This window comes from Sorex araneus, chromosome 1 (assembly GCF_027595985.1).
Source record: "Sorex araneus isolate mSorAra2 chromosome 1, mSorAra2.pri, whole genome shotgun sequence".
NCBI lineage: Eukaryota > Metazoa > Chordata > Mammalia > Eulipotyphla > Soricidae > Sorex > Sorex araneus.
In genome coordinates this window covers 129705902-129850080 of record NC_073302.1, presented here as the reverse complement: position 1 = coordinate 129850080, position 144179 = coordinate 129705902, and the positions used below count along the sequence as shown (strand labels likewise).

At 41.5% G+C, this 144179-nt stretch overlaps 1 protein-coding gene and 1 pseudogene across 1 annotated transcript; one reads left to right on the top strand and one right to left on the bottom strand.

The window, feature by feature from the left end:
• Nucleotides 1-25989: 25989 nt before the first annotated feature.
• Nucleotides 25990-138117, bottom strand: NNT (nicotinamide nucleotide transhydrogenase). The gene is made up of 22 exons (XM_004608415.2): nucleotides 138083-138117; nucleotides 132747-132932; nucleotides 129117-129346; nucleotides 125776-125993; nucleotides 120071-120158; nucleotides 117343-117431; nucleotides 112036-112223; nucleotides 86488-86621; nucleotides 85861-86052; nucleotides 84192-84345; nucleotides 80409-80570; nucleotides 79102-79212; nucleotides 78073-78218; nucleotides 76074-76269; nucleotides 73383-73616; nucleotides 72193-72353; nucleotides 69325-69504; nucleotides 57700-57859; nucleotides 56971-57052; nucleotides 31004-31122; nucleotides 28561-28676; nucleotides 25990-26831 (listed from the first exon to the last, which is right to left on the bottom strand). Exons 2-22 carry the CDS (start codon nucleotides 132892-132894, stop codon nucleotides 26682-26684), a joined length of 3258 nt encoding a protein of 1085 aa, XP_004608472.2. The 5' UTR covers nucleotides 132895-132932; nucleotides 138083-138117; the 3' UTR covers nucleotides 25990-26681.
• On the top strand, nucleotides 97664-98409 carry LOC129400822 (mortality factor 4-like protein 1; annotated as a pseudogene).
• Nucleotides 138118-144179: the final 6062 nt, after the last annotated feature.

Genomic DNA, 144179 nt, shown 5'->3' with positions numbered 1-144179 from the left:
ACCAGGTGTGACCCAAAAACAAACAAAAAAAATGGAGAGTGTAAAGTTCATAGTATTTTTCCTTCAAAAAAATAACATTTTTACCAGAGAAAAAAGATGAGACTTTCTCTTGCTTAACTACTAAAAGACCCTTAACTTTTTCAAATTTTTCATTGCCTTCTATTAAATTTACAAATTTCCCTGGTTTTCATAAACCATAAATCCAAGTTTCTCTCGCATTGGCTCACAAGCACCATCTAGTGAAGAAACCAAATAATTACAGAATAATTCTTGCTGATCACAATTTTGACTATACCAATAAAGCCCAATTTTATCAGTACAATTTTATTATTGTTCCAAAGGAAAATGAGGCATACTCAATGCAAATATTATTGCCATGGTTAAAAATATCTATTTTAAGTTTTGTTGTTTTAGAATTTGAACATAGGCTTGTTTTCCTTTGTGAATATCTCACTGACCTTCTCACTACCAATGCCCGGGTTATCAGACCGCATGTTAAATGGTGCATTTTACTGTGCTAATATCCCAAGTGGGGGCTAGAACAATAATACATAGGGGAGGATATTTGCCTTGCATGAGGTCGAATCTGGTCCAATTCCTAGCATCCCATATGGTCTTCTGAGCCCAGCAGAAGTGATCCCAGAGTGCAGAACCAAGAGTAAGCCTGAGTAGTACTGGCTGTGCCCCCCCACACACACACATATACACATACACACAAATCAAACTACAGAAAATCATCCACACTTCAAAACTGTTATGTCATGCAAGGTCCTAGACAAAACTTACAACTGGACCCACAAAAGAAAAGGACATCAGTGGTACCACAATCACAAATCAGACATCCTCCTCGAAGAAATGTAGAGCAGCACGACTGTCCATGCCCTTCCCACACTTTGCTGGTAGAAAAAAACATGTGTGTTCAGGGTGGTATGCAAATAGATGCTTTTCAATAAATTCTGTGTCAGTAGAATTCTTTGTAGATTCTCGGTCATTAGAAATTGAAAATACAGTCCTCCATACCAATGAGAGCCAGCAAAAGTCAACAAAATTTCTACTAAGTCTTATTGCCACTTGCTGGAAAAGTAAGTTGAACTGAAAAGTCTTGATCCAGTTTTGGTTGGTTAGGCAACAAAGTATCAAAGTTTAACACAAAACATCCTGAGACCTCAAGAGAATAGGACATTGAAAGAAAAGAACAACTCTCCAAGGTTGAACATCAAAGACATAAAGACAATACTTGTCATTGACAGGGTTTCATGCATAAGGCATTCCAACACCACACCAAACTTCCTGTTTTCCTCCGCCATTGACTCAGGGACCCTCCTTCCCCCATTCCACCTCACCATCCCTGTCACATCCTCTGTTCCCACTGCTCTGTTAAGCTCTGTTCTGTAGACCAGTTCTTAAATTCTATTGCTCTGGGCCATTTATTGTTCACATACTATGAGTTTTATATTCCCATATGAAAGAGATCATTATGTATGTCTCTCTCTTCTGACAGACTCCACTCCTGTTCCATCCACATATTGGAAAACTGCACATACATCATGGAATATTATTCAGATAAAAGAAAAAAGTGGAATCAGGCAACATAGCACAGGGGGTAGGATGTTTGCCTTGCGCGCGGTCGACCCGGGTTCAATTCCTCCGTCCCTCTGAAGAGCCCGGTAAGCTACTGAGAGTATCCCGTCCACACGGCAGAGCCTGGCAAGCTACCTGTGGCATATTCGATATGCCAAAAACAGTAACAACATGTCGCACAATGGAGATACTACTGGTGCCCGCTCGAGCAAATCAATGAACAATGGGACAACAGTGCAGTGTTACAGTGCTATCTTTTTTTTAATAAAACACACTTTTATACTCAATAATAAATAGTAAATTTAATCTCACTTATAGCAATTTACAGACCATCCAACAGAAAAATGACCAAGTAAGCAAAGGTTTAAGTGACAAATAAGGTCCCAATGCATCAAAATGCATGTTCTTTTCAGGCACTAGGAGAATATACTTACAAAAAAATCACATTAAAGAATATTTTGGATCATAATGGCATTAAAAATTAGAAATAAATTTTTAAAAAGAGTAAAAAAGTATATTTACAAATTTGTGGAGAGTAAAGACAATATAATTTAATGTTCAGAGAGGCAACAAAGAAACCAAAAGTGGAATTTTTTAAATACCTGGAGATGAGCAGGGAGAGAGTACTGGGGTTTCAGCACATGCATCTTGCATGCACTTGAACCCATTTCAACTCCTGGGATCCGAACACCACCACCACCACACACACACACACACACACACACACACACACACACACACACACACACACATTGCCAGATACAGTCCTAGAGCTGCCTGCATATGCCCACTGAAGTGACCTAGACGATGCCCAGTACCCCAGGGCTTAAACAGCAACACACCCTTGGGTCCTCGTATTAAATCACAAGCCAGGTTGGCCAAATAATGCTGGGAGTAGCCCCAGACCTCCTATTCACTGCTTAGAGAGGCCAAAAATAAACCTGGCAATGAATAAAAATGAAGATGCAACTTACTAGACCTTTTGAAAACCAGTACTTAGAGGATAGTTTATAACAATACAGACCTACCACAAAAGAAAAGAACAATCACAATTTTTAAAAACCTAACCTTACACCTAAAGAAACTAGAAAAAAGGAAAAAAGCAAAACCAAAATTCAGCAGATGAATAAAATCATAAAACTTGGAGCAAAAATTAATGAAATAAAGATCAAGAAGACAATCCAAAGTATCAGTGAAGCCAAGAACTGGTTCTTTGCAAAGATCAACAAAATAGACAAACTCTTAGTCAGACTCACAAAAAGAGAAAGAAAATACAAATAAATAAAATCAGGAAGAAAGATTGGAAGTTATGACAAACTGAAAAAATACAAAAATTATCAGGATATTAAGAACAATTTGGGGCAACAAATTGGATAACCTAGAAGAAATGTACAACTTTTTAGAATGTTTCTAAAATATTCCAAGATTGATTCAGGAAGAAATTGAAAACCTGAAAAGTCACAAAATACAAAACTGAAACACTAATAAAAAGCTTTCCAAAAGCCCTGGACCAGATGGCTTCACTTGGGAATTACACTATATTTTCAAAGAAATGGAACCTACTTTTTACTCAAGCTCTTCCACAAAATTAAAAAGGAGGTAAAACTTCCAAAAACATTCTATGAAACCAACATTACCCTGACTCTGAAACCAGACATGGACATCAGGAAAAAAAAAAAAAAAGAAAGAAAGAAATAACAGGGCTAGGGCTATAGCCCAGCGGCTGACCTGGGCTCTATCCAAGGTATCCCATATGGTCTCCTGAGCACTGCCAGGAGTAATTCTTGAGTGCAGAGCCAAGAATAACACCTGAGCATTGCTTGCATATAGCACAAAAATAAGCAAGCAAGAAGACCAATATCTCTGATGAACAAAGATGCAAAAATCCTCAATAAAATACTAGCCAATCAAATTCGTTAAAAAATCACACATGTGATATCATGTGTGATTTTTTGCTAGGAATTCAATGATGGTTAATATATGCAAATCAATAAACATGAAACACAAGACCAACAAAAGGAAATACAAAAATCATAGCTGAGTGGTTGGGGATACAGTTCAAAAGGCCAAACCACATTTTGCATGCAGTAGGCCTGAGTTCTTTCCTCAGCTCCACATAGTCCTCTGAGAAGCATTACCTCTGAGCAAAGAGCCAGGAACAGCCCCCAACTCAAAAACAAAGCAAAATTTAAAGCATGGGCCAGAAATTGGTTCAGGGGCTGAAATACATTCTCCACTTGCAAGAACCCCTGTTTAATCATGGCAACACCACCAAGAATAGCTCCCAAGCACCTTACCTAGAATAATGCCAAGTGTCACTGGGTGTGCCTTTCACCAAAAATATCATAGTTATCTGAGTAAGTCCACAAAAAGCCTTTTTTATAATTCAGTGCTTTCCATAATAAAACATTCAATAAGAATGGTTAGACAAAGATGTTCCTCAACAGAATAAAAGGCCCCACAGCCAGCATCATACTTACAGCAAAAAAACCTGAAAGGATTTTTCCTAAGATCAGGAACATGAAAATGATGGCCAGTCCCACCAATAGCACTGGACATTACAGCAACAAAAGTCAGACAATCAACCAATATAAGAGAAACCCAAATTTGGGAGGAAGGGATAAAATTTCCATCATCTGTATATGCATATACCTTGAAAATACTAAGGCCTCCGGGAGGGAGGTTATTAGAAATAATGAACAAATATAATAAAGTAGCAGGTTGCTGAATAATATATAAAAATAAGTTGTATTTCTATAGCTAAATAGCAAACTTATAAAAAAGAAATCATGGAAAACAATACCATTTATATCAACGTCAAACAGAATTAAATTTCCTGAAATAAATTTTTAACCATTGAGAGTGAAAGATCTTTCAAGAGAACACATTGACGAAATTCTATGTTCATGAATTGGAAGAATTGGCATGATGAAAATGTCCATATTATCTTATGCAATAAAGAGATTCAAGGCAATCTATATCAAAATTTCAATGGTATTTTACTCTCTCTCTCTCACACACACACAGACACACACACAGACACACACACAGACACACACACATAGACACACACACAGACCACACATACATATCACTGTATCACTGTCATCTTGTTGTTCGTCGATTTACTCGAGCCGGCACCAGTAACATCTATATTACACTTAACCCTGAGATTTTAGGAGCCTCTCCTTACTCATCTTTCCCAACAATTGGAGGCTATTACAGGGTCAGGGGAATGAGACCTATTTTATTGTTTTTGGCATATCGAATACACCACTGGGAGCTTGCCAGGCTCTCCCAAGTGGGCAATAGACTCTCGGTAGCTTGTCAGATTCTCTAAGAGGGAGAACTAGGCTATTAAATGTTGCGAGGCAGCATTGCGGTCACGTGCTCCCGGGAGCTTGGTTTTTAAAGTCTCTGAATGTTGGCCATTGGTAGGTTACTCTGGGTATGACTGCCTAGCTACTGGAAAATGAGGGATCTGGGTGGAAGAGGCCCAGTCCCAATCTGAGCAGCCTTGGAGATCTCAGCCCCGAGTCCCGCACACCTGGGATCTTCTGCCGGCTCCCCATGTGTGAGGCTTGTCCGAAATCGTGTGAAGAGTGGCCTGAACATGGCTGTGGATGGGTTCTGGAGGTCCTCAACTGTCGTGGCCCTGCTCGGGGGAGGAGGAGAGCAGGAGGGGAGGGAAACGCAACCCGTCCCCTCCGAGGGGTCCCGTGAAGACAGCCAGGCGCGGGGGCAAGACACTGTGTAGCTCTCTTCCAGGAGCTTTGTTTTTTATTCTCTGGATGTTGGCCATTGATGGGATTACACTGCAGTCTCTGGGTGTGACTGTCTAGCTACTGGAAAATGGGGGATCTGGGTGGAAGGGAAGACATTGGGAATAACATATCCATCCTACAGAATTTGGTATGTGGGCAGGTGGACATGGCTATTAAAGAGATCCGAGTAGAAGTCATGGATAACCTTTTTCATTGCCCTTCTGGAAGATGTGATAGATCCATCAGGACGTCAGAGGGCAGTCATCCTGGTCTTATAGCTGGCAAAGGACAGGCAGGCATTGTGAAAACTTTTCCCAGCTTCTGCCGAATCGGCCAACACTGCTGCTCTTTTCTCTTTGAGGTCTTCCTTTATTGCTCCTCTACACAGCTTTGAGAGCTCGGACATTAGCTTGTGATTGCCTGAGGCTTGTGTAAATCTCAAAAGCATAAAATTATTTTAAAATGGTCAAAGGACCTAGTAGACAGTTCTCTGAAGAAGACATGACAGATAGCACACTTGCCTTGTATGCAGCCAACCCCAGTTCAATTTGCTTAGCACATATGGCCTCCTGAGCACTGCCAGGAGTGACCCTGAACACAGAGCCAGGAAAAAACTCTGAGCATTGCCAAAAACTACCACACCCCCCGACCAAAAAAAGACATATAAGTGCTAATAGACATATAAAAATATGTTCAATGCCTCTTGTAATTTTTGAGATGAAAATCAAAACAATGATGAGACATTACCTCACACCCACAAGAATGATTATTGCCCTAAAAGAAACAAGAATTGGAGAGAATGTGGAGAAAAGGAAAAACCTCAATACTATTGGTGGAACACATTTCATTTTCCAGCACCACTTGTGCCCCAAACATTACTATGTTACTATGTGTAGGTGTACAGGCCACCCGGCACCACCAGGTGTAACCCTCAGGGATCCTAGCACCACCGGGCTAGCACGAGTGTCCTCAGCATCGAAAGGCCCAAGCCCCATTGCATTCTTGCATTCTTGATTCCTTGCACTGAACGGCCAGCAGAAAATCACTGGCCCTACTGGGGGAAAAGACAGCTCAGATAGAGAAGGGAACACCAAGTAAAGGGTGTTTGGAGGACCCGCTCGGTTTGGGAATGTCGAATGTAGACTATAGATTGAACACGATGGCCACTCAATGCCTCTATTGCAAACCACAACACCCAAAAGGAGAGAGAGAACAATAGGGAATGCCCTGCCACAGAGGCAGGGTGGAGTGGGGGGGGATGGGGTAGGGGTGGTAGGAGAGATACTGGGATCACTGGTGGTGGAGAATGGGCACTGGTGGAGGGATGGGTACGCAAACACGAAAGTTTGTAAGTATGCAACTGTACCCCACAGTGATTCACTAATAAAAAAAAATTTAATAAAATTTTAAAAATAAAGAAAATTGTTGGTCAGCCCCCAGACCTCCTAAGCACTGCTTGGAAACCTCCTTCTGCCACCCCCACCCCCCCCATGATTTACATGATGTTATAATGCAATGTTACTTATAAGCAAAAAATAAGATGAAAAGGGTAAAATTTTAAAAATACATCAAGATTCCACTTTTTAATTTGTTTTTAAGGTATCTTTATTTCTCACTGTTTTGTTTGTTTATTTATTTATTTATTTATTTATTTGGGGGGTCTGGGGGAAAAGGGTATTGGGTCGAACCATGCGGTGTTCAAGACTTATTCCTTGCTCTGTGCTTAGGGGTCATTCCTAACAGTGCTCAGGGGACAATTTGTCATGCCAAGGAGCAAATCTGGATCAGTCACTTCTAAATAATACTTTTAAAAAAATCATGGGGCTGGAGCGATAGCACAGCGGGTAGGGTGTTTGCTTTGCACGAGGCAGACCAGTTTCGATTCCAAGCATCCCATACGGTCCCCTGAGCACCTCCAGGGGTAATTCCTGAGTTCGGAGCCAGGAGTGACCTCTGTGCATCGCCAGGTGTGACCCAAAAGGAAATAAATCATGCACAGCATTCCTAAGTTCTTAAACTTTAAAAGAAAATGAAGGAAATATGATTTTTAAATACCATAACCAAGAATAATATTAAAAGTAGCACATAAGATTTAAAAACTGCTAAAGCATAAAATAGGTGCCAGATTGTGAAAAATAAAACAATAAATCTGGTTCTTTACTTGCACTAAGAGAAAAAAATGAAAGCATGAGAGGTACAGTCTATGAACCATAGTCAATGATGGGATAATAACCAGAAACAGAGAAAAAGTTGATCTCAAATCTTATTTTTCTTCTTTATAAAGGAGAGTGAACTTAGCTGGAAAGGACAGAAAAGATAACTTTATAAAGAACTTCCTAACTCTTTCAAAATGTGCCTGAAAGGGACTAGTGTGTGGTATTGCCGGGGACAATTTCAGAATATGCCCAAGACTGTTGAATTCCCAGCAGCCATCTTCAGAAATCAAGAAAAACAGGAGAAGAGCTATAAGACTGATAAAAACACAAATATATCCCTGGAATTTTAAAATTGGCAGAAAGTAAATATTGTGAATATTGAATTAGAATTAGGCTAACAATCTTTAATCATATTGCACAACAAATTAGTTCAATAATTTATACTGAATATGGATCATATTTGAGACATTAAAAACAAATCTTACCAAAACTAACTCATATCTGGTTTTATATGTTCCCCATCTGTATAAATTTTAGAAGATGTTTGACAAACCTCTTTGGGTGAGAGGACAGTTGCCTAAGTAATGCTTAGGGGACCTGGGGACCACTTCTGCCAGGTTCTATAGGCCTGGCCCTTCCGACTTGGCCTAGTAACAGAGGCATACAGTAGTCTCTGTAGCATTAGGGCTCTCCATAGCTATCAGGTTTTTTTTTTTTTTTTTGGTGGGGGGGATGTCAAGGACTGACTTAGGGCCCTTAACATCCAAGCCATGTGCATCAGCCTTTGAGTTATTTGTGGAGTTATTTGTTATGGACTGCAGTTATTTCTCCAGTCTATTACAAAGATTTTTAAAACTATTATCATTCAAGATGAAAATTGAAGAAAGTGAGTTCAAAAGCCCTCTATACCTATAACGTCCTGATTAGCAGAGCTAAGGTGCCTTGGAGAATAATCTGTTTTCCAGTTTCATCCTAAACTAAACTAAAATAAGGAATTTTTTTCCTCAATGAACTTAGTGAGAAAACTGGATCCCAAATTCTAGCAAGTGACCAAAGTTGAAAGAAGCAGATGTCCACGGAATGGTATATTCAGGTGCTTGATCCCAAAGGTAGAAGAGTTCGAATGATTCATGTTTAAGAAAATTTATAACTAAACTATAGAGTGCAAAGGAGAGAGAAATTAATTATTTGCAGCTTATATGGGGGAAATTATGAATTTTAGTTAAGTTCAATATCAGAAAAAGAATTGCCAAAGAGGTATTGGCTCATAAACTATATTAATTAAACTAGTAGTACCTCACGGGTCACTGGTGTCAAATGTTACAGAGACTTCCAAGAAAATGAGTTCTGAAATTTATACTTGGCAATAAGGAGATGTTGGACTTTCAAGAGAGTGATTTCAGTTAAATAATAAGAGCAAGGTCCAACAACAACAGGTTTTTTTTGTGGCAAAAAGCAAAATGCATGCAAAAAATGATTGACAAAAGGAATAAAAATTTCTTTTAAGTTAGTATTGGATTAGTTCTCTTTCTTTTAATATTTTGATAATTTTTTGTGATCTAGAAAAAGGGTAAAATTTATATCCAAAATTCAACAGCCACATGTTTAGTGTCAGATTATTATCCAGTTTCAGCTACACTGTCTCTAAGAATGTTTTAGTTTTAGTTTAATGAAGTACTTATAAGTAAGCATCAAAATGACTTGCTCTGGGGTAATAAATATAGAATAACTAGAAACTTGTTTAACAGAATTATTAAATTAGAAAAAATAAAAGAGGAGGGTAAACTGAATAACTGCAGACAGGAAGAAAAATTTCTGCAAAAGCTGTCGCTCCATTCACAGATACATTCTCTGTAGAGAAGAACACAGTGCAACAAAGGACAAAGGGTTCAAATATCCTGAAAAACCCTGATAAGAACAAAAAAGAAGAAACAGAAATAGAGGGATGACAGGAATACTGCCCAAACTAAACCAGACCATAGCTAATTTAGTATGAAAGGAATGGTAGTTAACACCAGAAGTTCAATGTCGTCTTGTAGTTGAACTACTTGTATCTTGGGATGTATGCCTCAGTGTGAGTAAGAGCCGAAGCTACCCATTTTAAAAAAGAAAAACCAGAAAGGAAAAAAAGAAACCCCAGAGCCGTCTGCTTTTGAAAACGCGCAGTCCACATCCTGAGAGGGAAGCACATGACCCTTCTCGTGGCAGCACACCAACATGACAGACTGTGTCTCTGAAAGGTGAAGAAATCTTTTGGAAAAATGAACGCTGCCAAACACATGCATGAAGTTAAGCAAATGTCAAATTGGTACATTAAACTGTACTTTTTTGCTTCTTTGTTTAGCATCCTGAAGAGTTCACAAATTACAAGTAGTTCCCAACTTACCAAAAAGTTGTTTTCTAAAAGTTAGTTGGCAAATCAGGCCTATGATCACATCGTGTTGTGAGTAGAGCCAGCCTGCCCGATTCAAATTCTCAACCCTGTACCTACTAAATTGGATTCTGAGCTTCCCACACCTAGAAAACAGGATATCTACTTAGAGAATTTTTCTGTGGTGATTAGTGGGTGTAACATTTAAAATCTTAAAAATTAGCCTCAGACCCCTGGACTGATCTGCCCACCAGACTGATCCAGTATCTCTTGGGAATGGCCCCCAGGACTGCTTGGTAGCACTCTCACCCCCAAAAAATATATATCTATTTAAAATGGTGTCTGGTTTATAGTCAGTATTCAGTGAATGTAGCTGTAATTATTAGCATACTTACAGGAACAGGAAAACAGGATCAGAGGGCCACGGCTATGAGAAAATACAGGACATGAATCTATCGTCAAGGATATGGTAACATTTATGGGGCCAGAATGATAGTAAGGTGAGTAGGGGGGTCTGCCTTGCAAGCAACCAACCCAAATTCCATTCCCAGCACCTCATTGGGTCCCCCAGGCCTGCCAGGAGTAAGCCCAGAGCCCACTGGGTGTGGCAAAAAAAGATTATGCTAATATTTACACCTCTCCACAAGCATAAGAGCAAATTCTGTAGATAATATCTCCCAACGTGTTTAGCAGAGTATCAAAAGCAAAAGAATGATGGGGGGAGGGTCAGTAACATCTTCCAGAGTGTTAAGCAGAGAGCATTTAAGTTACAAAAGCCCTAAAAAGATGTGGGGCAGGGTGGGGAAAAGAGAAAAGCAAGGAGACAAAAAACTGGGAGAAGCCAAGAAGAGGTGGGAAAATGGAGAGAGGAAAAGCAGGAAACCAGGAAATGTGTAATTAAATTTTAAGATTTAGTGAGTGGATGACAATGGGACAATGCTGTTTATTATATCCTTTCTCTTTGGAGATTTACAGTGCATATTATTATCAGTTCTCTGACTGAAATGAGAAAACTACCATTGAATTTGGTTTAATCCAGTACTTCCTAAACTTTTGTGACCATAGAACCCATTTTTCTCTCATCCTCCATTAGCATCACATTTTTGGAAATGCTTCTCTAGGTCAATTACTGCCCAGATATTTTAAATTGAAGAACAAACAACAGTTGTCCCTAAGGAAATAAGAGTGGAGCTTTTGACTCACAACCCTTGGAGAATTATAAAAATTCTCTTCGTAAGCTGAATATTGGTTAGATCGTGATTCTATTCTTGCCCAACCAATATTAAAATAAAACATAGATCTCCAGCCCTTCCTCAATCCTGTTTATATTAGAGGTCACTATAAATAATTTTAGGTTTAAGTCCTTTATTACCGGTTTTAATGAAGATAAATCTGAGACTCGCAAAATACATTGAAGCATTATAGTTCTTTCCAAATATGAAATTGTTTAATTATAAAAGAAAGGGAAGCTTTTAACTATTGTTGCATGGAAAAACAGGCAAAATATTTATGGCAGCCCAGTGAAGTTTTCACAATGAATGCTTGCACACATGTTTACTCCCCTTGTTTTTTCTGCTTCTGGGAATGTTTGTATCCATGGGTTAGAAATTAAATGGATCAGGAGTTGTAAGGAAGTCCATATTGCTCTAATAAGTTTTAATTTCAGCATAGTAACCTTTGAAATATCTCATAAAGCTTTTAAAACACCAAATACATGCTTCATTGCCTACATAAAATATTGGTCACAGTACAAAAAGTTCTAAAATTAAAAACTAAGAGTGGGAGAACCAGAGAGAATACAGAGGTTAAGGCACTTGCTGATTTTCCATACCGCCAACTCTGGTTAGATCCTTGTCACCACATATGGTCCCTGAGCACAGAGCCAGGAGTATGCCCTGAGCACTGCTAGGTATGAGCCCTAAAACAAGTGGCAGAAAGTAGGAGATAGCATTTAATGATTCAGAAAAATTGTTGGAACACTCAATTGTTCATTCATTCATTCACTTACCAAATATGGCTCGAATATAGTCTAAGTGCCACAATGTAGGCTAAGTATTAATACGAAGTATTAGGGGGGAAAAACAGAAAATTTCTTGCCCCCTTAAATCATATAGTCCCAGAAAATATTAAAATTATATGATTACATGTTCAAAAGGACTAATTGAAATTGCTCTAAGAGGTATTTAACTGTTTAGTTTGCCAAAAAAACTGAAGAAACAGAGAGACAGAGAAAGAGGTTTGTTATTAATGCTCTTTCTAGCTTGTTTGAATCTTCCTTTAACAGAACAGCCAAGCTACAATGCTTCTTTTTTTTATTTTCTATTTGTTAGGAACTATGGCAAAATTTAGCGAGTGCCTCTCAGCTTCACAGACTTTGTTCAGAATGCCTTCAACTAGGAAGTCCACGGCAACCTCTCCAAGATTCTCTTTAAGCTGCCTTTCATATATCAGATCATACTTTTATTTATTTACTTATTTGTGCTCAGGGCTTACTTCTGCCTCTGTGCTCAGGGGTTACTCCTGGTGGCACTGGGGGAGTGGGGAGATCTTACGTAAATCCCCAAGATCAAACTTGGTTCAGTTGGGTACAAAGCAAGCACCTTCCTCACTCTCCAGCGCCAACTTATTTTTGATCTGGTGGCAGGCTCTTTCTAAAAGACCAAGCCCCAAGGCACAAAAGCCTAACAAACCTCAGCTTGCCTATCACTTCCGAAAGCTCCTCTCACCAGAGCAATTCACTTGGTCAAGCCAAGAAGCAAAGGAGGACTGAAGACCAGAAAGATATTCAATGGACTGGAGTGCATGATTTGCTCACGCTGCTCTGATTCTATCCAACACCCACATTTGCACCACGAAAGCAAACCTTGAGCAACCCACTGGGAATAGCCTGTGAGCACAGAAAAATGTGACTTGAATTTAAAAGAGAAGGTGTGTGGGGTTGCAGTGGGGGGGGGGGAATTGTTTTGCAGATGCAATAAGTACTCCCAGAATTTCTCCACAGTTGGTACCTTACGGTGTACACATATTTTCAGAGAAAAATAGTTGGTGCCTCTTGGGACCAGAATAAAACAAGGAAGGAAATTCTGGGGGTGCATTTCCGACTTAACTAAATTGACACAAAAGCAGTAACTATGCTTACTATGCATCAGAAACCAGGTTGAAACCAGAAAAAAAAAAGTTTTGTGTTTTATAGAGTGGTTGACTTCAAGGACATTCTATTTATTGTTTCAAAATGTTTTCTTAATTACTATGGTTTAACTTCTTGGTATCTATTCCCAAAACACAAAAAATTACACCCAAAAGGATACATGCATATGTATGTTCACTGCAGCACTTAGTACAATGACTAAGGTGTGGAAACCGCCCAAATGTCCAACCACAGATAAATGGTTCAAAAGTTGTGGTACCAGAGACTGGCACAAATCAAAAAGAACAAGAACAACCAGTGCTGGTTGAACTCTACAAGAAGAAAACATCCAACCCCATCAAAAAATGGGGCGAAGAAATGAACAGAAACTTTACCAAGGAAGAAATACGAATGGCCAAAAGGCACATGAAAAAGTGCTCTGCATCACTAATCATCAGAGAGATGCAGATCAAAACAACTTTGAGATACCACCTCACACCACAGAGACTAGCACACATCCAAAAGAACAAAAGCAACCGCTGTTGGAGAGGATGTGGGGAGAAAGGGACCCTTCTTCACTGCTGGTGGGAATGCCGACTGGTTCAGCCCTTCTGGAAAACAATTTGGACGACTCTCAAAAAATTAGATATTGAATTCCCATTTGACCCAGCAATACCACTGCTGGGAATATATCCCAGAGAGGCAAAAAAGTACAATCGAAACAACATCTGCACATGTATGTTCATCACAGCACTGTTTACAATAGCCAGAATCTGGAAAAAACCCAAATGCCCCAGAACGGATGACTGGTTGAGAAAACTTTGGTACATCTATACAATGGAATACTATGCAGCTGTTAGAAAAAAGGAGGTCAAGAATTTTGTAGTCAAGTGGATGGGCATGAAAAGTTTCATGCTGAGTGAAATGAGTCAGAAAGAGAGAGACAGACATAGAAAGATTGCACTCATCTATGGTATATAAAATAACAGAGTGGGAGACTAACACCCAAGAACTGTAGAAATAAGTACCAGGAGGTTGACTCCATGGCTTCGAGGCTGGCCTCACGTTCCGGGGAAAGGTCAACTCAGAGAAGCGATCACCAACTACATTGTAGTCGAAGGCCATGTGGGGGAAGGGAGTTGCGGGCTGAATGAGGGCTAGAGACTGAGCACAGCGGCCACTCAACACCTTTATTGCAAACCACAACAGCTAATTAGAGAGAGAAAACAGAAGGGAATGCCTTGCCACAGTGGCAGGGTGGGGTGGGGGGGAGATGGGATTGGGGAGGGTGGGAGGGACACTGGGTTTACGGGTGGTGGAGAATGGGCACTGGTGAAGGGATGGGTTCCCAAACTTTGTATGAGGGAAGTATAAGCACAAAAGTGTATAAATCTGTAACTGTACCCTCATGGTGATTCTCTAATTAAAAATAAATAAATTTAAAAAAAAAAAAAAAAAGAACAACCAGTGCTGGCATGGATGTGAGAAGAAAGGGACTCTTTCATTGCTGGTGGGAATGTCGACTGGTCCAGCCTTTCTGGAAAACAATATGGGCATTCCTCAAAAAATTAGAAATTGAGCTTCCTTATGACCCTGCAGTACCAATTCTGGGAACATACACCGGGGGTACAAAAAATCATAGTAGAAATGACATCTACACCTGTATGTTCATTGCAGCATTGTTCACAATAAATCTGGAAACAACCTGAGTGCCCAAAAACAGACAACTGGTTAAAGGAACTTTGGTACATCTACACAATGGAATACCATGCAACTGTTAGGAAAGATGAAGTCATGAAATTTGCTTATGAGTGGATAGTCATGGAGAGTATCATGCTGAGTGAAATGAGTCATAAAGAGAGGAACAGACATCAAATGACTGTACTCATTTGTGGAATATAAAATAACATAATATGAGACTACAACTCAAGGACAGTAGAGACAAGGGACAGGAAGATTGTTCCACAATTGGAAGCCTGTATCTTGAGCTGGGAGAGAAGGCAGCTAGGTTAGAGAAGGATCAATCACTAAGTCAATGATAGTTGGAGATATGGGAGATGTGTGCTGAAAGTAGACAAAGGACCAAACATGAACAACAAAATAAGAAGTTGTGGTGTATATGTACACAATGGAATACTATGCATCACTCTTGGTGGGCTTGGGAGACCTTATGGGATGCTGGGAATCAAACCCAGGTTGGCCACCTGCAAGACAAGCACTTTACCCACTATATTATCACTCCAGTCCCAAACTTCATTTTTTTAAAGAAGAACACACACAAAGGTAGGAAAGAGTGCTCAAGAGGCTGAGCACACGATTTGCATGCAGGACGTCCAGGTTCCATCTGGGCTGTGCCTGATCCACTAAGCACTACCAGAAGAAACCAAGGTCCCAGGGTGTGGTCCCTGGTCACCATGGATGTGGCCTAAAGCAAAAGTAAACACAAAGAATAAATTTTAAAATATATATTTGATCAAATAAAGAACAGCCACGTTGAAAAAGAAATAAAGGAGATTGATTCTTGCCTGACAGATTGATTTGAGATCAATTTAGAGACCAAAAAAATCCAAGACCTCGGAAGAGAAACTGGGATTATAGTGGGCTGTTGCCAGGCTTCATTTGTCTCAGTATTTTCTTGGTGACTTGAGCTTTCTAGAATGGAAGTAGCAGAGTTTTTAACCATGCTCTGACACAGATGTGATAAGGAACAAAATGGAAATTAAAAGGAATTTTTTGTTTGTTTGAGAGCAGTATAAGGAAAGAAAAATTAATCAAGATCAAAATGAACAAATGGTTGTTGAAAGACAGTAAAAATCAATTAGTCAATCATGATTCTTCTAAGAGTCCTGACCCCAAGCCTACTCCTCACAATAACCTAGAAATGGTAGTCCTCCTATACAACAGTTTTATTTTAAATATTAATATCATCCAAGGGCTGGAGCAATAGGGTATCGGGTAGGGCCTTCACCTTGTATGAGGCCGACCCAGGTTCCATTCCTCCGTCCCTCTCAGAGAGCCCGTCAAGCTACCGAGAGTATCTCCCCCACACGGCAGACTACCCATGGTGTATTTGATATGCCAAAAACAGTAACAAGTCTCACAATGGAGACGTTACTGGTGCCTGCTCGAGCAAATCAATGAGCAATGGAATGACAATGACAGTGACAGTGCATATCACCGAAATATGCAACAAGTTGTACATTTAAAGGGAATTATTTCAACATTTCTTGAAGAACTTTCACATATTTTCTCCGCCATTTAGAATTCCTTTCCTTCCTTATATTCCTTATCTTATTCATTTCCCTTGAGCATGGTTGTGGCTAGGCTCTGGAGGTCTTTGGCCGTGGGAGCTCTGCTCGGGGCAGGGAGGGAAGCTGGAGCCCATCACCTCCAAGAAGCCCCCGGGAAGACAGCCAGGAGCATGGGCAAGAGACTCTCTGTGTCGCTCTTTTCCGGGAGCTTGCTTTTAAGTCTCTGAATGTTGGCTGTTGATGAGATTCCACAGTGCCGGGTGCAATCCCTAGGTGTGACCGCATAGCTACTGGGAAATGGGAAGTCTGGGCGGAGGAGGTCCAGTTCAAACAAGCCTCACGCATGAAGGTGCCAGCAGAGGAACCCAGGTGTGTGAGACCCGGGGCTGAGACCTCCAAGCCTGCTTGGATAGGGACTGGACCTCCTCCACACAGATTTCCCATTTCCCAGTAGCTATGAGATCACACCTAGGGATTGCCCTCGGCGCCATGGAATCCCATCAACAGCCAGCATCCAGAGACTTAAAAGCAAGTTCCCAGAAGCTTCACAGCCACGCGATATTTTATAGCCTACTTCTCCCTCTAGAAGAACCTGGCAAACTACCGGGAGTTTCCTGCCCACATGGGAGAGCCTCACAATGTCCCCATGATGTATTAATAAGCCAAAACCTGAACCTGAAAGAGCCTCCAATATGGCATCGTTGGGAAGGACGAGTAGAGAGAGGTTTCTAAAATCTCAGGGCTAGGACGAATGGAGACGTTACTGAGACCACTCAAGAAATTTGACGATCAACGGGATGATGATGATGATGATGATGATGATGATGATGATGATGACAATGATTCATTTCCCAGAATCCCTCTCTGCAGAAATCCCCAGAATTCCCTACTCTTATTCCAGGGTGTAATAATCATTAACTTCTATAAGCTACCCCAGTGACCTGCAAATTATTTAAATTCTGTACTATACAAATTATAATATTATTGTCCTTATATGCATTCCATACTATTCTATACTATACCTCAAGGGCTATACTTCCATAATATACTTAAAGGACCCATGTCTCATGTTCTCTGACCCAGCACAGTATATAGCCTAACCAATTGTAAATGGCTAGGCTTCTCATTGCCACCTGATTATACTTAGTAATTAGAGAACAAATCAAGTCAATGGTAAAAGAAACAACTAAAATATTTGTAATAGAATTTCTCATGATACACTATAAGCTAGAAAATGTCATTTATTGCTACCTCTTAATTTTTTCAATTTTTTATTAGTGAATCACCTTGAGGTACAGTCTCAGACTTACAAACTTTTGTACTTACATTTCAGTCATACAGTGGTCGAGTGCCCATTTCCCCACCAGTGCCCATTATCCACCACCAATGGTATCCCTCCCACCACCCCATCTCACCTCTGTGACAGGGTTTTTTTTGCTCTCTCTCTCCTTTGGGGTATTGTGGTTTGCAGTTTAGGTATTAAGCAGCCATCATGTTCGGTCTATAGTCTACTTTCAGCCCACATCTCCCATCCCGAATGGGCCCTCCTAGCACCCTTTACTTGGTGGTCCCTTCTCTATCTGAGCTGCCCTTTCCCCCAGCATGCAAGGCCAGCTTCTAAGCTGTGGAGTAATCCTTCTGGTATTTATCTCTACTGTTCTTAGGTGTTAGTCTCCCATTCTGTTACTTTATACTCAACAAATGAGTGCAACCTTTCTATGTCTATCCCTCTCTTTCTGACTCATTTCACTTAACATGATACTTTCCATACTGATCCACCTACATGCAAATTTCATGACTTCAGCGCTGCATAGTATTCCATTGTGTAGATGCACCAAAGTTTCTTTAACCAGTCATCTGTTCTTGGGCACTCGGGTTTTTTCCAGATTCTGGCAATTGTAAACAGTGCTGCAACGAACACATAAGTGCAGATGTCATTTCTACTATACTTTTTTGCATCTCCGGCGCATATTCTCAGAAGTGGTTTTGCTGGTTCAAATGGGAGTTCAATTTCTAATATTTTGAGAAGCATCCATACTGTTTTCCAAAACAGCTGCACCAGTCGGCATTCCCAGCAGCAGTGAAGGAGAGTCCCTTTCTCCCCACATCCACGCCAACACCAGTTGCTTTTGTTCTTTTGGATGTGGGATACCTCTCTTTTCTAAAGCATATTTTCATTTTTTTTATTTGGGGCCACAACCAGTGATGCGCAGGGGTTACTCCTGGCTCTGCACTCAGGAATTACTCCTGGAGGTCCTGGGGTCCCATGTGGGATGCCAGTGATGGAACCAGATTGACCACATGCAAGGCAAGCCCCCTACCCATTGTACTATCACTTGAATGCCTCAAATCTATATCCCCTCAAAGCTGATGCCTACCACTGCTATTCATTCGGTTGTTGTCCACTTGTATGTCCACCGTGAACTCTCAGTTACATTAGATAAGCTTGATCATTGTGATTTTCCATGCAAGCTGGCACCTTAGCTCCTGTACTGTCTCCTAAGCCCACTTCTCATTTAAATTGCAACTCCTTACTCCAAACCCTCCCCAAAAAAATCTCATTCCAGTAACTCCCTTAATTTTTCTCTCCTTTGATATCCCCATACCTCCATCTGGAATCTAAATGAGATACTACAGCTTGGGGCTTACCCGACATTTCATGAACATTCCTTTTATTTCTCTGTGAAAAAAAGCTATCAGTCACTTCTCATGCTGTGTCGACTTGCCAAGAGCCTCTTGCCCTGCAAATACAGATACAAGAGAAACACCTGTCATATTCAGTTCTATTGCCCTGTGCCCTGTATTACAGTCTATTCCAACCTCATACTTGGGCAGTGGCATCAAAATATTAAGTCATGGCACTTAAATGTGTTCACACTGATCTCACTCACATAAGGGATATACAGAAGCAATGCTAGGGAACAGGATGAAACTGAAAAGAAAAGCAGTGATGGAGCTGGCGTCATAGAAAGCAAAACACAGAACTGTGACAGACAGTACGGCCCCATACTTAGGGTTCAAGCTACTTGACTGTCCACGATCACAAACTGACATTTCCCTACCAATCTGATATGATTTTCCACCCTTCCTACAAGTAAGTTACATGGTGTTGCTATCATCTATTCTTTTCCTTTTTTTTTTCAGATTTTCACATCCAAAGTGCTCAGATGCTCCACGAGCCCCATCATGGATGGATATCTCCCCTGCTGGTGCTGGAACTCCCACACACAATGCAAGTGCACTGCAATCTATTTTAGCACTGTAGCACTGTCCTCCTGTGGTTCATTGATTTGCTCGAGCAGGTAACAGTAATGTCTCCATCGGGAGACTTGTTGTTACTGTTTTTGGCATATTGAATATGCCACAGGTAGCTTGCCAGGCTCTGCCATGCGGGCGAGATACTCTCAGTAGCTTTCCGGGCTTTCCGAGAGAGACAGAGGAATCGAACCCGGGTCGGCCAAGCAAACACCCTACCCGCTGTGATATTGCTCCAGTCCTATCTACTTTATCTATTTCAATGCTATTAAATATGCAACATTTAAAATACTGATGGCTCTAATTACTGTCTTATCATCTGTATCATTATCAGTGTTCAGAATATTTCCACCCATAGGATATACCATGCAAGTATCTATCAATTACTTAAATAGTGAAAGTTCAATTCCCTAACCCAATATGTATGTACCTTTTAAGAGATGAGAGTTTTAGAAAAGCAACTCGGAGTGCTTTGAAATTTAAATGTGATCATTGCTGCATTACTAAACCGACACTTAGAAATTTCACTTAGAAAGTTATTTCCTTATTAATTAACCTAATTCTTTCTTTTGAGAATCTCAAGAGCAGCTGGATTGTGCAAGCTGCTGCCATTGGAATGAAAAGCTTTAGTCGTTTAGTTATGTGCTTCCCCTTCCCATTCTGACCCAATATTTGCTGGCAAAGGTTCTCATAAACTGGCAAAAAGCTATAAATTAGATAGCTGAACTGTTCTCCCTAGTTGTACAAAGAGCTGTCCAACTTGCCAGCATCAAAATGCTTTAGAACTCACGATGTATATGCCTTAGGGGACTAAGCTTGTCTCTAGGCTAGATGAACATATGAGTGATTAATTATGCAAAATAAAGCTTAGGATCAGATAAATTTCCCTAAACTCTAAAGCTGACTTATACACAATATATTCCATATTTGTGTTGAGTAAGAAAACACAGCAAAGTTTAAAAATTAGGATCATAGTTTGGATGAAATTAAAAAGGCCAAAGCCCGCTATCTAGATTCATTACCAAATATTTATCTAATATTCCCTGACTAAGCAAAGTCCTAAAAGCATATTGCAGGAAAAGATTAGTTTCTTTTTTTAATTGAATCACTGTGAGATAGTTACAAGCTTTCATGTTTGGGTTACAATTACACAATGATCAAACACCCATCCCTCCACCAATGCACATTTCCTCACCACCAATATCCCCGGTATACCTCCCCTTTCCCACCCTCTCCCTGCCTCTATGGCAGACAATATTCCCTATACTCTCTCTACTTTAGGGCATTATGGCTTGCAACACAGACACTGAGAGGTCATCATGTTTGGTCCATTATCTACTTTCAGCATGCATCTCCCATCCCGACTGATTCCTCCAGGCATCATTTTCTTAGTGATCCCTTCTCTAGTTCATCTGCCTTCTCCCCTCCGCTCATGAAGCAGTCTAGGAAAAGAATAGCCTGATTAGTTCTCTATTCTCTTCCCTAGTAAGGAATAGAATATGCAAAATGATAATAGAACTTATGTACCAGAAGTCTGTCCAAAGTGAGACAGAAACAAAAGCTATTATGTAAGACTTACACATTATATATGTCACACATAATATATAGTCATCTGTCTCGCGCCGCTTCGACCAGCGAAGAAACACGCAACTTGGAGATCCTTCTTGCTGCGATTTATTCAGGGACTTTCCATTGAAGGGGGAAGAAACGGGAACGAGGGGGAATGAGGAGAGAGGGACGAAGGAGGAGGAACCTCTAGCTAGGTGACTTACCCCCTTATATACCTCTCACTGCCTTACACCCACGTGTCTGCAGCTGATAGGCTAGTTACATCTTATGGGCGTGGCAAGACATCCTGTTTACTTATTAGGAGTTGTTTTCAAAGCACACAGGTGTTGTTTACGAAGTATGGTCCTGTGGAGGCTCTCCACAGTCATCACTGTATCACTGTCTTTATCACTGTCATCCCATTGCCCATCGATATGCTTGAGCGGGCACCAGCATGTCTCTATTGTCAGACTTGTTACTGTTTTTGGCATATCGAATACACCATGAGTAGCTTGCCAGCTCTGCCGCGCAGGTGAGATAATCATATTTTATATATATTCCATATCACTGTATCTCTGTTATCCAGTTGTTCATAAATTTATTTGAGTGGATGCCAAATAATGTCTCCATTCATCCCAACCCTGAGATTTAATTTTTCATGGTTATACTAAGAATATTATTAATTTTGGTGTTATCCACTTTTCCTTAGAATATGAATCAAAGTCATTTACTGGAATTTGAGGTATTTACATGATACACAACTTTATGCAAAATTCTTTTTATAAGTCACTGTCATCCCATTGCTCATCGATTTGTTTGAGCGGACACCAGTAATGTCTCTCATTGAGAGACTTATTGTTGCTGATTTTGGCATATCCAATACGCACGGGTAGCTTGCCAGGCTCTGCCGTGACTTTTTATAAGTAACATCACATTTTAAGAGAGGATACTGATTTGTGCTGATTTGTATTTTGACTTAATGAAACGAGAGTACAACATTCAGCTAGGGAGGGTTATACTGATAATAAAGCTCTTGAAGTTAAAATGTTTCCTCTCTCTTTACACTTACCACAGGCCACACAATGTGCTGAGAGGATTCATTATAAGAAACATGTCAATCACAGCTTTAAGACCTTGCTTTGGATGGAACTAATGTGAAAGTAGATTGGGAGTGAGGCTTCATCTTTGTTTTTAAATGAGTGGTCCTAATTTTTCTTCTCATAGAAAAAGTTTAAATCAGTTTATTATAAATGTATATAAACCATGATTTTTTGCAGCTTTCAGGTAAAGGCAGCACTTCGTTCATACAAAGTCCATGAGAGAGGACATGGAGATCATCTAATCTTAAATCGTGACATCATCCACTCAAGTCCTTGGCATAACACTGAGATTTTAGCAGTGTCTCCTTACTCGTTTTTCCCCAATGACTGGAGGCCCTTTTCAGGGTCAGGGGAATGAAACCTGTTCTTGTTACTGTATTTGGCATATCAAATACGCCACAGGGAGCTTGCCAGGCTCTTTCATGTGGATGGTGGCTTGCTGGGCTCTCCGAGAGGCATATGTGTGTGTGAACATATATGTATATGTATATATATATACATATATATTTCCCTTTATGATGTGTGTCCAGAAATATGTTCACTCATGCATGAGGCTCAGCCCAAACATGTGGAAAGCGGCCTGGAGCATGGTGGCAGTGGGGTAGTGGAGGATTGTGTCTATATATTTTATATATAGACACAAACCTCCAATTTTAAACCTAGAAAAGTGGTTAATAGTGTCTGAAAAGACAAATCAACATAGTATTTTATACCAAAGTTTAACTCTTTCAGAGGTGCCAAACTGTAGGGTACAAAGGATTAAGAAAAGTATTTATTGGGGCCTGGGAAATGGTTTGATGACTAAAGCATCTGACTTAATTGTGAGGCTGTGAGTTCAATCCCCAGTGCAGCCCACATGTGCAAAGTATGGTCCCAGCAACTCTGTTATCTGGGACTACCGACACCAGCATGCAGTCTCTGGTTCCCAATATCAGAAATGTACACTTGTGTGTGAGCACCACAATTGAAACATGAGACCCCAAAGAACTCCATATCAAAAGATGTGCAAGCACAGTGGGCAGAACTGCAATCCCCAGTGAGCATTTATATGAGCACCAATTTAATGTTTAATTCAGTGACCCCCAAAGAGCACTGCAACTAAAATGTGTTTGAGCATCAAAATGAAATGAGTGCCTTTAACCAGTCATCTGCTCTCGGGCACTCGACTGGTTAAAGAAACTCTGGTATATCTATACAATGGAATACTATGCGGCTGTTAGAAAAAATGAAGTCATGAACGTTGCATATAAGTGGATCAACATGGAATGTATCATGCTAAGTGAAATGAGTCAGAAAGAGAGAGACAGACATAGAAAGATTGCATTCATCTGTGGAATATAAAATAACAGAGTAGGAGACTAATATCCAAGAATAGTAGAAATAAGTACCAGGAGGTTGGCTCCATTTCTTGGAAGCCGGTCCCACATGCTGGGGAAAAAGGCAGCTCAGATAGAGAAAGGAACACCAAGTAAAATGTGGTTGGAGATCCCTCGAGGGAAGGGAGATGCATGCTAAAAATAGACTAGAATCTGAACACAATGGCCACTCAATACCCCTATTGCAAACCACAACACCCAATTGGAGAGAGAGATCAAAAGGGAATACCCTGCCACAGAGGCAGGGTGCGGTGGGGGGAGATGGGATTGGGGGGTGGGAGGGATACTGGGTTTATTGGTGGTGGAGAATGGGCACTGGTGGAGGGATGGGTTTTCGAACATTGTATGAGGGAAAAACAAGCTCGAAAATGCGTAAATCTGTATCTGTACACTCATGATGACTCACTAATTAAAGAATTAAAAAAGAAAAAAGAAAGAAAAAAGAAAGAACTGCAAACTCCAGTGAGCATATACATAAACAATGCAACAGAAGTCTTGCTTAACCCCAGGTAAGAACCACCAACAAATGTGCACACAACACGACCAAGTATGTGCAACCCCCAGTCATCACAACAGCAGCACTCGAAGGAAGAGAATGGGAAATAAATATAAATAGTTGGGTATCAAAAGAGAACAATACATGAATAAAACTAAGTCATATTTATCATGTGTATTAGTTATGAAAAGGAGAAATAAAGTTGGATGAATCAAAATTATTTTTGTTGATATTAGACTTCATCATAAAAATAAATCATAGAAAATAAACAATTTGGGGGGACTTTAATTTAAGAAAGAATATATCTGAGTACAGGGGTATAAGTGCTTCTCTTGCATGCAGCTGACCTGGTGTTCAATCCCATATGCAGTGCATATGCACCCTGAGTAATGACAGGAGTGATCCCTAAGCACAGAACCAGGAGTAAGCCCTGAGTACAGCCCTGTGTGACTCTGTCCCCCCCGCCCTGCCACACAAAAAAGAGAAAAGATCAAAAAAACTTCAGCTATTCCGATCAATATTCAGACCAACTGAAGTATGTGATTAATAAACTATATAAAAAGTACTTATATCAAATATTCAAAATGTATTACAAATAAAAATATATTAAAGCCAAGAGCGATAGCACAGCGGGTAAGGTGTTTCCTTGCACACAGCCGACCCAGGTTCGATTCAAGATGCAAGCTACCCGTGGCAGATTCCATATACCAAAAAACAGTAACAAGTCTCACAATGGAGACGTTACTGATGCCCGCTCAAGCAAATTGATGAACAATGGGAGGACAGTGCTACAGTGCTATAATTGTTTTTAAGTTCAATTGCATATAGATGTTACTTTTAAAAAATGTGTTATTTTTCCAGATATAGTAACAATTACTTTTGAGGGATGGAAAAGGACAGGACTAAAGATACTAGTTGCTTTCTTTCAATAGCTTTCTGTGATATGACTGAGTTTGAGGTTTCCAGTGATCCGAGATACAGAACAAAGCATTTGTTCCTCAATAATTTTAAAAAGTCTGTTCTGATTTAAAAACACATGTATGAGAAAAAACATATATCTGTGTGCACATATGTGCTATGCTCTTCAGAAGTTTTTCATTGCAGGATGAGCAAATGAGAAATTGATTATGAAAACAATACTGTGAGTTATATGAAATTATGAAACAATACTGTGAGTATTATGAAAACAATACTGTGAATATTATGAAAACAATATTGCTCAGTAAACGTGAGCAGCAGAGTTAAAAAAAATCAATTATTTTCTTTTCCTGGTTTAAGGATACATTTTTTTTGTTGATAATTATTTCACTAAATTTAGTATCAGATTAATTATATATAAAGACAGATACTTAAAATATTTGTCTACATTCAACCTGTATGTAACTTTTCGCACAGTACAAAAGTCACAAAGAGAATCTACACTCTCACTGCAAAAAAACAATCTTTACATGTGCTTAGATAAACATAGAAGGAAGCTTTTTAAAAACTACCTCCAAGGGGCTAGAGGGATAGCACAGCGGGTAGGGCATTTGCCTTGCACGTGGCCGACCTGGGTTTAATTTCCAGCATCCCATATGGTCCCCTGAGCACTGCCAGGAGTAATTCCTGAGTGCAGAGACGCAGAGACAGGAGTAACCCCTGTGCATTGCCAAAAAAAAAAAAAAAAGCCTCCCAATCGCTCGAATATCGTGAATTATATAATACTTCAAAACATACATGATTTGGAGAAAAATTACTGTGAACAGTTAAGACAGATTCATTTCATCTATTTCATAGTAGCACATCTTCCCCCAGATGTTAATAAGAGGCAGAACCATTTGATTTTAGCCTTTTGTCACCAGAAACAACTGCTACATCTCTATGCAAACATTATGAAGTTATTTTATTAGTCATAGTTGGCTCCCATTCAAGTGCACATATTATAAATTGATTATAAATTGATTAAAGCAATCTCTGATTGGAAATGGAGTTTTAAAGAATACAGCAAGTACTGATTTCAAATTTCATGTTTCATTGATACTCTAATGAAAAACATAAAGCATATCATTTATTTCCAGCATTTCTAAAAATGTATCTAGTGCTTTAATGTATTAAGATAGAACTGAAAATATATACCTTGACATCTAGAATCTGAAGTATAGTTTGAAAATCTGAAACCAATTTAATGTTAATTCAGATTACGAATAAACAGTAAGAAAATAGCTCAGAAGTAGATAAAAAGTTTCAAATTAGTCACAATTGTTGAAAAACCATGTATATGCATGTAATGTTTACACTGTTAGAATTTTTTAGAACCATGTTTAATATAAAACCTGAAGATTTAATTTCTTATAACATTGCAGTCTACTGAGCAATAAAAACAGCCCAAACAGATTACATGTAAAAATGAAGTTGCTCTCCTTTCACAAAATATTTTTGATTTATAACACACGAAAAATACACAGAAAGACACTTAATATTCCTATCCTTAAAAAAAAAAAAAGAGGGATCATTGGTCTTTAAAAATCTCCCTGCATTTGTTTTTGCTTTCTTTGCTCTTCCTTTTCTTCTAAGTGCTCTGCTATAGATATATGTCAGCTGTATATATTGATATTTGCTTTGCCTCCTCCCACACTGAAGAGGTGACTCTGGTAGACAGCAGCCTGGCGGTTCCTATTTATTTCTGGTAGGACTCTCTCACTTTGGCCTGCAATGCATCACATGTCTTCTTGGCATCGCCTAGCAGCATGGCAGTATTGGGTTTGTAGAAGATTGGATTGTCCACTGCAGCATAGCCAACACCCAAGGACCTCTTCATAACAATGACCTAAGAAGCAGAGATGAAGTGAGAGCGCGTATTTAACAGACCTGACTAGGACATGTTCAGCAAATAAATATTCCCTTCCCCTAACTTGGGCCAAGACATCTACCGCTACTAATTCTTTAGCACACAGACTTTTAAAAGGCTCAAGGAACATTTTTGAAATGTGTGTTTACATTGTACTAACTTGAATTTATAATGATTATTTTTTTTAAAGTGCCCCTTCAGGGCTGGAGAAATAGCACAGGAGCTAATGTGTTTGCCTTGCACTCTGCTGACTCAGTTTGCTGTGCAGCACTGCATATGGGTTCCTGAGCGCTGAGCACAAAGCCAGAACTCACTCCTGAGCACAAAGGCGGGAGCAGGCCCTGTGCATCGCCCAGAATACAAGCCACCAAAGAAAGTTCCCTTTCTATATCAAATCCTACAATACAATTCATTTCTACACGTCAAAGAAAAGTCAAGTTAACCCAGTTTTCATTTCTCAGTGATATGATTACAAATTGATTTCTTCTCAGTGCCTTTCTAAACAGAGACTATTGATAACACATTCTAGTTAGAGAAAATAAGCACCTTTCTATAAATGTGCTAAGAGAACAAACAGTGCATAAACTTCTACCCTTTATAGATGTAATAGAGTGAGGAACTGATATGTGATGTAATAGAGTGAGAAACTGATGTATTTTTCAAGCAAAATATATCAGAAAGTTTTGAGACCGAAGTCCAAAGAGAAATCTAGCTTATCACAAGGCAGCGCTAATGGCAGATCATATTATGCTTTTTTTTGGCTTTTTGGGTCACACCTGGTAATGATGAGGGGTTTCTCCTGGCTCTGCATTCAGGAATTACTCCTGGTGGTGCTCAGGGAACCATATGGGATGCCGAGGATTGATCCCTGGTCAACTGCATGCTCTATCCACAGTACTTTCGCTCCAGCCCCCCATATTATGCTCTAACAAAGCAAAATGGAAGGCTATGCTTAGCTCTAATGCTGACATGTCACAAACATTTACAGCTACGTGTATGAGTTTTAGCAGTGAGTTCTTAATGGAGTGAGAAACCTTTCTATGGTTTTCTAGGGCGTATGCCAAAAATAAGAAGAGTGAAAATGTATTCCTCCTCATGCAACAATAGCACAATGGTACACACTACAAACTCTCAAATCAAATGACTACTGTTTGTTCCATAAAATGAACAAAAGTATGTCACAGCCAGTCACCACAAATACTGCTTTCAACATATGTGTGTGCAATTTTGTATTCTATGCAATACTGGCTATTAGCGTTCCTCTAGACACCTCATAACTACAAATTCCCTATGAAAAATTAAATGAAAAAATGTGCTCATCCTCATCTATAATGGCAATGATACTGACTCACAGTACTAGAGGGAATTCATCTGCTCCACTGGACTCAACTGGAATTCAGCCAGACTCAGTCCAAACGTTCTCTGCTCTTTTTTCAGTGGTTATGGATTTTGCTAATCCATCCACGCAACCTCATCTAGTTTTGCTCATAAGCAAGGCACTGGGGTTTTCTGCTGACCACAGAAGAGACAAAAGTTGGATATAGAGATGTGGGCCCTAAGTTACTGTTAAATCCTGGGCCTCCTCAAAGGTACCACCATTACTATCAAGCAAAGAAAGTGTGTGTGTGTGTGTGTGTGTGTGTGTGTGTGAGTGTGTATACTTTGAGAGATCTGATTATTGAAATAAAACACGGGTCTAAAATATCACCTGCTTGGACTTCCAGACTTCCAGCACTGGCATGCCTGCGATAACAGAGTTGGGGTCTTCTTGAGCTGCTGAATTAACAGTATCATTGGCTCCAATGACAAGGACCAAATCAGTGTCTTCATAACAAAAGAGAAAAAAAAGAAAATGTGAAACTCACAAGGGTTATGTTTCATGTCTTTTCAGGCAAATTATAGTGGCCTCAATTTTTGTTTTATTTTATCTCCATTTGGGGGTCACACCCAGCTGTGTTTAAGGTTTATTCCTGGCTCTGTGCTCCAGGGTCATTCCTGGAAATGCTCAGGGGAACCATGTGTGATGCCAGGTCAGCCACAAGCAAGTCAAGCATCTTGTCCTCTGGACCATCTCTCCAGTCCCGATGTCAATTTTCTAACTCTAACAAACGCCAGTATCTCTAGGATCCATGCTGATGACAGGATCTATTCAAAGAGCTTTGAGCCTCGAGAACAGATGACTGGTTAAAGAAACTTTGGTACATCTATACAATGGAATACTATGCAGCTGTTAGAAAGGATGAAGTCATGAACTTTGCATATAAGTGGATCAACATGGAAAGTATCATGCTAAGTAAAATGAGCCAGAAAGAGAGGGACAGACATAGAAAGACTGCACTCATCTGTGGAATAAAGAACAGAGTAGGAGACTAATACCCAAGAATAGTAGTATATAATACCAGGAGGTTGGCTCCATAGCTTGGAAGCTGGCCTCACACGCTGGGGGAAAGTCATCCAAGATAGAGAAGGGAACACAAAGTAATATGTGATTGGAGATCCCGCGTGGGAAGGGAGATGCGTGCTGAAAGTAGACTAGAGACTGAACAGGATGACCATGCAATACCCCTATTGCAAACCTCAACACCCAAAAGGAAAGAGAGATCTCAAATTGGAATGCCCCGCCACAGAGTCGGGGTGCAGTGGGGGGATGGAATTGGGGGGTGGGAGGGATACTGGGTTCATTGGTGGTGGAGAATGGACACTGGTGAAGGGATGGGCTCTCAAACATTGCATGAGGGAAAAACAAGCACAAAAATGTGTGAATCTGTAACTGTACCCTCACTGTGAATCACTAATTAAAAAATAAATAAATTTAAGTAAATAAAAAATAAAAAAACAAAGAGCTTTGGGCCAGAGAGATAGCTCAGTGGGCTAGAGAGTTTGCTTTGTATAGGGGAGGCCTGGGTTGGATCCCCAGTTCCACATAGTCTCCCAAGCAATATGAGGAGACCCTGAGACCTTCCAAGTGAGACCAAAAATAGTAACAATAACAACAACAACAACAACAAGAAAAATAAAGTTTTAGCAGAGAAATTCAGTATCTTAGCCAATGTCACACAGCTAAAAATATAGTAAGTCCTGCATCAGAACTGAAGCATTCTGATTTGAGCTTGCAATGTGATGCTTCCCATCTCTTCTCCTCACTCTCTCAATGGATCAACCAAAAGTTCATTTATTGCCCCAAAACTATCATGTGAATAACATCATTTTATAAAATTTGCATTTTCTTTTCAACTGTTAAAATGACCACTTAATATATAATTTCCTTCTCCTTTTTTATTTTAAGTGGGGGAAGGGCAATTTGGGGCCATACCTGATAGTGCCCAGGGGTTACTACCTTAAGATATAACATTGTATCTCAAAAAAGGAAATGGTCTAAGTCTGTCCCATGTTAATGCTGTTTTCATAACTCCAGGAACTGACAGGTTTCACACATCATTTAGCAACAGTGAAATGTTAAAGGGGGTAACAGAATCAAAATGGCCTAAATTCTCTCGTTAAGTCCTGCAACATAAACTACCTTAACACTCTGCCAAAAATGCCATGCGAATCAAGCTATACACACAACTTCATTATGTTTTTTTCCTAATAAACAGCAGTTTTTAAGTTTACAATGGATACTTGCCAGAAGAAACTGGTCTAATTTTAACCAACCTGATCTTGGGCCAAGTGTTATAACCTTTACCCAATGACAGTTATAATGTATAGCACCTTATCTAGTGAAGCCCTTGCACTTTCAAGCAAATGGAAAACTACTTTACTGATCATGAATTACTATATGCTTGAACACTGGCAAGAACCAGACACGAAACGATCAACAGAAGCTCTTATATTAATGAGGAGCCTAGGGTTGAGGATGGAGAGCAAGGCCACACTTTGTGAATCCGGATTTGGATTCCAAAGTCGTATCTGCTCGGAGACCCTCTGAATACTTTCTCCTACTGGACCTCCCAGTATCTTCAATATCCTTCAGAATTCCTGATAGTAAGAGAATTTAGCCATACTGCTTACAAAGCATTTGCCCCCTGGAAACGGGCTAGTCTCCACGCCACTAGTAAGCCTTCAGTGATCCCCTAATTCAAGTCCTAAGAGTGACACTGCTTCATTCGAACTGAGGATGTTTAAACTTCACCATCACCGCCATCACTTACCTGGGAAATCATGGTTGATCTCATCCATTTCCAACACAATATCATATGGCACGCCGGCTTCAGCCAGCAGCACATTAAGCTGACCGGGCATTCGGCCTGCAACTGGGTGAATTCCAAACCTAGACATGAAACAAATGAACAGCTGGTCTTATTCTGTGATGGGCCAAAATGCACAGAGACCCTGATATTACCTCCAAAGCTGCACACTTTGTTCTTGGCACCTCTGCTTCTCCTGGTACTATCTGATCTCTACACGCAGGAATAAAATTAGTCTAGATATATGGTCAATCTAAAAATATTGACGTTAGAGATTCAGTATCTCATTATACATAAACTATAGTCAGAAAAGTAAGTGTAATTTTAGAACCTGACTCTTCCATATATGTTTTAAGTTCTGTGAAGTTTTAACATTTACAAATAATATCACCTTTCAGTTCATAAGCATTGTGTTCTCTCACAATGCTTTTGATACATTTTGAATCTTGAAAAAACTTGTGTAAGTCAGCCTGAAATTAAATGTTTGCCATGAAAATAAAATTAACTGTATTCCATCAAAAAGGCTAACTCCATATTCAACTTTAACCTCTATGTTCAAGGTGAAGCAATAATATTTTACATTTATGAGTTAAAGGCCAACACTCCTTGTCAATGATATGAACCCTATTCCACATGACACGAGATATGCAACACGGAAGAGTGATTAAAAGTTAGAGCCCCATATTTTTACTAAAGACAAAGGAAATGGTGCACCAGCAATTCTTTTCCACCTCACTCATAAGAGGATCTCTGTAGTCCTTATCTAACCCAGCCTCTTGCCCAGTACATGGATCTCTGTCTCCCCAATACTGGACACAATGCCATTGGAGGACTCTATTTTTTAAAAAGTCAGTGAGCTCAATAAAAATTGATGTCTTTCCCTTCCATCCATGACTTTTAGGCACTTAACAGGATAATGCATAGGATAAAAAATTAAATAATATGCCAGCTCCAAATTCATGCTTTTTGCTTGTTTTTATTTTGGGGTTATACCTGGTGATGCTCAGGAGTTACTCCTGGCTCTGCACTTAGGAATTACTACTGGCAGTGCTGGGGAGGACTCAATGGGATGCTGGAGATCAAACCAGGTCAGCCACATGGAAGGCAACTGCCCTCCCTACCTGCTGTACTATTGCTCTGGTCCAAATTCGTGCATGTTTAAAACTGTCAGTTTGTCTGCATTTGATATTTTTATTTTTGGGTCACACCCAGCTATGCACAGGGGTTACCTCTGGCTCATGCACTCAGGAATTACTCCTGGCGGTGCTCGGGGGACCATATAGAATGCTGGGAATCGAATCCGGGTCGGCCGCGTGCAAGGCAAACGCCCTACCCGCTGTGCTATGGCTTCAGCCCCTGCATTTGCTACATAGCTTCTGATGGATGACTAACAAAATTCTTGTCCAAGGGCCAGAGCAATAGTATAGTGAGTAGGGCGCTTGCCTTGCACTTGTCAAACCCGGGTTCGATTCCCGGCATCCCATATGGTCCCCTGATTCCACCAGGAGTGATCCCTGAGCACAGAGCCAGGAGTAAGTCCTGAGCACTACTGGGTATGACCCAAAAACAAAAACAAAATTCTTGTAGAAGAATCTTTTCTTTTTTCTTTTTAATTTTTTAAATTTTATTGAATCACCATGAGATAGTTACAAGCTTTCATGTTTGGGTTACAATCTCACAATGATCAAACACCCATTCCTCCACCAGTGCACATTCCCCACCACCGATATCCCGGGTATACCCCCCCTCTCCCACCCTCCCCCTGCCTCTAAGGCAGACAATATTCCCCATACTCTCTCTCTACTTTTGGGCATTCTATCTTGCAACACAGACACTGAGAAGTCATCATGTTTGGTCCTTATCCACTTTCGGCATGCATCTCCCATCCCAACTGGTTCCTCCAGCCATCATTTTCTTAGTGATCCCTGTAGAAGAATCTTTTCTTGGGTAAAAGATACTGCTCTACTGTTTTTCTTTGCATGTTGTTATTGAGAAATGTAATTTCTTTTTACATGATTGTCTTTACTTTGTAAAAAACGGTATTTTTGACAGAGAAAACAAGGCAAGTGAATGAATGAATCTGATAAAAAAAAAGGGGCATTTTATTTATATGGTTTGGCTCCATCCAACCTCAGCTTACATAGCTTCAATGACCAGAAACTCAGACTATCCCTAAAGTTTATTCCACTTACAGACAATCCAAATAATTTTATGTAAGTAGATTACAAACCAATATCACACACAAACACACCCTCCAAGGTCTGCAGCTATGTCACCTGAAGCCTTGTGTTTTGCATCTTTTTCATGTGTGAACTCCTGGTGGCTGTCCTAGGATGCCTATGAAACAAAAGTTTCCTCAATTCTTTTCAACAGTCCAACAGCTGAGTGACAGAACTTCAAGACCCAATGCCCTCTGAGTCACCTGTCCCTACTTTGCCAATGCCCAGCTCAATTGCAAGTCTCCTCAAGTAAAATAAATGCCTTCCTATTGAATATGATCTAATATAAAACACTATAGCACTGTCGTCCCATTGTTCATCTATTTGCTCGAGAGGCACCAGTAACATCGCCATTGTGAGACTACTTGTTACTGTTTTTGGCATATCAAATATGCCACGAGTAGCTTGCCAAGCTCTCTGAGAGGGACGGAGGAATGGAACATGTGTCAGTCGAGTGCAAGGCAAACGCCCTACCCGCTGTGCTATCGCTCCAGTCTAATTATAAGAGTAAGAAAATTATACCCTCTGGGACAGGTCACCTGGTGCCCGCCCAAGTTGAGTCCCCAGTAGCTGCTAACTTCCACAATTCAAAATTGCTGCCATGCCCCCAGCCAGACTCCACAGTCTAGGAACAGACCTCACCGAGATATAATCTGCTGAAAATTCAGGTGTGCAGCTTTTGTGACTGAAATCTCCAGGCTTTCTCAGGGTCAGGACAGGCCACCTCCCCACATTTCCCTGTACTTCCAGGAACCTTGGCAGTCACATCCACACCCCAAAGCTGCAACCCAATTTTTAAAAAGCTACTCCAGTTTTACCTTTCTTATAAAAATACTGAACACCTTGAACAAGCACTTTTCTTCTTCTTCTCTCTCTCTCTCTCTCTCTCTCTCTTTCTCTCTCTCTCTCCCCTTCTCCCTCTGTCTCTCTCTTTCCTCTCGCTATATCTTTCTCCCTTCCTTCCCTCCCTCTCTCCCTCCCCCCTCTCTTTCTCTCCGTCCCTCCCTCCCTTCCTTCCCAACTTTTGGGCAGTGTATGGTTTGCAATAAAGACACTGAAAGGTTATCATGTATATACCCTTACCCACTTTCAACACTCAGTTCTTGTCCAGAGTGAACTTTTCTATTTATTGTCATACTGGTCCCTTCTCTATCCTATCTGCCCTTTGCCCTACACACACTTGTAAACAGCTTCCAACCATTGACCAGTCCTCCTGGTGCCTGTTTTATCTGGCCTTGGATATTAGTCTCATGCTGTGTTTTTTTTTAATCCCATAAATGAGCGCAGTCATTCTATATCTGTCCCTCTTCTTCTGACTCATTTCACTCAGCATGATACTTTCCATGTCCATTCATTTATAAGCAAATTTCACGATTTCATTTTCCCTAAGAGCTGTTGAACTTAGTCAACATCCCCACCAGTAGTCCCCACCTTTTACTATCAGTTTATTATCTATTTAAAGTTGGGAGATGATCCCATAAAAAAAGTTGGGGTAGCAATCCTAGTATCAGACCACATTGATTTCAGACTGAAGAAGGTCACAAGAGACAATGAAGATAATTTCTTATTGGTAAAGGTATCTGTACAACAGGAAGAACTAGCAATACTAAATATATATGCATCTAATGAAGGACCAGCAAAGTACATAAAACAACTACTCGTAAACTCAAAGAAAGACATCGATAGCAACACAATACTAGTGGGAGACTACAACACTGCTCTATCACCTCTTGATAGATTAACCAGACTCAAGCTTAGCAAGGACATACTTCATCTGAGGGAGGAAATGGAAGAAAGGGACTTAGTAGATATATACAGGACACTTCATCCTCAAAAATCTGAATACACATTCTTCTCAAGTGTGCATGGAACATTCTCCAAGATAGACCACATGCTGAGCCACCAAACATACCTCCATAAAATCAAGAAGATAGAGACTGTATCAACAACCTTCTCAGACCACGATGCACTGAAATTAGAAATAAATCACACACAAACAGAAAACAAAATCAAACACCTGGAAATTTAATAGCTCACTATTGGACAACAAGTGGCTTAGAAAGGAAATCAAAGAGGAAATCAAAAGATTCCTGGAAACAAATGAAAATGAGGACATGAGTTACCAAAACTTATGGGACACAGCAAAAGCTGTGTTAAGAAGAAAGTTTATAGCTCTACAAGCATTCCTCAGGAAGGAGGAACAAGCCCACATAAGTAACCTAACCTCACAGCTTAAGAGCTTGGAGAATGACCAACAAAAGGAGCAGAACAGAAGGAAGGAAATAATAAAACTCAGTGCAGAAATCAACAAGATAGAAACCCAAAAAACAATGCGAAAGATCAATGGAACCAAGAGCTGGTTCTTTGAGAAAAGAAACAAGATCGATAAACCCCTAGCAAGACTCACAAAAAAAGGGAGAGAGAAAATCCTAATAAACCGAATCAGAAATGAAAAGGGGGACATTACAACAGAAGCTACAGAAATTCAAAGGATCCTCAGAGATTACTTTGAGAATCTTTATGCCACGAAATATGAAAACCTCAAGGAAATGGATAAATTCCTAGATTCCTATAGCCTCCGAAGGCTGAACCAAGAAGACCTGGAATACCTGAACAGATTTATTATCACCATCAAGGAAATTGAAACGGTAATAAAAAGTTTCCCCAAGCACAAAAGTCCTGGCCCAGATGGATTCACTAGTGAATTCTTCCAAACCTTTAAAGAGGACTTACTCCCAATCCTCTTTAAGCTTTTCCAGGAAACTGAAATATCAAAAACACTTCCAAACAGTTTCTATGAAGCAAATATCACCCTGATACCAAAAGCAGACAAAGATACCACAAAGAAAGAGAATTATAGACTGATATCCCTGATGAACACAGACGCAAAGATCCTCAACAAAATATTAGCAAATAGAATACAATAACTCATCAAAAAGAGCATAAACCATGACAGACAAACTACTGGGAGTTTCCTGCCCACCTGGGAGAGCCTCGTAAGGTCCCCATGGTGTATTTATATGCCAAAAACAGTAACAAGCTGGGTCTCATTACCCTGACCCTGAAAGAGCCTCCAGTATGGCATCCTTGGAAGGACGAGTAGAGAGAGGCTTCTAAGATCTCTTCTAAGTTGGACGAATGGAGATGTTACCGAGACCACTCGAGAAATTCGACAATCAACGGGATGATGATGATAATGATGATGATGATGATGGTGATACTATACTTGGAAAACCCTAAAGACTACAGAAAAGCTCCTAGAAACTATAGGTCGATATAGTAAAGTGACAGGCTACAAAATCAACACCCAAAAGTCCATGGCTTTCTTATATACAAATAATGAAAGAGAAGAAAGAGACGTTAAAAAAAAATGCCGTTCACAACAGTACCTTAGAAAATCAAGTACCTTGGAATCAGCTTAACCAAAGAGGTGAAGGACCTATACAAGGAAAATTACAAAACACTACTTCAAGAAATAAAAGAGGACGCTAGGAAATGAAGACACATCCCCTGCTCATGGATAGGGAGAATTAACATGATCAAAATGGCAATACTGCCCAAAGCACTATACAAATTTAATGCGGTCCCTACAGGATACCTATGATATTTTTCAAAGAAATAGACAAAACACTCCTGAAATTCATATGGAATAATAAACCCCCATGAATAGCTAAAGCAATCCTTGGAAAAAAGAAGATGGGTGGCATCACCTTCCCCATCTTCAAACTCTACTACAAAGCAGTAGTAATTAAAACAGCATGGTACTGGGATAAAAACAGATCTGCAGACCAATGGAACAGAGTTGAATATCCTGTCACAGACCCCCAAATATATGGTCACTTAATCTTTGACAAAGGAGCAAGAAATGTGAAGTGGAACAAGGAAAGCCTCTGCAACAAGTGGTGCTGGGAAAACTGTATAGCTACCTGCAAAAGTATGAACTCTGACCTCTGTCTAATGCCAGGCACAAAAGTCAGATCAAAATGGATTAAAGACCTCAATATCAGACATGAATCTATAAGGTACACAGAGGAAAATGTAGGCAGAACTCTCTATGACATGGAAAGCTAAAAGCATGTTTAAGGATGAAACAGCACTGACCATGCAAGTGGAAGCAAACATAAACAAATGGGACTATAGCAAACTAAGAAGCTTCTGCACTTTAAAAGAAACAGTGGCCAAAATCCAGAGAGAGCCCACAGAATGGGGAAGAATTTTTACCCAATACCCATCTGAAGAATATGTAGGCAAATGACTAAATTTTCAATGTTTATGTTTGTTTACGTTTATCACTGGTTTCAAATTCAGCTCAACCAAAATCATTGTCACTGTCACTGTCATCCTGTTGCTCATCAATTTGCTTGAGCAGGCACCAGCAACGTCTCCATTGTGAGACTTGTTGTTACTGTTTTTGGCATATCGAATACGCCACGGGTAGCTTGCCAGGCTCCATACCCAATACCCATCTGATAAGGGATTAATATCCAGGATATACAATACACTAGTAGAACTAGTATATGCATGTTTGCACAACAAAGTAATGGAAAGACAATCTTTTACATGTGGATAACAAAAGATTTCATTTTAAAAAATTTTTTTAAATTTTAAAAAATATAGTTGGGAGATGAAAAGCCTCCCATCTTCATTTTTGTTCAATCCAACAAAGGATTGATCACTGTCACTGTCACTGTCATCCTGCTGCTGCTCATCGATTTGCTCGAGCGGGCACCAGTAATCTCTCCATTGTGGGACTTGTTACTGTTTCTGGCATATCGAATACGCCACAGGTAGCTTGCCAAGCTCTGCCGTCCAGGCGAGATACTCTCGTTATCTTGCTGGGCTCTCTGAGAGGGGCGGAGGAATCACACCTGGGTCAGCCGTGTGCTGCAGGCAAATACCCTATTGCTGTGCTATCAGGATATGCAAGATATATAAAGCATTGGTAAAACGTTTTAAAAAAAAATCACCCCATCAAAAAGTGAGGGGGGAAAGAAACTTCTTCAAAGAAGACAGATGGTCAACAAGTATATGAAAAAATGCCCTACATAAAAATTCAAGTCACAATAACAGTGAGATATCAACTTACCAGTGAGACTGGAATACATTTATAGATAGATAGATAGATAGATAGATAGATAGATAGATAGATAGATGTAAATATCACTGTCATCCCATTGCTCATCGATTTGCTCGAATGGGCACCAGTAACGTCTCCACTGTGAGACTTGTTACTGTTTTTGGCATATCAAATACAATAGGGGTAGCTTCCCAGGCTATGCCCTGCGGGCGAGATACTCTCAGTAGCTTGCCAGGCTCTTGAGAGGGGCAGAGGAATCAAATCTGGGTCAGCCGCGTGCAAGGCAATCGCCCTACCCGATGTGCTATCGCTCCAGGCCCCCGCTGTGTGTGTGTTTGTGTGTGTGTATGTATGTATGTATGTACATACATATATATATGTATATATATATGAAAACAACCAGTGCTGGTATGGATCTGAAGAAAAAGAAACTCTCATACACTACTGGTGGGGATGTCAACTAGTTCAATCTCTTTGGAAAATAATTTGGACACTTCTCAAAACCAAGAATTGACCGAACTCCTTCACCTCAAGACTGAGCTCCAGAGAGATGCCAAACTGCCAAAAAAATTTCAAGTACACCAAAGTTTTTGTTGAGTGAAAAATCTGGGCCTTCTCAGAATGTTAGTGAGTGACCTCCCCCAACACCTCCACCCCCATATTTCTGGAAAACCCAGAAGCGATGCCCACATTCCACCACCACCTCTATGTAAGCTCACTGCCCGGTTAAATATTTTGGATTTTTGAAGCACGTATCTCAAAAACATTAATACAGAAAGCTCAACTAGCAATAAGAGATTAGAAAACACTTAGATAGTGAGTGTTATGCTTAATGCTCCCATGCAGAGATATAACAACATTCACAAATTTTCTTTTACTGAAGTATTTTTTGATAATTCCATTAGCCATTTAGTGGTAAAGCAGTCGGGACAGAAACAGATATAGAATGATCTCTCTCCTACATGGAATATAAAGAAACAGAGTAAGGGGATCACAAGAGAGTAATTGGTCACAAAACAAAGCTCACCATGGTTGAGATACTTGGGGGGAGGGGATAAAGGACTATGTTGGGGTGAGGTTAAAGGGGGGAATCTGAGATTATGGTGGAAGAAAATGGGCACACTTCTCGGGGTGTGGTGTTGGCTGTTATGCGCATGAAACCCTACCACAGATGGCAGTGGAATACTGTAGAGCACAGCAACTACAATATTTAAAAATAAAAGTTCTCAACAACAACAAAAAAGTCTAAACGAAGACTCAATGCTATTTTCTCAGTCCCTTTATTTTTACCTGTCACTGTCACTGTCATCCCGTTGCTCATCGATTTGTTCGAGTGGGCACCAGTAACGTCTCTCATTGAGAGACTTATTGTTACTGTCATGAACTTTTCAGAGCTTTTTCTGATAACTACCTAATTAAAATTGACTGATAAAAATAAAAGTGGAGTTGTAGGAAATAATAACCATCTGTACACACTGCTCAATCAGCATGCAAGCTAAGTGGACAGGGTCCTCTTACCCCCCCAGCAAAGCAGTTCCTTTTAAATGGCCACAGAGAGATTACCAAGATTAATCAAACCAATCTCAACTGGAAAGAACATAAATAAAGGAGCTGAGCCTGTGGTTCAGTAACAGAGCACATGTTCTGAGTTCAGTCCTGACACAGAAAAACAATTATTAGGAATTTAATGTACTGTTCTACCAAATAGTACTAGTACTGACGATATTTTAACTCGATCTTCTTCTAAATAACACGTGGGAAAACTAAAGCACAGAGAACATGCTCCTGCAAAGATAAAGATCCTATCAAGTTTTTGGTTTTGGTTTTTGGACTGTACCTGACGATGCTCAGGGGTTACTCCAGGCTCTGCGCTCAGGGGGCCATATGGATGCTGGGGATTGAACCCAGGTCAGCCGCATGCCAGGCAAACACCTTATCCACGGTACTACTGCTCAGTCCCACTATCAGTTTTAAGTCCTAATTATAATGCTGGGACAATTGATTATAATCGATTATAATGCTGGAACAAAATAACTTCCATAAGAATTCCTTTTTTAATTTAAGACTAGAGGATGTCCTGGGGCCAGAGCATAGTAAAGTAGGTAGGGCAATTGCCTAGCACATGGTCGATCCAGGTTCAATCCTTGGCACCTTATATGGACCACCGAGTCTACCTGGAATGATTTCTGAGCTCAGAGCCAGAAATAAGCCCTGAGCACCCCTGGGTGTGGCCCCCACCAAAAAAGAAGACAGACCTGAAGTGGTTCTCGGTAGAATGCCTGCCCTCCATGCATGAGGCCTCAAGTTCAATCCCTGACAACACCCAGTACAATGCCCAGCTCTGCCAGTGTGATTCTTGGTGACACAACCAAGGGTAGCCATATATGCAAAGGATAGAAAGTAGGAGTATAACCCCTGGTCCAACTCCACAACTGTATCAGAGAGAAAAGAGAGAAAATTAATATTTTTAGTCTGAAAAATGTATGTCAGTTCAATTGGAGAGATACATAGATAGCTAATATATCAAACTGGTTTATTGATCAGCTGATTCTTATTTAAAACTAATGTCAATTTCTATTTCAATGGGATCCATTTCAAATTCACTTTTCAAATGTCCTTATTTCTACCACTGATAAAAACCCAATGATAAAGATAAATAACTAAGTTTAATTCAGGAAGCTGCAGCTTAAGGGGGTAGTAAAATTAGGGCTCACCTGGATAAATTTCAAGAGAAATGTAAAGCACTTAATATTTAGAAAAAAACATCCTTGAAGTAAAAATAAGATCAACTGTCTAGGGAAAAGATCCCAAAAATGATTTCCAAACAACTAAATAAAACAGTAGTTGGCCAATATTCATCTTTATTTAAAAAAAAAGAAATAAAATTATCTTCAAAATGCAGAAGAATTAGAATTTTAAAAACTCTTAAAATATATAACAAATTCTCTAATTACGTAACAATTTTGTCTTCTTTACTGGGGATCAGGGCTTATTAATCTGAGTTCACTGACCACAACTTCAACACAAAAGGATTCAAAAGTACATCACATGCAAATAAAAAATATATGGCTGATGGCATTAGACAAAATCATCACAATTCCTTTACAGCAGCTGAGGGAGCCCTTCGTTTATGAGCTGTAGGAAGGAAAGACTGCAAGCAACAGTCTTCACCAAAGAGAAAAAAAACAACTTAAATGAAATACAGGATTTCCAGAACATCCTCTGCTCTGTTTCAACCCTTCAGTACAAATTGCCATGAATTATTTCTTTGTGCTCTTTGGGGATGCTAACATTGGTCCCTTAATCTCCAAAGGGAGCGTCTCCTTGTCCCCCAAATAAGAAATCCAAATTGGTTTCCCTGGGCTCAAAGGATGTGCTGGCTGGCCTTGTTTCCTTCAGAGGTTCCAGGGAACTCTGCCTTTTCCAGCGCCTGGAGGCTACGCCCATTCAGGAGCTTGTGCCTGCGTCCCTCGGACCACAACTTTTGTTGTCACCTCTCCTTCTCTAACTGTCCCTTCTTCCTCTCTTTTATAAACCCAACTGGGCCACTGGAGTAGTCCAGGATCTCAAAAGTCCCTTTTGCAATATCAGGTAATATATTCACAGGTTTTGAGGACGAGGCAGTGGACATCTTCGGGAGCTATTACGCAGCCTACCACAAATTTCCTTTCCAATTAAGATCTATTATTTAGCCTACCACAAATTTCCTTTCCAGTTATAATATACCATGGGGTAAGAGGCCGTCGCCTCCTCCTCCTCCTCCTCCTCATGCAATTAGATGCCTCCTCCACCTTCTCCTCTTCCTTCTCTGTGCAACTCAAACCCAGATCTCCTGCATACGAAATAAGTACTCTACTGCTGAGATAGCTCCAAGGGCTTCTATTTTAGCTAAATAAGCTAATAATAACCTACCCGCTGTACTATCGCTCAGGCCTGTAACAGACACTTTTGGATTTCAACTATGTAGCCTTCCTTGATTCCAGTATTTTTTTGTTTAATTTATTTGTTTTTAATACTGTCTTTGCTTACTTTAAATTAATCCATCTGGCTATCATCTTTATGCTTTAACTGAGGTTTCTTGGACCAATTTTGAAATCAAAGGCCTCCGAATTTATTAGTTACTATTGTAATATTTGATTAACTGCAGACTGTATAAAGACAATGTTTCTATTGAGCTAGTTTTGAAGGGTAAACAATCACGAAGTTAACCAACATGTTATGATGAATATCCCAAAGGACAGATCACTTTATATCTGTTTGCATAATAATTTATTACATTAAACTTCAGGACTCTAAAGGTTGGAGAAAAACACATGGAAGGCTATTACAAGAAGATTCCAATGTTTTGAGAGGTGTAACAGAACACACTGAGCTTGTAGAAATATACACATGCATGCTGATGATTCAGTGTGAATGTATAATAATTCTGGCCCATACAACTGGCGAGTCCCCAAAGTATGTTTTATAGTTAATTATATCAGACATTGGTTGGACATGACCAGCAATTTCCAGGGACAGATAGCCAAAGTTCCTCAATGTTCTATCATCGCATGAAGAATATCCAAAATTTCAAGATGCAAGGCCTACCAGCCTTTCAGTCTTTTCTCTTTGAACCACAAAAATTACCTTTCTTTTGCACATGTTGAAGACAGTCAGCCCTCCCTGACCACAAGAAGGGCGGAAGGAACTAGTGGAACAAACCCACAGGTAGCTTTTCCACGCTTCCCGAACTCTTTATGTGCCTCCTCTTTCTGGGGCTCAGCACCCTCAGGACTGGCTCACGGAACTGCTACAAACTGGGAGCAAGGTGAGTAAGAGCCACACCTTACTGATCAGTATCCATGGGGGTCCTCTACTACAAGAATTCAATTGGGGGGGGGTGGCAAAGCAAGGAAGGAGAGGTGCTTTTAAAAAACACGTATGTCCATAAGGTACAATGCCTCAATCATTCTATGTCTCGTTTTAGAAAAAGAAATCAGAGACGTGAATTGCAGAATAGTAGCTGAAGCTCTAGGGTGCCACTACCGAGAATGAAAATATTTTTTTGAACCATTAGTTTTTGTGGGTTTTGCGTGTGTGAAGTAAGATAGTCTTTATTGAACAAAACTTGGCTTTAAAAGATGTGACAGGAGAGAAAGAGCATCAAAGAGAGAACATAGTCTTCTCCAGAGTGGAAAAAAGCAAGCAAAGAAACATAGAGACAAGCGAGATACAAGTTGACAGGAGAGCATCGTCTTGAAGAGCAAGCCTGGACCATTACCTACGAGCCTCCTTTCTTCATGTGTTCAGTGGAGCTAGAGGCAAAACTTCTTCAGATGATTCTTGGGAGATTTACACAAGATGGTACAAGTAAAGAACTTTTTACACAAACCACTTTAGACCAACGCCTATCACATATAAACCTTCAATAAATGCTATTCTGTAATAAGCATTTTTGCTAAAATCCACTTTTATGATATAAATATTCATCTTTATCTTACAATGAATGCATTAGCAATTTCTGTAAAAAGAAATGCTCAGGCTGGAGTGATAGGACAGTGAGTAGGACACTCGTCTATCTGACTAGATTCCATCCCCAGTACCCCAGAGGGGCCCCCAGCACTGCCAGGAATGATCTTTGAGTGCAGAGCCAGGAGTAAGCCCCAAGAACAGCCTTTGTATGCCAATTCTTTTTTAAATTAAAAATATATATATATGTTCATTTTTATAGCAAACATCAGCTTGATAACTGTTTTCTGAGTGTTTTGGAACTTTTACACTGAAATCTCAGTAAAAACCAAATATAGACAAATAAAAAACAGAAAGTATTTGTAATAGCAACTACATGGACAGTCTAGAGAAATAATATTCAATGCAGACTTTAGTAATTGTAGAAGTTAGTTATTGTGAGCAGCGGGCTCATTGGTAAGTCATTACAGTAATATTCAGATACACAATTACTCTCATAGAGTCCAATCCAAAAGGCCACATTTAACTTTTTCAGATACTTTTAGGCAAAAAGAACCATTTCTTTTACTGACAAGAGATGTCATCATCAAGTCAGAGTAATCTTTTCAGTATCTTAAGGCAAGTCAGATTCCAATATTTTGCGTTACTTTCCGCTCTCAAATATGGGAAGGATAGTCTTTCATGGAACATTATATAATAAGGCACCAGCCACCAATTCCCTTGGGAAGGCCAGGCACAATTTTTTTTTTAATTTTGGTTTTGGGGCCACCCCTGGCAATGCTCAGGGGTTACTCCTAGCTCTGCACTCTGGAATCACTCCTGGGGGCCAGAGCAATAGCACAGTGGGGAAGATGTTTGCCTTGCACACGGCCAACCTGGGTTCGATCCCCAGTATCCCATACGGTCCTCCAAGCACCGCCAGGAGTAATCACTGGATGTGACACAGAAAGCAAAGGGAAAAAAAAGAATCACTCCTGATGAAGCGTAGGATACCATGTGGGATGCCAGAGATCGATTCCAGGTTAGCTTCATACATGGTAAGAACCTTCCCCTCTGTGCTATCTCTCCGGCCCATAATTTCTTTTTTAAGTAGATTAATAACTGAAATGAAATAAACTAATCTTTTACATAAATTAGAAAGAATAAACACAATAATATGCAAAAATACTCGTGAATGCCCTGTGAACTGAGTAAAATATATTCAAGGAACAATCTAAAACACCTTACTTTCAAGCCTCTAAGACTTGCTACAGATCCCAACCTTCTTACACTTTTTTTCAACCTCATAGAGGAAATCTCAGACCCAAAGGAATATTACTTCAAAAACAGAAGTATCAAGAATTTCCAGGATCAGGGCTCATTGTTTGTCCCAAGCAGAATGCATGACAAAAGTGGATCGTAGACATAAGGACTATTTAAGAAAATTAATCAGGGACCAGAGTGACAGTACAATGTGTTAGGGTACTTGCCTTGCACATAGCTGACTCAGGTTTGATTCCTGGCACCCCATATAGTTCCCCAAGCCCTGCCAGGAGTGATCCCTGAGAACAGTTAAGAGTGCAAAAGCTTAAAAATAATAATAATAAAAATAATAATAAAGGTCATTTGCCACAAGGGTCCATCACAATTTTTCCTTTTGTTTTATTAAAATGTCCAGATTTAGTTCAGTTAAAAAGCCATGAAGAAGAGCCAATCCAATAGTACAAATAGAAAATGGTATGTTCAACTGAGCACTGCCCTACATATTGAGTGCTTTCTCCATTTTGCAATCTCTTGGGGTTATAAATAGTGAAAATGAGCTTTATTTTTTTTAAGTATTTCATTACCCCTAATGATTTTGTTACATGTTTCAGGAGTCATGAAGCAAAATCTATATTCATGCTGAAGACATTCAAATGATTTGTTAATTTCCTTCTTCATCAGGGTTCTTTATAAAATCAAACTGGATACAGGACAAATACACTGACAGTACTTCAGAATTCTACCCTCCTAATACACATCACCCCACAATTTTCCTAAATATGTTACTCCAAGCTTCTAGAATTAAGAAAAAGCTATAGCACAGCAAAGTACAGGAGGCTTTAATGAATAGAAGTCCATTTATTCCTCCTGCTTTTCTCATAAGTAGATATAAATGAATATAGACAAAATACATCCATCATTCAAACTGCTTACTAAAACAGGATTCTTTTTAATAAATACTGCACAGTGCCCTGTATAAAAACAAATTAGGAGTTCCCCACTAAAGTCCCTGGTTGGGACCCAGGAATAACTCCTTGGTAAAATACCTGCCTAGTGGACCTGAGGCCAAGAGCGCCATCCCTGGTACTGTCCAACAGGCTAGGTGCAATTCCTGTGGCACTGCCACTGGGATTTCCTGTGCACAATAAATTATGCCATCATCAGCCACCACAACCCAGCTATGTAAGCCCTGGGAAACACCACAACCAAGTGAGCACCCAACCAAGTGTGTATACACAGCAACCAAGTATATGCTATGCAACCTGCTTCGGATCCACAGTCTTAGCTGAGATGTCCACACACTTGGATGTGATGTGCTGAAGATCACATACTTTGCTGCAACAGTGGAGAATCCTAACAGCAAGTCCACAACTGTGGCATATGACCCCCTCAGAAGTACCACAACCAATTGTGTGCTACCCCAGTCACTGCAGCCACAATGATGGGATAAAAGGGGGAAATAATAACTAACAAATTTCAGTTTTTAGAAAAAGAGGTGATTATTTAAATTTTTTTAAAAGAGTCCCTGCAATGTCAGTCACCTTCAGGATTTGTCTTCTACATTTGCAGTGAAAACTGCTCTACTAAGAATGATCCATAGAAATAACTAAAGGCTTTGTTACTATATTCCATTTTTTAGTTAACTTCATTTCTCCTGGAAAAAAAAAAAAGATGAGAGGAGACACAAATGGCTAATTCCTCATAACTCCTTTAGTAGGGAAAGGTTGGGCTACATCTAGCGGTGCTCATGGCTTACTTCAGGTTCTGTGCTCAGGGAACCAGATGCAGTGGCAGGGATCTAACCAATGTCAGCCGATGCAAGGCAAGCAACTTACCATCTGTACTATCTCTCTGGACCCAAGGTTTTTCACAGTCTAATCAAAGCTTCTGAACTTTTTATAACTTCTGAGAGTTATGGATTACTTATTGTAAACACCAGGAAAATTATCTTTTAGAATAAAAAATAAACAAATGGAGCTTCCGATAAAATCTAGCAAAACACTTAGTACTTGGTGCTAGAGAAATAGTACAGTGGGGATGGTACCTGCCTTGCACATGGCCAATCTAGGTTAGATCCCCTACAGCCCACATGGTCCCTGAGCCCATCAGGAATAATTTCTGAACACAGAGCCAGGAGTAAGCCCAAAGCACTACCGGGTGTGGTCCCCAAAACAAAACAAAACAAAAGCCACTTAGCAGACAGGGTAGAGATAATAGAAAAAAATTCTTGCTGATGAAAAGAATAGAACCAGTTGGGCAGGGCTACTCTCGATTTAAAGAGAAACACGGTAAGGAAGTGGAAGAAAAGATTCCTGACCAGGAAGTTGCTGTCCACAGAAACTGATTAATGAGAAAGACTGTGGAATCAACTTTCTGGCAAAAGGGTAGACACCCAGTTTTCTAAAATTGTGAAAGCCCTTCTTAAGAAGCAGCCGTTCAGACAAACTCACTCATACAATTCCAAATGGGAAAAAAATGTTCATTTAATTTCCTAGAACTTTCCAACAGCCAGAATTAGAGAACATCATGTACCGTTTTCCTTTTTTCTTTTGAAGACAAATAAGGGCTGAACTACTACTCTGATCTAAAATCTGGTGTTATGCCTTCACTCTCTTCTTCTGAGGGGGGGGAGGAAGAAAAAGAATGTTTAAAGAGTTACAAAAATTTTTCAGGAGCACAATTTAATAGAGAAATTAGAACCTGTTCTCTGAGTGTTAGCGAGGAACTGTGTGATGAAGGTTATGGTCAGGATTTCTTATCTGCATGTGTAGCCTGTGGTCCTGAGGCCAACAAAAGAGAGAAGTATCAGGCCAAACAGTCTAGAGCAAACTTGAACACGGTCCTCTGCAGAACCATGGCACGGCACATTGCCATTCCAAGGAAACTATTATATGTTGTATCCAAATTTGACTTTTCTATCACTAAACCAAATTCCCACTACTGAGCCCAGAACAGAGACTACAGAATAACTGACATGATTTTTAATTCAAAATGGCCAACAAGACTATGAAGATTGATATTGGAGAAAAAAATTCAAAAATGTTATTCGCCGCTAATGTTTTAAGAATATTATGTTCTGGCACACTGCAGAAGTTTAGGGGAAATTATACGTAATTTCATCTCTCTGTCTGCATAGCTTTAATGATGTGTTTGAATGGCTTTGGAATGCAATGGCGAGTGAGCAACATAGCGTGGAAATTATAAGCAGGTACTGAAGAATGTGGACATAAATGAGGGTTTTATTTATTTATAGTCTGCTCTGTTTACATGAACCTCATTGACGAAAATGAGCTAAAGGAAATTTATTATGACTAATACTAGAACTCGAAGCCAAAATCACCCCGTTCATTGGAGGCATTAGTTTCATCAATAGTGAGTCTCCCCTGAGAACACTGGAATGCCTGTGACAAGTTTCCAAGGAATGAGTCCTAGAATGGCATGGATGGAAGAGGCTTCACACAGCACAAATCACAGACTTTTGACAAGGTTCATCTGTTCTTTCCACCACGTCAATGTGTTGTGGCCTATAAAACAAAGGCAGTCAGCCTGGTCGAGGCTGGTGTCTGGAGAGGAAAGTGACCACTTTTTTGTAGCACCACCTCTGATTTGAGACATTACTGGCAGTTCAACGCAACAGGTCGAGCATAGATGTGAATAAATGTGCCACAATTCACTGGCTTACTCTTCTTCCACTAAAAGTTTGACTAATTTGATCAACTCTGTAAATATTTCCTATTACACCCAGCCTCTTGGCACTATTTTTTCAAGAACACAGGGCACAAAGTGCAAAAAAACACATCATTCTTCAGCACTGGTTAATTCATCACCAAATAGCTAGAGTTGCAACTCTGAAACTCCAATACAAAAATCTATGCTGCAGTTGTTCTTCATCGTTCCAAAGAGCATCTGAATTGGAAAGCCAATGAAGCTATAAACGATCTCCAATTCAGAATATCCTGAAACTTATCTACTAACCTTGCAATAAATATACATTCCCAGGGTTCAGAAATGCTGATTGATTCTATTCATTGATGTGCTTGTTCTCAGAACCTAGAACAGTGCCTGTCACTGTTGGTTCAGGTAGTCCAATAGTCATTGATATGAAAAGTCATGTTTAAAGAGAAAACATTATACTGTGATTCTTGGTGGTGGAATATGTGCACTGGTGAAGGGATGGGTGTTCGAGCATTGTATAACTGAGACTTAAACCTGAAAGCTTTGTAACTTTCCACATGGTGATTCAATAAAAGAATAAATATAAAAAATAATAATAAAGAGAAAACATTATTACAAAGCTGAGGGTAGGAGGCGCAGGGGGACTGGGTTACACCTGGTGATGCTCAGGGTTACTCCGAGCTCTGCACTCATAAATTACTCCTGGTGGTGCTCAGGGGACCATATGGGATGCTTAGGATTAAAGCTGGGCTGGCCACATGTAAAGCAAGTACCCTACTCACTATACTATTTTTCCAGCTCCTACATCAGATCTTTTATTTAACTTAACTTTGTCTATCTTCAAAAATGTATACCTTTACAAGTTCTCATGCGCTGGTTTTTCTGCATTAGAAGTCCAAGAAATTTGAACTCTTTACTTGAATTGCCCATAATCCATTAGAACAGTAAAATCTACTTAGACCAGCAAAATATTTCACATATCTTCAAGGAATGAATTTCTTAGCAAAAATAGCACTTATTTACCGAAAACTGTGTGTACACAAGACTACAAAACGTTGATAAACTATAAAATACCACAGGCAGCTAGATATTTTTAGAAAGAATGAAAAAAATTAATACTGATTTTCTTAAGGCATGTAAAAACTACGTTACAAAGAGCATAAAAAGTTTAAGGGTTGTTGGGGCTGGAGAGAGAGTACAGCAGGTAGGGGCTTGTTCTGTATGCAGCAAACCTGGAGTCAATCCATGGCATCCCATATGGCTCCCAGAGCACCACCAGGAGTAATTTCTGCGTGCAGAGCCAGGAGTAACCCCTGAGCATTGTCAGATGTGGCCCAAACACCAAAAAAAAAAAAAGTTTAAGGATTTCAGGTAGGGTGCTTGCCTTGCACATGGCTCACCCATTTTTGATTCTGTTTATGGTCCCTGAACACCACCAGGAGTGATCCTTATTCAAAGAGCCAGGAGTAAGCCTTGAGTACCACCAATTGTGTCCCCAATACAAAAATTAAGGACCTGGGCCAAGGAGATAGCACACGTATTTCTTTTTTTTTTTTTTAAATTTATTTATTTTTAATTAGAGAATCACCGTGAGGGTACAGTTACAGATTTATACACTTTTGTGCTTATACTTCCCTCATACAAAGTTTGGGAACCCATCCCTTCACCAGTGCCCATTCTCCACCACCCGTAAACCCAGTGTCCCTCCCACCCTCCCCAATCCCATCTCCCCCCCACCCCACCCTGCCACTGTGGCAAGGCATTCCCTTCTGTTTTCTCTCTCTAATTAGCTGTTGTGGTTTGCAATAAAGGTGTTGAGTGGCCGCTGTGCTCAGTCTCTAGCCCTCATTCAGCCCGCAACTCCCTTCCCCCACATGGCCTTCGACTACAATGTAGTTGGTGATCGCTTCTGAGTTGACCTTTCCCCGGAACGTGAGGCCAGCCTCGAAGCCATGGAGTCAACCTCCTGGTACTTATTTCTACAGTTCTTGGGTGTTAGTCTCCCACTCTGTTATTCTATATACCATAGATGAGTAGCACACGTATTTCTGATTCAATCATCAGCACTGTATCGTCAGCCATTCCCAAGCACCACCCGCCGATATGATCCTGAGACCCAGTACTGCTGCAGTGACTTGGTTGTCCTCGGCAGCATCCTCAGGCCTTTACTCTGAACCACCAGCCTCGTTGACAGAGTACACTGGAAGTCAGCACAGGGTCCCTGAACACTTGGGAAGGCCAAAAACCCAAAAAGGTTCAAGGCCAGGAAACTAGCTCATGTGATAAGAGTACATGTCCAGCACACACAAGTCCCTGAGTTCAATCCCCAGTACCACATGACCAGTCTCAGCTACAGCCCCAGAACACCACCGGCCCAAGCTCTGCCAGGAGTGGTCTCAGGCCTCCAATGCCAGGTATGGCCCCTATTTTAAAAAGAAGAAGAAGAAGAAGAAAATGTTTTCCAATGTTCCCTGAAGAGATAACCTCTCCACTACATTCCTATACCATGTCCATTTCTACTTTTGTTTTGCACCTTACCCCCATACATTCTTTCTATGCCCCCCACACTATTTCTACTCCAGTCATCTTAGAAGATTGTCACAGTGGGTGGAATTCATCTACTGATGCATTTGCCTAAATATTTGGAGAACCTTTTAGAACTATACATTTTTTAGAGAGGAACCAGGCATTATATACTAGCATTGTGAGAATTTAGAAAACAATTTTTTCTAAATTAATCAATCATTAATTAAAAAAAGATATAGTTGTGGGGCTGGAGAGATAGTACAGAAGGCAGAATGCTTGCCTTGCACAAGGCCAGCTCAGGTATGATCTCTGGGACCCTATATGATTCGCTCATCTCCGCTAGGATTGATTCCTGAGCACAGAGCTAGGAGTAAGTCATGAGCACAACCAGGTTGGCCCAAAACCAAAACAAAAGAAATTTCCAATAAAAAATATACACTTGAATATATTAACATGAAAGCATTACACAACATTAGTCCTTCAAAAAAAAGAGTTGCATATGGTTTTATAAATTCAAAACTTTCTGTGACAATCAAAGTCATAATACTTTCTACAAAGAAAATCAAGCAGAGATTAGTTTCAAAAGGAAAACAAAATGTATCTCTTTCAAAGAATTATTCATTGGGGACACCACCTCTGCTTTATATATACATATATATATATATATATATTTTTTTTTGCTTTTTGGGTCACACCCGGCAATGCACAGGGGTCATTCCTGGCTCATGCACTCAGGAATTAGCCCTGGCGGTGCTCAGGGGACCATATGGGATGCTGGGATTTGAACCTGGGTCGGCCGCGTGCAAGGCAAACACCCTACCCGCTGTGCTATCACTCCAGCCCTATATATATATTTTAAAGCCTACAACATACATGCAAAGATTGGAAAATAAACACCCAGAGAGTCAGCATTCTGCTGAGATTTTTGTAGTAAAATCATTTTAGAGATGGAGCAAAAGTTAGGAGAGTAGCAGAGGGCTCTCGGTGATGGGAATGCAAAGACAACCAGGCCACGGGAGATGGCCAGGTCAGTGGATGCTCAGGCTTTCAGAAATGAGCTCTGGTCATGTCATGTCATGTCATGTGCTGTGTTATATAATCTCAGCTCTCTGGGAGCATGTTATGACTATGGCCAAAGTAAAGGAAAACAGGAGTGTCTCTAAATCAATCAGGGGCCATGAAGCCAGACAGACTGCATGACAGATGCAATTTTTCTTGGCACCACTTGGGCATAACTAATTGATGACAATCGTATGTCCACACTGGCACATTTCCACGGGGGATGTGTGCAAATATGTCACCACATCTGGATGCTGGGCATGCCGGGATCCTGAGGCACAAAGATCGACTAAAACCAGAGGTCCAGCAGCTGTGCTCAATGAACACCGTGGGAGCTCCAGAGTGATGAAAGGCCTCAATTACTGCAAACTGTAAATACAGATTTATTTCATTACAATACGAGGTAACCACTATAGCCATCTCTTGTTCAGACATTTGCCTCTTTAAAAAAGCCAGCATCTAAATATGCACACTATCACTAACCTCCCCAAGAATATCTGCACTTCTATGAAAATATGATATACATAAGTCAAGATTCTTTCACTGATTACCTATTTAAGTAATTTTTTTAAATACCACACAGAAGCTAGAAAGGCAAATGTGACCATCTCCTGTCATCAGGTTTGCAATATGATACTAACATGTTCTCTTGCATTTAACTCATATGTGATCTTTGCAAGACATGTTCCAATGCTCAGGGTGAAAGTTCAACATATTATAGTTTAAAACTGTCATATATGAGGCTGGAGAGATAGTACAGGCATCAAGATGCCACTTGTAGTCCCCAGAACTACATCAGAAATGACCCCTGAGCCCAGAACCAGGAGTATGTCAAAAGCACCCCCAAAAAATCCTATCATACAATAATACAAAATTTCATTTTTCACATGAAACAGCAATATGAATGGCTAGCTTCTTTTTTTAGAAAAAAAAGTACTTATTTGGGGGTTATTCCTGGCTCTGCATGCAGGAATTACTTCTGGCAGTGCTTGGAAGAACATATGGGATGCCAGAGATGGAACCAGGCGAGCCACGTGCAAGGCCAAGTGCCTACACCCTATACTATCGCTGCAGCTCCCTGAATGGTTACCTTTTCTAAGCTCATAAATAAAGAAATCAGAATTTCTGATCCTACATAACAATCATTAATGTAGCACTGCGTCCCGTTGTTCATCAATTTGCTTGAGTGGGCACCAGGAACGTCTCCATCGTGAGACTTGTTGTTACTGTTTTTGGCATATCGAATACGCCACGGGTAGCTTGCCAGGCTCTTCCATGCAGGCTGGATACTCTCAGTAGCTTGCTGGGTTCTCCGAGAGGGGAGAAGGAATCAAACCCGGGTCAGCTGTGTGCAAATGCCCTACCCGCTGTGCTATCGCTCCAGTCATTAATAATTTTATTAATACTCTAAATGAACAAATTTCAAGTACATGAACTGAAGAGCTTTTTCATGAAAAGTATGTTCTAGTCACAAAATTACCTCAAGAAAAGAGTTAACTGGAACTGAAAAATCTACTCATATCTGCTTAAATGTCTCCCATAAATTTTGAATCATTCCTTTGTCCAGGTGATGTAAGAGAGAAATTACAGTAAGATGGTGGTTATATGATGTCCTCATAATATAAAATTAAAGTTTTAAATCAGGTCAGAACCAGAAATTCATTCTTTTTATCCTTTTCTTTTCAGATCACTTTCTTCTATCCCTCCCTCTTATTTCTCCCACTCAACCTGTCTTCCTCCAAGCTCCCCAATCAACTTTGCATCCACCTTTCCAGCACTGTACTGCTCTTTCAAGATGTGTGGTTAACCTAGGTTGATCTCTGGTAACTGGAGAAGCATTTCAAAGTAATCATTCCCTTCCCTAAGGAGGGCTGAGGCGTGAAAGCCATCTCTCTCTGTTTTATTATGATTGCCACTCATCTCCTAAACATTTACGTGGTGATAGGAGGCGTTACTAATACATTGGACTTTTTCGCATGTGGATTGAATAAAGAAAAACAATTTATCTTTTATTTTAGAAAAATCATAAAAAGGTTCTTTAACACATCTTTTTCCACGTGTACGTCTGCAAACGCTCTGTATGGCAAGGCTCTGACGAAAAGGGCAGCACAGTTTAATATTCTGTTTGAAAACAGGAGTCAAAGAAAACTTCTTATGTGAAAATTAAAATATATAAAGCCAGGGCCAGGAGATAGCACATGGGTGAGGGGTGCCTGCTTTGACTACACAGGGCTCCAGATCAATTTCTGGCCACGCTTCGCACCAGCACCATCGGATATAGGCCTGCAGGCTCCGTGAGCAACACCAGGTTTACCCTGGTCAACCCTGGCACTGCAGGACCCAAGCAGCATGTCATCATCTGGCCGTTACACACGGAACCCATCAGCCAGTTGGCCAACCATCCCCACAAGAGGCCCCTGCACCCTCGACCATCTCTTGGAAGACCAAGAAAAATAAAAGTGAAATGGAGTTAAACTCAGTGATTTTTCTCATCATCTATCTTCAATTCCCCTAAGATTATCACCCAACATGGAAACTATCTACATCACAGTAATGCTGCTTCTACCACAAAAAAAAAAAGTTACTTTAGGGGCTGGAGCGATAGCACAGCGGGTAGGGTGTTTGCCTTGCATGCAGCCGACCCGGGTTCGATTTCCAGCATCCCATATGGTCCCCTGAGCACCGCCAGGAGTAATTCCTGAGTGTAGAACCAGGAGTAACCCCTGTGCATTGCCAGGTGTGACCCAAAAAGCAAAAAAAAAAAAAAAAAAAAAAAAATTACTTTAACTCTGTATTTGAAGGGGGAAAAAAAAGAACTACAGAGTGCAGGAAGGTAGAATGCAGAAAAGGGAGGGAGATCAAAAGGAGAAAAGAAAATGCAACAAATCTCATTCCTGACATCAAACAGTTTAGATACCTCTGATTTCAGCTTCCACACCTCTTTCCACCAATAACTGCTGAAACATCCAACCAAAAACCAGGAATTTTCAGCTGGTCTGGCACAGATACTCAGACTAGTTTAAGACATATGATTAGACTAATTTTATCATCTTTTGCCCCAGGCAATGGGGTCATGTTAACATCTAATAGTCATTTTTATTAGCAGACATTAACAGTTTCACCAACACTCACTAACATCCTGATGAATAAACTGATTTCATTTAATAATAGAGTTGTCTCCCTAACTTGGACAGCATGTCCATGAAACTGCTAGTGATGCAGCCGTTACACCCGGCGGTAACACCAGAGGGTCCCCTGACTCCTGACAGCAGAATCCCAGGGGAGGGGTGGGAGAGGGTGAGCAGGAAGGGTAAAAAGTTCTTTTTTGTTGTTTTTGTTTGGGGGCCACACCTGGAGATGCTCAGGAGTCATTCCTGGCTCTGCACTCAGGAATCGCTCCTGGTGGTGCTCAGGGGACTATATGGTAGTTGCTGGGGATAGAACCCAGGTCAGTCACATGCAAGGCAAACGTCAAGAAGGATACAAAGTTCTGCAAGGGCTCCTTTCCTGGGGCCTTAGGAGAATGCTCTCAAACCTTGTATCCAAGGTCAGTGAAGAATCCTCGACTTTGTCATTCTGCCCACCACCTTCTGGGGAGCAAAGTCTAGGGCCCTAAGGGCAAATGCCAGGAGCAGCTCCTGCTCTATTCCTATCCCAAAGGCTGCAAACTTCCCAAGTCACATTCAGAGATCTTTTTCTGACCAAGAGTACTACAGTGAGATCAGGAAGACATCAGCCAGTCCACAGGCTAACACTCCAGAGGCCTCAAATGGGAGATATTTTTCTTCAGTGGAAACAAGAAAAACCCAAAATGGACACAAGTTACTATGGCCCAGAAACCTTTCTTGGTCTTCCTCCACCAATCAAGGCACGGAGAAACAGCAGGCTATTTACTAATGAATATCCAAGAATTTAGTAGAAAGCTCTGATGCAAAAATTGAGTCTGAAAACCAAAATTTAGTTGCAAATTTCATGTAAAATATTCAAGAATTTAGTCAAAAATCTCCAAAACTAAAAGGAGTCCTATTGAGTTTTGATGGCATTATAGACAACAAAAAAGTAGTAAGACTGAGGTAAGAATAGCTTTCTGGGGGATAGAGCTATAGTACAGTAGGTAGGGCATTTGCCTTGCAAGCAGCTGACCTGGGTTCAATCTCCAGCATCTCGTATGGTCCCCTAGTACCACCAGGAGTAATCCCTAAGCATCGCCAGGTATGACCAAAAAAAAAAGCAAAAGTTTTCTGCAGCAACTTCATCCATTTGCCTAATTATTTCACATTCAAACTATACTTTAAGACACAGTCCCTGGGCCTGAAGAGATAGTACAGCAGGTAAGGCATTTACATGCTTCACACTCAGCCAACCTGGGTGCACTCCCCAGCACCATTTATGGGCCCCTGAACCCCTTCCAAAGTGGTCCCTGAACACTGAGCCAGGAATAAGCCATTAGCACCATGAAGTGTGGCAAAAACAGAAAGGCACCTAGTGCATGTGGTCAACACTGCTGATCCTTTGGGGTCAACCTGGAGGCCCTAGCACTGTATCCTGACCTTGGCATTCAGCCAGCCAGCCAGGCTGGCTGAGAATCACACACACACACACACACACACACACACACACACACACTCACACTCACACTCACACGTATACACACATTCTACAAGTCTTGTGCAGAAAGTACTTACCTGACTTTTTTCCCCTGTTCAGTGAGCATCTTTACCAATTCCGCGATCGGATACTGAGCTTTGGCTGCACACAGACCATAGCCTAACAGGAGCAGAAAGAACACAAAAGGATGTGTTTTATGCTGGGGAGGGGGGTGGAAGATGCTTTTTTATAGTGTAATGTATAACCAACCAACCATCCAGATATCCAATCAATGGATTTTCCTTAGAGACAAGCCCTAGGATAGCTAAAATCTTAACATGAAACCAGATCTTGCCTGCTATACCACAGCACAGTATGATCAGCGTGAAGAGTCAAGTAACCTTCCCGAATATTAGGGAACTGAGGTCTAGAGAAACAGGAGGCCTTGGCCAATGCCATGCCAACTGTTCAAGGCAAAATTAAGAAGTCAAGATATTGCAGCTCCCAGACCAAAATCTTTTTACTTAAAAGTTACTTCAGGGGCTGAAGCAATAGTACAGTGGGTAGGGGGCTTACCTTGCATGTGGCTGACCCGGGCTCAATTCCCGGCACCCTGTATAGTCCCCTAAGCACTGCCAGGAGTGATCCAAAACCGAGAAAGTGTTTTACGTAGGTTTTTAGTATGTGGTGCTAGAAACTGAACCCGGGTCCCAAAGCGTCACATATGTAAACATGCATTCTACCCCTGACTGTATATATCCATGGCTATTCTTTTTAATATGGTCAATTCTATTACAGGTTATTTCTATTACAGGGTTTGTTTTTACCTGGAGTAATAATAATGCTATTAGCCTCTCGAATCATATCAATCGCATTGTCAAGGTTGATTTCTGTATGTGTACCAGAAATTTCCATGGGCTTTCCACCAGCTGTTGATGTGGTGCCATAGCCTCCAAGAATAACATTAGCAAGGGAGCGATTCATTGCCTGTAAAACAAAAGTATCAGCTGTAAGAGTTTAATGCACATCCTTTTTAAGGGTATAAGGTTACATTAAAAAAAATTCATATCATTAAGGAATTGTTATCTAAAATAGTTTAACCAAATTAATTTGATCCAGTTTCCTTTTTCCTTCTTTCTTTCTTTTTTTTTTTTTTTTTTTTTGTTGTTGTTGTGCTCAGAAGTGCTCAGGGCTTACTACTGGCTTTGCACTCAGGAATTACTACTGGCAGTGCGTGAGGGACCATATGGGATGACAGGGATTGAACCCAGGTCAGCTGTGTGCAAGGCACACCCTACCTGTTGTATCATTCCAGACCCTATCATTCCAGACCCTAGTTTCTGGAAATTATTTCAAAATTCTAGATGGGAAAAAAATTCAGGAAATTGCATATTTTTTCCCTATAAAATCAAGTGCACATTGAGAAATTTTTCAGTAAGAGTACATCTTTTGAAAAGAATTTAAATGAAAAAGCCACCAGCAGCATAAAAAATTAAGGAAATTTTATTACTGGGCTGGTTATTACTGTATGCACACTTAATAGAAAAGTTCTACTTTCATATTTATGTGTAGTTTACCAGAATAAAAGAGAATGACAGGGGAAAGAAATTTTATGAGGGGATCCTACATGAATTCTGTTACCAGTTTAAAATGTCAAAGACAACAGCGGAATCAAAAAAAGTCCGTTTCACTTAGAACTCTGCTGCCCTCTGCTGTCACGGGACAAAAAAGGATTTTGGAATAATTTTCAAATCAACTGACTGAAATGCAAGTGGGGCTGCACAAGGGGTAGGGCATGCACGTGGCCGACCCAGGTTGGATCTCCAGCATCCCATATGGTCCCCTGAGCTCCCCAGGAGTAATTCCTGAGTACAAAGCCTGAATTAGTCGGGTGTGGCCCCCAAACAAAAATAACAACAAAAATACAACAGAAGTGACAGACTTAGCCTTCAAAGATATTTCACTTCCAAAACGGCAAGCAGGGGTATACTAGGTCTCATTAAAACTTACACACACTTTTTTAATTAGAGAAAGAATTAATTTCAGGGATTAAAAAGAGGGAGGCACTTCTCACTGCATACTGCTCACTTACTACTCTCCAAATGAAATGACAAAAACTGATATGCTGTTGGAAGTAATCTGCTTACAGACCTCTGGAGGTAGGATCGTCAAAGGAAAAGAAGTGAGATGTTTTATGAAATCAAATATTATTAACGCCATCAAATTTTAATAATTTAAATCACCGTATATGATCAAAGTAGTCATTATAATAACTAAACGTATTACAATAGGGGAAAAACTCCAAAATTATTGCACCCTATTTTAATGATGGTATGACAGATCTGTAAGTCATTGTTTATACTATTGAAAAGTTATATAAGTGTCACTCTAACACTTTAGATAAGATTTTATTAAAAATAAATTTTATACTATTTAAAAATTATATAAATGTTAATCTAGTAGTTTAAATAGCTCTTTATTATTTAGAGGTATTATTGAAAATTAAAAATCCAAGATCTTCAGTAGTAAGAGGAAAAAAAATTAAACCATCCCCCAACCCTCCTGCCACATAGAGAGAGCCTTGTCTGCTCTGCCCCTGGAGAGAGAGAGAGGGGAGGGGGGAGAAAGAGAGAGTGCAGAAGGGAGAACAAGAAAGGCGGGGAGAAAAAGAATGGGGAGGAGCAGAGACCCATGTGACTGCAGGTAGCACATCAAAGTTTCAAAGGTGATGAATTCAAATGTCAGAATTTTAAAAATTCTTTCAACCTAGATGAGCTATTATCTCACACATACATAATTCACATTTTACAGAGTACAAAGTCTGGTAATGCTAAGACTAGGATGCATTTAAAACATCCAAGTATCTTGATGTGTAAAGAAATAACACATGGGAGTATCAGAGAAGAATTCAAGTAGCGCCTGCAGGGCTGGAGCGATAAGGATGTTTGCCTTGCATGCGGCTGACCCAGGTTCGATTCCCAGCATCCCCTATGGTCCCCCGAGCACCACCAGGAGTAATTCCCGAGTGCAGAGCCAGGAATAACCCCTGTGCATCGCCAGGTGTGACCCAAGAAGAAAAAAAACAAACAAGTAGCACCTGCAATTCAGTTCACTGTAATGATGGGACATGAAGATCTTAATTCTAATACAACTTCTTATATGTACATGTACGGCCTACCGGAAATCCTAATAGTCATACCTGAAACTTCATTTCAACTCTTGTCGATTTTGATCAATCTTTTATAGTTTTGAGCGACAGGGTTCTTAAATTAAATTACTGAAAATATATGCTGATGCAGTTGTGCCCTTACCAAGGGATTCTACTATTTCACAGAAGGACAAAGGTGTCACGCATAACTTCAGAAAAAAGTTTAGAAGTACAGAAGGCTCCTTCAGTTGAGCATCACAGTCCAAAGACAGACAGATAACAAACAGATAACAAAAAAGAAATGTGAGGTAGAGGTACAATGTAAAGGATGGGACTGTTCAATTCCAATTTAACTCAAAGCACTATTCTTTGTTGCCTATAAAACTGATGGAGAAGGAAAGCGTTTCTGAGAACATTTTATTAATGTGTGCCCACTTCTGATTGGCATTTTCAGGAGGGAAAAAAAAAAGTAGTTTAACACAGTAGTTTAACAATTGAAGTCAACTTGTTAAAACATGTATCCACAATTATATCACCATCAAGCTAATTCCATGTGGTCTCTTAAAAACTAAATTATTTTTCATCTCTGAATTTACCATTGCAACATCATTTTTTCAACAAATGTTTAGGGTTTAGGGCTTTGTTTTGTTTTTCTTTCTTTTTTTTTCTTACATGATTAATGAAGTATTTTGTGACCACTGATCCACACACTGGCGAGTTCCCAGCTTCCAAGACAAAAAGTATTTGCAACACTGTCCAAAACTGTTCCTTTTAAGTTATTAAAGCCTATAATGAACATTGTATGCTACATTAAAGAAACCCCTAATCCACTTCATTCCAAGAAAACTGTAAGAAACAAATCTGAAAACAAAGGCAAAGTTATAAAATAGACAAAAGCAAAGTAATAATAACATATATCACTGACGAGCCTCCCATATTTTAATACTTGGTAGGTGCTAATTAATTGATTATAAGGCCAAAAATGTGCATTTTTGGGGGTCTGGTTTTGATCCACTTGATTTTCATTTGGAAACTGGCAGCAAAGTACAGAAATTTGAAAAATTATTCCCCAAATACTGTCCATTTTTGCAAGCCCTCAAGTTCCTAGGCAATCTGGACACTCTCTCAAGTGGATGGACTGTAAAATCCTGAAGAGGTTTGCCGATAGGACATCTGGATACAAAACAAACCATTCATTTGAGCTGGTGGTTTGGAGACTCAACATTTTTTAGTTTTTATAATACTGGAGTATTGTGTAACCACGGAATTAGCTCAGCGGACACCCAAAAGAATTCTCTGTCAGAACAAATTCAATTTTAGGGACTGCTGATTAGCCACTTGGGGAGCATTCCATTCCCTTGCACATAATAAAACCATTCTGTGTGGGTTGGGACTTGTATGGTTCCCCCGATAAATAATGAAGGTAAATATACTTGGGGTCAGAGCGACAGGACAGCAGCTAGGGCATCTGTCTTATACATACACAACCTGGACTCGATCTCCAGAGCCCCACAGAGTCGCTCAAGCCCTGCTAGGTGTGATCCCTGAGCACAGAGCCAGGAGTAACCATGAGCACTGTCAGGTATAAGCCAATAACAACAACAAAAAAATACTAGTCAATTAATATAAATTGCCATGTAGTAATATACCTGTTATCATACCCAGCTGGAAAGAATTCCAAATATAAAAAGAGCTAACAAAATATTTATCTAATATTCATTTTACAAATATAGTGTGAAATGAACATTACCTGCTGTGCTATATTGCTCCAGTCCAGTGCTTTGCAAACTGGCTGGAGCGATAGCACAGCGGGTAGGGCATTTGCCTTGCATGCAGCCAACCGAGTTCGATTCCTCCGTCCCTCTCAGAGAGCCCAGCAAGCTACCGAGAGTATCCCGCTCGCTTGGCAGAGCCTGGCAAGCTATCCCTAGTGTATTCGATATGCCAAAAACTGTAACAACAAGTCTCAAAATGGAGACGTTACTGGTGCCCACTCGAGCAAATGGATGAGCAACAAGATGACAGTGACAGTGATAGTCACTGTCAGAAATGATTTGCAAAGCACCCCCATAAGGCCTGTAATATTGCACTATGCTCACTGACAAGTTCATTTTTATTATTATTTGACAACACCCCCCCCAAGTAGCTAAGTACTAGCACGAAGAGACAATTTCTTAGAATAAGGTAGCATAAGCTAATAAGCAATGAAGATTTGTGTGAAAAGTCAAAAATCAGAAAAATTTAGAAGGAAAGAAAATGTACACCTTCAAAATAAAAAAATATGACTTTCAATCATGAACAACTCTTAACTGTATACCACTGAATCATCTCATGGTGATTCAATTTTTTAAAACAATTAAAAGTATGGCAGGTTTTTTTTTGTTGCAGTCTTGCTTTGTAATAAGATGCAGGTTGATGAAAGGTTTGAAAGGGTGCGACAAACCTATGACTCCAGGTGTCACTGGCTAGAGCTTTGACTTTTGACTGATCCTTTGTGGAGATCAGTGTAACAATCCCAAGAGCCAAAACAACAACAACAACACACTCCCTTAGTTTATTTGGTTTTATTTGGGGGGAAGGGGAATACACACAGCAATTCTCAGGGATTACTGCTGGCTCTGTGCTCAGGGACCACTCCTACAGTATGCAGGGATCGTTACTGGGATGCTGGGGATTGAACTCAGGTTCACATGCAAGGCAAGCCCCCTACCCGTTGTACTATCACTCTGGCCCCAAGATGTGCTCCCTTTGATCTAATAATCTGTCCTACAGAAATGATCAACAATAGCAAAGGAAGATTAATGTAGCAAAAAAGAAAGTTAAAGACAATTAACAATAAGAATCTGGATAAATTTTTGATGTCTATATGGCATAATAACGTAGTCACTAAGAACTTTTAGTTAGAAAATCAGAAAATTGTTACTGAGAAAATTAATACAATATACTTTACCATACACATGTAAAAACTAAAAGGACCAACGGTCCTTGATTCCAAATTAATACAATGTGTATCACTGTTCATTCCCCTGCATCAGATGCCGCCCCAGTACTCTGGAATAACCCTGTGGAATAACCCTGTACATAGGATAGGAAAGCATCACCATATCCCTGTGAACTGTTGGCCTGCTTGGCCGAGTATCACTAGAAGTGGCACTCCGAGCACTGTTTGGGAGCCAATTCCCCCCCAAAAATTTGTTAGGGCAGGGGAGGTAGCAAAAAATGCTAAAGCACATGACTTTCAAAGCCTAGGCGAGAGGCTAGATCCCAACACCACACACCCCACACCCGCACAACTGGGGGTAGCCCTACCCGTGTCCAACCCCCAGGCTCCTGGACATTGCTTGAAGGTCCCCCAAGAAAAAAAAACCTTAACCCCACATACAGCATAAGAAAAAAGAATGTAGAGCATGTAGACAGTAAATGCCATATCTGAAGCATAGAAAAAGAACAAAAACAGAACTTGAGAAAATCCATCGAGAAATATAAAACAGAAAGAAGTGAAGAGACTGGGCCAGAGAGTTAGTAGAGCGGGTAGGGCGCTTGCCTCACACGGGGCTGACCTGGGTTCAACCCCCAGGACCGCATATGGCCCCTTGAGCTCCAGTAGAAGTGATCCCTGAAGGCAGAGCCAGGAGTAAGCCCCGAGCACTAACGGGTGTGGTCCAAAATTCAGAAAAAAAAAAAAAAAGAATGATATCATCACAGAAGTCTACATAAAAGCAGACTTTCAACAAGTTCATCTTCTACCTTAGTCCAGTTCCTGTTATTGAAAGAGCGTCATTGTGAGACTGACTGCAGTTCCTGTAAACAACAATAAACGAAACCAAATGAAGGGAAAGGAAGAAAATAAAAGAAACAGAGACAGAAACTTGGAAAATACTTATGAGTTCCCTCGTATGTGGTATATGGAGCAGCCAAACAAGTGGGTAAAATAAAAATGAACTTTTAGACTATCAGATCAATTAGTGGTTACCAGAGGGAAGGCGGAAGAAGAGACAGGCAGGCAAACAGGGTAAAAAAAAAAAAATGGTGATTATCCGGTGAAAGAATTGGGACTTCGGGGATAAATCTGGTATAGTACATGCACACTGGTTTTTTTTTTTTTAAGCAATGCACACTGAAAGTGCATATTGTCAGATTACTTCAATTTATTTTTTTTTAAAAGGAACTGAAAATAATTTGAAGGGCCAGAGAGAGAGTGCAGGGCTGAAGGTGCGTGTCTTGCACATGATCGACCCTGGCACCAGGGTCCCCAAGCCATGCCAGCACCACGGAGCCTGAGCAGCACCAAACCCTCAGGCCTCCACACTGCACCAAAAGCTAGGCTGGCTAAGGGTCACTGGGTTGGGGGGGTGGGGGGGAACCCTAGTGGTCCTGAGCACTACTTGGAAGAACCAAAAAGTAAAGAGAAAGAAAACCATTTACCCACCACTCATCTGATAAAGGGTTAATAGCCAAGCTATATAAAGCATGGTAGAGCACTGATAATATAACAACAAAATAATAATAATAATAATAATAATAATAAAATAGGGGGAAGAGATGAACATAAATTTACTCAAAGAAGATATACAAGGGCTGGTGCAATAGCACAGCAGGTAGGGCATTTGCCTTGCACGCAGCTGACCCGGTTCGATTCCCAGCATCTCATATGGTCCCCCCGAGCACCACCAGGAGTAATTCTGAGTGCAGGAATTCAGCTTCCACTTCTTGGCATCTACCCCAACTGCCCAAAGACTATACAGAAAAGTCATTTGCACTTTTAATACTCACAATAGCCAAAATCTAAAAAGACAAGTGTCCAAGAACATATGACTAGACAAAAAAACAATAGTACATATACATAATGGATATAAAAAACAAGTAAAATAAAATAAAAATGAATAATGGACATAAAAATACATAAAATAAATAAAATTGTTAAAATAATCAAATTAATAAAAATAAAATCAGTATTTTGACCAACCACAAATTTGATTTTAAGAAATTAGGTATAAGAAAAGATAACTATAAGAAAAATTGACAATAAGAAATTTGACTATAAGAAAAGATGAAATCATGCAGCTTATTACTACGTGGAAGGATCTGAAGAGTATCATGCTGAGTATCATACTTACTCAGAAGAGAGACAAAATAGTCTCTCTCATATGCAAGATATAATGATACTTAGTAGGGGAATAATAAGTGGTCAAAAGGCAACAGAAACTGACTTGTCTACATTAGGAAGCTTACAATGGAGATGGAGCAAATCCATGAACAACCGGAAGACAGTGCTACAGTGTTACCATGGAAGGGCATAGGGTTTAGGAGTGGGAAAAAAATCCAATGGGGGAGGGGATGACACGGAAACAATTGTGGAAAGAAGCAGAAGCTCTGGTGGAGGGTGTGGTACTAAAATGCTTTAAATGCTTTAAGATCCTACCATTAACAGTATTGTAAACCACAGTGCCTAAAATAAAACAAAATTGATAAAATAGAAAATTATTTAAGGGGTCCAGAGAGATACTACAGTGGGTAGGGCGCTTAACCTGCACACAGTCAATCCGAGTTGAATCCCTGGTATCTCTTACAGTCTCCTGAGCAGTGCCAGGAGTAACCTCTGAGCATTATCAGGTGTGGCCCAAACACAAGTAAGGAAGGAAGGAAGAGAGGAAGGGAGGGAGGGAGGGAGGGAGGGAGGGAGGAAGGAAGGAAGGAAGGAAGGAAGGAAGGAAGGAAGGAAGGAAGGAAGGAAGGAAGGAAGGAAGGAAGGAAGGAAGGAAGGAAGGAAGGAAGGAAGGAAGGAAGGAAGGAAGGACCACTTAAAAAAAATAAAAAACCATGATGACACTCTAAGAACTATATACAAGGCCTGTCCTCCTCGTATCAGCAGTAGACTGGCTTTCCTAAGATTAAAATCTTCCCAGTTAAAACTGAAAACAGGGGCCGGAGCGATAGCACAGCGGGTAGGGCGTTTGCCTTGCACGTGGCCGACCCGGGTTCAATCCCCGGCATCCCATATGGTCCCCCAAGCACTGCCAGGAGTAATTCCTGAGTGCAGAGCCAGGAGTAACCCCTGAGCATCGCTGGGTGTGACCCAAAAAGAAAAAAAAAAAACTGAAAACAAATGACTTCAATACTATAATAAACTATGATACCTCAATTTAAAAAATAATCAAATAAATAAAAATAAAATCAGCATTTTGACCAACCACCAATTTTAGTAAGAATAAGAATCTGTTGCCCCTGCTAGTCATTTACCAAATAAAGCAAGATCAAATTAAGCTGAAAGTTCATTGTTAGGGGAAACTACTCTTAACACAACAAAATAAAATTTTTCTTCCTCATGCAAATCATGAACATTTGATTTCTAAAACCCCAAAGCTTGACACTTTTCAAATAGAAGACACAAACTCCCACTCAGGGGATTTAATTTTTAAAAAGTTTTTCTCTTATTTTGACCTTGGGCTATCAAATCCTTTTGTTTTTTTATAATAAGGTTAAATAAGGTTAAAGAATATAATAAGGTTAAAGAAAACTAAATGTCAGTTATTTAAAAAAAAAAAAAAGATAACGCCAACACTCACTTTGCAATGAGATTTTTCAGTGAAACAGAGGAAAACTTCTAAGTTGTTCAAAACTAACTCCTAGACTCGGTAAAATTTACAGTGATTATCCGAGAGCACAGGGAGGGAGGGCGGTGCTGTGGGAGAAATGAGCAGGTCTTTTATTGTTCTTGTCTGGCTGGTTGGTTTTTGGCGACACCCTATAGTGTTCAGGGCTTACTCCTGGCTCCGTTCTCGGGGATCAGCCCTGGCAGGGTTCAGGGCTGAGTACATGTGGTACTCAGATTGGCCACCTGGAAGGCAAACACCCTATCTGCTAGACTGTCTCTCCAGTCCAAAGCAGGATCTTTCACTAGTGGGACAGAGTAATTTCAAAGTCAACCTCTGAAATTCCATAAATGATAAGTCGATAAAAACACACATTTTTTTTAATTGAGCTGAAAAGTAATGTTTAATATTACAATTAAAGAAGGAAAGTAGGAATCTTTTCTCCACCTGAGTTGCTTTATTTTGTTTTTTTTTGGGGGGTAGGCCACATTCAGCAGTAAGCTTACGCCTGGCTCTGTGCTCAGGGACCTGTCCTGGAGGTGCTGGAGGGACCCTCTGTAGTGTCAGGGATTGAACCCAGGTCAGCCCCAGTGCAAGGCAAGTGCCTTACCCATTGGACTTATCACTTCAGACCTCCACCTGAATTGTTCGAATCAGTCTCCTGCCACCAAGAAGGAATTCAAAACAGGAAAGTAAAAATAAAATAAGCTAGATAAGTGTTTGTCCTGCTAAATACTTCTTTCTTCAAAAAAAAAAAAATCACACTGATTCTAACATTACAAAACTCACTGATAACCAGTGGAAACGACAAACATCAGCAGCTTTCCCAAAACAAAGAGACAGTAAGAAGAAAGATACGTTGAGAGGCCAGAGCAATAGTAAAATGTTTAGGGCATTTGCCTTGCACATGGCTAACCAGGGTTCTATCCCTGGCAGTGCCAGGAGTAACCCTGAACATTGCTGGGGAAAGAAGGAAGGGAGAGAGGAAGAAGGATCTCATAACACTAAGCATGCCTTTCACACCTCAAAATTAATTTGAATGAAAAAATTAGAAAAATTTGAAATTCAGAGACAAACAGATTCACAGAAAAGTACTCCGCAATAGAGTACTTGCCTTGCATGTGTGAGGCCCTGGGTTTCTAGGTCTGATCCCCAGCACTGCAAACACACACACACACACACACACACACACACACACACACACACACACACACACCTCAAAATGTATGACATTAGGGAGAAAGTTAATAAATGTTATGTGCCCATATGATGTAGTCCCTGGTGCAAAAATTTAAAGTGCTGTAATAAAACAGCAAGAACATAGCTTGTAAGATGAAAGGCAACTTTTAGATGTAACTCCTTTTTTTTCTTTTTGGCTTTTATTTGGGGGTGGGGGAGTCACACGCAGCAATACTCAGCAGTTATTCCTGGCTCTGCATTCAGGAATTATTCCTGGTGGTGCTGGGGGAGGTCTTCGGAGCCCAGCCACAGCCATGCTCGAGGCCCTTCTCCACACGTTCAGATGAGGCTCATGCATGAAGGTACCAGCAGAGGAACCCAGGTGTGTGGGACCCGGGGCTGAGACCTCCAAACCTGCTCGGATCGGGACTGGGCCTCTTCCACCCAGATTTCCCATTTTCCAGTAGCTAGGTGGTCACAACCAGGGACTGCCCCTGGCGCCATGTAATCCCACCAATGTCAACATCCAGAGACTTAAAACCAAGCTCCAGGAAGCCTAGACATCTTATAGGCTAATTCTCCTTCTGGGAGAACCTGGCAAGCTACTGAGAGTTTCCTGCCCACATAGCAGAGCCTCGCAAACTCCCCATGGTGTATTCATATGCCAAAACTGGTAACAATGCTGGGTCTCATTCCCCTGACCCTAAAAGAGCCTCCAATGCGGCATCGTTGGGAAGGACAAGTAAAGAGAGGCTTCTAAAACCTCAGGGCTAGGATGAATGAAGATGTTACTGAGGCCGCTTGAGAAATTTGACGATCAACGGGATGATGATGATGATGATGATGATGATGATGATGATGATGGTATGATGGTGCTGGGGGATCATATGGGATGCCCAGGACCAAACCCCAAACGCTCTACCTGCTGTACTATCACTCCAGACCCTGCTGTACATTTTTAAACTACAAAGCAGCACTGTAGCACTGTAGTCCTGTTGTTCATCAATTTGCTTAAGCAAGCACCAGTAACATCTCCATTGATCGATTCCTCTATCCCCTCAGAGAGCCCAGCAAGCTACCAAGAGTATCCCACCCGCACGGCAGAGTCTGGCAAGCTATCGGTGGCATATTCAATATGACAAAAACAGTAACAAACTGCAATGTACGATCCGTATTTGCATGTAAAAAGCACTTGTTAATTGTGAATCAAAATCTGTCTGGTCACAATCAATTCCGTGTGACCAGACAGATTTGTAATATACAGAGCAAAAGCAAATGAAAGCAACAGATGAGAACAGTAAGTCTTTAAGTCCATAAGGAAGACAGTCAGAAAACATTTATCTTCAAACTTCCTTTTCCTAATTATCTACCTCTGGATACTTTCAAAGTTGGCCTGCAAAGGTATTTCCCTACCCCAGAACTCTGACCTCTCTACTGAAGAGATCCAAATTGACATTACCCTTGTTACTGCAAATAACTAATCCCTAACATGGTTCTGGGGGAGCCCCCACCCCCACTGCCTTTTCTCTTACCACACACATGATGTAGGACAGGATGGCACCCGAGGAGCCGATGAGGGCGCCAACGATGGTGAGCAGGTTGTTGTTGAGCAGGAAGCCCTCGGCACACAGGGCCCAGCCAGAGTAGCTGTTCAGCACCGTGATGACAACAGGCATGTCTGCACCCCCAATAGCGGCCGTCAAGGTCACACCCTAGGGCAAAGCAAAGTGGGGCTCCAAGTTAATATCCTAAAAATAATGTAGGCCAACGACTGATCCATGAAAAGAAAAGTAAAATCTCTGCCATTTAACATCCTGATTCTTACTGTGTCGCCGACCCATGTCCTTAGGGACAAGTTTCATCGGGTTCCATTACTGGTGACTGAGTGGCTTCCCATCAGACCACATCCCTCACTGATATGAGATGGTCTACAATGAACCCTGCGCCGTGGTGCCCCCCTCCCCCCACCCCACAGACACACACACAGAAACAGAGAAGGGTCTATACTAAAAAAAAAAAAAGGCCCGGAGTGAATTTTCCCATTTTTCTGGTGTTTGGACTAAGGGCCTCAACTGTTGACAAGGGAATCCATTAAAACAAAATACATTAGCCCAAAGTCTTTTAAGTTTAAAGATTCGAGAACAGGGTTTAGGATGAATGACTAAAGCAGCTAGTAAGTTAAAAAGAGAATTCTGCAGAGGAGCGGGCTAGAGAAAGGAAAGCCCAGATTTTGTGTATAAACTCTGCCTCAATCTCTGGCTGAGTCTTAAATTGTGACGATGTGGGCAGATGCCAAGCTATCGTGTTAAGGATTAAGTAACAGATGTCAGCAGCCCCCAACTATAGAAGGGGCAGAACTTTTTATTCAAATCAGCTGCCCACAAAAAATAAAGGAGAGACGATCACGAGTACTCTTTGGAAGAAGACAACAAAATCCAGAGTCTCCATAATGCACTATCAGTATCTCTATAATGCAACCCAAATATCACTTAGCCCAAAAAAGAAAACAGATGGTGGAAAGAAAAATATACTTCTGCTTATCCTGAGCTCATTACCATGTGAACATACAGCATGTATCACATAGCCAAAAGAATTAAAACTGGTCTACAAAATATTTTATCTTAGTAGCATATTCTCATACACCCAAATTCATCTCCTGCCAGAGATAAGTTTCTGAAATTTTATACTTCTAAAGGGTTAGTTTTGAAACAGGTTTTGTGGGGTTTTTTTTGGATTTTTTTCTTTTGCTTTTTGGGTCACACCCAGCAATGCTCAGGGGTTACTCCTGGCTCTGCACTCAGGAATTACTCCTGGCTGTGCTTGGGAGACCATATGAGATGCCGGGATTGAACCCGGGTCGGCCGAGTGCAAGGCAAATGCCCTACTCACTGTACTATCACTCCAGCCTCCTTGAAACAGTTTTATGTCTTACTAGATTTAAAAAATAGAAACTATTTTTCTTCTAAAGTAAAAAATCAGTGCTAGATAAGAATAAAATTGGATTATTATTATTCACATGAAATATATATGTATGGGTTTTTTCCAGTTCCAGGGATCAAACTCAGGACCTCATACATGCTAATCAATGCTCTACTCCTGAACTATTAGTAAACTTCACTGTAAAGTTTCCACATTAAATTTGCATACTAACTCTAAGAATTACATAAAAATAAGAACCACTTCAATACCTTAAGTCTTGTGGTTCTGAATTAAGCACTCTGAGTTTGTTAAGCAACTTCTCTATATCTAACTGTGCTAAGCATTAAAGATTAATTTTTTATAGTATATCTACAAAGCAGACACCAATTAAATGAACAGAAAGTCATTCCTTAGAGAATAATACAGAACCGTGTGTAACAGGACTTTACACCAGCACAAAATGCTAAACTATAACATACAGACAACTAAAGACTACCCCAAGAATCAATACCCTGACTGCAAATAATTGAGAGAGGAAGGGGAGAAACAAGCCTGTCATGAAAGGCTTCACTGAACTCCCCTTGTTAAATATAAAGATTTATTAACCTCATTTTGTGCAATGATTTGGTGTCATATAAGTACTTCAAGCTAACCACCTGCGACACAGCGATAGCACAGCAGATAGGGAGTTTGCCTTGCACACAGCCGACCTGGGTTCGATTCCTCCACCCCTCTCAGAGAGCCCGGCAAGCTACCAAGAGTATCTCGCCCACAGAGCAGAGCCTGGCAAGCTACCCGTGGTGTATTCAATATGCCAAAAACAGTAACAACAAGTCTCACAATGGAGATGTTACTGGTGCCTGCTCAAGCGAATCAATGAGCAACAGGATGACAGTGATACAGAATTGGTGTCATGGTTTGCAATGAATATGAGAGTCACTCTGGGTAGGGTCTACCTTACACTTAACTGTACAAACCCCAGTATGCTACTTTGGCGGGCTTGTCACACAGCCACTACCTAGGTACCTAATGAAAACATGGGACCTTCTAAAACTCCTGTTTATCATTGCATTGATCCAGGGGAAATGCTCGGCACATTTTAAGGTACGTCTTAAGATTCTAAAATTCCAGACTCGGGCCAGAGTGATAGCACAGCGGGTAGGGCGTTTGCCTTGCACTCGGTCGACCTGGGTTTGATCCCCGGCATCCCATATGGTCCCCCAAGCACCACCAGGAGTAATTCCTGAATGCAAAACCAGGAGTAACCCCGGAGCATAGCTGGGTGTGACCCAAAAAGCAAAAATAAATAAATAAATAAATAAAATAAAATAAAATTCCAGACTCTAAAATGATGACCCCATACTAGCACTGAAAACATTTCCACTCCATCAGAAGTCCTGAGACGCAGCAGAAATACAGTTGGACTTTAATAAAAACCCTCCTCATCTCAAAGTATGCACTTTCCATCTCTGACTTCTTACCATAACAGCAGACAGGGCTGACACCGAACCCAGACAGGTAATCCCGGTGGTAAAGCTGGGGTCCATCATGAATGGTATCAGCCCACCCACGCTGGCCGCCAGCAGCCCCACGTTGAGGAGGTGCCGTCCAGGGAGCAGAAGAGGGGCAGATTTCAGGACACCTAGGACCAAACGCACAGGAGGCTGAACCTGGACCCTTCAGAAACGTCCTCAGAAAGCCCTTACACACATAAGGAAACCCCTCACTCTCACACTCTTTCGTATGTGCCACTTAATCCTAAACCATCGGGACAGTTGTCAGAGTCAAAACATGATCCTGACAGTATCACTCTATCTCGCCAGACTCCAAAAACATGAAAGCAAAGAGGAGTTCTTAGGCACAGCACATACTTAAGAGACTGAACTGTTCTTTACTTTGATCACTTAACAACGTCTGCGCTCTTTGTCGCAGAATAGTTGCTAAGTGTGGTTTTATTTACTTCAAACTTCAAAACACAGTCCTTGTCCACGAGCAGTTCTGATTCTATCAACTGGACCCAAGGGAGAAGAGCTGTTTGCAAATACAAAGCCTGAGACAGGAATGTTTCTTAAGTCCGGCAAGCTTTTGTGATTTTTAAGTTTCAGGAAGTTCCCTACTTAATTTTAATGGCTTGATTACTGAGAAATAGAACCAAATTTTAAAATCATAAACTAGTTCCTCATAGAGACTCACTTTCCCATGGACACAACCTATATGGAATGTTTTTAACCCCTCCACTTCCTCGGTCAGGATTGCAAGAGCAAAAGTTGCCAGGACAGAGCCCTCAAGCGTGGCTATGTCTGTAAATAAGCAAAGCATACTCATCACACAAATGTATTCCATGAACTTCTCGTCAGGAAATGTGTAGAGTTCACGTTTGGGAACTCTACTCAGGCTCTCTACCAAGGAATCACGACAATGCTATTTCTGACCTATATTATTATATATCAACCAGTCTCTCTGCACAAACTTATAAACACAGGCTTGCAGAAACCGTTTCAGAGTTTCACAAGATTTGTAAAGTTCAATACAGGAGCACTGTCTTAATGAAGAAGGAAAAAAACCCTATTTCCAAATGCTGTATCAATGCTTTTCAAGTAGCAATTATTAGAAGCTATTTGCACAAATGGACCCCAAACACTCTGCCTCGCTGTTATGTTCAGTCACTTACCCTGCAATTTTCCATAAGCAATAAGAGACCCACTAAAGGTGACACCACCAATGTAAGTACCCAGGTAGGCCACAATCTTGGTGAGATTTGTTGTTGCATCCATAGCAAAATGCGGGTACTCTACAATGTACTCTGCCACACAGGTGAGCATAGCTGCCAGACCCACTAGACTGTGGAAAGCTGCAACTAACTGAGGTAAATCGGAGATCTGGATGCGTCTGGCAATTGTCAGTCCTGTTAGGAAATGAAAGAGAGAAATTAAAAGTTGGACGCTTAAGTATTTCCAAAGTTGTCACCAGTAATTACTGATCTGCTTCCTCATATAGGCTAAATATTCTCTTTAAGGACTATAGATAAGGGTAGTGCATCCTTTCAAAATAGCAGGTATTCTCCACCAAAGCTCAGCTCCAAAGAATCCAAACACACAGCATTACAGTCTTCCTTCACAACCTTCACTTACTCCCTCCACCTAACACTTTACCTCTCCAGTTAAATCCCATTACACTCTCCACACTATATTAAGAGCCACGACCCCTACTCTATAGGGGTCAACACTTACTCTTCACGTGCTAAAATTAGATAAGGCCTATTGGGAACAGGTCATAAGGCCAGTCAGAACTTTTTAACTCTTGAGATGTTCGTGTTGGATCTCTGTGGTAGAAACACCATGTAATGCTAAGCTACTGAACATTTCCTGGGTGCTCGAGATTTGTGACGTCATAAGAAACAGCTGGACTGTGAAGAAGGTCCAGTTTTTCAGTGTCTAGGTAGAAGCCAAATCCAAAAGAAAGGAAATACAGCATCTGGGGACTAACTGTGCCAATTGGAGAGATGCTGAAGGGTTGCACTCGAGAGCATTAAGGAGACTGTTCATGAAGGTCAGGTCTAAAGGCTTTCCTGGCTTGTACTTAAGAGTGTAAGGATATTTCTCTAAGTACCTTTTTTGGGACAATCAAGAAAGGATGCAAAGCTTTTCAGGGAAAGGACAAATGGGAGGGGTCTAAAATTAATATTGCAATGTAAATATTTAACCATCAGCTCCCTGAAATGAAATCATGTAGAGTTCAAGTAGGTACATGAGTTCTAATGATATGAAATGTGTAATTTTCAAATAATAATAAAATATGTAATGCACTTAAGTTTCATGCGTTTGTTGAATTTTTCTAAACTTTCATATCTGAGGTCAACCCAGTGTTTGTAACTGGTAAATGATAAATGAGAGTAGTAAAGAATACTTGCTTAAGTTCTTGTGCTATTCAAATTTAAGGGCTAAAGGTATATATACTTTTAAGTTAATGCTACATTATTAACATTTTTCCCTCTCAATTCCTTAGGTCCAAACATCAGCAAAAAAATAAGTAAAATCCAGTTTTGAAGCATTTTTTAATTCTTTGAAGTATATAGACAACTGCAATGGCCAATTTCAAGCTTCCAACCCACATATGTAATAAATACGGAGTTGGGATGAAATGTGCTAGAATTCCAAGAAAGGAGAGGGAGTACAGCAGGTAGAGCATTTCCTTTGTACGCAGAAGACCCAGGTTACATCTCCAGCATCCCATATGGTCCCCTTTGCCCCTAGCCCATCAGGAGTGATTTCTGAGTGGGCTAGCGAAGAGTTACCCCTGAAAAATGGCAGCTATGGCCCAAAAACTTAAGAACAAAAATGCGTACTAGTTCAGTAATCCTTCATATACAAGGAACTCAGATCCCCTCGGGAGCACAAATATAAAGGTCTAATAAGTCAAAAAGTTATGAGTGGCATTATTACCTTTGTTTCCAACATGATTGCTTTCTGATTTTTTATCATTTAAATTTCAGTAATGGCTATATTTAACTGGCTTTCAAAATTCACAAAATTTTAATAGCCCCAAGCATACCACTGAGTAAAACTAACATTAGTTTTTCTGCTGCACTTGTGTTTCTCATAGTTAGCTACTATATAAAGCAGAATCTTCAGCTCTTATTTATACCCATAAGAACAAGATGAGCCTCCCTATAGTGCATATGTAAGAACTCCAATTCCCCATTCAATCTTCAGCTAACTGGACAGAGTCCTGGAAAAAAAAAAAAACATACACACAAAGAACTGAGTATAGGAAATGTCTCTAGCCCAATCTCTTGACAGATATGATATACTTACTCATTGTCATTTATATAGTTATATTTGGATGAGCATCATAACAGTGTGATCCACTTTTTACCAAAATAATACTTAGGAAAGCAATTAAAATTAATGCAATTTAATTCTTTCATTTTTATAGACGTGCCCCCCAAAACACCAGGTGTGACCCTGGAGGCGCCCAAGCACAGCAAGGGTGGCCCAAATGACCCCCAGACCACAGAACTGACCAGTATCACATCTTTGGGTTCTGGCACTGAACCACAATAAGGGAAGGAAGAAAAGAAGATAGAAATAGAGAAAAAGAGGGAGGAAGAGAGAAAGTGAAAGGGAGGGAGGAGTGAAAAGAAGGGAGTGTAAGGGAGGGAGGAAGGGGAGAAGGAGGAAGGAAGGAAGGAAGGAAGGGCGGAAGGAAGGAGGAAGGGAGGGAGGGAGGGAAGGAGGGAGGGAGAGAGGGAGAGAAGGGAGGAAGGGTAGGAGGGAAGGGAAGGAGGGGAGGGTGAGAGGGAAGGAGAGAAGGAGGGAGGAAGTGGTCTTTCACATATAGTCAAAAACCCACAAGCACTTACCAATAGTGCCACCCAATGCCATGACTCCAGACATCTGGGCTAACAATTCGGTGCACGGTTTTAAGCCTCCAAGAGTGGCTGCCAGGCCTCCAGCCACACCAATCATGCCCAATGCATTGCCAAGACGAGCTGTTCCCTGGGTGGAAAGGCCGGCCAGGGCACCAACGCAGCACAGACCCGAGCCCAGGTACATGATCTTTCCCAAAGAAAAAACAAAAGAAAAAGATTATCAAAACCTGGCTACTGGTCTTGATTTTTTTTTTTTTTTTTTTTTTTTTGCTTTTTGGGTCACACCCAGCGATGCACAGGGGTTACTCCTGGCTCATGCACTCAGGAATCACTCCTGGCGGTGCTCAGGGGACCATATGGGATGCTGGGAATCAGACCCAGGTCTGCCGCATGCAAGGCAAATGCCCTACCCACAGTGTTATTGTTCTGGCCCTAAGCAAACATGATTCTTTAAGGACACATTTAAAATCAGGTAATGGAGAACCAAAATGACTTATTTGATGTCAATGTATCTTCTTGTCCACAAGGGATGGTAGCGTCTCATAATTTTCACATTTTACTTTTAATTATACCATTCATGTAAGTGTTTTCGGCTGGATTGTCAGTATGTATATAAAATTACTACATTTAAAAAGTGTTGTTATGGGGCTGGAGCCATAACACAGCGGGTAGGGCGTTTGCCTTGAGTTCGATTCCCAGCATCCCATATGGTCCGCTGAATACCACCAGGGGTAATTCCTGAGTGCAGAGCCAGGAGTAAGTAACCCTGTGCATCGCCAGGTGTGACCCCAAAAGAAAAACAAAAGTGTTGCTATACCATCTAGATCTGAGTATCACAAGGGAGCCAATTCTTGGTGTTCCATGACATTGCCATCCATTTTCTCATGTAGATGGCATGTAGTAACTCAGTCTCATGGTTCCAGGGAGAAATAGGCAATTTTATTTTATAAAGAGAATGTCAGAACTTAAAAAGGCTGCATACTTTTTCCAAGGCTGAGTGGTAAGGAAGTGACAAATCTGGACTGAGACATGGGATGGGCTAACCCACTTTTCTCAAAAATAAAAAATAAAAACATAAATACATAAAAAGCTCTTTCAACAAATACTGCCTATTGAAAACAGCAGAAACCAAGACAGAATAATTTTCCTGATATCAGAGAGGTAGAGAGATTACTACAACTATATCTAGACTTAGAACTCAACATTCTCTTCATTTCTATTTTTCCATACAGCATTCATTTTTGAACATAAATTTTAAAATTCTCTGCTTTTTGAGTGTGTGGTGCCAGGCATAGAACCCTGGGCCTCACACATGAAAGTCATTTATTCTATCATTAAGCCATTTCCCTGAACCCAACATGCATTTTTTAATTATCTTTTTTAAATGAATTTGCAACACGCTCTCCACAAAAAGAGATGATGCACTGGATTTGGATAGGAAGAAAATGGGTAGATAAGAAAACTAATAATATTTAATCATCAATTTTTCTAATTTCTTACTGATTATGTCACTGTATCCCTACAACAATATACCCAGGTACATAAAGAATAAACTAATAATCTTTCTTACACATGGTAAAACAGGGTAAAAACAGGTCTGCATATTTAATTAGTAAGCAAATCTGTCTCTAGAATCCAAGATCTTGATTCTTTGTGTGTTTTTGTTTTTGTTTTTGTTTTTGTTTGCTCTTTTGGGTCACACCCAGCGATGCACAGCGGTTACTCCTGGTTCGTGCACTCAGGAATTCCTCCTGGTGGTGCTCTGGAGACCATATGGGATGCTGGGAATCGAACCCGGGTCAGCCACGTGCAAGGCTATCGCTGCAGCCCCAGATCCTGATTCTTAAGAAAAAGGATGGTTGTATTTGATCAAGATGTTTCTAGAATTGTTGCTATACTGCCTAATAATCTGAATTTTGACAGTGATACTATTGTGCTTAACCGGGATTTTAAAAAGGCAAAAATTAAACCTTTCATAGGAGCCTCTTACTTGTTCAATGTTATAACCACCATAGAGGGCAGCTAAATATCCTCCGACAAAGGTGCCAGCAGGGAGCAGGTAGAGGTAATTGTACTCAGGGGGATCAGAGGGACGCTTGAACATGTCCAGCATTCTCTGAGTCACCAGAAAGCCACCTTATCAAAATACATATAAAACAAAAGGACATTATCTCACTGAGCAACATGATTTTTTAATGTGCCACAATTTTACCATCTTAAGCATATTCTTATCTTCCAGCAGTAAACAAAATTTTAAGTCACATTTTTAAGAGCCTCAAAAGTAAACGCTATTTTTTGGAAAAAGTTAATTCTACTAAAATCAGGTCTGTGGAAGGGGTGGGGAGGATAAGTAAATATATTCAGGAATAAAACTTGCTATCAAAGTGCAGAACCAACTATTTCTGCATGACTAACAGTAAACAACCATTCAAACAGCTTGGGAATGCAAAAAAACAAAGGCCAATATTTTTTTCTAAGAGCTATCCTGTTAAACTCTGTAATAAATGGTAGAAGGGAGAGTGTTTTATCGATAGAAACCACGTTTCTTGGCTACATTAAAGAATTTTTAACTACAAAATAGCATCAAATGAGTTGCACATATAAGTGATTAGGCTTTCACTTTCAGGAACGAACACAGGCTAGGATAAGGCAAAAGCCTAAAATTTTATCTTAAAAAATGTATTCTCAGAGGGAGATGTTATGGTGATAGCTCTAAGTTAACTTAGTTTCAAACTATGCATTCAAGAACTTTCCAGTTAACTTGCAAAAGACATCGTTTTATTTATTTTTTTGGGGCACTGGAGAGGAGGTTATTTTATCAACAGTTTCTAGAAATTACTGATAGGCAAAAATCACTAATTTTCCTCAGAGGAAAACTTATATCCATTTATGGTCTACGTGAATCACCTTTGTAGACATAATTCAATCCTTGACATCGGGGTGTCTGCTATGCACGGATTCATCTTTGTTCCTAGTGTCTCATTAAAAAGAGCACTCTGGGGTCTTGCCCTCACTGTACCTGCAATGTTGACTGAGGATATGAATGTAGCCAGAGCAGCAAGGCCCTGAGAGGTTGTCAAAGGATACAAATGTCCGCCCATCAACGCCAGCCCGCCAACTGCAGTCAACCCTGGGAAGAAAGCATCAATCAGGTGGATAGTTATGGGGGCAGAGCCCATTCAATGTCACAGCTCAAGAACCTCACGTGCACAGATTCACCAAGAAGCAAGCGCTCCTGCGCCATTCTCACTAAAATATTGCAGCGGGTAAAGAAATAACAAGTCTTTCTTCTACATAAGAATCTGTTCTCCTCTGAACTTTCTAGCTCCGTTCTCCTGAGAAGGTGTCCATCAGTCAAGCTACTAGACAGCACTGCATGTGATCTAAATGGGACCCTAAATGGGACCCTGATGGAGAAAGTGCATCTGAATTGGAAGGGACTATTCCTGAGGCAGAAGCTGTAACTCTTGGCTGTTCTGAGGACGGTACTGCCTGGAATTAGTGCTCCCACAGAGATTCTGGCAGCGATGTCCAGAGCCATGTGGTCAGAGATGCCCACTAGGGCCGTGAGGTTTCCAAGTCATGGTCATCCCCAAAGCCATCCCCAATGTGGAGCTCATTAGTCAGACCTGAGCTGTCACTGAAGGCCAAAGAGAACAGCCCCTGGGCCTCTGTGTGGATGGCCGCATGACCGCTGGGAGGCCTCTTGCCAATGGCTAACATGCTAGACAGCTCTGCTTCTCATCCCCTAAGCTTCAGTCACCCCGACATCACGTGTGGCCTGTGAGTTGTGCTAGGAATATTTAGCATCTTAGAAGTTCTAAGAGAGCCTAAGAGATACTGCCACGAAGACTGCAAGAAATACAGATTTCCAAATTCTAGCAGAGGAATGCTTTATTGCAAAGCTGTGATAACTGAAAGAATAGCAGTGACTCCACACTGCCTACAAGGGGAAACGCCCAAGAGGCCTAACACTCCCTCTGCCACTCCCTCTGCTTCTCTCTCTCTCTCTCTCTCTCTCTCTCTCTCTCTCTCTCTCTCTCTCTCTCTCTCTCTCTCTCTCTCTCTCTCTCTCTCTCCTCTGTCTCTGTCTCTGTCTCTCTCCCTCTCTTTCTCCCTCTCTCTCTCCTCTGTCTGTCTCTGTCTGTCTGTCTCTCTCTCTCTCTCCCCCTCCCTCTTCTCTCTCTCCTTCCCTCCCTCCCACAATCACCACCTCCCACAATTCAAAACACAGTAACACAGTCTGTAGACTCTTCCTTTGAAAGCACTTGCAGTCGAGGAAGTCCACGAAATCCTAAGGCAAGGGAAAGCATGAGAGGCACAAACCTGAGATGGCATTAGTGACTGACATCAGAGGTGAGTGGAGAGCGGGGGTTACGCCCCAGACAGTGTGGTAGCCCACAATGCCCGCCAAGCCAAAAGTCGTCACCATCTGGGAAAAAGCCAAGTTGGGGGCCACAATGCCCAAACCCAACACTCCGGCGAGACCTAGAGGCAGACAGGGAGAGTACGGGTTGACGTTCAACTCTCTCAGGCCGGTTCAAAGCACACACACATCCACACAAACGCATGGGATAGACGATGCTTCTAAATCCAGCTCCTTGCCAAGGGCAAGTGGACCTTTCACAGGATTGGGGCCCAGAGGAGGGGAGGGAGGAGGTTAAAGGGACTGTGAACAGAACTCACCTTCCTGACCTCGCCCCCTGACAGTGAAATAAACTGTCAAGATCTGTAAAACGTATGAGTCACCTTAATAACAAACTGCACATTTTCCTCTGTGGAGTTTGTCCTCTTCCCTGTCTTAACTTTCACTGACAATGTCACATGTGTTTGCAAAACTGTTCTGGGTCCAGAATTATAGGCCTAGCGAGGATCGACCAAATCATTTTCTACTTGAGCAAGACACAACTGTTGTTAAGACAGGACTTTCGGGAGGCCAATTTCCTGCCACTCTCAAAGTTGGCTAAGAAAGAGGGATTTTAAAAGAGGAGGAAGGTTTTCATTCACTCCAGCGCCTCCCCAAAACATATGCCTTCCACCCACCCGGGACCAAGATTTTGCAATTGCTCCTGAATCTGGACTGGACTGCTGGCCATGACATCAGTCCGGCCTCAACACCAAGTCAGCAAACAGGACTTTACAAAGAAAAAGGGGGAAAAAATATGAAATTAAATTAAAAATGTGGAGAATACAAGCAAGCAGCTCAGAACATACATCTTTAATTATCGGCTCTCCTAAGGGCAAACATGCAGCCGGCTTTTCTGCAGTATGAGAGGAAGGGTTACCTAGTGGTCAGGACAGATGGGATGGCACGGGACCAGGGTGCTGGAATTCAAACCTCCTGCTATGAACTTTTTCTTTACAAATGGGCACCCTTGGAGTATCTAGGAATCGACACTTTAAACCATTCTCTAAATCTCTAGTTTTAATTTCTATTTTCCAACCCATATACAAGACTTCCAGGATCCCAACACACAGCTTGGTTAAGCCTCTGCTGTAAGAGTTCGATAGATCTTTGTTCTTTCACTCCAGTTTTAACATCAGACAAGCCATACAGGGCTGGGGTTAAGAATCTCTTCTCTTAAGTCAGACTGCTTCACTCAAATCCTGGCGCTGCTGCATGCTAGCTGGGTGATCTCAGGTAGTTAACCTCTCTGTGCTAGAGTGCCCTCATCTGCAATAGGAACTACCCTCTCTGTTCCCATCTGGAAATAGAAAACAATAACATGACCATGTCACCGATTTCTTACAAGGAATAAATGAGCTAAGGCATGTGAGGTATTTAGCATGACAATTCCTAGCACTCACTAAATGCTAATTACTGTAGCTAATTATTATGACCATGTAGGTCAAGATGCACTGAATTTATCATGATATTCCACACACTATGTTGGGCATCTCAGACAGGTATCAAAGATTTAAATATTTTGTCAGCTATTTAGGAAACTAGCAGTTGTCTTAATATAGTATAAAACATGCTAGTCTATAGCCTGTGTAATTTTTTTTTAGAAAAAAAAAGGAGAAAAGCAAAGAATGGAAGGAAAAAAGCAAATCACATTCCTTAAATATCTTGGAGCTTCAACAGAAGTGTTCAGGGACCAGGGGCAATGCCTGGTAATACTCTGCCCTGCTGTGAGGACAGATGATCCGAGCTCCTGGGGACAATGTTTGAGGACAAATCATTCTTTGTAGAAAGCTACTGAAATAGATTCTTAACACATACACATGCAAAAACATATTTATTTGAGGGATGAAGAGACAGTGCAGGGGATAAAGCACTTGCTTTGCATGGAGCTGTGATGCTGCTGCAGCCTGGTTCAAATCTCCAGCAACATATATATATATATATATATATATATATATATATATATATATATATAGTCCCCTAAGCAACCCCACCAGGTGACTCCTGAGCAGAGCCAGGAATAGCCACTGAGCACCACAAGATGCCCCCCCACCACATACACACACGTATACATGTGCGAGTATGTATATTCTTAAAACATAAAAGTCCAATGTTGTATACAGTCATCCTTTTATTCTTGAAAGTGCCACCGTCTATTAAACTACAAGAAATTCTGATGTAACAAATCCAAAAGAAACCTGGAGAGAGATTGAGGAGATTCAACCCTAGTGTGACCCCCAGCAACATATGGTCCCCTGAGTATATCGTCAGCTGTGGCCCCGGTGGTCCCACAGGACCACTGGGATGGCCCTGGTGGTTCCCAGCACCATAAAGGCCCGAGTGACACCTCAGGCCCTAGCTCTAAACCCCTTTCTGGCTTTGAGATTCTTAGGAATCTCAGAGAAATGGAAATTTACAACCCTACTGATAATAGTCTCTGAGCACAAAACAATAATCTGGTTTCTTTTCTTTTTTTTTTAATAAGTGCAAGTAGGGACACTGTCCCATCTCTTCACAATGTTCAGAACGAGAGACTTTTTCAGTCTTTTTGCTGAGACTTGCTCTTTATTCAAGGAGAGTTACACAGTTAGCTTTAAAACATCTGGACTCACAGGGGAATTTGGAGAATGCTGAGGCTACAAGAAATCTGTGTGGATGGTGCTGCCCCTTAATTCTTTAGAGTTTGCTTTTGAGTTTTTGTTGTCTTGGCCCTAAACATTTAAAATTCATTCTATGAGAGAGAAACCAATTTAAAATCAAATACTCATATTTAAGACACTAATAATTCATGGCCAGAATAATATTTCATTTTACAATAGGTCTTTAGGATTTTCATGAAGATCAATTTAAAAACAAAGAACTTACTTAAAAAATAAGACAGAAAATTTTAATTAAATTATTTTGCCGAGTAAATAACTTAGAATGTTAATCAAATGTTCAGAGGCTATAAAAATATAGTGTTTCTTCTTACAACACAGTTGGGTTCCCAACTTATGGTTTTATAAGCCTTGCCAAAATACATAACCAAAATATATAACACCAACTCAATCACTACTGAATATACTGGTGTGTATAAAAATAACATTTATATCTAAAATATTTTTTGTAGAAGGAAAAGTGTTACCTGACTGCATCACTATTCACACACTCACACACACACACACCATACATATACGTATACATATACATATGCATATGCATATGCATATACATATATATATACACACATAGGGACTAGAGCGATAGTACAGCGGGTAGGGCGTTTGCCTTGCACGTGGCCCACCTGGATTTAATTCCTCCGTCCCTCTCGGAGAGCCCAGCGAGATACTGAGAGTATCCCACCCGCAGTGCAGAGCCTGGCAAGCTCCCCGTGGCGTATTCGATATGCCAAAAACGTAACAAGTCTCACAATGGAGATGTTACTGGTGCCCACTCGAACAAATGGATGTACAATGGGATGACAGTGCTTATTTATATATATATAGATACATATATATATATGTATACATACATACTTTCCAGTATTAGCACAAAGCCTATATCACCCAGGTAGGTAATCAATACAGTCTCCAATTCACAGAGATGAAACAAGTAACAAATAACAAGTTTATGAAAAATCACGCCTACCAAAACGGCCTTCCGTTTACTAATTTTGAGTACTAACAGGTGAATCATGACTGAATCCTAATAAACGAGAACTTTACCTGCCGTATATGCGGAAGCTGTTGCCATCGTCTTCCGGAAAGGGGTCACTGCAGCTGCTTTCTCGGCTTCCAATTCAGCCACTGACTTGGGTTTTCCTGGGGCAACTTGAGGAATATTTTTCGGTGTGGGAGCAGGAAAAATCACTTCACCATTCTAATAAAAGTCAGAAAAACAGCATTTTCTTTTAATCTGGCATGAAAAACACTGGTACCTCTAGTGTTTAAAAAAAAAAAAAAAGGTGCTCTTTTTAAAAAGTAACTTGATAAATGTCCAAAACCATTGCCATGTGTCTTGGGAATGGAAGGTTTAGAGGTCTAGATTGCTATTTTTAAGAAATACTTGCTGGAGTCAAAGAGATAACACAGAGGGTCCGGGGCTTGCTTTGCACATAGCCCGACATTCAATCCCCAGTACTCCATATGGTTCCCAGAGCCCCACCAGGAGTGATGTCTAAGCGCAGAGCCAGGAGGAGGCCCTGAGCACAACTGGGTATGGTCTAAAAACAAACAGCATACAAACTCCCCACTAATATCAGAGAGGGAGCACAGTAGGTGGAGCACAGGCTCTGCATGTAAGAGCACAGGTTCAATCCTTGGTACCTCACGGACCCCTGAGCACCATGGGAGCAACCCCCTGTACCTGAAGTACTGAATCAGGAGTAGTCCCTGCCGTGGTGCAAACCTTCCCCATCCAAATAATAGAGAGCCATTGGTATATACAGAACATAAGTCCCATGGAGGGCGGTTTAAAAAAAATTATATAAATTCACAGAATTTACAACTTATTTTATGTATACACATACCAGGTTTATAAAAATGTATTTGTTACATAAATAAATGATTTCCAAGTGTTCAGACTATACATGGAAGAATACAGAGCAAATCCTTAAAAGCAGAAGGAGGAAGGGAGTTGGAGAGACAGAAGAGCAGGAAAGGTGCTTGCTTTGCATGCGGCCAACAGAGTTGCAAGCCCCAGCAACCCCGTATGCCTATACGGTCCCTGAGCCCGGAACTAAAAGTGATCCCTGAGAACAGACTAGATCCTGAGCACTGCTGGGTGTGCAACCCCCCAAAAAACAAAACAAAAACAGGAATCTGAGTGATAGTCCAGTGGATAGGGCATTTGCCCTGCAAGTAGCCGACCTGGGTTCAATCCTCGGCATCCCATATGGCCCCCCCAAGCAACACCAGGAGTAATTTCTGATTGCAGAGCCAGGAGTAACCCCTGAGCATCACCAAGTGTGACCCAAAAAAGTAAATAAATAAATAAAAGAACCTCAAAACATTATATTAAAAACAGATGGGCATGGGAAATGTGTCATTTTTACATTTATTTTCAATTCAGGCTTTTTATTTTGCTTACTTTTCTTTTATATTTTAGGTGAGTCATCTATGTATATAAATCTGCACTATTTTTCTCTATGTTGTTCTTGATTTTGAAACCCTATATATCAGTATTTTGATTCAACTATCTCTCAATTGCAAAATACAATTTCTAAAGCCAAGGAGATTTCTCAAAGGGTTGAAGCACATGCTTTGTTCAGGGGGGCCCTGGGCTTGATCTCCCACACTGCATGGTCCCCCCAAGCACTACAGAAAAAATAGAAGATTTTCCTAGTATCAGAAATTTATACTGAAAACGCAGAACGGCACAGATCTCTTTACTCACCTTCATCACTACAGTTCCTCTGATAACATGAGCCATTGTACCAAAATCAAAGTCATCTTTCACTTCAAAGTGAAAATGATCTTTGTCAGGGCTGATGGCCTTCAGGAGTTTGGTGATGTTGTTGGAATACAAGGTGCTGGCCTGAGTAGCCATTCTGCTGGGAAGGTCTGTGTAGCCTATGTGAGTAATGCCCTGGACGAACAGAAACACACAGTGATTGGTCCTCATTCTTCCTAAGATACTTGCCATTCCCAGTCAAGGCTGAGCTTAGAAATTACACATCTTTATAAGTATACAAATACACTCACAAACACATTTCAAAAGGAGCATTAAACGTATATATTCAGGGGCTGGAGCGATAGTACAGCAGGTAGGCGTTTGCCTTGCACATGGCCGACCCGGGTTTGATTCCCAGCATCCCATATGGTCCCCTGAGCACCACCAGGAGTAATTCCTGAGTGCAGAGCCAGGAGTAACCCTGAGCATCGCTGGGTGTGACCCCCCTCCAAAAAAAAGTACACATTCATACTTTCAGGGCCTCGGCACACCTATCTGAAATAATGAACACCCTATCACAAAAGACTAAAGACGTGGGAGGTGTTTAAGAGATAGAGCTTTTTGCTGTACCTTATGAACGTAGAGTTCTCCTGGCTTAGTCGTTTCAAAGTTCCCACCAGCCTCCGCAGCTAAATCCACAACAACTGAACCTTCCTTCATTGACTCAATCATTTCTTTACTGAATAAAACTGGAGCTTTTTTACCTAAATAAGATTCAAGAAAACAATATTCATTATATTCTTCTGCCTATTCCACTAATCTCTTAATATTCAGGAATTTAACACGTGATGTATGAACTCTTTCAAAATCACCCTGAAATGCATAATACAGGTCAAACAAGTCATTCTCCGAAGGAAGAAAGGAGTAGAGCCAGTGTGCATTAGAGAAGGAGTGTGCACAAGAGCAGGCAAGCAGTGCCACTGGCTTAAATCTCAAGTCTCCACTGACAATGGTCTTCCCAGCTGGCTGACTTCCAGTACCCATAAAGACAGAAACATCTTGCCTATTCCTTTATATTTAATAATGAGCTATCAATAAGGAGACTGCATGCCCATATTGGACAATTCATAAAGGTCCCAAGTGCCAAAGAAATATTCAAAAGTAATTTACAAATTAAAAACTAGGATATTTCTAATCAGCCTAACAAATGGTTTTTGTTAAATTTTCCTACATGTTATACTGACATACCATTAACAGAATATGAGCTAACCGTATGAAGAGATATGAAAACATCAGGACACAGGGCCAGAGAGATAGCACAGCAGGTAGGATGCTTAACCTTGCACACGGCTGACCTAGGTTCAATCCCCGGCATCTTGTATGGTCCCCTGAGCACCCCCAGGAGTAATTCCTGAGTGCAGAAGTAATCTCTGAGCATCACCAGGTGTGGTTCAAAAACAACAACAGAAGGGGGGAAAGAAAAGAAAATTTAAAAGAAAACAACAGGATACCCCCAACTCTGAAAGGTTTACGATCACGTATACACTTTTATTCCCCCTCCAAAGCTATTTACTTTGTATGTCTGATGAGTTGAGCTTTACACCTGCTGCTGAGAATATAAAAACAGAAAAGAACTCTTCTCATGAAACACACCATCCTCATGCAGTTCATGTTTTAAATTTGTACATAGAAGGTGAAGTCCCAAACGTCAGGGTTTTCCAAGCTAATATATATCAATCATCTCAGTGAGGGCCCATGCTGCCAGAATATTACCATGTTCACATTTCATAAATCAATGCAAACAGACCAAAAGGAAGAGAAATCCAGTGTAAGCTTGGTAGTAGGGAAGCAGGCAACAAATTCTCTATCTCTTCTGAAAATTTTCACTGTTTACAGAATTTCAGTAACAACATCATCAAACACACTTGATGATGGAAAGCAATTTAAAATAAAATCTGCATTATAATATAGTTTTTTTCAGTTCAATTGGTTTTTTAATCAGTTCAATTGGAACACATGACTCAAAACAGAAAAATGACCTTCATTTGTAGCACAGGAGGGAAAAAAGTTGTAAAGACAGAGCAGGTGTTTATGTAGTACCTCTAAGCTTAATACTTCTAAGGTAATGCTTAATACTTCTAAGATACTTCTTAATACTTCTAAGAAAAAAACAAATTCTTTATAAGTCTTATTTTTTCCTTTTTTTTAGATTTTGGAAATTAAAGCATCATGATTTACGAAGTTATTCACAGTTTAGAATAATATTGTATGTGTTTTAGATATCCACTATTGCAGCATCAATCTCAGCATCAGTGTCAACTTCCCTCCACTGATGTTCACAGGTTCTCTTCATATCCCCTCCCCCCTCCATACCCCCCACCCCAGACTGCCCTTTTGACATGTACCTTTCTAAGTTTGACTGTTAAAGTTTGGGTCTCTTGATTTCACTGTTGACTCTGTGGTTTGGATAACTGGCTCTATATCATTCCTTGACACCACCTTTGTACTTGAATCCCCTGACCTGCCCTCTCTCCCCTGCTACCACCCCATCCCCTTGTTTCTCACCTGCCTTTTCTTCTCCTCCCCCTCCACTCTTTCTTTTCTTCCCCTCCCCAGCCTCCGGGGCCAAGGTATCAGCCTTCTTATCAAAAATCCTCCTGGGCTCCGGAGCTGAGGTGGTTCTAATCCTTGTCATAAGTGCCTCACTGGAACTCTGCTCTGGCCTCCGGGACTGGTGCCACATGGTTCTTTGTGTGATCTCCCACTCTCTCTTGGTCTCTCTTTCAAACCCCCATGAAAGAGCAACAATACAGAACTATTTTCTCCACAGACAACATCCTGAAGTTCTGGTAGTTTCACCACTTCTCCCAATTCTCCCCACTTCTCAACAGCCCCTCTGCCCTCCCCACTGCAGCGAAACAAAAGGAGCATGAAATGCACATCTGAGGACTTCTCCCCAAAAAAGGGCCATACAGCAAGTTCCACAATGACTTTCACCCATGGTTCACATGGCTCCCATCAATTAATGCCATCCCCCGCCCCCTCTCTGATCCAGTGCCTCCTCCTGCACCCATCCCTTGCTGGTTGCAGCTTTTCCCACTACCTACTCTACCCGCCAGGTTCAATTATATCTGCCATGTACTCTTTGGGCTATAACCAGTGTGAATCCAGGTCCATCCTATTCCACTTTGAACTGCAAAAAATTTACAGTCATTATGGTCATTAATCTCATGCCTCAAAAACTGGCACCTACCTATGTTTTTTTTGCCCTAGAAATTCCAGGTTCCTTCTCTATTCTGAGACATCTATAGATAGGGATCCATCCCTGGAATGTAATGCTACCAGCTTCACAACACATCGAGTGACCAAAATCATTCAGGCTTCGTAAAGCACGTCTGACATACAACTTACTTCGCATCTTTGATTTTAATCAACTTTCACAGAACAATTATGCAGCGGTTGACTCAACTTTTTAATTTTTTAATCTTATGAGTTAGTTCACAATGTTTGATTACCGTCAATATTCAAACACTAATCCCACCAGCATTACACCTTCCCACTACCAAATTCAAGATGTTTCCATCCCAAGCCAGCCCGAATCCCTGTCCCAAAACACAACCAAAATAGCAGAGTTCATATTGTCTGTTATGAAGAACTGCTGAACATGCTTACAAAAAAAAGTGCTCATATTGGAAACAGTGTGAAGATTATCTTATTTTGGCAGGAGCCACTAAGACATCCTATAGGATATCACTAACATGTTGTTAAAGTTTGGGTGATGTGAGCTTTGGTATATATCTAAAATATGTATATATACATAAATATGTTTCCCTCCATAATTTGTTGTCTTCCATCTGAACCCCATCAAATGTGGTATAGTAATTATGGAGAATGGGTAGGGAGTGTTTTATGATGTGTCGCGTGGCTGCAAAAGTAGCCATGTGGCAGTTGACTCAACTTTAAAGAAGGCATGCCTACCCATACAGACTTGCGTCCCAACAGATACGGCAGGTGTTCCACCTACACGATAAACATATCATTCAATCGCTTCTGAAAAGAGCCCATTCTTCACCTAGAGCCATTTAGCATACTAATGACTTAAAAGTGTTTTACGGTCACTTCTGTCCTAAAAGCATTTAAAAGACATGGAATTAATCGGGGCTTGAAATGTGGCTCAAATTGTAGCATTACCCTGACTTTGACCCCAATAGCACATGAACACCCATCAAACTCCTGTTGGCCCTTGAGTGCTGCTGAGTGTAGTCAACAATTTGAGGTGGGGGTTACATTCAATGATGCTCAGTAATTTCTGGCTCTACACTCAGGATTACTCCTAGCGATATTCAGGGGGTTATATGAGATGTCCAGGATAAAACCGGGGTTGAACAGGTGCAAAGCAAACCCCCTACTCTCTATACTATTGCTCCAGCCCCTACCCCCACAATAATTTTTTAGGAGATATTTAGTTGCTGTAAGTGAAAAAAAAACACACAATTAAACAGTACATATGAAACAGTCCTATCCTGTTGGAAACTATACATATAAGTAATATTTTACATATGCAAATATGTAAATTCTCACGTATAATAAATTATTTCCAGTAAACTCATATTGCATTTATCACCAGGATTTTTTGAGTAGTGAGACTAAAAACAATTTATTTTCTTCTTGCTTTTTGTTTATCTCCCAAATGTTCTAGAAGAGTTTGTTTAATTCTAACATTTAAAAAAAAAGATTTAGTAACATCTACAAGGGAGTATTTTGATAGATGCAACAATGCAGCTTTCCCAAGTGCTCACATAGAGACTTTTTTTTTAATTCTGAAAAATTAAAGAAATGAAAATTAAAAACAGAGGGAAATGGAACATAAAAAAATAAAGAGCAGGGTAAAACATTCGAGTCACAAACAAACAAATCCAAATTTGATCCCCAGCATCCTATATGGTCCCCGGAGCATCACCAGAAGTGATTCTTGAGTACAAAGCCAGGAATAATATCTTAAAGTAGTGCTGGGTGTGGTCCAGAAACAAAACAACAACAATAAAAATGAAAGAAATGAAAGAAATAAGATTATTAGGTAAGTATTTGGGGCTGGAAAAATCTATCCAAAGTTCAAACTGTCATGCTTCAAACTAAACTCTAAACTCCATAGATCAAAGTTAATTGCAAAGCAAAATCAACCCATCAGAAAAAGGAAAGAGAAGGGCCAAGGATGGGGCTCAGTGGCAAAGCACAAGTCTCCAAGCAAGAGGTCCTGGGTTTGATCACCAGCATGGTAAAGAGTGAAAGAGAGAAAGAGAAAGTTTTATTGAATATCTCCCCAGTCTTTTGATTATAAAGGCATTCCTAAACGTAAAGCAGTGGGGAAAATTACAAAGGAAAATACCAATAGATTTAAATATACAAAATATAAACAAAACGCTGATATAATGCATATATACTATCCTTATACACTGTCACTGTATCACTGTCATCCCATTGCTCATCAATTTGCTCGAGCGGGCACCAGTAACGTCTCCATTGTAAGATTTGTTGTTACTGTGTTTGGCATATCGAATACGCCATGGGTAGCTTGCCCAGCAAGCTACCGAGAGTATCTCGCCTGCCTGGCAGAGCCTGACATGCTTATACACATATTCTTAAAAGAATTGATGAAAAGGTGCTTCACATTAAAACCTAACAGACACTTAAAGCATAACCTTAAGGTCCTAATAATGAGCAATAAAAACAAAAGACAAATCAATTCAAAGTCAAATGGTCACAATCAAATGAGAAAAAAATAAAACTCACTGAGGAAAAAATTCAAAGAAATATGAATACAAAAACTGGTGTGTTAACTTTTGTTTCTAAAACTAAGTCCAAAAATCAAACGTTGCTGAAATTAAACAATTATCTGGAAAATATGTCAATAAAACTATGAATTGTATGATCTTTCAGGGAAACAGGCAATCAAGCATGTATCAATTAAACAAAAATGTTAATATTCATTCATCAGATCCTGGAGAAATAAATGAAAATAAAGAAACGGGAGCCATGTAGAACAAATATTAGAGTATTACTTTTAATTGACAAGAACTGGGAATTAAAATAATCGTAAGAAGAAAATCCTACAAAACCAAAAATTTATTAGTTATTAAGAATGACTCATATTACATAAAAGGAAAACTACTTATGATGGAATAACAAATGGGAAAAATTAAGTAAGGTAGAATACACTAATGTCAACATGATAAAAACGGGAGAGGAAGGCTAGAAAAAGAAAAAGGTAAAACATTAACAGCATTTTTCACTAAGTACAGGGTAATATTTATCTCCTGCTTCGAATTGTATTGCATTTCCAACAAGTTACAGACTATTTTTATTTTTATATCTCATTTTACTTTATTGTTTTAATACTTATCCCTATTGCACTATAGCACTGCCGTCCTGTTGTTCATCAATTTGCTTGAGTTGGCACCAGTAACGTCTCCATTGTGAGACTTGTTGTTACTGTTTTTGGCATATTGAATACGCCACGGGTAGCTTGCCAGGCTCTGCCATGCGGGTGGGATACTCTCAGTAGCTTGCCGGGCTCTCCGAGAGGGACGAAGGAATCGAACCTGGGTCGGCCGCATGCAAGGCAAATGCCCTACCCGCTATGCTATTGTTCCAGTCCTAAAATATTAATTTACCCCTATTCCTATTAATATTTTAAAACATATTCATTAATAAAAAGAACAAATTTTCCCTTAAGTTGAGGACAGAAAATGAAGAGTTATACTAGAACAAACTTATTTTGACTACCGACCCCGTTTCAGAAACAAAATTACTCTGCACCCCCTACAAACACACCTTCTTTAACTGAACAAACAGTAAATGCCCCTCAATTGCACCTGAAACTACTGTTATCTCTTGCATCATTCTCACTCCCTCAGAGGGTGATATAACCCACCCTGGAAAACACAGCACTTGAAGGTAAAATTTTTACTTAGAAATGGTACTAGGGCAGGGAAGGGGCCTGGAGATATAGTACAGCAGGTAGGGTGCTTGCTTTGCATGCAGTCAACCTGGGTTCAATACCTGGCATCACATATGGTCCCCCAGTCACCACCAGGAATAATTTCTGAGCCAGAGTCAGGAATAACTCCTGAGCCTTGCTGGGTGTGACCCAAAAACGAAATAAAACAAAACAAAAAGAAGGAAGGAAGGAAGGAAGGAAGGAAGGAAGGAAGGAAGGAAGGAAGGAAGGAAGGAAGGAAGGAAGGAAGGAAGGAAGGAAGGAAGGGAGGGAGGGAGGGAGGGAGGGAGGGAGGGAGGGAGGGAGGGAGGGAGGGAGGGAGGGAGGGGGCGAAGAAGTACTACTGGTACTGGAGTATAGGCATTAAGGTACTTGCCTTGCATCCCACTGACCCTGATTCAAATCCCCAACACCATATATGGTCCCTGAGCAACCAGGGATCACTGCTGAACAGGGGCAAGGAAAAACCCTCTTTGAGGTGTGATCCAAAATACTCACCTCCCCCCCCCATCAAGTATGGTACGAGACCAGCTGTTTTACTCACCAATTGAAAAGGCCTCACTCTGGAACATGTAACTTTCCCTTGCTACAGTATATGGAGCTATAATTAAGACAACCTTTCAAAGGGAGACAGTGACACAACTAAAGACAGAGAAACAGGAAGATGGGTACAGATATTTTTTATAATATATAACATATACAAATCCTTCAATCACAAAGAGATGCTCCATATATCTAGATAGTCTTGAAAAAAATCCTAGATACTAGGATGACAGATTCAATGAGCTACCATACACTTCAAGGCTTAGCTGTAGAAGAAAACTGAAGAAAGTAAAGGAGATGGTAGAAAGGCAAATACTTTTCCTGCCAGACTCTCAGCACTGCCAGGTGTGACCAAAAAAAAGTTTGTAAAAGAATATACTAAAAAACCAAAATTTACAACCCCTCAAACCACACTCCTAAAATAAGCATCACTTTCTAGCATGAAAATACATTCAAAAACCTTCCCTGATACAATACAAGCTATGGGTGAAAAATCTGGCATGACAGCCACTTTCATGAAATATTTCCCAAGACAGTTCAAGGACATTAAGTCCCCCAGTAAAATTATTCAATTCCCTCCATTCTTAGAGTTTATTTCTATATTTTTGCCAAGACACCGAAAGGATATCATATACTCACAATCATCATAGAAATACTGAAAATTCCCTCATTCATTAATTCAGTGAATATTTTTAGTGCCTACCATGTGCCTATTATGTGAGAAAGGAAAATTTTATTTTAGCTCTAGCTTCTAATATTTTAGAAAGAAAAAACTATTTTCAAAGAGTATTAAATAGTTTTATTAGTAGAATTAGAGGAATTCAAAGCACTTACCTAAAATTTTTAATAAACGCATTCCCAACTGGCTAATTATCTGAGGTGAGTAGGATCAATATACAATATCCTTGAATATTTTTGCACCAAGAATTCACTGTAGGCTAACTAAATGCTTTATCTATGTTCTCTGTTTCTAGAAATATGGCTGTGAATAACTTGAATTCAGTCCTAAGTGTCTGAATTCACCATATCTTTCCATACTTACGTATTTTATCATTAAGTGAATACTAAAATGCAACATAAAAATTAGAAATATTTATTTTCAAAAAGTTACTCATTTCTAAAAATAGCTTTTTAGGGAGTCCACACACAGCAGTGCTCAGGACTTACTGGCTCTGTGCTCAGTGATCACTTCTGGTTATGTTCGGGGGACTGGATGGGGTACTGGGGATCAAACCCAGGTTGGCCATGTGCAAGGGAAATGCCCTATCCACTATACTATTGCCTTGGTCCCACTAGAAATAACTCCTAACAGCCTAGTGCTAGGTAGTTCAAAAATATAGTTGTCCTCTTGAGAGGTCTGTTCCAAGATTCCTAGTAGATGCCTTAAACTTTGGGTAGTACTAAAACCCCATGCTGTGTACTTTTTCCCTATGCATTACCAGAACAGAGTTTACCACAATAAATGATGACAAAATAGAACCATTACAACAATATTCTCTCAATACACAGAGATATCTATAGAGATATCGATAGAAAGATATAGATAGATAGATAGATAGATAGATAGATAGATAGATAGATAGATAGATAGATAGATAGATAGATAGATATGGAGAGGTAACTTTGTTTTGGGGCAACACCTGGCTGTGCTCAAGGCTTACTGCTGGGTCTATGCTCAGAAATTACTCCTGGTGGTACTCGAGGAACTGTATGAGGTGCCAGGATTGAACCTGGATTGGTTGGATGCAAGGTAAGAACCCTACCCATTGTACTATAACAGCAGGCCCCTGTAATACACTATAATAAAATTATGTGAATCTTATCTCTCTCCTCCCTCTTCATATCTCTCCCTGCCTCTGCCTCTGCCTCTGTCTCTGTCTCTGTCTTCTGTCTCTGTCTCTCTGTCTCTCTGTCTCTCTCTCTCTCTCTCTGTCTCTCTCTCTCTCTCTCTCTCTCTCTCTCTCTCTCTCTCTCACACACACACACACATACAATTCTATTGCAGACAGTATCTTCAGACTACTGCAGACCATGGGTGGCTCAAAACAAGCAAAGGGAAACTCTGGGAAGAAGGGCTTGCTGTGTATCACTGGCCCCTGCAACACGACATTCAAAGAGCCATTTAGCTTAAATACCAACAACTAAAGGCTTACCAGAAAGTTTTGCAATAAATTATACGTCTCTGAATGAATCAGGCTAACATGATCATCTGAAATCAATAAATTCTCAGAACCTAGCTTACTGGGAAAAGAATCAAGCCCTCACAGACTACTTTAATCACACTGAAGAAAAAAAAAGAAAGAAAGAAATTAAGAGGAAACCACTAAAAATATTAAGAACAACAAGACACCAAGATGAAATGGGTTTACCACAAAATTTTATAATGGTTCCAAAGGGCATTTAGTATTATTTACTGGAATTATTCAATGGCATGTAATCAGATGGGGAAATTCCTAACTTCCTGGCCTGCCAGGCATCAAGTAAACAGGCGCGCACACGCACACGCGCGCACACACATACACAGAGCTCTATTTTTTTGAACATGGTATCTTTAACAATATAGTAGCAAAGAAGTTAATCATCTAAATTATAGAATATATCCAAACCGAAATGGGTTCCTCATGATTAAGTAACTTAGAAGACAAAGATCATTTTTTAATGCAACATTAAAATTTACTCAGCGTTTCCCAAAGAAAACAAGCATCCTTGTTCTCCAAGAGGGAGCTCTCAGAACTTTGGCCTGTCTCGTTCTCCGAAGATTGTGCTGGGTGAGCCCTGAGTGCTCTGTCTGACATTGCCACTTCCTTCCAGCCTCATCTCAGGGAGGAGAACAGAGCTTAGCAAATACAGAAAAGAGGGGTCAGAGCATAGTAGGTAGGGTGTTTGTCTTGCACGCATCTAACCAGTTCGAGTCCCCTGTACCCTTAGATGGTTGCTGGAGTCCTACCAGAAGTGATCCCTGAATGCAGAGCCAGGAGTAAGCCCTGAGCCACAGCTGGGCGTGGCCCAAAAACAAAAACAAAAAGAAACTACAGGAAAGCATGCCCGAGTCCCACGAGCATGGCTATCCACAGTTTCACTGCACTTTTTTTTAGAAAGACAACCCAAGACATCTTTCTTCTTGAGATAGACTGTGCTAGAATATCTGCTTCTGGCAGCCGAGGAGATTCTCTGATACAGACTGAAGGAAGGCTCTGCTGGAATTTCAGTCACAGGCTGGATTGAAGTACTGGGTCCTGAGTCGGGAAAGATAATAGCAGGCATTGCACAAGGCTGATCTGGGGTGGAAGCCGGGCACCTCATCTGGCCCTCCGAGCCCTGCCAGGAGTGATCGCTGAACACAGAGCCAGGCATAAGCTATTTAACATGTTACACATGAAGACAAAAGATTTTTATACACAGATATCTATAGGCAAGAAAAAGAGATTAACAGATTGTGTGGTAGGATGTGAGGATGTGACAAGAACTGTTACACACCGATTGGCTCAACTATATCCTGAAGCGTAATCGTTCAATGGTCTGGCCACATTGGCTGGGACCCCCTGCTTGACTGCTTGGAACCACCCCTAACAAAAAGGAAGAAAATAAAACTAAGCTCTTTCCCACTAAATAGAATACTTTAAAATTTCAAGAATTGGATAGGAGAGATAATACAATGGGTAGGGTGCTTGCTTTACATACTGCTGACCCAGGTTCAATCCCCAGCATCCCATATGGTCCCCCAAGCGTCACTGAGTGCAGAACCAGGAGTAACCCCTGAGCAGCACCAGGTGTGGCCCCAAAATAAAAAAATTAAAATAAACAAAATTTCAAGAATTTTGGGCTGGAGTGATAGTACAGCAGGTAGGGTCCTTGCCTTGCATGAGGCCAACCCTGTCTTATACCCAACATTCCATACCGTCCCAACTATGGCCAGGAGTGATTCCTGAGCACAGAGCCAGAACTGAACTCTCCGCACTGCAGGATGTGGCCCCAAAACAAAAATAAATACATAATATTTCAAGAATTAATCATTTACCTCTCCTAAATGAAAATTATACACAGATGAAAAATTTGAATTGAGACAGGGGAGATAGCTCAAAGGACCAATACAGAGACTTTGCATGCAGGAGATGTGAGTTCCATCCCCATCACTTCACGGTCCCCTGAGCATCTAAGGGAGCAACTCCCCAAGTATTTGCCATGAGTCGTACCTAAGAACATCTGGGTGGGGCCCCAAAACCAAAATAAAAACCAGTTTATGGTCTTACTATGACTTCATACACTATGGGAATTTTCTGCAAAAAAGAAAAAGAGTCTACCAAACTTAAATGGGTGCTGATGCAGACCTCTGCCTGCGCGGGGCACACCTGTCAGGCAGAGGAAGAGGAGGATGTGGTACCCAAGCAGGACTCCAAACCTAAATTTCAAGAGGATGAATGAGTGCTGTGTTTTCACTGGCCTCTTCTTAATGAAGCATGGGAAAGTTGCTATAAAGCACAGGCAGGTGAATACAGCAGACGAAACAGAGGTTAAAGTAAAAACTGAGGTGGAGTGGGTTGCAGAAAGCAGAGCCCTCAAATACGTAGTGAACAACATGCAGAAACAGCAAGAACTCCATAGAGCAAACCAGAGCAGCAAGAGATGGGAAAGAAGAGAGGGCCTGTCCCGGAGAAAAAGACATCTGGCCTGCCACAGAAAAATATGGCCATTAGAACAAAAAAAAAAAGAAAAAGAAGAAGAACAAACAGAACACTCCAGGGAGTGGAGATGGTGACAAGGACCAGTGAGACACCTCAGGCGCCTCAGAAGAAAACAGCCCGAGGAGATCCTGCTGTTGAAAACCTGGAAAAGGTCATGAAGAGAGTTGAAGTAAAAATTCCTGAAGAACTAAAACTACGGCTGGCCGATGACTGGGACTTAATGACTTGCAAAAACGACAGCTCATTTATCTTCCTGCCGTGAAGAATGTGGATTCTGTTCTAGGGGATGATGCAAATCACAAGAAAAGCTTGAGGAAACCCAGAGCCTAAGGCAAGAAGCCATGGTTGATGAAGCTGTTGGCCAAATAAGAGCTTCATCTGCCACGGGGGCACGCAGGCCACTCAACTCCTCAAGGCTTCAATGGGGGACCCCAGAGCCCAGTCCAGGAGAGACCGTCTCACCTGCTGAGACATCTGTAGGGCTTCCGCCACGCAGGCCTACCCCGCTCTGGAGGACCAGGGCCTGGCCCTGTGACTGAAGTGTCTGCAAGGTTTTCTAAATGGCCTGGCAAAGCATTGTGCAGCTGGGCCCCCAGTTCCCAAGGGAACCCTCCTGCAGAGCCCCAGAAGGTGCGGACACATAAGCAGCCGCAGGCCACAGGGTGCATTTCTGCTCTTAGTCCTCCCATGCCCATGATGTCCCAGGCAGATGTCAGGGCAGCCAGACTCGGTGTTTGTTGTCAGTCTGATCTTAAACAGGGGAAATAAAATGGGGTAGCAGCACCTTTGGTTCTTTCCTCTGTTTTTTTTTTTTTCCAGAGTGCTTATGAGTGTGTTCAGCAACAGACAAGGGAAATATCGCAGTGGTTCAGTGTCTGGCTGACAGAACAGCTTGCCAACTGCCAGCGGTTCCACTCTGACATTCTGTGTTAGGACTCGGTGACAAATGCTCTGATTGCTTGTGCCAAAGGTTCGCTTCGGGGTCCTGAGCATATAATCACTTTGTGCTCCTTTTTCCCAAAGGGGCCCTACAGGCCCCCACTTCGATGGTTATTCATGTTGGTCCTTACTCAGTGGAGTAGCGGCTTGTGTCATGGTATCCGTGTTTGTGTCCCATACGTGTTTTACTCTGACAGACGCAGTGCCTTGTGTAGCTGCAATTTTCTGGGAAAGCCAATCTTTTAGGAATTATTTTTCAGATCTTCAAAAGAAAAATTGTTTAAGGAACAATAATAAAATGCATAACTTCAGAAAATTCAGGTTTAGGGGCTGGAGCGACAGTACAGCGGGTAGGGCATTTGGGTTCAATCACTGGCATCCCATATGGTCCCCTGAGCAACGCCAGGAGTGATTCCTGACCACAGAGCCAAGAGTAACCACTAAACATTGCTAATGTGACCCCAAAAAAATTAAAAATTAAAAAATTTTAAAAAGAAAGAAAATTCAGATTTAAAATACGATTCATGCCAGGGAGAGAGTGCAAAGGGATGGAGAGCACGCCTGGCAGGTGAAAGCCCTAGGTTCGAGTTCCAGCAATACGTGGTCTCCTGACATTACTGCTGTGGCCCCAATGGCCCCCCGAACTATTGGGCTGGAGCAGCAGAGGTCACATATTGCCAGGAGTGGTTCTCAAGCCCCCTGAATACTGCTTGGGAGGCCCCCAGCATAAGGAGGACTAGAGATGTGATTTTCTGCTTTGTTTTGTTTGGGGTCCACACCCAGCAGTGCTCAGGGCTTACCCTGTCTCTACACTCAGGATTACTCCTGGAGGTGCTCAGGGGACCATATGCTGTGCCAGAGATAGAACTCAGGTCAGCCGCGTGAAACACAAGTAAGTGCCCTACCCACTATGCTATCTCTCCAGTCCAGGGACATACTTTAATGGCAAATCACTTGCCTTGCAAGCATAAGAGCTGGATCAATTCCCTGCACCACAAAACTTACTGAAAATAGGAAAAGGGTGGGGGGAGGGCCAAGAACATAGCTGAAAGGGCTGGAGAGCAGGCTGTGCACTCGGAAGCCCCATGTTTGATCCTCAGGAACTGCATGGTCCCCTGAGCCCCACTGAGAGTGCCCTAACCCAGCACAGTGCCGGGAGTAGCCCCCGAACATCACTGGATATGCCTCCCCAAAAAGTGATGTTGGCTTAACCAAAAGGTAGAAGGACATATATAGGATGATCTCACTCATCTGTGCTATACTGAGAAGCAAATCAAGGGTATGCACAATATCTATCAATAGCAAACCTCAGAGACTAGAATACAGACCTGATAGTGCTGAAGGGGGGTGGGCTGGGGGGCGTAACCCAGGAGCATAAGATGGAAGGTGCTACAGAAAGTAACAGCACGCACCAACACCATAACTTTCAATTAACAAACGATGGGGGGTGACTGGGATAACATCTAGTCCAGTGTTCCTTGAACTCTGGAACTTTCAATGTTACTTTCAACGTTCCTTAAACTCTGGTCCAGTGTTCTTGAACTCTGACCCAAGGAGCACTGGACCAGAGTAGACAAAGGGAGAGAAGGTAACAGACACATTGGTGGAAGGGTCAAGCAATATCTTTGTACATCAATACCAGAAACTTGAACACTAGAGTAACCCTGTCACCGAAGATGATTTTTTACTTTAATTTTTAGAATTTTTTTTAACTGATGTTGGCTTGGAATGTGGCTCAACAGTACAGGACAAACCTCATATGCCTGAGTACCTCCATTCCATCCCCCAAGCCACAAAAGAACACAGTGTTTTAAAGGTTATTTCTCTGCTGGGAAAACAGAGCCAAACTGCCACCTAACAGATGGTGGCTGTGCTACTTCCTATGTCCATAAAACTGACCTTTCAGTGATCACCTCAGACAGACATTCTACATAATCCCAGAGAATGCCTGTGACACCAGTAAGAGCTGTTTTTTTTTCCTCAGTACTATGTGCAAGACCAGGCATCGGTAACAGAATGTTCAAAACAAGTCTGCAATATAAAGTTTTACCGCCATTTCAGAGAAACACATCAGCTCCTAAGTGCAACTGGAATTTGAGTCTACTTTATCTGGCCTTAAGATCTCATTGGATATATTTTTTAAAATAAGCAGACAACATTACAAAGCAGAGAGGAAAGAGGCTGTTAGCAGCTCACCAATACTCACATTTGTTACAGGCTGGATTACATAACAGAAAAATTCATATGGAGATGCCTTTATAATAGAACTATAGATGGAGATAGGGCCTAAGGGGCTCTACAGATGTGATTCAACTAAAATGAGACTGCAAGGGTGAGTTCTGATCCCATCTGACAGGTGTTCTTAAAAAAGGGGGAAATCGGAAAACCCAGGTATGCAGAACTTTGTGACTGAGAATTCTGGGTTCAATGGAACCAGGAACAGAGATCCTCTGCTCATATCTCCCCCTCCCCCCCATCTTCCGAGACTCAGCAGCCACGCCCATAAGCCACCCCTGGCTGGTACCTGATAAGCTCATCATCGGCCACCATCCAGATCACAGGTCCTTTTCTCCCGGAAGGGAGCATAACATGACGCTCACCATAACCAGGCCACCGGACCCCAAGCCAGGCTGTTTCACTCAAGGCGCCCGGAGAGGGGGCGGGTGAAAGCCCTCCCGATCCAAGGGACCCAGCCCCAGCAGCCGAAAACCTCCAGAACTCAACCGCCGCCATGTCCACAGCCACTCTCCACACACTCAGGCTGAGCCTCACCCACAGTGAACTTGACACTTCATACCACATACCCTACCCATACTCCAACATTACTGCACCACATTTGATGGGGTTCAAAGTAGGAAACAACCAATCTTAGAGGGAAATATTTTTTTTACTGATATATATACATATATACATATATATATATATCCTGCCCCCTCACCAAGCTATGTTCACCGGGCTCAGCTCGGAGGGGGGCTGGTTAAGTCTCCCTCCCCGCCCAAGCAGAGCCCCGACAGCTGAAAACTCCAGAACCCAGCCACAGCCATGCTCAAGGCCACTCTCCACATGCTCAGACAAGCCTCACGCATGAGGGAACCGGCAGAGGAACCCAGGTGTGCAGGACCCGTGGCTGAGATCTCCAAGCCTACTCGGATCGGGACTGGGCCTCCTCCAGCCAGGTCCCCAGTTTTCCAGTAGCTTGGCAGTCACATCCACAAACCGCCTGCAGTGCCATGTAATCTCATCAACGGCCAAGATCCAGAGACTATAAAACAAAGCTCCTGGAAGAGAGCGATGCAGAATCTCACACGGCAGAGCCTGGCAAGCTGCCCGCGGCGTATTCGATATGCCAAAAACAGTAACAATAATGGGCCTATTCCCCTGACCCTGAACGTTACAGGGACAAATGAGACGTTACTGGCACCTGCTCGAGCAAATCGATGAGCAACAGGACGACAGTGATACAGTGATACAGTGACATGTATATAGTCATATATTTTATATCTATCTATATATATATATATATATATAAAAGCACACAAGGCTCAACTTCTAACATGTTAGTGATCTCTTATAGAAGAGCTTAAATGACCCTGGGTGAAATACAACAAACCTCATCCTCTTTCCTCTAAGGATACTTCTTTTGTAGCATTTTCAGCAATTTTTCATAACAAAATATGCAAAATATATTATTTTAGTTCTTGCTTTGAGGCAGGGATTGGAGTTTGGGATGGAATCACCCAAAATATGGTGGTGGGAAGGTGTAATGGTGGTCGGATTGGTGTTTGACTATTAAATGTAATCAAATATCATTAACTACTTTATAAAATAAAAAATTTAGTAAAATAAAAATAAATTTTGAAAAAGAGAAAGGGGGAAATACCAATCCACAAGAGACACTGACGTGGGCAGTCGGCAAGAAGAGGGCCATCACACCACCTCCCAGTCACGGATTCAGGCCAACGTGCCAGCCACACACCACCTTGTCCTAGGAACTTAAACCTCAGATGCCAGGACGATACGATTCTGTTTTCTAAACCACTCGGGCTGTGGGATTTGTTAGAGCAGCCTGCGCAAATACAATGTTCTCTTCCTCTTAGGCATGCACAGACAGCAATTCCCAGCTTCCTTTCCAAAGCGGGGTTTGGCAAGTGACTGAGCAAAAGAAACATGAGCAGGGATGATTTATGCCCTTCTAGACACCCCCTCCCCTGCCACCCCCTGCACACTCCTGCAAGCCTCTGTAGCTGCAACAAAGGGAGTAAATAACCCTGAATGACCTCAAGGGTTATCTGAGCCTCAGGATGAATAAGGTGACACTAATAGCTGAGTTCCCAGGTGGAGGACAGGCACCCACCAATGTGTCAACCACAGGAACCTGTTAACTGAGCAAGAAATCATTTTTTTCTAAGGTCTGGCCCATTACACATACCTTGAGCAGCTAGCCCACCCTAACTAATAGAAAGTACAGAGGAAGTGGACAGGAGACATGGAAATGCATATGGCAAGAAGCACTTGTTGCCAGCAGGAGGTCTCTAAGGTGATGCTTCACCGATCCCAGTCTCCCATCCTTTCCAACTTAGACACTGCCAGGGTGGGGAGCACAGTACCCCAATCTTGCAACAGACTTTCAGAGAAGTAACAGACCAAACCCAAATTAGCCTAAGAGAACACTCGTTAAATCTGGCCTAGCCATTCACCAAGAGCACTGGGCTCTCAAGCACCGTCTAAAAAAAGTCAAGACTGATAAATGACAATGGAAAGTGCCACAAGTTTGGCACCATCCTCTCGATGACAAGTTCCCCCATCTGTGTTGAAAGCTACCAAGAGGTGTGTAGACAGCCTGTGGTTACCAACCCGACATTGCAACACTGAGGCATTTCTCTCCGTCCTTCAAATTTCTCCAAACAAATGAAACTTGGTAGAAGTAATATTACAAAATTCCATGCACTCCTACAATACACTCAAGGGCAGGAGCAGGGAGGGGAGGTTGTTGGGAGATATACCTCATTACCCAGTTTAAAAAAAAAAATAGGAGGTGGGGCTGGAGTGATAGCACAGCGGGTAGGGCGTTTGCCTTGCACACGGCCTACCCGGGTTCAATTCCCAGCACCCCATATGGTCCCCTGAGCACAGCCAGGGGTAATTCCTGAGTGCAGAGCCAGGAGTGAGCCCTGAGCATCGCTGGGTGTGACCCAAAAAGCAAAAAAAAAAAAAGGAGGTTGGATCACTGAATTTTTTTTTAATGGCAGAATTCACGAACACGTGTTGTTTTGTCCTATAAGATCATAACTCTCACAGAACGAGAAAAAGAATTCTCTGAAAAATAAAGCTTTACTTGGGGAAGAAGATTTACACACGTGGAAGTAAAATTATCATCAACAAAATAACCAAGTGGAGAGTATGTCTTATTTAAGTTTTTCTCTTGCCTCAAAAGAAGTTTGAAAGTGACTAGAAAACTTTCCTTTGTACCATATTTCCACTGCCATGTAAAAAAGATAAATTCATGTTGATTTTCCAGGAGACAAATTGCTGAGGTTTGGTCTGTTATGTGTCATTGGTCTCTCCTAATTTTCCAGAGTCATGTAAAATTACCAGATGGGTCTATTAAAGGGTGTATTCTACAGACGCTAATTGGAATTGGAAGAAAATGAAAATAGAATTACCCCAGTCTAGATTGTGCCTAAAAGATCCAAGCATTATGGCCTAAAGTAATATAATTTCTAGTCAAGCAATGAATCCCTTCGTTCCTTGGTGACAGGACACCTTCTAACCCACACACAGACTTCTCCTAGGAGTTCTAGCTAACACCTTAAACTGCAAGCTGGGGGGCTGGAACGATAGCACAGTGGGTAGGGCGTTTGCCTTGCACACGGCTGACCCGGGTTCAATTCCCAGCATCCCATATGGTCCCCTGAGCGCCGCCAGGAGTGATTCCTGAGTGTATGAGCCAGGAGTAACTCCTGTGCAACACCGGGTGTGACCCAAAAAGAAAAAAAAAAACTGCAAGCTGGGGAGCTGTAGTCATTTTCAAAAGTTTAGATTCTCAGTGTTAAATTCACTTCTGCAGTGCTCCTATCTATGAATGCTCTCTTGACCCCTTCTCACACCTAAAGAGAAAGTATCAGAAGTATCAGCCTACCAGCGTATCTAAGCCACTGCTGGGCACTGGGCTCTCTACAACTGTCATAAGCCCACACTTTTGCTCAACACACAGGGAAAGGGCAACCGAGGGGGGCGGGCTGAGCACTGGACACAAGGCACAACATGGGATAAGCACAGAAATGCATCTACTGCAAAAAAGGAGACAAAAACTGTGGGAGACGTAACTGAGCTGAGTGATTCCAGCAGGCAGGCCAAGGCAGGGAAAGATTTCCCAAGAGAAGAAACAATATATACCATGGGCCTGGATGTTCCTGTCTTCTAGAGGAGGTCATCGCAGCCAGTGAACTTAAAATCTGGCCCAGAGATTAAGGAATTTGTTTCGGGGTATACTGTGGAGACTGGTGGTGGGGAATGTGCACTGGTGGAGGGATGGGTGTTTGATCATTGTGTGACTGTAACTCAAACATGAAAGCTTGTAACTATCTCACGATGACTCAATAAAATAAAAATTTTTTAAAAAAAAATTTTAAGCCATTAACTATGCTAAAAAAAATTGTTTCATATGAGGTTTGAAAGAATCAGAAAATGAAATGCAGTGAATATCTTCCAAGAAGTGCAAATTTGATTGATTTCATAGTAAATCACATGAAGAGGGGAGAGGAAAAAACTCCTTCTCAAATTCATCAATCGAATTTTTCTAAGTAGTCTTTCCCAGATTACATGTTCTAAGTGGCCTCGCAGTGAGTCTCTTGCCTGCATGCCTGGCTGTCTTCCCCGGGGCCCCTCGGAGGGAATGGGCTCCAGCTTCCCTCCCCACCTGGAGCAGAGCTCCTGGAGGCCAAAGGCCACCCGAACCTAGCTACAGCCATGCTCGAGGCCCCTCTCCACACGTTCGGACGGGCCTCACGCATGAAGGTACCGGCAGAGGAACCCAGGTGTGTGTAATCCCATCAATGGCCAACATCCAGAGACTTAAAGCAAGCTCCCAGAAGCAAGCTTTTGTAACGTACTTCTCCCTCTGGGAGAAACTGGCAAGCTTTTGAGAGTTTCCTGCCCACATGGGAGAGCCTTGCAAGCTTCCCATGGTGTATTCATATGCTAAATCCAGTAAGAAGCTGAATCTCATTCCCCTGACCCTGAAAGAGCCTCCAGTGAGACATCGTTGGGAGATCTTAGACTTCTAAGATCTCAGGGAAAGGACGAATGGAGAGGTTACTGAGCCCACTCGAGAAATTGACGATTAATGGGATTTTGTGATCGTGATCGTGAAGTGACCTCGCTTAAAAGGTTTCAGCACAACAGGGATAATGAAAGAAATAAAATAAAAGAACTTGTGTTTCAAATACCTTGTGTTACCAAAAAAGAGTGTGGGCCATCCCCGATATTTCAGTGGAGGAAAGCTGTCTCACTTTCTGATCACAGCCCCCAAAGTCAAAAAGTGAGATGGAAAAGTATAAAAGCTTTCCCTGGGATACAAATCAACCAGGATACAGGACTGGAGGGGGCACGACCTCTCCTGCCGTCACACACACTGAATGAGATGCTAGCCTTTGGCCCATCATCCTACCTAATCTAGAACAGCATTTTCAACCTGGAGCCATAGAGTTCCTCTGAAGGCTGCCAGGATATTCCCAGGGGGGTCACAGATAAAAATCAAGTAAATAAGGGAGAGGGGGACATGTCAACACCAGCTAGTTATAGGTAGGCCACAGAAAGGAAGAAAGTAGGAAGGGGGCCAAGGTCACACTGTTCTTAGAGGCTAGAACAAGTACATGATGGAATTACAAGACAAGAACAATAACCAACAAGCTACATTTCCCCGTTCCAAGTGTGGTCTGCCTAGGTACCGTGTTCTTGTTTTTTTCAAGCCCAGTAATTGATGTGTGACTGGGAGGGTAGAAAACTTACCAACTCAAGAAGAAAGTCTGAAAGCACCTAATACAGGGGTCGCTCTCTCAAAATTCTCAAGCATGCCAGTCTCCTGGGTCAAAAACATCTCAGGTTGAAAAATATGTGACTTGGGGTGCCCCAGAGAAAGGCAGTGGAGACCCCTCCCTGCCCCAAGGGACCCAGCCCCGGCAGCCAAAAACCTCCAGAACCCAAACACCGCCCTTCTCATGGCCACTTTCCACATGCTCGGGCCAAGCCTCACCCACAAGTGAACTTTTCCCTAGACCATGTGGTCACATTTGCAGCCACATGACACTTCATAGGACACACCCTACCCATAGTCCAAGAGTATCCCACCATATTTGATGGGATTCAAAGTAAGAGGCAACCAACCTTAGAGGTAAAAATTATATTATCTCAGTTCTGCTTTGGGGCAGGGATTGGAGTTTGAGATGGAAAGACCCGAAATATGGTGGTAGGAAGGTATAATAGTAGTGGGATTGGTGTTCGAATATTAAATGTAATGAAATATTGTGAACTACTTTATAAAATAAAAAAATCTTTTAAATAAAAACGTGTGGCATCTGATTTCATTCTCATTGGATCTGCTCAAGGAAAACCTTAGAACTTCTGCTTGTAAAGCCAAGAGCTAGACATAGCAGCAGATAACCCAGGGTCAGACTCAGGCATACACCAATGAAGGAACAGCAACAAGCACACAGTGTCCCAAAGGGAAACTGCACCCGTAAGCAGCCTCTTCTATCTTTTCTCTTCCAGTTTGTATATTTTAATGTTCATGATTTAAAGTTTTAATCTCCCCAGGGATCTAAAAGATCTTAGAAAGACTAGCTTATACTATTCTAACAAACTTTTATCTGTTTATAGTTTTGGGGAAGCAAAAAAAGTTACCAAAATGGGTCTTTTCAGGGGCTGGAGCGATAGCACAGAAGATAGGGTGTTTGCCTTGCACGCAGCTGACCCAGGTTCGATTCCCAGCATCCCATATGGTTTCCTGAGAACCGCCAGGAGTAATTCCTGGGTACAGAGCCAGGAGTAACCCCTGAGCATCGCTAGGTGTGCCAAAAAGCAAAAAAAAAAAAGAAGGGTCTTTTCAGACCAGTATTCCAAGTGCAAGCTCTGGGCCAATTCATTGCTCAGGGATTTTGGACACATGTCTAAAATCTGAGCTCTGAGACAGAGTATGGCTTCAGAAAGGGCTGAAAAACATAAAAGACTCGATGAGAAAGATTAACAAAATTCCTTCAATAAGTTTTAAGATTATTATTATTCAATATAACCATTCACCAAACCACATTTACTTCAAACTAGTTACAAAAAATACATAAAGGGTCGGACCAGGGCGATAGCGGTGAGCGCTCTGCCGAGATGCGACTCAAGTGGCCACATGTTTATTTGTGCGGCCGCTCTGCTGCTGATGACCATGATCCAGAGGACAGCTAGACTACTTTTGGTACCAGCAACTGCTTCCACCAACGTCTCTAGACTGTTAACTAAGCCAGAGCCCCATGCTGCCCCAGGAAGGGAAATGATGCAATTTCTAACATAAATCTCACTGGACTTAACTACTAAAGTACTAAAATGCAGAAATCCTAAATCCCATAAGAGACTTCATATCTCTTCATTCTCAGCAATGGGAAATTATCAAATGCTTCTTTGCCAGCACAGCTTTTTTTTTTGAGGGGAAAATCCAACAACAATAGTGAATATTGTGTTGAAATATGGAATGTAATCAAGGTAAAGAGAAAATGAAGTGAAATTTATCAGCTACGCAAGTGGGGGTGGGGGGTGGGGGGGTGGGAGGTATACTGGGGTTTTTGGTGGTGGAATATAGGCACTAGTGAAGGGACAGGTGTTCGAGCAGTATACAACCGAGATAAGCCTGAAAACTGTAACTTTCCACATGGTGATTTAATAAAAAATAAATAAAATTTTTTAAAAATGCACAAATGGGAGAGAATATGCCCTAAAGATCAGCATGTGTTAATTATAAGAAATACTGAGTCTTATCACTTACATTATAACCAATAATAATTTTACATAAGTGCCCAAGTTAGCCTTGATTCTTAAAAGAAAATGAACTAATTTCACTGAAACTAGCTTCATGGCATCAGACTCACTCAGTGAGGAAATGTTTCAGCACCCTCTACTGGTCATTGATTGTATTTAGCCTGGTCATAATTCTTATGACTCGGAATCTATCTTTCAAAGGTCAGACAGTGGATACAGTTCAACCCAAACTCATCCCTCAAAGTTGAACCAGAAGCAAACACAAACAAAAACAAATCCATAGGACAAGGAAAGGAAGCCTTCTTTTTTTCTTCCTTCCTTCCTTTCTTTCTTTCTTTCTTTCTTTCTTTCTTTCTTTACTTTTTTTCTTTCTTTCTCCCTTTCTCTCTTTCTTTCAGCTTTTGGATCATACCTGGTGATGCTCAGGGGTTATTCCTGGATCTGCACCCAGGAATTATTCCTGGCGGTAGTTGGGGCACCATATGGGATGCCAGAAATCAAACCTCTGTTGACAGCATGCAAGGCAAGTGCCCTACCTGCTATGCTATCTCTTCAGCCCCAGAAAAGACTTCTGAAGAGCTTTCCGACCTGTTCACAAGCCCTGTCGTTCCTGCTATTAAAGCAATACCTAGATGCCCAGCTTCCCGCGCTGCCTGCACCTGCAAGGAACTCTAGTCCTACTGTGGAATGAGCAAACGTCTATCACCCTCACACCAGTCTGCTCCAACAACCCAGCTCTGATGGGGCAAGACTCACCTCAGGAAATGGAACAGAAGCGCCAGTCAGACCACGGCCCCCCACAAGTCCATGGACAATGCCAAACAGTGCCCTGTTTGTGGGCTTATATATGCAAGTAAAGAACTTTTTGGAGTTGGTCGGGTACTTGCCTTGCAGGCAGCCAATCTGGGTTCAATCCCCAGCAACACATATGGTTCCCCCAAGCCCCACTAGGAGAGATCCCTAAGTGCAGAGCCAGGAGGAAGCCCTGTGTACAGTGGGTGTGGGCCAAAACCAAAAACAAACAAAATAGGAAAAGAACTTCTGTCCCATGACTTTTGATAATACACTTTCTCCTGACTTCCTAAGCCCCCCAAAGAAAATGAGACTTTCTGCTAGGATTCAATACAAATAACCAGGCACTTGATCCAATACAAGTAACCAAGTTCTTGATACCTGGCCCTTAATTTTTCAGAAAGGAAAGAATGGGAATCTTTCTGGTGTTTGCTATTTAATAATAGAAGGAAAGAAAAGGAGAGGAGGTAAGAATAGAAAAGGTGGGAAGTTTCTCTGCTCTCGAGTGTTACAAGATCAAGCTACTTTTTAGGGATAAATCATGCTTATTGGTTTGACATCAGACATCTACTAAGCAAAAAAATATTCTTTAGAAGATGCTGTTGTAAAGAGATTGGAAAGTAATTCCTGCCATCAAAAAAGCTCTCAGTTGTTTGCAAGACCAAACCTAGTCACAGGAAACAAGAAAGTGACAATGTGTTAGATCCTTAAATTAAAGGATGCGTATTTGTACATATATATGTATTAAACCTATACACAGCCCCCAACTCTTTCTCTTCCAGGATGGAAGGATGATCATCAAAATATTAACAAAGATTATCTCTCCTGAAACTTCGAATAATCTGTATCTTTTTTCTTCCTATTTTTAGCACAGTTTGGATTTCCTACAATAAAGAGACAAAATCTTAACAAAAAGATAAATAAATTAAAAGTTGAATTATCAAGCAGATACAGAGGAACTGCTTATGAAAACTATATTGTCCACAGAGTATGATTTATGAACACTGACATAAAAATATATCAAGAATGGGCTGAGTACACATCCAAAAGAACAAAAGCAACCGCTGTTGGAGAGGATGTGGGGAGAAAGGGACCCTTCTTCACTGCTGGTGGGAATGCCGACTGGTTCAGCCCTTCTGGAAAACAATTTGGACGACTCTCAAAAAATTAGATATTGAATTCCCATTTGACCCAGCAATACCACTGCTGGGAATATATCCCAGAGAGGCAAAAAAGTACAATCGAAACAACATCTGCACATGTATGTTCATCGCAGCACTGTTTACAATAGCCAGAATCTGGAAAAAACCCGAATGCCCCAGAACGGATGACTGGTTGAGGAAACTTTGGTACATCTATACAATGGAATACTATGCAGCTGTTAGAAAAAAGGAGGTCAAGAATTTTGTAGTCAAGTGGATGGGCATGAAAAGTTTCATGCTGAGTGAAATGAGTCAGAAAGAGAGAGACAGACATAGAAAGATTGCACTCATCTATGGTATATAGAATAACAGAGTGGGAGACTAACACCCAAGAACTGTAGAAATAAGTACCAGGAGGTTGACTCCATGGCTTCGAGGCTGGCCTCACGTTCCGGGGAAAGGTCAACTCAGAGAAGCGATCACCAACTACATTGTAGTCGAAGGCCATGTGGGGGAAGGGAGTTGCGGGCTGAATGAGGGCTAGAGACTGAGCACAGCGGCCACTCAACACCTTTATTGCAAACCACAACAGCTAATTAGAGAGAGAAAACAGAAGGGAATGCCTTGCCACAGTGGCAGGGTGGGGTGGGGGGAGATGGGATTGGGGAGGGTGGGAGGGACACTGGGTTTACGGGTGGTGGAGAATGGGCACTGGTGAAGGGATGGGTTCCCAAACTTTGTATGAGGGAAGTATAAGCACAAAAGTGTATAAATCTGTAACTGTACCCTCACGGTGATTCTCTAATTAAAAATAAATAAATTTAAAAAAAAAGAAAAAAAAGAATGGGCTGAGTGAAAATAGTCCAAATTATTAGAGGCTGCGATCTTTGTTTTTATTTTTTTATCTTTTTCACATCTTTCTTATCTTCTTCATACTTTTATAAATGGTAAAACTGATCTTTCCTTAATGAAATTCAAATGGCGAACAACTGCTCATCCTCGTTTGAAGACATCACTAGTGAAAGGAAAAGCTTCACCCCAACTTCCCCGAACCCCAACATGCCTGGTATTAGGGCTGTGCTGATAAGGATGTCCACCTCCTTGCACTGCTCAGCGAAGAGTTTCATCTCAGCATCAATGAATTCTTTGGACATTTCTTTTGCATATCCTCCTTGTCCCTCACCAGATTCCTTCAAGTCCACCTCCAAGGGCTCTGCTCCAAGAGATTTGAACTGCTCCAAAGCTGCAGCTCTAGAGATTACAGGAAATAAAGAGGTTATTTTCAAAAACCTCCAGAACCCAATCACCACCCTGCCTCACCACCCAGCCGCGTGTGCCTCACCCACGAGTGAACCCCCAGAAAACCCAGGTATGCGGGACTTTGTGACTACGAACTCTGAGTTCAACAGGATCAGAAACAGAGATCCTCTACCCGTATCCCCCGTCTCCAGCGACTCCGAAGTCACATCCATAAGACACTCCTGGCTGGCACCAGATACTCTCATTATCGGCCACGATCCAGATCACACGTCCTTCTCTCCCTGAAGGGAACAACATGACTCTCGCCATAACCTTGCCACCAGACCCCGTGCCAGGCTATTTCACTCAGGGCGCCCCAAAGGAGATCGGGTGAGACCCCTCCCTGCCCCAAGGGATCCAGCCCCGAGAGCCAAAAACCTCCAGAACCCAAACACGCCTTGCTCACAGCCGCTCTCCACATGCTCACCCACAAGTGAACCTTTCCCTGGACACTTCAGAGGACACACCCTACCCATACTCCAAGAGGTCTGCACCACATTTGATGGGAGGCAACCGACCTTAAAGGGAAATATTATATTATTTCAGTTCTGTTTTGGGGCAGGGATTGGGGTTCGGGATGGAAGCTCCCAAAATATGGTGGTGGGAAGGTATAATGGTGGTGGGATGGGTGTTTGAATATTAAATGTAACCAAATACTGTGAACTACTTTATACAATAAAAAAAGTTTAAAAAGAAAGAGGTTATTTTGAGCTGAGCAATAGTACAGCAGATAGGGTGTTTGCCTTGCACTCGGCTGACCCAGGTTCGATTCCCAGCATCCCATATGGCCCCCCGAGCACCGCCAGGAGTAATTCCTGAGTGCATGAGCCAGGAGTAACTCCTGTGCATCGCTGGGTGAGACCCAAAAAGCAAAAAAATTAAAGAAATAAAACATAAAGAGGTTATTTTAAGCCCCTACTACGGGATTTGAGATGATCACTTGCATATAGTTCAAAGAACAATTGTATATATGCCAAAGTGGAAACTTTCTTTTGATGTCTCTGGTTGAACTGTTTCAACATTTTCCCCCTTGGTTTGGGGGGTCATACCTAACAGTGCTCAGGGGCTAATGCCAGCTTGATACTCCAAGGACCATGAGGACTCAGTGCCGGAGATCAAACCCAACCAGGCCTCCTGCAAACAAAGCATGAGTTCCAATCCTCCGTAATCTCTTCCAGGCCCTGTTTCAGCTTTTTCCTAAAAGCAGGTAACATTTTTACAGTAATACTTTTTCTAGGGAAATAACTATAGGAAATTAAGACTTGTAGTTAATTTGTGAAAAGGATTTCAATACTGGAAGCACCAGTAACTAATTACTATTTCCCAGGGCTCCATTATGAGTTCAACAACCTACATCAAGATTTGACTTCATTAGGAAGCCAGAGTGATAGTACAGTGGTTAGGGCATTTGTCTTGCACACGGCTAGCACAGGTTCAATCCCCAGCATACCATATGGTTCTCGGAGCACCGCTAGAAGTAACTCCTGAGTGCAGAACCAGGAGTAACCCCTGAGCATTGCCGGGTGTGATCCAAAAAGCCAAAAACAAAAAGATCTGACTTTATTCAAATCATTCAAGCTGGGGTTTTACAATGTGCAAACGTTTTGACTTGTGGAAATTTTTCCCACATAAGGAACTTTTTTACTTAGAAATATTTAACAAATTGATTTTTAACACCCTTCCCCTGCCCCAGTCCTATTAACTTGTGCCTGGGGGCAGGGGGGAATGCTATCTAAAAAATGTCAGAAGGGGCAAAATGTGAGCGTGACACATTTAAATTTTGCCAAAATACATTTCATTAAAAAAAAAATAAATGCTACCTGTGCCGGAGATAGTCCAGCACAAAGAATGACTGCTTTGCACACATTAGACACAGACTCGACCCCCATAGAGGGTCCCTTGAGCACTGCCAGCATTAATCCCTGATCACAGAGCCAGCAGTTGAGTCCTGAGCACCACTGGGTGTGACCCAACAACTAATTTAATGAATAAATATCAGAAAAAAATAAATGCTAGCCAAGTCATGGTGCACTAGTTAGGTGAATAACCAAAGTCAGCATAGCTCTCCACTAGCAGAGATAGTGTTTAATTCACCAGAATCCATCCCTCCTGCAAATTCCAGGCTTTCTTAAAGACATCATCCCAGGTAAAAATCCCAATTCCCAGACCCCATTCCAACTCACTGAATTACCAACTCCAGCAAAAAGGTCAAAAGATGGATTCCAAGCAAGAGCACAAAGCTTATCCTTGCCATGAGGAAAATTCGGGAACTTGTGGTCTGAGCCCATCAGCTCCTAGCAGCTGCCCAGGTCAGGTTGGCCATGAAGGGCAGCAGATGACAGGCAGAACAGAAAGGGTAAGAAGCACAGGGTTAAACAAGAGCTTTACCTGCCTTTCTGCAGGAAGCAAGGAACAAACACGCATGTAGCCCAAACTAGCCGAGGTCAATCTGTGACCACATGAGGAATCAGCCTTCGCTGAGGCCAGCAGAAACTGGACAGAGAAGTGACTGGGTGCAAGACAGCACGGACTAGAGTCAGTTAACATCTGCATCAAAAGGGGAGTTCTTCTGGACTGTCATTTAGAAATAATACCCTCCGTTTCTTTCTCTCTTTTTTCTTCCTCCCTACCTTTCTTCCTTCTTCTCTATCTACCTTTCCTTTCCTTCCTTCCTATCTACCTTTTGTCCTTCCTTTCTTTTCCTTCCCTCTTTTCTTTCTTTCTTTCTTTCTTTGCCAGAGATCTTTTGCTTCACACATGCAAAACTAGAACTCTACTTTGAGGCTAGAGCAATAGTACAAAGGGGCTGGGTGCTGCTTGCCTTGCGTGCAGCCAACTAGGGTTCAATCCCTGGCACCCCAAATGGTTCCTGAGCTAGCCAGGAGTGGTCTCTGAACACAGAACCAGGAGTAAGCCCTGAGCACTGCTAGATGTGGCCAAAACAAACAAACAACAACAACAAAACTACTTCTGAGCTACATTCTCAGCAGCCAATAACGTATTTTCTCATAGATCATGATCATTTCTCATAGATCGCAGATCATCAAGCTGAGATCATGTTTTCTAATTCCTATTTCTGTGTCTACAGCCAAAGTAATACAGCTCAGAGTTGTCTACTATTTTTAATGAAATAAGAGCAAACCAATATTTATATACAGATGCATAGATACATACTAAATGACCCCAAATTTGTTCAAAAGATATCCATACAAAAATATATAGGTGGGGAATGGTGATATGTAGGTTATCACACCCCACAAAATATCATTAGCAGTTTTGGGGGGAACTGTGGGACCACATATGACAATGCTCAGGACTTATTCCTGACCAGGCACTCAGGGATCACCCTGAGCATGACTTGGGAGACCCTAGGGGCTGCCAGGATGGACCCAATTGAGCCCAGGTTGACCAGTGAGTAAGGTAAGCACCTTACTCACTCTACAATATATTCAGCCCAAATTCATTAGCAATTTTATCTGCTCAGTAAGATTAAAACAGGTAATTTTGCGATTTACCTGCCACAGAGATAATTTATCAAAATTTAAAATGTGACTATCCATTCATGTCCCAAAAATGGCATGAATAGCATTTCTAGAAATTCATTCCATGTAAAAAATTAATACATATGCAAATTGGAGAGACACACAATTTTACTTATAATGCAAACAGCATAAATGACTTAAGCTATAAAAAAGTGTTTTCTGTCCTATGTGAAATTCTACAGGAAATACTCTTTTCACACTAGAGCCAACAGCTCAGAAAATTGTCAACTTATAGAGGGCTCAAAGAAAAAGTCACTGCACTTCTAGAAAATGAAATCTTCTGTAGCCACAAAAAAAAATTTTTTTTGGTTTTTGGGTCACATCCGGCGATGCATAGGGGTTACTCCTGGATCATGCACTCAGGAATTACTCCTGGTGGGGCTCGGGGGACCATATGGGATGCTGGGAATTGAACCCGGGTTGGCCGAGTGCAAGGCAAACGCCCTACCCGCTGTGCTATTGCTCCAGCCCCACAAAAAATATTCTTGATGGGACCAAAAAGATAGCACAGGGTAGGTTATTTGCCTTATACACAACTGACCCAGGTTTGATCCCTGGTATCCCATATGGTCCCTCAAGAACTGCAAGGAGTAATTCCTGAGTGCAGAGCCATTGGGTATGGGCCAAAAACCAATTACCTCTAGAAAAAGAAAAAAATGTGTATATATATGCATATATATATGTGTGTGTGTAGTATGTGCATATATATAAACATATATGTGTATGCATATATATGTACTTAGGTACATATATATATATTTGGTAAGGAGCACTGTCGTCCTGTTGTTCATCGATTTGCTCGAGCGGGCACCAGTAATGTCTCCATTTTGAGACTCGTTGTTACTGTTTTTGGCATATCGAATACGCCACAGGTAATAATTAAGAGAGGGCTGGAGTGATAGTACAGTGTGAGTTGACCTTAGAAAGGAGTTAAGGAGTTAGAGCAAGAGCACAGAAGGTTTGCCTTGCACATGGCCGACCCGGGTTCGATTCCCAGTACCCCACATGGTTCCCTGAGCACTGCCAGGAGTAATTCCTGAGTGCTGAGCCAGGAGTAACCCCTGTGCATCAGCGGGTGTGACCCAAAAAGCAAAGAAAAAAGAAAAGAAAAGAAAAGAAAAGAAAGGACAGGAAAAGAAAAGAAAAGAAAAAGAAAAGAAAAGAAAAGAAAAGAAAAGAAAAGAAAAGAAAAGAAAAGAAAAGAAAAGAAAAGAAAAGAAAAGAAAAGAAAAGGAGTTAAGTAATTTTTAAGAGAATACCCTGTAGAACAGTTTTCATCTATAAATTCTTCTTTGGTGGGGGTCACATCCAGCAGTCTCATAAGGGGTCAGTGGCCACTCAGGACTTGGTGCAGATTTCAAAGGTGGAGAGCATGTGGGGCCAGGCATCAAACCCAGGGTTCTCTCACGCATGCACCTCCAGGCTTTTAAACTATCTCCCCCACCCACTGATAAGTTCCAAGGAGATCATCCTATCCACCTGAAACAAAACGTTTCCATCTGAACAGTCATGACAGGTTAAGCACGTACCTGGTGTCAAATCCCCGAACAATCGCACCCATGGACTTGGCTGCACCGGCAGATGCCAGCCCAGCCACACCACCGCCAACAATCAGAATCTAGGAAAGAGGGCAGAACCAGTGTTTTCATATTATCTTCTTGTCAGTGTAGTTTAGGTAACACTGTTACCATAGTATTGGTGTACAAAAGTACTGCAGCCCACAGTTACCAAAGTGTCCAAAATACTCCGCACCTGCCCCTATTTCACCTCTAGTCAATCTCTTCATGCCCCCTCACCCTTTCCCCCACTGCTTGGTACTCTGAGTTTTGTCACCCAAGGCCAAGAGAACCAATATATTTTAAATAAGGTTCATTATCATCTGACCATGAACAACTGTCAGCTAACAGCAGTGAGTCTTTGGTACTCAGTTAGCATTCAATAACGCACCAGGTGGTGCCAGCAGGGATGATCAGCTCTCTGAGTTGCAGAGATTACTCTTCAGCTCAACCACCACTGTTTTTAAAAAAGAATTATCAAAGGAACAGCTGCTGGCAAAGGTCAACTAACTTCACTAAAAATAGTCTGGCAAATCAGCATCTCAGTGCAAAAGCGACATGCAGCATGATCAGCATTCCATATGTTAAACATTAACGGGTTCTTCCCCCTGTGTGAAAGCTATTTCTTCTAAAATTCTGAGTGTGACATTCTAGCTGCCTCTATCCTTTCAAAACCGAGGGTTTCTGTGTATTTATTAATTATCAATTAATTTCAAAGGTGGGTCAACTTTAATGAAACATCCACAATTTCGAGCCTAAATGCTTCTACCACAGAAGGTCACCAGCCACCTTAATTCTGAACCATTTTGAACAAATGACACAAGGAATCCAGAGTATCGTAACTGATCTCCTTAGGACCAGTAGGGTCAGGGACAAAATAGCCAAAGCATAGACAGCCTATGCTTTCTTAGGACCAAAATAAGGACAAACGGAGTCTCCCATCTGAAATGAAGTGCCAGAGATCAAACCCAGATCAGTTGCATTCCAAGTAATCCAAAAACTTGTAACTTAACCATTGTACTAGCTTTCCAGTGTACTTTTATTTTTATTTTTGAGCCACACCTGCCAGTGCTCAGGTCTAACTCCTGGTTCTGTGCTCCTGGCTCGGAGGCTGCACCAGCCAGGTGCAAAGCAAGTGCTTTAATACCTGTAGTACCTTTTATGCCCCTCCTACCTTTTTTTTTTTAATGATGATAGTAGGAGTCAGAGAGATAATGAGCAGAGTGCTGGCCATCCACTTAGCCAACCCGGGAGTAAGTTTTGAGTACTACTAAGTGTACCCCAAATACAAACAAAAAAAAACAAAGACCAAACAGAGAGTAGGGCAGGTAGGTTATTGACTTCGCATGCGACCAACCTGGGTTCAATCCCTGGTACCCATATGGTTCTCCCGAACCCTGCCAAATTCATCCCTGAACACAAACCCAGGAGTAAGTCTTGGTGCGTGTGACACCACCCCCCAAAAAAAAGAGAGAGAAAGGAATGTCAAGTCATGTAACCTGTTCCTTCACATCCTCTCGGTTCAAGGCAAGGTAGAGTAATTATCATGCATGCTTGCACATATGTAGTTCTACCACCAATCCATGAGCAAGTACAAATGTAACCCCCAAAAGATCTCCCAATCCATCCCTTTCTCTATGTCTAAATTACTGCCACCATCTTCCTGGGTCATTATTTTTGCAACCAATTCCCAACAGATCTTACCCTTCCCTTCCCCTACCCCAGTCTATTCTTCCACAGATTTTTATAATCCTTGATTAATCCAATGATTTTTATAATCCTTTTGAGATGACAGGAAAAATATACACCAATCTCTTCCCCAAGCTCCTGGCCCAGAACTCCTGAAACCCTTGTCATTTTCTAAGTGAAAAAGCATTGAGAATTTTGTTTGTTCTGATAATTGGTTTATGACCCCAGTTCCTGACACAGAATTCCTAAATCCCCTGGAATTCCTTGGGTGACAGCAGTGAGACAGCATTCTATTCTGATGAGGTGACCCTGGGTGGGTTCCTGGATGGGGACAGGTCACTGCAAAGACAAAACCATGTCTAGAAGTCTGGAACTTCCCTCCCCCAACCCCCACCCCTGCATTCTTCAGAGAGGGGCAAGGGCTAGAAACAGAGCTAATGATCAATCATGTCTCTGTTAGAAGCTACCAAGAAAACCCCGGCAGAGTGCAGAGTTGAAGGATCACAGCCTTTCACCTCACCATTCCCCCGCTCTGCACAGGGCTCCCCTCTGCTCCCAATCTAGTTTCTAGAACCAGGAGCCTCCCCCACTGCCGATCTCCTGACCACACCATCTCACATTTTCTGTCCCTTCTGACCCAATGTTTGGCCAAGAGCAAGGAAATCAAGACAATCTTTTCTGCAAACCAAAATGTCACAATACTCGTGAAACAGAAAATGTGATGAATGTATTTTTTTAAGTAGTCATAAATAGGCTATGCAAAACAAATTACCAAAAATCCTCTAAGAACTCAAGCAAAGCAAAAAAACAGAAGCTACATTAGAATGTACAGAAACATCAAGATTTTCTTATTTCAAGCAATCGTAGGCAGTCAAGGGTCACCTGTGTACTTGTACAGACAACAGAAGTCATACTTCTCATGTGAATACACAGGAAAAAACTAATAGCCTTAATAATATTCATACTATTGCTCTCATTTATCCATGTTTTAGAGAAACTAAATTTTACCTACCTTAGCTGGAGGAACTTTTCCAGCAGCTGTGATCTGACCAGTAAAAAAACGTCCAAAATGATTTGCTGCTAACACAACAGCCTTATAACTGAAAGAAGGAGAGAAAAAAAATTAAAAATTATATAATGAAAAGTCTTAGGCTCACGTATCATGTCATCAAGAAAGCTTAACGAAGAAAAACAGTGAACATTTAGACAGTTCCTACTCTGTGTCCAAAAGGGTTTTTCTGGGTTTTTTTGTTTGTTTGTTTTGGGGCCAAATCCACAGTACTCAGGGCTGACTTCTGTTCTGCACTACTCCTGACAGTGCTCAGGGACCAAATGGGGTGCAGAAAATCGAACTTAGTCAGGCCATGTACAAGGCAAATACTACAGAAGATCCTCTGGGACTTGAAAAACAGAAATGAAGTAAAGGCAAAGTAGCTAGAATCTGGAAACAACCCCAGTGCCCGAGAACAGACAACTGGTTAAAGAAACTTTGATACATCTACACAATGGAATACTATGCTGCTGTTACAAAAGATGAAGTTATGAAATTAGCTTATAAGTGGATGGTCATGGAGAGTACCATGCTAAGTGAAATGAGTCAGAAAGTAAGGGACGGACTGCACTCATTTGTGGAATATAAAATAACATAACATGAGACTGACACCCAAGGACAAGTAGCCATAAGGGCCAGCAATATTGCTCCATAGTTGGAAGCCTGCCTCATGAGGTGGGGTAGAAGGCAGCTGGAATAGAGAAGGGATCACCAAGTCAATGATGGGTGGAGGAATTGTTCGGGACGGGAGATGTGTGCTGGAAGTAGATAAAGGACCAAACGTGATAGCCTCTCAGTATCTATATTGCAAACTATAATGCCCAAAAGTAGAGAGAGAGTAAGAGGAAAATTGTCTGCCATACAGGCAGAGGGAGGGTTGGGAAGGGGGGGAGATACTGGAGACATTGGTGGTGGAGAATGTGCACTGGTGGAGGGATGGATGTTTGACCACTGTATGAAACTCAAACATGAAAGCTTGGTAACTGTATCTCACAGTGATTCAATAAAAAAAGAAAAAGAAAGAAGAAAGAAGAAGAAGGAGGAGGAGGAGGAGGAGGCGGAGGAGGTAGGAGGAGGAGGAGGAGGAGGAGGAGGAGGAGGAGGAGGAGGAGGAGGAGGAGGAGGAGGAGGAGGAGGAGGAGGAGGAGGAGGAGGAAGAAGAAGAAGAAGAAGAAGAAGAAGAAGAAGAAGAAGAAGAAGAAGAAGAAGAAGAAGAAGAAGAAGAAGAAGAAGAAGAAGAAGAAGAAGAAGAAGAAGGAAGAAGAAGGAGGAGGAAGAGGAGGAGGAAGAGGAGGAGGAGGAGGAGGAGGAGGAGGCAGGAGCAATAGCACATCGGGTAGGGCATTTGCCTTGCACGAGGACGACCTGGGTTTAATTTCCAGCATCCCATATGGTCCCCTGAGCACCATTTTGGGTGTGACACAAAAAAAAAAAAGAAGAAGAAGAAGAAAAGAAAGGCTGAAAATGATCTCTCCTATTTTACAGGGAGTGATGGGACTATAACAATAACACCAAACTATTTTACTTTACTATATGATGCAAATTTTCTGTGATAAATAAGTCGTATATATGTACTGGGGAAAAAACTTTAAACTAGAAGGCCAGAGAGAAAGTACAGTGAGAAGGGCACTTGCCTTACACATGACTGACCTGAGTTTGATCTCAGCTCTCTATATTATCCCCAGAGCACAGAACCAGGAGTAACCCCTGAGTACCGCCAGGTGTGGCCCCCACAAAATATCACCTCATAAACCCTTAGAATTGTGAAGACAAAATCAGATAATGCAGGTAAAGTACTTAGCATAAAGTCTGTCACAGAAAGTACCCAGCAAATAATAGTATTTTAGCTAAATAAACAAAATGCAATAAAACTAGTAAACTCTAACTTTTTAGTAGAACATTTTAACAAATTATACAAGTTTCTTTTTCATAATTTATACTACGGCATTTTTGCACATTCTCACTGGGTAATAAGCATGCCACCTTAACATTTAAAATGAAAATGTTTAAGGGTATAATGAAAATGTTTAAGGGTAGACTGGCAAGAAAGTCTTTCCCAATCATATTTTTATAAAATTGATATAGCAACTGTTACAACATGGAAAAGGTTCATCATCACCCATGATTAGGAAAATGCAAACCAAAATTAACTCAAGAGATATGGTCCCTGCTCGTGAGAAAAGCACCTAAGAAAAGTCTGGAAACAGCCAGTGCTGATAAGCTTGGGTGAAAAAGGAACCCTCATCCACTAATGGTAGGAATACCACCTGGTTCAGCCACTGAGGAAAGTAATATGTAGATCTTTAAAAAAAAAAAAAAGGAATAGAACTTCCATGCTAACCAGCAATACCACCTCTTGGCATCTATCCCCCAAACACAAAAACATTAATTAGAAATGTTATATGTACACCTATGTTCATTGCTGCACTCAGTGCAAAAGCCAAGATGTGGAAACAATCCAAATGCCCAACTACGGATGAATAGATGAAGTTGTGGTATATATCATAATGGAATACTATAAGCTCTAAGATAGAACAAAAGCTTGCAATTTGCTATAACAGACTGAGTGAGGTCAGTCAAAGACAAGGGACAGATACAGAATGATCTTTCCCATATGTGGGACTTAAAGATGCACAGCAAAGTAGCCACAAAGAATTTAAGGGAACACAATAGGAAAATTAATGCACAGAACTAAGTTCAAAGGGGATGTAGGGGTCCTGAACATGACATTGGGAACCTGGAGGCAGGGGAAGTGGGTACAGTGGTGATGGGTGTAGTGTTGGAATTATGTGTTTGGAAACCATCATTAACAATATTATAACAGAGTACCTCAATTTTTAAAAGGTAAAAATAATTTTAAGTGAACAAAAATATTAATGCAAAACCACTATTACAATATTATGATGATCACACCATTTGTTAGTCTTCTGAATCCAAGTAATTTTCAGAGTGAATATGATAATCAATTTTTGCGACTGTTTTCAAAATTCCAGTTGTTATACAGAATGAAACTGATTTTTCAGGAAAATAGAAGAAGGGGGTTAGAGCAATAGCACAGCAGGTAGGGCGTTTGCGTTGCACACGGCCAACCGGGGTTCAATTCCCAGCATACCATATGGTCCCCTGAGCACCGCCAGGGGTAATTCCTGAGTGCAGAGCCAGGAGTAACCCCTGTACATGGTTACTGCCCCCCCCCGCAAAAAAATGGAAAATAGAACAAAATGTTGGTAACAGAAAAAAACAGTAACAGTGGATACTTTCTGATGATAAGCAAAAGCCGGAAATTAAGTTAAATATCTCACTGTTATGTGGTTGCACAGAAAAGTCTAACAAAGGGATGGAATACAGCGGGTAGGGCATTTGCCATGCACACAGCCGAACCGGGTTCGATTCCCAACATTCCATATGGTCCCCTGAGCACTGCCAGGAGTAGTTCCTGAGTGCCAAGCTAGGAGTAACCCTTGTGCATCTTCAGGTGTAACCCAAAAAGGAAAACAAAAAAGAAAAGAAAATGAAAAGTCTAACAGAAAATGACATCAAATGTTGTGTTACACATGTATGTAAACTAGTTGATTCATTTGAAACCATACCCTTTTCATCTATCAGTTCAGGACATTACATAGACTCTTTAATTTTGCCCCATGTACTTCCAAACGTTCAAATTTCAGCCAACTATGGGGCCACAATGGCCACAATAACCAGAATATGTGCATCCTTAATCCAATCTGGGTCACTCAGTTCTTACGGGGTTTGTTTATACTATCTCATAATATTTCATTTGCTCAAAATATTTGGACTTAAAAGACACTGATCCATGACTACTGGTTTTGATAATGTATATTTCACATAACAAAAACAGCAGCATTCTTAAAAGTTTACACTCTATTTTCATATTAAATTTTAAGTTCTATAACTTTAAACATCACTCTATTACAAAGTAAATAAAACAATTTATCTTGTCCAGTGATACATTATTTCTTCAAGCCAATCATGTGCCAAATTACTTTAAGGACATCTGGGACCAAAGGGTTAGCACAGAGGTTAGGCGCCTGCTTTGCATGTGGGGAACCCAGGTTCAATCCCCAACAGCACATTTGGTCCCCTGAGATCCACCAGGAGTGAACCTTGAGTGCGGTGCCAGGAATAATCCCTGAGCACTGCTGGGATTGGTCCAAAAATTAAATAAGTAGATAGATAAGGGCAACAAAGTATAGTTTTTACTTATCATTTCTGTTTTCTGTGTCACACTTATATCCCAAAGGAACCCAAGTAGAATCTGCAGTATATCTGATATACTACACCTAAAGTATAGGACCTGGGGCTGGAGTAATAGCACAGCGGGTAGGGCGTTTGCCTTGCATGCGGCCAATCCGGGTTCAAATCCCAGCATCCCATATGGTCCCCTGAGCACCGCCAGGGGTGATTCCTGAGTGCATGAGCCAGGAGTGACCCCTGTGCATTGCTGGGTGTGACCCAAAAAGAAAAAAAAAAAAGTATAGGACCTGAGAAAATTTCAGCTCATGTGTTAAGAGGAAAGTTTTATTTATATGTATACGAATAAAAGGCTAGTTTCATACATATATATAAACACATTAATCATTTTAGTGTGTTGATATCTGAGCCTTCATATTAACTGTCAACTACTAACAGTTTCATACATAATTCACCTAATTTGTTAGATAAATGGATTTCGGAACACCATCCAATTTCTAGATTTTTCCCACGCTCTGGGGCACAATCAGAATCACTCTGCAAGCATGTAGCCATGGCTACCCCTCCCCCAGGGAAGACTGATTACTCAGTCACAGTCACATTCCCCTGGAGCAGAGCAAGGTCAGAATCCTTCTCAACATGTAGCTAAACCGGCACTAAGCAGGGAATGCTTTCCCCGCTGTGAGAGGGCAATCGACAGACTTAGCCCCCAGCCATCAATATGGTTTGACATCAAGGAAAATTTCTGAAATGCAGATATTTTTCCTATTCATTAAATATATTATGAATTTACTTAAGCAAAATCTAGTAAAGGTAATAAACTTTCAAAGTGTATGGGTTAAATCATATTATGCCATTATCCAACTATTTTTACCATAAAAATGAGCAATTTCAAGCTCTTACATATGTATACACTCAAATGAAACACAACATGTTACTCATACAAACTAACCTGAGAGTCATTTTCTTTGGTGGTGAAAATACTCCTATCCATGAGGAATGAAAAGGAAAAAATAGATATGCTCTAATTCCCTAATGAAAACGAAAATTTCTCTCTAGTATTATGGCATTTGTCATCTCTAGGGTATCCAGGCTGTTACTTCTTTATATTTTTATTCTATTTAGTGGTGCCTTATACAGAAAAGATGCTTAACATCCGCTGACTGATATTTATCAATGTCGCCTTTCATTCATCCATTTAATCTAATACAATATTTGCATTCAGATAATAAAAATTTAAAAAATCAATAAAAAACTAGTGCAATATGAAGAGCCATTTCCTATCTGATGACTACGAAACAGTAAGTTTCAAGAACAACTCAAACACACTCTCAAAACGATATCATCTCCAACAATTATCACAGGAAAAGCACTGTAAGAAAGACCTAGACTAGAAGGTTTCTGTAATAGTGCTGTGCTCTTCCTCAGCTAAAATGGGAAAAAAATCAACGTACCCGGCAATGTTGGCCATGGAGCTGAGAGCATCATATCCCTGAGCAATTGTGACGCGTGGAACCTGGTCCATTGCCAGAACTGTAGCTTTCCTTTTGGAAAGTTTATCTAGCAGGTCTGGATTTTGAGCTGGGTAAATAAAACTAATAAGTGTTCCCGATGTCTTCAAAAGGTCTGCTTCATGGACACCCAATGTTGGATTAACCATGGGGGCTCGCACCTAAAAAGAAAGTGCAGTCACAGATTAAAAATATGATTATCTTTATCATATTTTTTTGTCTGGAGTTTTTTTTTTGTGTGTGTGTGTGTGTGTGTTTGCGGGGTTGGAGTTGGTTTAGTTCTGTTTTTTGGACTGCACCCAGCAATGCAGGGGGCTACTCCTGACTCAGGGCTTAAGAGACCCTTCCGTATTGGAGACTGAACACTTATCTGGCATGCAAAGTATTTGCACTAGTCCTCTGAACCATGTTCTTAGGCCCTTTATCATATTTTTAAGCAAACAGGACAATTTAAGTAACAGTTGAAAAAGGACTCCAGAAGTAAATTTTTAAGCTTCTGACAAAATTCCTAAGCAAGGTAAAGCACACAAATATCAATGCCAGCTGATGACCTATGCACCAAGTAAAGCTTACACACACCTGGCAAACAATCTCAGGTCAAGTAACCATAGAGCAGTAGGACAAATACATAGATTCTACAACAAATAAGTATTCCAGAATTTCAAACTCTGGTACAGTTAAGAGACATCAGAATAAATGAATGTTGTACATTTAATTCTTGCTAATTTTGGCAAGTACTTGGAGTGGTAAGAAGCTCAGAATATTATAAACTAAAATCTCCATGGAAGTATGGTAGACTGATGTCACCTTGAAATTCCAAACAAATACTTAGTGATGGACACAGTTCAAACTTTCAGTTTGCTGAAACGGGTTTAAGTAAAAAGCAGCATCTATCCTGCTAAATATCACAGTTATGTGAAATGTTACTTCAACATAAAAAAAAAGTACTATCAAGTTAGTGAGTGAATACACACTCAGCATGCTTGAAAATTTCAAATGTTCTTTGTTGTTGTTTATGTTATTGTTTTATTGACCACACCCAGCAGTGTCCAGGACTTACCCCTGACTCTGTGCTCAGGTATCACTTTTGGGTACTGGGATCGATCCTGGGTGAACTGCATGCAAGGCAAACAGCCTACATGCCATACTATCTCTCAGGCCCCAGCAAATGTTCTTGTTTGTTTGTTTGTTTGTTTGTTTTGTTTTGGGAGTGCTCAGGGTTTACTTCTGGCTCTGAACTCTGGGGTCACTTCTGGGAAAGCCAGGGGAATATATGGAGTGCCAGGGATTAAACCCAGGTCAGTCACATGTAACCCAAGTATCCTACTCACTGCACTATCTCTACAGCCCAAAACATTCACATATTGTTAGCCAAAAATTTTAGTTCCATTCAAAAATTTATGTCTAAATTTAAATCAATCTCCAATTAAAGCATTTCATTCCATTTGCACTGAGTACCCAGAAGTATTTTTAGGCAATAAATACAGAAAAGCTGCTCTGGGAAATAGTTTTTAAAGGAAACAAAAACACAAACATGGAGTCAGGACTTTGATTTCTCAGCATTTCACCCCAATTTATCTATGAGACACCTTTTTCACTTATTCCTACTTCTGTTGTTGGTCTATGATGCATATGACTTTAGGTTCAGGGTTTAATTAAAACTATTATGAAAGGTCTATTTTCCCCTGGTGAGAATCTATTAATATAGATTTAATAATAAAAGTGAAGCCCATAATAAAAGTGAAGGGCAACTCTGAATTGAATCTACTGACTCTCATTTGATGCTCAGAGGAGACTATTAGCAGCTGAATGAATCAAGCTAATGTACTTTTCCCTAAATGTAATTTCTGGATGATTGGTTCATTGAGATAGTAACAAACAACTCAAAATAGAAGTGCCAAAGTCAAATAGTTAATAAATATAACTCAAGTTATATAAATTTCTACATCGTAATAGGATTTTCAAGGCATCTTTAACATGCTTATGATTCCAAAATACATATCCTTTCTAAAACTTACAGGAACCCTAATGACTCTTTTTTGTGGGACATCTCCAAAGTTTTTGATCCCTAGAACACACATTACGATGGATTTTTTAATTTTCCCTATGCCCTTTTACTATGCCAAGTTATATCACCAATTATGTACATAGCTAAATACTTTCTAAAAGCTTAGCTGAAATAAAATTCACCTCCATACCGTAAACTTTACTATTATTTTTCTATATCCAAAAAATGTTTTGATGTGTTGGTATTTATGTCATAAATATACAGGTAGATAGGTATCTACACACACACACACACACACACACACACACACACTTTGAAATATCATGACATGCAAGTCAAACCAGGTTTGATCCCTGGCACCTTATACTGTCCCCTGAGCCCTGCTCAGATTCCTGGGCTTAGAGCCAGAAGTAGCCCTGAGCATATAAATGTGTTTTGTGGCCCTAAAATAAAACCAAGTGAGTTATGTAAAAGATTGTTTCAAAAAAAATTATTCTACCTTAGAAATTAATGCAAAAGAAAGAGCAGTCTTTCCTAACATGAGGAGCTTATTTTAAGATGATAAGCAAGCTTCTCAAAGTCATACTTCCTGAAGGTTTAGGACTGAAGTCAATGTTCAACTCTAGTAATCATCTGTGCTTGACTATTGTTATATTGTTATATTCATTTTCCCCCCTCACATAATTTTTACTTCAAATTTGATGATTAAGCTTAAAAAATCATTTTTTTTAGAAACACAGATTTTTATCACAGTCTTAAAACTTTCATTAGCATAGGTAAGGCTATCCACCAGTCTCATGTTTTCTCTCCTCTCAGAAGACCCTTCCTTTCTAGAAAGCACTCGTTAAATCGCTGTATTCAGCTATCAGAACACCGCTACACACTGAGCTAAAGGAGGAGTTCCTTGACCCCTCCCATTCTAAGTAGCAGTGAAATATCTGTGGGTCTTTGGAACATCCATGAAGCATGGATTGCAAATCTCCCTTGTCAGTTAAAAAAAGAGCTTCCACATAAGAAATATTAAGGAAAATTACTATTCTCTCTCTCTCTCTCTCTCTCTCTCGCTCTCTCTCTCTCTCTCCATAGTTAAATAGATCACACTGCCTGATAAAGTCTCTGCAGGGAAGTCTTCTATAGCATGCGCCGTATCTTTGAGAAAAAGAACCATTGTTTGAAAATAAGAAAGTTATAACCACAGAAAAAGTAATTTCATTTTTCTATGAAAAATTTTCCAAGACCATGGGTATGTCACACAGACACGGGAAGGCATAATTACTTTGACCACCACATCGGACGCCAGCACTTCCTTCGCCCCTTGGATCTGGGCACCTGCTGCCCTGTAGTGATCATCTGAGAACTTGGAAGCTTCTCCGGCGCCAGACTCTACCACGACATTAAAACCTTGCTTGACCAAGGCCTGAACACCAGCAGGTGACAAAGCCACTCGCTTCTCATTTTGGAAAATTTCTTTGGGGACACCAACAGTCAGTTGTTTGTATGGAATTCCTACAACAAAGACAAGAACAAATTGATAGCAAATAACTAAAATCAATGTTTCAATTAAAATTTTCAGAAAAAGAAATGGGTAAATGGGCAGCCCTCTAAAAATATACTTCATATATACACTGCTTTGCAAAATGCTTTGTTCATTCATAATTATAATCATGACTCTTTGATAAAGGATGAGAAATTTTTCATGCCTCTTCTCCTGAAGTTCTGAATTTTTCTTAATGTTTCTCTTCAAGGTACATTACTAGCTTAGCTTAACCATAAAGGGGGAAAATGGGTTAAGAGACCGCTTAAGCAAAGTCTTCAAGCTAACCTGCTCAGATTTCTACTCTCCCTCATTACCTTTATGGAAAACAGAACTCATCAGTGGCAAGCCACGACCAAACTAAGCTTAATGAGGGACATTCATTTTATGGTCTTCAGAAATATATAATAAATTTGCATAACATGAAGCCTCTAAGATTGTAATCATTAGCTATGAAAGGAATACAAACTAACATAGAAGGGAACTAACTGATGATTACCCAAAACTAGCAAACTGGAAAGAATCAAACCTTTGTCCTACCTTAACATCACAACCTTGGGTAAGTAAATAACAGAGGCAAGACCAGAGAGATAGTACAGCGCTTAGGACACTTGCCTTGTATGTGCTCAACCAAGGCACAATCTCTGGCACCCCAAATGATCCCCCAGGCTTAAAAGGAGTGATCCCTGAGTGAAGAGCCAGAAGCAAGCTCTAAATACCACTATCTGTGGCCCAAAAATCAAATAATATTAATAATAGAGGGAAACTTTTTTCTTTATAGAATAATTTCTATCTAATAAATGAAGACAGAATGAAAGAATATCATTACTTTAAAATCCCTAATTAAACTACTGATTTATTCATTTACTTTAAGGGTTTTGTGCCATACCTGGCAATGCTCGGGTCCCCTTAAACCACTGATTTAGTAATGATCCTCAGGGCTGGAGGATAGCACAGTGGGTAGGGCATTTGCCTTGCATGCAGCCAACCTGGGTTCGATTCCCAGCATCCCATATGGTCCCCTGAGCACCACCAGGAGTGATACCTGAGTGCAGAGTCAGTAGTAACCCCTGAGTATCGCCAGGTGTGACTCAAAAAAGAAAAAAAAAATCCTCAATCAGATCACTACATACAGACTCTGAATAAGAAGCTGATGGGACCTTCATTATAGATGGATTGCCAATATTGAGAATATCTAAACTCACTGGTTAATCTTCTTGATGTAATGCAATAAATAAAAATTATCCCCCATGAAGTATTCTTGCAAATAAAAGCAAACCTGGCATCTGGAAGAGCCACTAATGTTCATAAAAGAGATAGGGGCCAGAGCAGTAGTAGAGTGAGTACAGTGCTAGCCTTGCATACAGCAGACCTGGATTCAGTCCCTGGCATTGCATACGGTCCTAAGTCCTGCAAAAAGTGATCTTTTAGCACAGAGCCAGGAGTAAGCCCTGAGAATCACCATTTTCGTTAGGGCCCAAAAAAACAAACCATGAAAAACTGGTCACATCATACCAAGAGAATTTAATCAGCCAAACCTAGAATATCAGAAATCCTATAAGGCAACAAATAAATTCTTCAAGAAATAAAATTCAAGGGGCTGGAGCAATAGCACAGTGGGTAGGGCGTTTGCCTTGCACTCGGCTGACCCGGGTTCGATTCCCAGCATCCCATATGGTCCCCCGAGCACCGCCAGGAGTAATTCCTGAGTGCAGAGCCAGGAGTAACCCCTGTGCATCAGCGGGTGTGACCCAAAAAGCAAAAAAAAAAAAAAAGAAATAAAATTTTAAAAGAGGGCTGTATAGATCAAATAAAGACCTTAAGATGGGTGTAATGGTGGTGGGATTGGTGTTGGAATATTAAATGCCACAAATTATTGTGAACAACTTTATAAAAATAAAATTTTAAAAAAATTATGGAGGAAAAAAAGACCTTAAGATATTACCTGTTTACTTCCTTTTTTTTTTTTTTTGGTTTTTGGGCCACACCCAGTGGTGCTCAAGGCTTACTCCTTGCTCAGGGATCACTCCTGGCAGTACTCAAGGGACCATATGGAGCGTCAGGAATTGAATCTGGGTCAGCTGCATGTAAGGTAAGCACCTTAACTCCTACACTATCGCTCCAGCCCATAACCTATGTATTTTTATATATACAAGTTATAGGCTTGAGAGAAGACTTTGTTTTCATTGGACAATCGGGCTTTCCGAAACAGCTGAAAACTTTGGTTTTTTTAATCTAAAGTTAAGATTGTCAGGGCAGAAACCCTGCTAGTAATGAGCTGTCATCTGATAAGAATAGATAATGTGAAATCTATTTAAGGCAGATATAAAAATTGAGAAAGTTTAGCATTTGGGGGGACCTTAAATAGTCCTACATGCTTCAATTTAAAAATGCGCACCATGCTATGTGGCAAAATTTTCCTGGGTTGTCCCCAAATATCCACCCTTTTTCTCCACCCTGGCAACAGAATGTCATCTATAGTTAGCTGAGTATGTCACCATTTGGTGTAACAGACCAAATGTTCAAGCCTTGACAGATACATGCTGCCTTTTGTCTGAATTCTGGCCAACGAATGCAGGCAGAATGCTAAGAGCTCTGGGCCAAGATGCTTAAATAGCTTAGTAAGGCATCCTTTCAGCCTCTCCTTTTCTGGTCTATACACCAGAACAGAAACAAGTGAGGTGCTAAGAGCCGGCCACTAGAAGACTTCAGCTCTTACTCTACATGGGCTAGGATGGTAACAGCAAATTTTGAGCCAAAGTGACATGATCCTTCATTTAAAGAAATATTTTGCTCCTGGACAGAACAGACTAAGAGAAGGGACAGAGACCGCTTAGAAGACTAGCACTGCTGCTGGTGACCTGGACCAGTAACCAAACACTGTGAGGACTTCGTATACCACCAAGCCCACTGACCTGAGCAATTGAGATGAAGTCATTAAATATAATGAGGAGCATTAATGCAGGTCAATCCATATACTTAGTTTCTCTATTGAGCAAATGAGTCATGCATGAGTCAAATTCCCCAAAACTGGCTAGGAAAGAACACTTATAAGAGAAATGGTCTAGGGGAACAATTGTCTCCCAGGTACGATTTTATCTTATTTTGTTTTTGTTTCGTTTTTATCTTGTTTTGTTTTTGTTTTGTTTTTCTGTTTTCTTTCCTTCTTTATTATGAACATCAATACAAACAAAATATAGGGAAACACTCATTGTTGTTTTGGTTTGGGGGTGAGGAAGGTTAATTCAAAATGACCACTTACAAATACCAGGCTGTAAAACTGCATGACTTTTTCTTTTATGCATTGTCAGATGACTATTAGAGATAGACACTGGAAGGATCTGATTTATGTACACTAAAATCATACTGTACCTGGTTTTAGAGGGCTTTTACAATGCAGCACCTGATGAGAATGAAATGTTCGTAAAGAATCCTTCTTCCCAGGTAGGACCTTATAGGGCCTCAAGGTAAGCAAAGGACATGAACAGCCAGTGACCACTGTTTTCAGCAGGTTTGCCATATTCTTATGATCTCGCAATTCTTGGGACCCCCAATTTCCTTGCAAGTAAACCACAAAGAGGGAAAAAATTAAGACACATCTATGCCAAGAAAAATATAATCTGTCATTTAAACATTAAACCAAAAAACACACTAATCTTATGAGCAAAAAAAAAAGTCAATGATTACATGCAGTCATCGTCAATGAATTTATTTCTTAATCAATTTATTTCAAACAGAAGAGATTTCAAAAGTGCCAAGGACAGACCCAAATGCAAAGCATGTGACCATCCCTTTGTGCTATCTTGGTCCTTGAAAAGTTTTTTGGTTTCTGTTTTGGTTTTCAATGCCATAGAGACCAGCCACATCTTACATAAATGTTATCTTCTAAGTCAGAAAAAAAAATAAATGCAGTCATAAGGTTACAGTCATAACCTTGAACTTCCTTTTGTCTGAAATACTGTACAGGGGCCAGAGAGGCAGCACAGGGGTTAAGGTGCCTGAGCTACATGCATGCAACTCTGGTAGGATTCCCTAGAACCACGCATGGCCCTCCAAGCACCGCCAGAAGTTGCTCCTGAGCACACAGCCAGTAACAGCCACTGGCACCTCTTGTGTGGCCCAAATGCCATCCCACCCTCCCGCCCCAGGGAGAGTGAAAACCAACTAGGGAAGCCTCCTTTGAGCCTTCCAATCTTGCCACTCCTATCCTTAAGGGAATATCCTCGCCCCTTCAGTTTCTTCCTTATATTAAACTCTTCACCCCTCCAAAATGGGAACAGGCAGGGGAGATAGCTCAAAGGATTAGTGAACACGCTATAGACGTGGGCGGATCTGTACTAACCCTGATAGCACCACAAGGTCCCCAGAACACCGCCAGGAGCAACTGCCAGGCACCAAGCTGGGAGTAACTCCACAGCTAGTGTGACCAGAAGAAAAACACAAAAACAAAAGAAAAAAGGGAACCAGCAAAGGACATAGAGTCCTGCCAGCCAAGCCCAGCTATCTCCACTCACTTCAGGCTTTGACCAATCAGGTGAGCCCAGTAGCTCGTCCTGACAGACTAGTCTTCTAGCCTCCAGAGGAAGAAGGCTCAACATCTTACAAATACCAAAAAGCAAAAGAGGGAATAGAAATTCACAGTCCAGGTGGGGTTGACTCTTAAAGATGCCCTTTCATTCAAAAGACATGCACACAGGTCTGAGAGGCAGAGTCCTTGGAAACACTTGTAGAATCAAACTGGAATAGGTAATATACTGGAAAATAAGGAAAATCAACAATAACAGTACAAAGCAAGCCAGCAACTCCTCTTCAAGGAACCAAAGGATGTGCTCATTCCCTTCCAGGACTCATGAGAGGGAAAAGAAAGGCATTTGAGACAGAGAATAAAAGTGGGGGGGAAATGCTAAGGAAGAGGGAACATGCAAGATATGTCTAAGCAAGAGATTAAAAAAATGTATCAAAGTAATTGTTTGCATTTGGAGGTTTTATATTTTCAGAATGTTTCCACATATAACTTCATTTCAGTCCAAAAGCTTCCTCGTTTTCCCGAAATATTCTCATTCATAGCTCAAAATGGAAAGTAAATGAGTTCAAAATTCAGTCACACATTCAAAACATTTGCTGAATCTATGCCAAGTGCCAAGATGCAAAAATGTATGAAAGATACTTTTTGACTTGTGGGAGATTTTTCTATCACAACTAATGACCTATCCCTATGCCAACTTCACGGCAATTATTCTGTGTTCATCCAACTTCCCCAACTGCCACCATTGTCACTAGCTGAGAAGACCTTAACAGTAAGATCAAAGCCAGCTAACACCGAGCCTACATACTAAGTCTGTCACTCGCAGCTATGTAGCCTGACTCTGTGCCTCTGTCTGCTCATCATACATAAAGTATGTTTTTATACATCTTTCTAGGGCCCCACCAAGGCTACAAACTGCATGAGCAGGTAAGTGCAATGCAAACTGAAGATCTATTCCACTTCCTAATGTCTGGAAAATTTGCCCACCTACTTAGAAAATCATAATCTGATACTAAGCAGATCCCTGGCATCAGATGTCAACAGGACCAACGCCTTCAGGGCCAGTTTCTCAGCAAAATTCCACTGGATTTAAGATATGAATTCATAGGACAGCAATTAGGAAGCAGTTTATTGGCAAGAAAAGTCCCTATTACTCAATATAAAAGACCTTGAAAGTTATTTAGAAAATCTCCAAAATATCTTATTAAAGGTCAGTACTTGTCTATCAAAAATAGTACTTCATTTCAATTATTGCTTTTGCTTCTAACTTCACTTTTAGTGCTTTTTGCTAGGCCAGGGGCTGGAGTGATAGCACAGCGGGTAGGGCGTTTGCCTTGCACGCGGCCGACCCGGGTTCGAATCCCAGCATCCCATATGGTCCCCTGAGCACTGCCAGTAGTTCCTGAGTTCAGAGCCAGGAGTAAACCCTGTGCATCACCGGGTGTGACCCAAAAAGCAAAAAAAAAAAAAAAAAGATTTTTGCTGGGCCAGAGCGACAGCAGAGTAGGTAAGGCAACTGCCTTGCTTCTGACCAACCCGCTTTGATTCCTCAGCGTCCCATATGGTCCCCCAAGATGACCAGGAGTGATTCCTGCGCACTTCCAGGTGTGGCCAGTTCTTTGCTGTGTTCTTACCCATATTCTTCTAAGGTGAACTTAGTAACTCAAAACAGAGAACAGGGTCAGAGGTAGGGCTCCCGTGCAAAGTACAGAGCCTACATGCTTAAGATCTGGCTTTGAACCCTGGTACTGAAGAAAAATATTTTATACACTAGAAAAAAATTTTCAGTATGGCTATCATTACTGTTTAATGTAGGTTATAGGAACAACTATATCCCCCAGCACCCTAGAGAGCATACATGTGACCTAATTAAAAAAAAAAAAGAAGAAGAAGAAGCAGAGGCAGAGAAGGTGAACTGTGATTGGAAGGACCACACTAAATTCTTAGCTGTTTGACCTTGGGAAGTGGGTCATTTTAATGCTCTGTAACTGATTTCCTAAGTTCGGTCTTTTTTGGTTGGGAGGGGCATATCCTACAGTGCTCTGGGAGCACTCCCCAGAGTGCTCAGAGAACCAAATGGTAACAAGGCCCTAAATAGACCTTCAGCACTGAAAGCATGCACAATGGCCCTTTAGGCCACGCCCCTCACTCCTTGACCTCCTAATTATTAACATGGGGAATAATAGCCCTACCTTACAGGATTCTCATGAAGACTGAGAGCACAGGATCTCCACTGCAATTACTATTTGTGTGGGTATCACCTCTGACCTAATGCTTCGCATATAATAACAGAAATCAGCAAGCAGTGTTTTGACCGAATGGGCTAGGAAAGGTGAAGCACAGTATCTGAGGAACACATTCTCCACCCAAGAGCTTTCAGGAGACTTCCCTTAAAAATAAAATAAATGTTTGTGCAGCGTAGCCTCGTCCAAAACCGATTCCATCAGCAAAGGTAAACAGCCTAAGCACACTTGCTGATAAGACGGTAAAACTCTAGGCAAGATGAAAAAGAAAATAAAGAGGTGGCAGGAGTGGGGGGATAGGAGGATGCAGTGGTTTGCAAAATAAAGATATGTTTTTTAAAAGAAGCGTTCATCTTACTTTTCAAATTTTGTTATTACGTTACCGTGAATTACAGAAGCAGATCTGATTTGCCCAGAAAGAGAGAGCAGCCATGCAAGTGGAAGCACCTCCCAAGCCAGCCAGGGCTGGCGAGCCCAGCACTTCACCAAACAAAACAAGACAAAAGCCCTCCGCGATGTAGACATGGAAGATCTCGGCGATGACAGCTAAGGACCCCGCACTGACACCCAGAGCTTTGCAGCTGGAACCAGGAGGACTTCTGCACAAAGCCCTGCTCTGCTGCCTCTCCCCACAGCCCTCTTCCAGACAGGCCCTGGACTTCCAGAACCGGAAGGCGATGGAAGCTGGACGTGTCACCACTGTCCACTTCCACAGCCAGCGGTTCCATTTGTGATAAAACCCTGGATAAAACCCTGGAGTGTCTCTGAGGTGTGTGAGGTTCAAGGTTGGAATGTGGGTGGCTAGGTAAAGGCAGGCCACCGTGGAAGGAGCCTCTCTGGGGACAATAAGGTCAGAATAGAGGTGGGGAGCGAGGGTGCCAGAGATCAGGGTTGCTTCTGGAGCTGGCCCTGGCCCTGTGCATGTAGGGTGGACACAGTCGTACAGCACTTCAGGTCACGGCTGGCCCTGCCTCCTGTGCTGGGTTCTGTTATTAATAGTCATCAACGTAGATTTTTTTTTTTTAAATTGAGTTACAGACATACAATGTTCCCATACCGGTCCCTTCACCAGTGTCCCCAGCTACCTCCACCAACGTCCCCAGCTTCCCTCACACCCCAAAGCCTGCTTTCATTTCCTATAGGCACCGTGGTTTACAGTGCTGCTGTCGATCCGGGTTCATGCCTACCACTTAACCCGCTGCCAACTCTCACCCCCGACCCCCCACCCCACCCCCGCGCCCCTCCCCCAGGGTGACCAGTTCCTTCTATATCCCTTCCCCCTGGCACCCCCACCCCCCACCCACCATGGCGAGTTTTCTACTTAAGAGCAGTTCTCACATCCTTCGTTTTCTCTTGCCTTTGGGCCCGGGTTAACCCCCCCCCCCGCCCCCTACGCTGTTTCTCGCTACGGTCTTGGTGCATTTTACAGAAAAGTTGCGGAGCCCGGAAGTCTCACTGCGCGGTGGCATCAGTCACTGAAAACTCTGGGCTAGCCGTAGGGAGTGCGCTTGCAACCCTCAAACAAGTCCACGCCGCTTTCCGAGGGACGCACGGCGATAAGGACACAGTCCTCTCCACGAGCCTCGCCGAGAACCATGCGGCCACCCCACCCGCACCGGGCAGCGGTTACATGCGGGGTGGGGGGGGGTCGCTATTTATAACCTTCCCGCGCAGCCCGCTGGCGCTCGGGGTTCCGCCTGCAGCGTTCAAATAGGCCCTGCAGGCTTTGCTGTCCGCACCCCGACCCCCTCCCAGCCCCCCAGGACCCAACCAGGCTGCCGGGGGGCCTCCTCAGACCCCCTACCAGCTCAGCGGCCACCCCGCCCCCCCCGGACTACTTCAAGGCTCAAGCCTAACGAAGGGGTCTCCAGCTGCACCCCGGCTCAACTGTCCTCAGGGTCTCCCTCCCCTAATCTTTGCAGGCCCAAAGGACCCCATACCAGTCGCAGTGCCTCCTTTCAGCTCGACCTGCAAAACCCAGCGGCCCCCTCCTTCCCCGCGTGCCACCTCCCTTCCAAGTGGTCCCCAGAGCAGAAACGGGGAGCCTGAGCTTCCTCCGGGCCCCGCCCCCGCCTGGGGGCGCCCGAGTGCCCCATCCCCCGGCTCGGATCGCGGCCGACCGCGCCCCCTTCCGCGCCTCCGTAGGGGCTACCTCCCGGGCGGGGGCTAGAGAGGGGCAGAGAGAGCCCCCCGCGCCCCCCGCGCCCCGCGCAGCCCCGGCGCGCGTCCTCGCCGCCCTCGCCGCCTCCCCTAGGCACGGAGCCCCAGTGGTGGCAGTGGGCAGCGCCTCCACGGACAGCGAGGGGACGTCGCCCTGCTGACCCCGGGCCCGGGCCCCTCGGGCCACGCCTTCTACCCGGAAGAACACCCCAAGTCCGCGGCGGGGCGGCCACGTGACGGAGGCGCAGCCCCCCCCCCCCATACACATACACCTCCCCCCCAGCCCCCTCCTAGCCCGGCCTCGCGGGACACCACACCCCTGCCCCAAAAGCCGCCCAGGAGAGCAGAAAGGACCGTCACACCAACGGTCCCTTCGCCCTCCTCCCGGGACACCCGAATCTCTTTGTCTCGGGCCCGGCCCGGGGCCCCCCGCCACGCCCCCCAGCCTTCCCGAGGCGCGTCCCGGGCGTGCAAACCTGGAGCCAAAGCTGCAAGTTTGCGCCGCGGCTTTCGTCTGCTCCCCCTCCCCCGGGCTACCACTTACCACGTGGGATTTCCACGCGGGCGCCCCACGGGCACGGAGAAGCCGGTACCAACCTGCCTCGGGGGTACCTGGCTTTCCTGTAGCTCTCTAGGAAAACTCAGAACTTCTGTAACTGGAGACCAAAGTCAAGTGGGAGGAGGCGGGCAGCTCTGGGGGCGTTGTTTTTCCTTTCTGGACGGAGAGGTGGAGTTAAATTCCTCGGAAACGCCGTCAGGGCCCACAAATGAACACACATCTGCGCCCTGGTCTTCCATCGCCGACCCTGAGCCAGCTGGGCCCCACTGTGTGATAAGCCAAGAGGCTGCAGACAGCCCGCGGTGGACCTCAGGGGCCCTGGGGCCGGCCTCTGCAGACTTCAGCTAACGGATTAAAGGATTTCAAAAAACATTAAGACCTTGCTGTTCTTTGCACCCTATCCTGTTGCTAAATTTGCAGGTGTGGGAGGAATGAAACGGGAAAATATAAAAGCAATTCACTTAACCCAAAGTCGAATCATTCTAGGGGCTGGAGTGATAGCACAGCGGGTAGTGCGTTTGCCTTGCACGCGGCCGACCTGGGTCCGACTCCCAGCATCCCATATGGTCCCCTGAGCACCAGGAGTAATTCCTGAGTGCAGAACCAGGAGTAACCCCTGTGATTCGCCGGGTGTGACCCTAAAAACAAAACAAAACAAAGTCCCCAAAGTCGAATCATTCTGAAGTATCAAACTGAGCAGTGTTTTTCACGGTGAAGTATTTAAGATAAGGTAAAGATCAGTGACTCTGGGAGCCAGGGAGATGGCCGTGAGGGGTGGAGCACCAGCTTTGCATGAGAGTCCCAATCCCAGTCACGTTGGGCGTGGCCCAAGAGATGGAACAAAAACTAACTCAGAAACGTGAATCTAGCACAGCGGTAGTGGTAGGGTGCTTGCCTTGCACACAGTCAACCCAGGTTGGATCCCTGGCACCATACATGGTCCCCCAAGCACCACCAAGAATGATCCTGGCACAGCAGAATGGGGGCCCAAATTGCGACGCTAAAGGCATAAAACTAAAACGCAGTCCATGTACTTGGAATAAGCCGCAAAGAGCCCCTGACCCAGAGAGCTTCTCTGTGTCAAGCCACGTCGTTCAGCTGGTGGACCCCAACCGCTTTCAGATGAAACTCTGTCCCTGCCCTGTTCGCAGACAGGAAAGGATACAACCCCGTGTTTAAAAATAACAGTGAACCCTGATAAGCGCAATCGAGGAAGCCCCAGATACTGCAAGTACATTGAGGGAGAAGTAACTGATAGGGATTAAAACTCGACTGTTTTATATCAGCGCTCTGAGAAGGGTGAAGGATGAAAGTGTTGCTCCACTTCTCTGTCAGGGCTTAAATAGCAGTGCTCTCCAGAAGGGAACCGTTTTGTCCTGAGGTGTCTACAAGACATTCTAGTCAAAAAAGGGAAACACCTCAGAGACAGGACAAAGTTGGGGACAAGAGTGGCGGGCACCTGACCTGTTGGATCCCAGGGCAAGGAGGACAGGAAGGGAATTTAAACTTTTGATTTTTCTTTTCGAATAAACTGCAAAAATAGCCCAGTCTGGCAGATAATTGATCTGCCAAAAATGTACCCAGCTGACATTTTGTCAAAGGTGCAAAAGGAATTCAATGGAAGAAGTACAGGGGTTTTTTTTTCTTTCTTTTTCTCTAAGAATTGAATTGTGATATGATTCACAGCACTGTTTATGGTAAGGCTTCCTGCATATCGCATGCCAGCATCACACCCTCCATCCAAGTGTCACAATTGTGTTTATTTTAGGGAAGGGGGGCCCTCAATTTCTGCCATCCCTGAAATACACTTTTTCAACCAATGGAGATGACGTATTTTGTCTTCCATAAGAAAAAAAAACTGAAATTAAGTCTAAGAGTTATATTTAATCAGAATCAGACTGAAATTAAGTCTAAGAGTTATATTTAATCACAGACTAAGATATGATCCCTCAAACTCCACCAGTAATCGATCCCTGAGCACAGAGCCCTGTGCTCCACCAGGTGTGATCCAAAAAAACACAAAAAGAAAGAAAGAAACCGAAAAATCCAGTTTTGAGGCTAAAAAGATAAACCATAGACAGAAAAACATATGCAAATTACATATAAACAAAAATCTTGTATTGAGAACATATAAATAACTCTTAACATTCATTAGGTTAAAATAATTTCAGATTGAAAATGGATAATCAAAGAAATTTCATAGAGTCATAAAGAGATTTCACCGAAGAGGAATACAAGTACATTAAAAATGTTGAGCATTATTAGTCACTAAGGAAAACAAAACTTAAAATCATGAGACATTACTTGGCATCTGTAAGAAAATCTAAAATAAAACAATAGTGACAATGTGACTCAGAAGAAAAATGCCTTCCCTGGAAGCATGAAACTTAAGTTTCTACCAAACTTAAGCACTACCAAAAAGAGTGATAATACCATATTCTGGCAATGATGGGGAAAAATTGCAACTTCATATGCTGCTGATGGGAATGAAAATAGAACTAGTAAACTGGGAAATAATTTAGAGGTTTCTGATAAATTAGCTAGCCATAGATATAGATAGATGTAGGGACCAGAGCACTATTACATCGAATAGTGTATTTGCCTTGCACACTGCCAACACAGGTTCAATCCCTGGCCTCCCCTGAGGACCACCAGGAGTGATTCCTATGTGCAGAGCCAGTAGTAAGCTCTGAACATTGCCTAGTATTGCCCAAAACAAAACAAACAAAAAGGATGTAATTTTTGTGATGATACATAGATAAAGATACAGATAAGTATATCTAGATATGCCATTTGACCCAACAATTGTTCTCCTGAGTATTTTCCCAGAAAAAAAAATTCTCATTAAGCCTTGTATATAAATATTCGTAATAGTTTATTCACAATAACCCTAAACTGGAAACAACTCAGATGCCATTCATCTGGTGAGCTATTGAAGAGTCTGTTGAACAACCTTACCATCCTTACCTTAGCAAAGAAAAGGAATGAAACATTACTATACAAAACAACTTGAATGAATCTACACTGCATTATGCATAGATAGGGCCCAAAAATCAAACTAAATATGTTTTCATTGATGTCACATTCTCAAAATAACAAAATTATGAAAATGGAGAACAGGTCATTACTTTCTGAGTTTGGAAAGGAGTTGAGGATAGACATGACTTTATAAAGGTAACATGAGGTATCCTTGTAATGACAGAAATGCTCTGCATCTCTTTAAGGATGAAACACCACTGACCAAGCAAGTGGAAACAAACATACACAAATGGGACTGCATTCAACTAAGGAGCTTCTGCACCTCAAGAGAAACAATGACCAAAATACAGAGAGAGAGAGGGAGGCACCGGCCCCTACCACCGCCGAGATGTGATCCCGGGGGCCGCACACGTGTGCGGCCTCTCCGCAGCTGCACGAGCGTGAATCCAGACCCAGCAAAACCTCTTTCGGCATGGACAACTCCTCGCAGAATGTCTCCAGCCTGAGAACTAAGCCTCGGCCCCGTGCCCGCCCAGGAGGGGAAAGGTATTTCTCTCTCTCTCTCGCCTCTTTCTCTCCGGGGATGAAGGGCGCTGTGTCCACCATATTATGACGACCACAGATTGGATTTTCAAGCCTGCAATGATCCAATATCTGGAAGAAATCTCCCTGGACTTAGTTGTTAAAGTACAAAAATTCAAAACCACGCGGCCGCTAGTGCGGCCGCACGACCTCATTTGTCTTCACAGTAGGTCTGAATCTAGTGGGGTACTCCTAACAACAACAGTGAGGTTTGTGTTGAAATATTGAATTTAACCAAGGTAAACAGAAAGTAAAATGAAACTTATCAGTTACAAGGCGGGGGGTGAGGGGGCGGGATGGGAGGTGTATGTGTGGTTTTTTTTTTTTTTTTGGTGGTGGTATATGGGCACTGGTGAAGGGATGGTTGTTTCAGCATTGTATAACTGAGACCTAAGTCTGAAAGCATTGTAATCTTCCACATGGTGATTTAATAAAATAAAATTTTTATTTAAAAAAATAAATAAAATGGAAAAAAATACAGAGAGAGCCCATAGAATGGGAAAGAATATTTACCTAATATCCATCTGATAATGGGTTAATATCCAGGATATACAAGACATTGGTAGAATTGTATAAGAAAAAATCCTCCAACCCTATTTAAAAAATGGGGAGAAGAAATAAACAGAAGCTTCCTTAAAAAAGAAATACAAATGGCCAATATCCATCTGATAATGGGTTAATATCCAGGATATACAAGACACTAGTAGAATTGTACAAGAAAAAACCTCCAACCCTATCAAAAAATGGGGAGAAGAAATGAACAGAAGCTTCCTTAAAAAAAGAAACACAAGTGGTCAAAAGGCACATGAAAATATGCTCTACATTGCTACTCATCAGGGAGATGCAAATCAAAACAACAATGAGATATCATCTCACACCACAGAGACTGGCACACATTCAAAAGAATAAAAACAACCAATGTTGGTTTGGATGTGGGAAGAAAGGGACGCTCTTTCACTGTTGGTGGGAGTGCCGACTGGTCCAGCCTTTTTGGAAAATAATGTGGACATTCTTTCAAAAACTAGAAATTGAGCTTCCATATGACCTGCAATACCACTTCTGGGTATATATCCCAAGGGTACAAAAAAGCACAGTAGAAATAACATCTGCACCCATATGTTCATTGCAACACTGTTCACAATAGCCAGAATCTGGTAACAACCCAGGTGCCCGAAAACAGATGACTGGTTAAAGAAACTTTGGAACATCTACACAATGGAATACTATGCATCTGTAACGAAAGATTAAATCATGAAATTTGCTTATTAGTGGATGACCATGGAAAGTATCATGCTAAGTGAAATGAGTCAGTCAGAAAGAGAGGGACAGACATAGAAGGACTTCATTCATCTGTGGAATATAAAATAACACAATATGAGACTGACACCCAAGTACAGTAGAGACAAGGACCAGGAATATTGCTCCATAGTTGGAAGCCTGTCTCATAATGTGGGAGAGAAGACAGCTGGAATAGAGAGAGGATCACTAAGTCAATGATGGTTGGAGGGATCGTTCAGGATGGGAGATGTGTGCTGAAAGTAGATAAAGGACCAAACACAATAGCCTCTCTGTATCTATATTGCAAACTATAATGCCCCAAATTAGAGAGAGAGAGAGAGTACAGGGAAATTGTCTGCCACAGAGGCAGGGAGAGGGTTCAAAGGGGGGGGGGGGTTAATACTGAGGACATTGGAGGTGGAGAATGTGCACTGGTGAAGGGATGGGTTTTCGATCATTGTATGACTGAAACTTAAACA

What these genes read in the sequence shown, in the direction of transcription:
- NNT (XM_004608415.2), bottom strand. Translation starts at nt 132,894, where the DNA reads ATGGCAAACCTGCTGAAAACAGTGGTCACTGGCTGTTCATGTCCTTTG. An exon ending in GTGGTTATAACATTGAACAA is followed by an intron (nt 76,270 to 78,072) that starts GTAAGAGGCTCC and finishes TCTTTGGGAAAG; the next exon opens with ATCATGTACCTGGGCTCGGG. An exon ending in GATCAACCATGATTTCCCAG is followed by an intron (nt 28,677 to 31,003) that starts GTAAGTGATGGC and finishes TTTGTTATGAAG; the next exon opens with ACACTGATTTGGTCCTTGTC.